Source organism: Lottia gigantea (assembly GCF_000327385.1).
Source record: "Lottia gigantea unplaced genomic scaffold LOTGIsca_45, whole genome shotgun sequence".
NCBI classification, from domain to species: domain Eukaryota; kingdom Metazoa; phylum Mollusca; class Gastropoda; family Lottiidae; genus Lottia; species Lottia gigantea.
In genome coordinates, this window is record NW_008709577.1 from 1,780,088 (window position 1) to 1,884,719 (window position 104,632).

The window sequence follows — 104,632 nt, forward strand, 5'->3', positions numbered from 1 at the left end:
AAATGCACAATTCTTATCCTGTTTTTCAGGTAGAGATTACCTAATTCAAAAAATCCTCATTTGAAATTTAACATTTAATTTTGTCGTTGGTTTGAAATATTGTTCTTAACTAAAATGTACTCAAGTTTACTTGAATGCAACATCCAGTTTTCGGCCATTGATGATGCTGATGTACCTTTTTTTTTTTTAACTGATATGTTTTGCATGTTTAGAGTTGATAATTTTGTAATGGTTGGTTCTTGAGTTATTACTAATAACTCTATAATGCTTAAAAAAAACTTTTAAGGCCAATGGCAACTTCATTTTTTTTATCTGACTTGATTAAAATTAAGTATGATGATTGTAATTGATAAGATATCCAATAAGTTAAAAGCTATGTCTTTTTCGAACCTTTCTGGGTTATTGTCCTTCATTAGGCTGAAGATCATCTTATAAGCAGTTCTTTTGGTTTTTATGCATGGAGATTGTATTGTTATTGTGTTTAATAATAATAATGATATTATCTTTGTAGGGAGCTATCCGAGATGAGCTTCAGGGTGTAGCCTTCATGTTATTGGAAAAGACAGGTATTAATAGGACGGCATTAGAAGATGCAGTCACTGTAGGCAAATTTCATGCTGCATTAAGATTAATGAAGCGGATTGTGGATCCTAAACAAGTTCGTGGTACCAATAGTAAAGATCAGAACTTGTTTCATACCTTGTTAATCAAGTCTACACCAGGAGAGTCTGTTGATCTCTTGTTGAAGGTAGGTTTATTGTTATCTTCACATTCTGATTTCGTCTTTATACTTTATCTGAAATAAATTGTAAAAAATATCCACTTTTGACCTCTGCATTAAGTAAATTTCACCTACGCATTAACACTTTTTGTTTCAACATTCACTCTTGCTTAGGGTGCAGGCACACACAGTCTTTTTGTTGCTGACTATAATCTTGAGTTAAATCTCATCAATTGCATGATCAGCATCAGATTATCGATATAGAGGAAAATGACCGACTGGAGATTTTTTGTAGCCGTACCTGGTCTGTGAAAACCCTGAACCAGATGAAAACCGAAGACCATTAGTGAGCCTGCATCTTTAGTTGCCCCTGAAGAGTTCAATCAGAGCGAAATAAATCATAAATGATATTTAGGTAGTGCTTGCCTATAATAATGAAACTGTGTATTATCTGAACTGATGATATTGTTTGCAGGTAGCACAGAAATTACTAGATCTAGGAGTTGCTATAAATAGACCAGATCTGTATGGTTGTACTCCTGTATTTTATGCTGCTTTATATCATCATCCATTACAAGTTATGGAATTCTTTCTCAGTAAGTCACATTACCAATTATAGCATTTCAAAGTGTTCAATAGTCAACCAGAGCTCTAGAAATCCATTTGTGCTCGCAAGCAAACAACTATCATTTTCTTTTTGATATATAACTATAAAGTTAGTGGTGGCAGAAGAGTAAATGTAGCTTGTATGTATCGAAGTTTTCAAATGTCTGCAATATATGACAAATATAAAAAGATTTGTAGTGATCTCGTAATGAGTTACCTAATAGGCCTGTACAAAATTATTTTCTTTTGTATTGTAGATAAAAATCCTATTTATGATGTGAAATGGAAAGATAAATGTGGTCGTAATATCGTTGCGGCATATTTATGGGACTTTGATCTTGTTGATAGAAATTGGGAAGATAGCAAGTTAGTTTATGTACACTTTTTACAAATCTTTTCCTGATGTCCTGATCCTGATACAGATTGTGTGTCCAAAATGCATGAATGGGATAGGCTCTAGTCAGTAATATTGATTAATAATTTTGTGCAGAATGACATTGATTAATGGTTACATCTACTAATATCATTGATCATGATCTGATCTTAAAGAATTCTTAAGGAATATAACATTTGGCTAGTTCAATATTTTACCTTTATTTATTTCAGACAATGGCTAGATTTAATGATAAAGAATGGAGCCTCATTAGATTTCCACTTTGACCGTCCATTACAAGATCCACTAGCTATAGGTTGGGTTTTAAAGGGACAGTATTATGATTATTTTACTGCTAAATCTAGTCTTGGTATAACACCATTGATATATGCATTACATAACTTCCATAGTGATATGGTGAGATATTTATTGTTGTCTGGTGCCTCTCCTAACCTAGCTGATACTAATGGTCTGACTCCACTCATGCATGCTGTTAAGTTGGTAAGTACTTATATTTTTATCAAAGAATTGGATACCACCCTAGTTCTGGTAAAACCAAGATGCATGATTAATCTTATAAATTTTTCATGTGTCTGGATTTGATTCTACTGGATCTAAAACAGAAGATTTTTTTTCAAGTATTCCCGGAGCATTTACTTCATTTGATTCCATTATTTCAGAATGAACTAGATCTGGTGAAAGTATTATTGGATTATAAGTGGGTACCAGAATCAGAGAAAGAGAAACCAAAAGTACAGAAGCAGCTTTCTCGCACTATTTTTAACATCAATGCACCTTTAATGGCCATTCCTCTAGTTTTGGGGGAAACAGATCCACTTGAGGTGGATGAAGAAGCAGAAGACGAACCTGAAGATGACCCAGAAGAAGAGGAAGAAGAACCTGAAGAGGACGATGAAGATGATGATCAGGAGAGGGATCAAGAGGACGATGAAGACGAAGCTATGGATCATGATGGAGAAAATGAAGAGGTAATTCAATTTCGGTGATTAAGTGATGCTTGATTTGGCACAAGAGTTTGTTATCTCTCTCAATATTGTCAGAAAATGTTCATAGACAACAACTGAAAGATGTGTGTTTAATTTGCAACCTTTCCCCATGTCTATACTAGTCTTCACAATATTTTCTCAATGTTATTGTAAGATGTTATTCTAAACATCTGATGCCACTTTTTACTATTAGATATCTCCTTAATTATGATGTTACACTGCCTCAAGAATGATACCAATGTTATTTTGGATTTCCTTTAACAGGTTGGGTCTTATTTTATTCTTTATTTTTCTGTATTATGAATATATTTCAGGATATTGAAGAAGAAGATGAACCAGAAGACAAAATAGATGATGATAATGTGAGTGAGACAGGAAGTCATGATACTGATGTGGTTGATGATGAAGAGCCAGATCCTGCTCCAGTCAGTAAGCTGGGTTCTAAGAAAATGTCTTTGATGCAGAGATTAAGCAGCAAGAAAGGTAATTTTAGATAACAGTGCATGACTCAAAGACGTGCAGACTTAAGTAATCAGGGTATTTTGATTTAGGAGAGTTGGCAAAGAAAATTCTTACATTTTTGTATGGCTTAATTGATCTTCATCTTACTAACTTGGTGCAGAGAAGAGAATAACACAACAACAAATTTAGTTGTATAGTGAACTGCTTTGAATGTATCAATATTTGTTATGTTCTTCAGAATATAAAGCAGTTGAGAAGAAGAGTACAGTTGATATGACAGCTGTTGATGGACTAGGGTGGAATGTTGTACATCATGCTGTAGCATCTCTAGATTACGGCACATTTGATAATGATGAAGCTATATTTATCCTTAGCAAAGCTGGTGCATCTGTTTCCCAGAAAGATAAAGCTGGTCTTTCACCTCTAGATCATGCTTTGATACGTGGTGCTCCTAAATCTGCCACAATGATCCAAAAATTAATGGATATTCCTGAAGAAAAACATGTAAGTAATGTAGCTACAAATATTTCAAATGGTATTTGAATCACAAGGGTATTTCATTTCATGCAAAATTGTTTTTCTTGGTGATAGCGTTTTAATTTTACTTAGCAGTCACATGAACACAGCTTTTGCTTTGAAAGAGAATAGATATGTCAACATGATGGAATTTTATTTGCCTTATTTCAGGAGAAACCAACTAAAGGAACATTTGAAGTAATTGATAGTCTACCATCTGATGATAAAAGCTATAATTTTACTAAGGACTATCAGGAACTGTTGGAAGAAGCTACACCTAAAGTTAATGATGTGACTAAAGATAGCGAAAGACCTGTTGATCCTAACTGTAATTTTGCAGCTACTGCGTAAGTTGTCACATCAATTTCTATACAGGATCTGTCATATCTACAGTCTATGACAATGAAATTGTGTAGTTGCAACATTGTAAACAGTGTCAATTGTTGTGAACATGAACATACAATAAATAATTGCCTTTGTGTAGTTGCAACATTGTAAACAGTGTCAATTGTTGTGAACATGAACATACAATAAATAATTGCCTTTTAAAGCACAAAAAAATAGTTAACCAACAGTTAATATACAGTTACATGACTGTATAAGTTGAAATATTTTGAAATTATTGTGATTGTCTTGATATATTTCAGGTCTGTGTATGTTGACCCTAAAACTAATGTACCTTATGATGTATTGATGTCTAAAGTCAATGTCCAATCAGGATGGTATGGTAGATATAGTTTCTATAAAATGCAGGTAAGTCACATGAATCAAGATTACATAAAATCCAAAGAACAGACCGTCGTAACTGCAAAACGAAACATGAAATCCAAAACAACCTATTAGCAATACATTGGTAGCAGCTAATGAACTTTTCATTTGAGGAAGTATATCAATTCTATATAAAGAAGTATTTCATAATGAAAAATGGTATTAGGTGACACATCCGCCATTTCATTTCATATTAATGACTGTCCACCTTTACACATATATTTTTACAGGTATTGCATCAGAAAGGTAAAGATTTATTCATATTATTTACACGATGGGGACGTATTGGTGATAGTGGTGAATTTCAACATACACCATTCCCTACAGGCGAGGAGGCAGCTAAAGAATTCTGTAAAATATTTAAATCAAAATCAGGCAATGATTGGAGTAAACTTGACAGGTTAGAAATTAATTTGATAATTTGAAATAAAAAGTTTGAATGATTAAATTTAACTAGTAAAATAGTAATAGTAATAGTAAGATCTCATTATGAAAAGATATTAATCTCTCATTGAAGTACATGTTATAATAATGTTCTCATAATCATATATGATGTAAGGATGTAAGGTTTCAATTCTTTTATGCTATGGATCCTGTAATCCTTGATGTATTATCTCCAATTGCTGTGCACATTCTTCACAGTGCTTTAAGCACAGTTTATGATAAAATAAATGATTTTTTTTTTATTGCCAGTTTTGAAAATCATCCCAAAAAGTACCGTTTAATTCACCAAGAGAAGAAAAAACCATTGGCTAAAATATCAGTAGATTTGAAATCTGATGTTTCTTCTAAACTGTCTCCAGAAGTGCTAGATCTCATGATGGAAATGGTAAGTAACAATTATATATATATATAAATATTAATCCACATTGTCACATATTGTTTGTCAATTAAAGATTTTCATTCTCATTTACTATCAAAATTTGATATAATAATGATAAAAAAATTCTCTTGCTCTGAGAACTTTCATACCTCAATCTAGGGACTAAATTCTCTAAAATATAACTGTCTTGTATTATAGTGTGAGAAAGATATGATAGAAGGTTCTGTAAGAAGTATTGGTTTAGATCCTGATATCATGCCATTTGGTCAAATCAAACGGGATGTATTATTAGAAGCTAGGAAAATATTACAACAAATAGGGTAAGAAGGATTATTTCATACATCTTATAGATGTGATGTTGCTAGCTATCTAATTGTTTTTGATTAAATATTCCAGTTATAGTGTTTAACAGATTATTGAAACACTTATAAAACCAGATATACCGAAATGATGAAGAGATACAAATGATGAAGAGATACGGCTTATTAACATCAGATACAGAACTCAATACCAGACATTTTATAGTCTTTAATCAGGCCATATTAACTTAAATTCTCTGTCTAAATTATTATATTGATGGTGACAACTGTAGTTATTGAGTTGTTTTTGGTTATTGTAGAGAACTAATCAATATTGTTCAAGTACAAGAAAAGAGTATTATATCTGAAGTACAAGATGACTTACAGACAAACTATGAAAAAGTAAGTACATGTGTATTCTTGATTGTAATTAAAATTTCTTCTCTTGTGATGTTGAGTTAAATGAGATTGTTATTTCTGATTTTCCTGCAGATTTATGTACCTGATCATATTTTTAAATATTGTGCAATAAAGTTAAAAGAGGTAAATATTCTTAGTGTGCTTTTGTTACTGTTTTGAATAGATCTATATAAATTGTTAGTGTTTGGATTTTTCTACAATTTATTTTTAGATATGTAAATTAACCAACGAATACTATCATCTTATTCCAATGCAAGGTTTTGTTAATGAAAAAATCCAAATTATTGATGATAAAAAGAAGTTACGGAAACATTTACAACAACTATCTGATCTATTAGATTTAGAAGTAGCCAGTAAAGTTATTCTTGGTGCCCAGCATAGAGTTAAAGGTAAGATTGTTCATACCTGAACCATTATCATGTTGTCAAAATGAAATATCTTAGGTCAGCATCTGTGAAGGATTTTTTTCAAAGAAGTTTCAGTGAACAAAAAATTCAGTTCACCAAATTAAAGAAAGCACAAAAATGGAAAGGTATGCTTCACTGCATACACTTCCCAAAAGTTCCCGAAATGAATTCAATGGTCACTTACATCTCTGGGTATGTCACAGTAAAGGCAAAGGGTATATTGATAGAAAAAATAGGGCTAATGTATATATAAATATTTCAGAAATCAACCCATATGATTATATATATAAAGCATTAAACTGTAAAATACAACCAATGTTAGAAGACACAATAGAAACACAATATTTACTCTCTTACATACGTTCATCAGGTAGGTTTGTTCTTGTCTTGATTTACACATTCTCCCTTAACATCTCCAGTGGTCTAGAGTTGCTAAGCTGGTGAAATGCTAACAGTTTTGTGTTGACTTGCTTCATTTAATCTGTAGTCTGTTAGAAACAGTAGTAGTGTCTCACGAAATAAGAATTTCCTTGTCACATGCATTATTTAATTCTTTGACTTAAATAGACATGAAAACTGGATACTACCAGTTATACTTTGTGTGCGTTACCTTTCATATAATCTTTATGTCTATATGATTACAGCATCTGATGTCAAACCTCATTGTATATATAAATTATCAAGACCAGGAGAAGAAGATGCATTAAAACGTAAAAACTTATCCAATCATCGGTTATTATTCCATGGCAGTAGTATGAACAACTTTATCAGTATATTGAATCGTGGTTTATTAGTAGCACCAGTTGATGTACCCATTACTGGACATTTATTTGGTGAGGTAAGTAATGATGATATATCTTTATGAATTTGTGTTCTGAATCATTGATTTCCTTCTGACAGGCTTTTATACATTTTAGAGAAATAAACATTAAAGTGCCCCCCTTTTACAAGATTTAATGTGTTAAATGGTTAAAAATGATTGATCTACTACTAATATTGTACAGATATTTCTGTATATTTTTAGCCCCAGATTTGTTGATTTTAATTATGATTTGTATTGTAGGGTCTATATACAGCTGATTGTTTTCAGAAGAGTAGAGGTTATTCTCGTAATTATAGTTCTAAATCCAGAATCAACTTAATGTTAGTTTGTGAGGTAATGTATTTGCTTTACCAGAGTTTAATTCTCAATTTTAGATGATAGAAAGATTTTTTTTTACATACATCACATCCACACCAATTTTTATGTCAATTAAGGGAATGATGACATAGTTGGTCATATTTCCTTGTCAAAATCTCTTGTTACATGAAAAATTCAACATGAAATCAGAAATGAACTGTGAAGGTCAGATGTTATTCAGAATGTATTATTGATTAACTACACTGTTTTATATCAATTATCATATGATATGATATATTTGTTTTATGTTATATTCAGGTTGCTCTAGGTAAATGTAAAGAATCCTATGGTTTAGATGAAGATGATTTAATGGATCCAGAATATAACAGTTTAAAAATCATGGGTCGTATTGAACCTGAACCAGAGTTTAATGTTGAATTACCTTATGGTGAGTAGAAAATCATTGGTTATCTTACATTTTTTGAACACGATATAAGGAAAGATTAATTGATAGTCAGATACATCTTTATTCTTTGGCTTCCAGAGAATGTTATGCCAGTCTTCAATTGATTTTTCAATTCTACATCCCTTTCTGAACATCATAAAACTAGTAATGTTTATTTGGTGTATTGATTCAACCAAACACTATCTAATTATTGTTTTAATACATTTCAGGTGCAACCATACCATTAGGAATATCTACTGAAATACCTTCTAGCTACTATAACAAACAGATCAGAAGACCATATTTGAATTATAATGAATTTATCATTCACGATTCGTCACAACTCTGCTTACGTTATCTCATTATGTACACACCTTAATCATGACGTCATTATCAGTATATATCAGCTCAATGTGTCAATATCCATTTATATCACTAATGTCAGATATCAGAAAACTTTTTGTTATGAAAACCTTTTTTCTATATTGTTCTGTGTAAATTTTCTGTTTTCTTGAATTGCATTTATATAATAAATCATAGGCATTCTGTTATACTGTATTTTTAAAATACAACTTATAAACCAGGCACACATGTGTCATAAAATCTTAGTATGAATTTTGCATACACATCTTCAGGCTTATCATAAATTTTGATTTGAGAATTTATACGGGACTTGAAAATTGTTCCGATGAATGGCAAGCCTCTGCACATGTAATATAAATTGAGATTCTCAGTGCTTATTTTTTATGTAGAAATCCATTTGGATGGAAACCTTATAAAGCATTATGCTTTATTTATATAAACCTTTACAAATACTGCTATTGATGTATATTCAGAACAGATGTCTTTTTCTACAATTTTTGTGTTCTTTTGTTTTTGTTGGCACTGGTTGTTTAAATTTTACAATTGTTTCTATATTTATTAGGCAAAAAAAGTCCAGCATTTATCGATTATATGGACATTAGCGGAATCAAATATTTTAGAAATAGATTCAAATATTTGCTTTCTTTTTTTTATAAATGTTTTATTATATTATTCTGTTATGTTTTAACGCTTGTGAAACTTTATTAATTTTTTGTATTTTGCTTATCGCACATGGTATTTGATTACTGAAAAAAGATGAGTTTCTTAATGCAGTCGTAAATGAATTTAAACAGGTGCTTCTGTTAAATATAACAATACAATTGGTGAGATAAACTACATTCCGTTTAAAGGGAACAGAATCTATTTTCAACGAAAAAAAGAAAAGTAAATTAAGTCATATATTTTAAAATTTAAAGTTGGTGTTGTGACATGTTAATGAATGACTAAGAATTATTTGTTGTTAAGTATATATAGTGGTTTTGTTGTGAATTCTCAATTTATTGTGCTGCCATTATACGTCACTATTCAAAGCAGCTGAACACCTTAATATTCATAATAGTCAGATTTATATTTATATTGGAAGATTAATGTAATTATTTCATTACAATTAAGAGAAAAAAACTCTGATATCCTTATTACTTAACACTTTGATGATCTCAATCTTGGAAAAATTGAATAGATATATTGATATGTGCAACATCCTGTCATTTAAGATAAATACATTTTACACTCCGTCAGATATATGTGTGTATTTTCACTGTATATGAAGCTTGAATATATTGTATCTGTTTGTATTTTATCTATATAATATAGTAGAGAAGATCATATTCTGTAGTAGAAAATATTAGCTTAGAGTCAAATAAAAGTAGTTCAACTCAAAATGTTATCTCATTAAAATAACTCCAATGACGGATGAAGTGCAACAGCTGGATTGAAAACCTGCTGGGTTCTGATTTAAAGAAGAATTTGCATAAATGATTTGGTAGATGACCTACAATTTGCCTGTAATTAAAGAATCTTTTCTTTGGAAATGGCTGTGCAAAATCATTACAAACATAATGAAAGCATCACATTCTGCCTTCTTGGTTTTTAGTATCTAAAATATCAAAACTCCTAATATTTTATTACTATAATGTGTAATAAGCTTCCGTTGTTGGTAAAGATAAACACGCGAGGCTAATTAATGGTTGATTCAAGAGCATCCATGCCTGGTCGTAGGCCCTAGAGCATTTCGATCTCTGGATGAAGTTATTTGTTGTCTGAAAGGTTTTCTGATTATCTCTCTTTATTAGTTCTTCAAAGAAGAAGTTAAAATAATCCGTCGAATTTCGACAGGTAAAAATATTCCTGTCATTTATCTCCAAAAACTATTTGATTTGTGGCTGTCTTTGATGCCCAATTTATGTTTAAATGATCCCCACAGAACTTGTTTTGCTGATGCAAAGGCTAAGCCTAAGGCTAAGAACAAAATGCGCCATACATAAAATCCCCACCCCCATCTCATTCTGGAATCGCATTTCAACAAATATTATATGCTTGGATTGAAATGTCAACTCAAAAAAATTTTGTAGGCTACTGTGAATATCACCATGCCATAATTGAAGAATTTTTATTATTCTGTGGTGTGGCTACCTTGTGGGATGGCAGGCTACTCTCAACGCAGCAGATATTGAGTGAAATTAAAATAAATGCATATGACCTGTTTTAAATTGGCTAAATTTTTGTTTCAATTTATTAATATTTATGTATCTCAAATTTCTTAATCCTTGACACTGACAGAATTTATTATACTTACCACTTGCAGTGACATTGGTTTTATCAGTATCATTGTTTTAGTGTGGTTTGAATTGACTTAATATTTGCGCAGTGGATATTTAGCCGTGAACCAGTTTAGTTTCTTTTTCGCTATTTTACCGGTACTTCCATTTACCCATGTGCAGTGGAGAAAAATGAAAAAAATTCGGTAATATTATCCGTCGATGAGGCCATAAAGCGCCAAATGAGACCATAAAACAAAACCTAAAACTAACCCAAAAGAAGACCCTGAAGACAGCTGGACCTTGTTCAACATATTTCAACATATGGACATCCCTACCTAACCCTAAAGAAGTCACTAAATCGCATATTTAACACTAGATTGTTTGTTTTGATTTTTATTATGCGCATGGGTAAACGGAAGTGCCAGTAAAATAGCGAAAAAGAAACTAAACTGGTTCACGGCTAAATATCCACTTTGTAATATTTGAGGCTGGTCTCTATTTGAGGCTAGTTTTACTCAATCATATGATTTTTATTTCAGAGGAAATGGATATTTTATAAAGTGGCTGGGCCATAGTTTAGTTATACATCAGAATGTATGCTGAATGGGCCTCACTACAAGATGAAATACATTATGATAAAGGGAATCAGTCAGTATTACATAAATTTCCTGATACTGTAGGGCGAGATGTGGCTTGTACAGTTGTTAAACCAATAGCTCAGAATCTGAGTATATCTGCCAGTAATGGAGATCCAAGTACATTGGATGGAGATAAAGATGTTAAATGGACTATGGAAGTAAGTCATGGTTTCAATTTTATAGTACTGTTTAACGCTAAGCAAAGAAGGTGAAATGATATGTTACTGCTATACAATCACAGTGAAATTTGTAGGTACATCATGTTATTTTTTGATGATATAAATGCTACCTATGAAATGTATTTGGAATTTTTCACTAAAACTAATTTTTTGTCATATGTTTGTCATTTCCATAGGTGCTATGTTATGGTCTGGGATTACCGTTAGGAGAGCTCAACACCATAAAAGATTGTGTAAATATATATTGTGAATGGTTAACAGCATTAGTAACACCTAAACCATGTGTTCCTCGGTCAATAGTGGATGATCCTAATCCTTATGCTCAAGTTATATTACATCATTTATTGAATCTATTTAAACCACGTTCGGGTGCAGGTAATTTTTTCATTGTAATAATATAGATGATGTTACTGTGATAAATTGTCATAATAGTTGGATACCGGTATTTCTTTACTTTACAGATATTGCTTATCATATCTTTTATTCCCAATATGGGACCAATATTTTTTTTTGATTATTATATCTGAACATGAGTTTCCAGCATTAGATGAAGTCAGTGATACAAATTTTCTGTGGTAACAAATTAAAATGAATTGATTAGTGGAAGTATGTATATTGTTCAGTAATATTTTTCTTTCTAGGTGTTGATCCAGTAAATAAACAAGCTATGTTATGTCATAGAGTTTTACGTACAATAGAAACTGTAGCTAAAGAATCCAGTATATTATCTCGTGATACCTGGACAGTTTTACTCAAATTTCTATTAGCAGCTAATGATAGTTTACTTTCTCCACCAACAGAAAAAGGTAGCATAGAATTATTTTTCTTATTTCATATTGACGATCAAATTGTATTATGACTATGAAGTCAATCGTAAGGCCATCTTCACAATGTCAAGCTATTACAAACTTTGTCTTATACCTGGAATGCTATAGTCCCCTTTCTTGTATCACAGAATGTAGTTGATTGGTTTGTTCGTCAAGCAATCAGGGCTGGCTGTATACATTAATGACTAATTGTTTACAAACTTTTTATTTACTATTCTACAATCCAATTCAGATTGCTACTTTTACAAATAAAAAAGGTGGCTATTGCAGGTACCTTTTGTAAGGTATAAGAGGAAGTTCGTAATATCTTGACATTGTAAGGCCTATCTTTAGAAATGTCTGAATCATTTGTGTCTAAATTTGATACTAAACTTGAATGTAGGCGTGTTTTATTGTGTGGATAGTTCTTAATGTTTTAGTTTCAGTATTTGTGTGAGTAGTAAGAAATGTCAAAGCTAATTCTATATTTTTAGAGCAGAATTAAAGATGAATGAGTTTTTGAGTTTCCTTTTTCATATGGGATACAGCTATCATGAAATAACTTTAATATATCGTGATCTTTAATATCATGAGTTGAAGGGAAGTTCCACAATATCTGTGCTCCAAAGAAAAATAGTTACTTATTAGAATTAAAAAAGGCTCAGAATTATGCTTGACATTTGACATAGACCCTATATTGAACCAGGGTATTTATTATCTTACTAACAATAATAATAGCATGAATTTTCTGTATTTTTCTAACAGACGATACTGGATTAAGTTCATGTAAGTTTCTTGTGTCCAAAATTTTTTCACTTGGTTTGTGTTGTAATGCTAATGGCTTCACAATATTTTTGATTTTTTCCACTTAATATCTTATTTATCACAAACATCTATTACAAGCTATTACTTTGAGAGCGAGTGTTATACATTTGTATGAGAATCTTCAATCAGAGTTTTTCACGTCACATTATTGGAATCTTGAGGGGCCTACCATTCACAGAGCTATTCACTTTAAATACACTGAATTTAGAACAAATCATTTTAGTACCTTATTGATTTTAATCATCATTGTTGTGGCTTTGATTAGTTTTCTTGTGGCTGTTGTATACTTTTGATATAGTCTGCTATATTATATGCTAGACTGTATGTTATAATGTGTGTAAATCATCAACATTATTATTATTGCTAATGTTCTTTCATTAATGTTCATATAATGCTTATTTATAAATATATATCCCAACTGAAAATAGAAAAATTTTGTTAAATTATAAATCACTTATGATATTGATATTGAACCTATATCAATATTAGTATGGCAATACATATTTGTTTTGTTATGTTAAAAATAGGCTCTGTCAAATGCTGAGATACAGCATGATGATTCAAATAATTTATCATAATACCCTGTCAATCAACATATTGAAAACATATATTAATATTTAAACAATATATTTATATTTTAAACATATTTTTATAAGGTTTAATATCAAAATATTGTAAAAATAAATTTATATTTATGCCACAAACATGTATTCATATATACCAAATTTTGATATTTAAAGAGATTTTGATATTTGTTGATGATCAACATTCAAAAGAATTATAAAGATTTGAAATTATTTTGCATGTGTAAAAAGTAGGTTATTGGAGGTTATTGTTGTTTTTGTTGTAGAATAGCTAATAGTGGGAATCAGGTTATTGGAGGTTATTGTTGTTTTTGTTGTAGAATAGCTAATAGTGGGAATCATATTGGAGATCATTTGGGTGTTTTATGTTTTAGACATTCATGGAAATATCTTTTTTTAAGTGATAGGGTTGTAGATTGATCCTTTAACAAATTTTGTACAATATTTTTTTGTGGAGAAACTTATGTAGATTTTAGATACATATAGTCACCAGGCATTCAACTGCAAGGTGTAAATGATCAATTTGAAGTATAAAGAGTAAAATTGTTATTATCTGAGAATCATAAAATCACTGAGAATTGCACAGCACGTTTTGATTGTTTTCCATCACATCACATTACATTACAGTTGAAAGTAGATGTTTTAAGGTAAAAACCTAAGAATTTAGTAGATATCACTTCTGCTTTATAGATATTTGTTTATAAGAAAACTTTGTTTTATGCTTTGAAATATCTGAATATCTTTCATTGACTATAAACATAAACAGAACAGTTTGAAATATTTAAATTATTATTTCAGATGATATTGGTGATAATCTATGTGAAAGAGTATTGTCAGTGTTATTTGGTATATGGCTAGTTGCCTGTACTAAATGTTTCCCTTCACCTTCATTATGGAAAACATTTAGAAATATGTCACAGTCTTGGAGACATCATGAAGGACTTGTCCTACAGTGGCATAAAGTCAATTTTGCTCTTACATCCCGACTGTTGAGAATTATGCATGGTCCAGATTATCCAGAACTAGTAATAAGTGAGTATACAAATACTATTTAACCTTGTTTCTTTACAGTCTAATATATGACTTGATAAAAAAAACTCTCTGAAGCATGAATAACTTTGTCATTATGATTGATAATAATAATGATAAAGCTAAGATTCAGATTCAAAATTTGCCTACATTCTTTATTTATACACACATCTTTGATACCTGTCTGTATTGTGATAGATTTACATTCTTAGAATTGCATTTCAGTTGAGAATGATGATGTACAAATTATACCAGAAGGTATGACCAATGAATGTATAGCACAGACATGGTTTAGATTTCTTCACATTATACAGAACCCTGTTGACTTGTGTCACCCTGAAATTATCAGTCAGACTCAGTTATTTCTACAATATGCGCTAAATAATGAAGCTGTAGTGGAACCAAGTCACCATGAATGTCTCCAGAAGTTACCCTCAATATTTCATAAAGCTATGAAAGGTGTATCAGTCATGGTGAACTCTTTTCTTGGTATGTGGCTTAAGATATTCAAATCAGGGTCAATGAATTTTATTATGATAAATACAATTCTGATAATTATAATCAAATAGTAGGGTCAGAGTAAGATTGGACCATGCATAGTAATGGCCAAGTCCCAAATAAATCTCAAAGCTAGAGAATATGTTCTTTTATTAGTTTCATTCAAAGAAAATTTTAATTGATATCTAGGTTTATATATGCAATCTGATTTGAATACTTGAGCAATATAATAAGAAAATAAATCAAATCAATATTTTGACAGGAGTACCACAGACAGTGAAATCTGAAAGTAGAACATCTGGAAGTCAATCTGCAGGTGGTAAATTAGCTACACCTTCAACTCCTCCTGGTCAACGTAAACCTGGTGGTAATCCAATAGCTGTTCTTGCTGGTTCCTTGGCTCAAAGAGGTAAGATATGTTTAGTTTCTGAATATTTCAACTCGATATCTTCTCAACATTATAGGAATGGCTCAAACTGGTGTTGGTATCTGTTAACCAGTTGCAAAATTTTGAAATATTTTTCGCTATTCAAACCAATGAATAACTTCATTTAGGAGAAAAATGTAATGTGCGGTTCATTTGTTTCAGCATCCAAGGAAGCTAAAGCAGCAGCTCTGAAGTCAGTAGTAGTTGTACCAATTGAAGAAACAGCAGTGTTATCATTAGATGCTAGATGTGCTTTTGCTCCCACTAGACCCCATTGTAACAGTATACTACATTTATTCAGTGCTTGGTTATTTGATGCAGCATTGGCTGGTGTCAAGTTATATGGCTGTCATGCTGCACCAGGTACAAAATGAATTTTTCGCAAATTTACCTTCTTGATGATTAAACTATCTAGTTTGATTTGAAACTGTGTCTGTATGAACAGTCACCAATATTCAGCATGATCCTTCAATCAACATCTACCCATACAGTTTTCCTCTGTTCCATAGCAACCTTTTGGAATACTATTATCATCTCTTTCTATTAATTGGTCCAAATGTCGATATTTGTCTAGTGTTTCATTTACATTTTCCATATTATTTTTGATATTCCAGTAAAAGCCCAACGAAGAACAAGTTCTTTCATAGAATCTAAACATAGTTCAGTGTCAGTAGAGCAGACAGCAGCTGAGCCTGTTATAATCTATGATAATACGTATGAAACAGGTCGAGCTGAAGCTTGTGGTACATTGTGTAGGATATTCTCAGCTCATAAAACTGGTGAAGATATACAAACTGTATATTACTCTAGATTCTATATCATCATGTTTTATGGCTTACAGACAGAGGAGGTAAATATTGTGTAATAATAATATAAGATGTGTGCTTTTCTGAAGACAAACTCAATTTATTTTGCCTTCAACTGATAATTCATGTCCTGTTAAAACTCTTTATTTATGGGTTTAATGAGATACTGATAGCACAAATTTTGGTTCATGCATTTCTACTGAAACATGAGTGTTTTATGATGTCACTATCTCAAAGACCCTTACATTAGCAGCCTTAGCAAGAATCACCTAAAGTTGATGCTGTCAGCATCACACAAGGAAACCACCTAAAATTCATTTAACAGTAAACTGTTTTCAATTCTTCTTTGTTGTGGTATACCTACATACATATCTGTATATTTCTTTTGTAGAATACTATTAGTGGAGAAGTGCTATCTAATTTATTATTTAATTCTTGTGATTTATTACGTGTGGATCTAGCTGGTATACAGATATTGGTGCCTTATTTCTTAAATGCTTTGGAATTAATTCTGACTTCTAATACACCACACTTCAGGTAGTATTATAATATAAACAGGAATGCCAAAATATTCTCAAGTATTCATAAATACTGCCACAAGGTACTTTGCAGACACTTAATTTTCAGTTTGCTTTAGTTTTATTTTATTCAGCAATAAGAAAATAGATGCAACCGTTCTTTGCTTTCCAAAGACTTTCCTAACATATGTCAAAGCTTTTTTGGCTAGGATCCTTTACAGAGCTGGGTTGACTGGTATAATAAGAGAGATGTATTTTGATGGTCACAACCACCATCTATATTAAACTATGCAAATGACATCAGATTCCAATTCTCTTTTCAAATGAACAATATTGGTGACCTTTTTGTTTATTTTCTGTTTAAATTTATAGATTATGTGACCAAATACCGTACGTTGAACTAAGGAAAGCCTGTGTACATCTTCTACTGTCTATGTTATGTCTACCTTTACATTTTAAAGATCTAGAGATTAAAGGTACTGCATTTTATTCATTAGATTTATTCAACCTAAGCATTTTCCTTCCGCATTTGAAAGCAAAATTGGATGAAAATATTCTAAAGTTTTTTGTTGAAATATCATCTACTTTTACTGGATGTTGAAGTATATGTACATCTTCTTTTGTGTATATTATATCTACCTTTACATTCTAAATATATGGAATTATTTTATCAAACTGTATTGAAATCAAGCATAAATATTACAAGCTAGTAGTTTCACATGGAAAATTAATCTACTTTTTATAAAAATGGCTATGTATGAAGTGTTTATAGGAAAAGTTTGTCTAGTAGTTTGTAGTTTTTATAATCTCATGATGCAGTATTTAAAATATGAGTTCTGATTACAGATATAATGTCTAATCCTGACAGTGAAGAAGAACAAAGATCTATTTCATTTATATCATTGAAAGTTAGAATTATAGATCTTCTACAGAAAGCATTGTTTTTAGAGACAGATTCTACCAATACACAGATGTTGTTAGGTTTGTAATCAAGGGTCTGACAATCATAAGTTGAATATTTTAGTATAAACTCTTTTAGACGCTATATGATGCTGAAACCTATTTAAGTCTGTTTCTGTATTATACTGAAATATCAACCAAAAGGACATAATAATATGCAACCTTACCTTCTGGCATCTATCACTATTACACTATATTTTCACCAGCAATGACTTTTGTTGCTGTAATGAAGGTACTCTATGCAAAAAATCATGCAATGTTACGATTATGAATAACTGTTTTTAGGTGGATTAATGTTGGTTGTTCAAGATCTAGCTACAAGTGAACAGGCTGAACAGATCACCTTACAACCACAACAAGATATATCTGATACTGATGTCCATGCTGGTATGTATCTTTACTGTCTGTTATAATACAACCTTTCCCTTTCATTACAGACACAACAAATAGTAGGTGATATATATGGCTGGTGGTTGGGTTGTTACCATGTAATGTCACATTATGTCATGCGTTTTATGTCATATTACTTTAGTTATAGGTATATGAAGGAATAAGCATTTTGTGAAAAAATAGTTTGTATGGTTATGATTCATCAGGAATGATTGATTTGGAACAATCCTCCAATCAATACTAGTGGTTGCTCTTCTTAGTAGATGATTGAATGATATTTTACTTGAGCAACCTGCAATTTAGCTGGTGTCATGTGACTTCACATAACATTAACATCATACACTTTAAGTTATATAACTTGGGAGTTTGCGGTATATGATGTTTTCTGACACTCTTCCTGAAGCTTAAAATAATATATTTATAGATATGAGTGGTACAAGTGTTAATACATCCTCTACAGATTCAAGTTATCAAGATACATCATATCATAGATTACATCATCATCCTAAAGATCAGGGTATAAACTTTTATATATATTTTTTAAGCTTCTAACAAGAGATAGATTTACCACCAATTCATGCTCTATTGAAAATGTATCATTAGAAGACCATTGCCTACAGATATATTTCAGAATGAATAAACTTAAATATGTATTTGGCTGATCAGTAGTTAAAGTTAAAGTTGATCATTGTCATGTGGAGAAATAGAATAAACATAGGGTAGACTGTTGAACTACAATATCAGTTTTTGGGAATTTCTCTTGCCTTTCCTTGAGGTATGATTTTGAATTTCAGATACTGCCTATGGTTTATTTGGTCAAGCAACATCATTAGTTTGTAATAGATTGATGTCATCATGGATCTCAGATTTAAATACTGCTTTAGCTGCTATAGAATTATTGGCAGGGCTAGCTAAAGTCTCCATTAAACCACCTAACTTATTGATGTGTAAACGTACAGTGAAATGGATCTGTGATTTTATAGCTAATCAATGTAATCGCCATGCTCAACATCATACCAGAGATCTCCACTCTGTTATTGTGGCCACGTTTAAATGTTTACAGTTGTGGCTAGTTGAACATAGCTGTTTACTGTATGATAAAGATTGTTTACATATTGTATTGGAGGTGGTTGAACTGGGAATATCAGGCTCTAAATCTCAGGTATGTAACTAGTTTTCTCAACAGCGGTTATAGCTTTGGTTGTATTTTTCCACTGCTCAAAATATCCAGACACTAAATGCTTTTAAATTTCCCTTGATCTGAGACATTTGATACATTGCTTATTTCTGCATACAATCTGTTATATGAGACAATTCCAATTTCATACACTATTTACATGTAATAGTCTCCAAGGAATTGTAAACAAATTCTGTGGCACATTAATGTGAATTGATTCATAGCTTTTGAACCATTCCCAATTATACTGCAGCGAGGCTGCAAATTCTCAAATATTTAGAGCCAGAAATGAAATTTGTAAATTACTAGGTATTGATAATCTGCGTATCATACTGCAATTATACAGTAATGATTTTAGACTCTAACTGATCTTTTTCATAATGCTGATCATGTTGCTGACATCTTGATCCAGTTTTTGCAGGGAGAAATTTGCTCATTGCTGCATCAATTTGATTTGTAATTTTCTGCCAATTTATTGCGTATGATTCAAGGCTTTCAGTTAATGATATAGAGCCACAGCTATTTTCTTGACAATTTGCTGAAAACATTGTCAGCATATTTATAGCTTATTTTTTTTTAAATTTTGACTTCCAAAATCAAAAGTGTTTTTTTTATTAATTATGCACTGAATATTTTATGCTTTCATCTTTTGAGTTTATGATTTTTGCTCAATGTGGTATGATAGCATAGACAAATTCACTTTTATTTTAAAGATATTGTTTGTTTTATGTTTTTTTTAAGCTTATACGTATTCGATATATTTACTTACTATTGAAGGTGTGTGGCTCAGGATTTGATTTTTTTAGGCTGAATTTATAACTGCTGATTTCACTAAATAATAACTCAATTACAAACAATACATCTCACCTCTTGCTTTTATTTCTGACCAAATATGGTCAAATATTCTTAGAATGGCGTGTCTGAGATTACAACCAATCAGCACACAGTACTTATTTTAAGATTGCTACTGCTTCTTATTTCTAATTGCACACCTATACTAAATAACAGGTTAAAGTAGGAGACAACCACATAATGAAGACTAAATTAGATAAAGAAAGTAAATCTGTTGCCATGGTAACAAAGGTAGATGTATCTCTCAATATGGCTTGGTGTTCTTGTAGTCAACTTGTAGTTCATGCCAGTTCAGCTTTTAGTATCTTGCAATATAAATTATCAACTCACATCTTAGCCTCTTGTCAGCCTAATAAAATGGTTCATCGTTGTTTGATGATTGTGTTGTGTGCCTTTGATATAAAATGTACAAGAAAAATCATCATGAAATGGCAATGAATTATATATATATATGCATTGTTTGTGAAATTTCTAATATGTCAAAAATTTTGCTTTATGAGTTCTTACTAAGCTTAAAAAATTTTTATTGTGCTTGTAAGTTATCAATTCTAACTCACTTTTGATTTTTTTCAATGACAGATATTTGTTCGGCGTTATATAAGATTCCGCAAGGCTCCAAACCAGAAATATATGGGAAATTGTTTTCCCATTTCATTATGGACTTTGTCCTAGTATAAATTGGGTTTGCTATGAAATAGATAATGTTTCTTTGCTTGTTGCTCAATTAGATAATCAGGGACATTTTTTTTCGTAAATAAGGACATAATATTCCACTTGGTAGGGACCCAGCATAAGTTGTCAACCATTTTATTTTGTAAGCCACTGCCCTTTGCCAAATTTAAAAGTTGGAGTATGCTAGGACTAGTAGATAAGACAAAATCCATGACAGAGACTACAAAATTATTATCAGGTTGTATCCAAAGACATGGTCATTTACAAACTCATTGTCAAAGTTCCTTTCTTGTTTAGATCAAAAAAGGGAAATTTTTTGGAATAAGGATTTAGTGTAGTAAAAGATAGTACTAGTGTGTGATCTTGTTGCATGATATTAGTTGTAGTTATGTTGATTAATCCGAAGTCACTGGATATATTTTTAGTGATTTGTAATTTTGTGTTGAATCAGGAAAAGAAATGCATTTGGCTTTTTTTTTAAGTAATCTATTTGTGAAACTAATTGTTTGCTGAACTAAAATAAACATTTGTGTGCATAAACTAGCATTATTTCTGTGTGCTTTAGATCTTGTTTATTTAAATCTTCTATAATAATAATTCAAACTTCATAGCATTTTTATACTTTTATTTTATTTTATAAAAGAATGAATGAATAGGATTAGTGTTTATTAATTTCAATATGATTATATTAATAACCAATTATCAACTTTTAATTTTATTTCTCATTTACGTTGCATGACAAATTTTATTACTTTCAATTTATTAATATGTTACCTTCAACATTGATATGGGTAAAGTTGCTCCAAAATTTACTTTCAGATCATTGTTATTTTTTGGATTTAAAAATTTAAATTTGAAATATTTTAGAATCGTGTAAGTGATCCACCTAAATTCAAGGGAGATAAACAGTTAATGCCAGCCTCTATGAGAGTTAAAGATGCTGCAGAAGCTGTTTTGACATGTATTATAGATCAAGTGGTATGTTCATATTATTCATGTAAAAAAAACTTCATACACTCTGGTTCCTTAAGCCATTGGAATCTCATCATCTATGATAAAACAAACTATTTTCATGCTTAAAATAGTGCTCAACAAGGCTGTTGATTTGACCATATTTGCTCAATACATCAATTTTGAAATACTTGCAATATTGAAATGATCCACATTCTGCCATGGTTTCTGTGATTTTATGATTTTTCAAATTCAATCATCCGATCACTAGCTTGTTTTTCTTTCAATGATGTAAGTCAACAATAATGGTACAGGCACACAAACAGTCTTGGTCGACGGTCTATCTTGCAGACAATGAAAACTATCAGAGACAAATATCATACTTGTTTGATATTATAAATCCTGTTGAAAGCATGGACACGCACAAGATTTACTCAAGATTCGAGTCTGCAACATAAATCGCCGACCATTACCATTTGTGTGCCCGTACCTTAAGATAAAGTTCTGTCAAATGTGAAATCAGTTTACCAAGTCCTGTGTTATTGCATATGTCCTTTCATGTATTTCAGGGAGCGTTTCCACCACCATGTGGACCGGAATCTCTATTTTCATTGTTAGATGAAAGATCATTATTAAAATATGCTAAAGGTTCAGCTTTACCAGAACATGGAACACCATTTCGTTATTATGTTATAGATAATTCTATTATAGTTGGTTTATTAGAGCAACCACTGGGCAATATTGAAGGTATTTTTAAAAGTTTATAAGAGATTTGAGTCTTAACCTTTATATTGTCATCAAACAATCATGGATGAGAATATGAGAACAGAAGACAAACCAGAATGTGATATAACATCACCTACCAAAATTATACTACACAGATGCCTTTATGAAAATTGTATGTTTAGAATTAACAAAAAGGAGCATATTATGATTGAAAAAATGATTGTCAATAATGTTCGAATTATTTTCTTTTATTGCTTAGATCCTTTACCTACTGTAACAGCTTTAATTAGAGGTCCATTTGGTAGACATGCTTGGACAATGCAATTACGTCATGCCCCTAGAGCACAGAAGGTATGTACATTCTCTTAGATTTTAAACTTGGCCAATAACTATATCATAGGATTTGAAGAGCATCAAAATAATGTTCCCTTTGCCAAATTATGAATTTTTCTATTACAGTTTTTAATTTTTTTTTTTTTCATTTTTGGTGTAGATATCATCAAGGGCGCATCTATTTGAACCAAGTCGTCCGGTACCACAAGATAATGTTGGTATAAAACACAATGTTAAACATAGATTCTACCCTGAAAGTGTTGATAAAATACCTACTTGTAAAGCGTAAGTAATCTTATTACCCAAGTTAATTAAATTCATTAGATATAGACCGAAAAAGTTGAAAGCCCTAAAACAGTGATTTTTTGCTTTGAGAGATTCCAACCTTTGTCCAGCAGATGACTGTGTATATTCAGTAAAATCCATATACATGTACATGATTGTGGATGATGGTTTGACATTATTTGTGGCTTGCAATAGTTCAACTGTGGTGACCACACATGAAATGATTTTACAATGCTACTAGTGTGCACACTCAAAACAGAATAGTATGTCTAAACAATGTTGTAATTGACGTGTTTGGTATTTATTGTAGAGATGAAAGTATTCCAACTCTAGAATCTCTAGTAACTGAAAAAGAAAAACCAGAAATTGATCTTATTAAAGGATTTATAGAGAAACAAGTGATATTTGAGAAAGACCTAGCAGAACATTCTCGTAAGGAAAAGGAGAAAACAGCTTATCCTAATCCTGAAACAGAATGTAAACAACCACAGTAAGTATACTATGATGTCGTGTTCTTATCTGACCACACATTAATGTGGTTTTAAATAATAAAACTTTATTAAATAAACCATTTATTTCTGAGTGTCTAAAAACACACTCCCTCAGGGAAAACTCTTGTTTTTATTAGAAATTTACAGACATTGATGTAGGCATAATGTCTTGTCTTGTGTCTTGTGTCTTGTCTTGTCTTGTCTTGTCTTGTCTTGTCTTGTCTTGTCTTGTCTTGTCTTGTCTTGTCTTGCCTTGCCTTGTCTTGTCTTGTCTTGTCTTGTCTTGTCCAAAGTTATTGAAGAAGTCTTTATTTACTTACATATCAGAATTATTTCAGTATACCCTATACTATATTTTTGTTTTTTTAGAATAACCCAGGAATATCAGACTGCCAGATTATTTTTATCTCATTATGGTTTTCTATCTTTAGAGGCTTTAAAGGTCAGTAGAATGGAAATACATTATTAGGCATAGTATGATAAAAACATATATCGGGTGACGTAAAGGAAAAGGAAAGCTGAGTTTATATCAAATGTTTCAGAAGAAAGCCTGCAGTGCCACAGTAATATTGTAGTTGTATGATTTGGACTCAAGAGTTTAGGACTAAAAATTGATACAAGATTTTATTTCAGGGTTAATTTTAACAAAAAGTGCTCAAATTTTAGTATCATATCAATCTTCCAGGAAAGAATCTATATCAAGTCAATTGTAGCTGAAAGCAATTGTATCTGATGCAGCAGCATTAAGTAATAGATTTTCCATATAGAAGAGAATAATGTATGTTTTATTCTACAGGAACCAGCTAACTCTAGTCTACCACCAGATTTAGTGATGTTAGATACAACTAATACAGCTATGTTTACTGATATGGAATCACTAGATAGTATACCTAGTCGAGATAATGATACAGTTCATATATTTTATGTTAAACCTGGTCAAAGAACTCTTTCAGATATAATCAATAATGTTGTAAGTTATATGAGTTTGTATTTTATAATGCTTATGGAAAAATATAAAAAAAATGAAAGAATTGTATATAGTTCCTGTCTTGTCTACCTTCTTGATATTGATCTGTATAATGTTAATGGTAATCTTATAAGACTTTCACTATCTATTTGCTTTCTTTATAGACATCTCATTCAAGAGTTCAGCCCCAGTTTTTAGAGTTTCTCCACTCATTAGGATGGCCTGTAGATGTGAGACGTCATGCTGGTTGGACAGGACATATTTCTACTAGTTGGAAGATAATAGATAGTGATGATGTTGATGGTAATTATAATTTATATCTTGGGTTACCATGAAGCATTTTAAAAAAGTCTTGTCAGATTTTATCTCATATCATTTGTGGCTTACATATTGCTTCTTTTTTAAGCAATTATATTTTCTGTAAGCTATATTCTTTGATAATATTTGATGTTTCTAATTATAGAAGATGATTATCAAACTGGTACAGGAGGTAGTATATATGATGGTAGACAACAAGTTTTATATTGGGCTGATGTTTCATCTGAAGTAGCTTTTATTGTACCATCACCTGATGCCACTCATTTACGACAAAACTCTTGTTCAGATTCTGGTATGGACTTTACTACATATATTTATTTGTTATAGTTTATTATGTGTGTCGTAAAAATAATAGTTATGTACCAAGCAATATGAATATTCATTAGTTTACAATAGTATGAACTGGTTGTGTTGTGTCTGTTAAATAAAATAAAATATTGAAATACAGTTATTTGATGTTTTTTTTATATTTTCTGTACTGAGAAATTGTTGAATTGTTATTAGCTAGTTTGTAGAAACAGAAGTTATATCTTTATATCTTCAGATATAATTTGTGTTATTATTGTATATCTTTGTGTATATGAATTATTCATGTTTTTATAATAACAGAGAAATCACCAACAAGAAGTATTGGAAATGATAAATTTGAATCATTCGTAACTAAACCTAAATCATTAGGATTAGATGCTAGTAAAATAAATCAGGTTAGATCAACTAGAGAGAGTCCCAGTTCCCCTCCAGAAATACCCTCTAACACTGGTAGTCGAGGCAAGAGATATGGTCGACAACTTGGACAAATGGTTGGACCTGATACTAAAATATTTGTTGTCTGGCTGGAGAGTTTTGAAGACCATGAAAATTTTCCTTTAGGTATGTGTCTTTGGATTTCACTGTGCTTTTATGCTCAAATATGCGGGAACTACTTTCAAGATGGCACAGCAGTTACTTCAGTTGTCTTAATACAGTTTGATAATGTGGTAATGATGACCCTTTTGGGCGGTGAGGTCATAGGGTAAATGGTGGTTGACATTTGATCAGGCTTTGGTGTTACCTTCTGCTCCAGACTCCTGTATGTATATCAGTTACCATCCATCCATGCACCGAATATGGTTTATTTTTTTACCTTTCAGGAGATATTCAGACTATCACCAGCACTGGTCAAGAACATCTATCACAGAAACAATCAGAAAAAGATATTTATATTATCTTTATACATGCTTTACAAAATGGTTTATTTAGAATACATATGCAAGGACATGAGAAAAATGTCACAAAGTAAGTAGAACATGATTTATATTCCTTGTGATTCCTTGAATGAGCTAGAATAGGCTTCAATTCAAGGGTAAATGTGTAAAGTTGTCTCCCTTTAGTGTGCCTTAAAAATCAACTGAATTTGATATGATTTAATATGTTAACGATGGGCCTATTTTATGAGGAGTTTTTATGACTTTTTACTGAATAAGATGCTCTATGAATTGGTAACTGATTAGGACAATTGACTGATCTGTGAATTAGAGGTAGAATATGTATGTTTTTTAGAATGACTATGGCTATACCACTAGTAGATGGTATGGTAGTTAGTAGAAGAACACTAGGTACATTAGTTCGTCAGACATCTATTAATATCTGTAGAAGAAAGAGACTGGAGAGTGAAACGTAAGTATTGTTTCTCAAACTAGCTTTCCTATAAAATAACAGGTATTATACCAAGTTTTCCAAATGTTAGAAACAAGTATGATATGTCTATAATGATGATGATGAATTTGTTCTTTTTGATATCAATTTTTTTGAAATTAACAAATTGTTTATACTGGTATAAAAGGCTTGGATAAAAGTCATAAAATATCTTTCCACCTTTGATAAAATGTTTTGTTGTGTGTTTTAGATATCAGCCACCCCATGTAAGAAGAAAACTACAAATACAAGATATCGTCAACAAATATAGATGTAAAATGACAGAGGCAGAGTTTTTTACAGCATTATTTCAGGATGTGCCTAAATGAATACAAATATTCTAATCTTAATTATTTTAAGCAGAACTGATTACTTTTTTTGATCTTAAGTCTGATTTTGTGATGTATCAGATGTAATATATATAGTTCTGTTTTAGAAGTTAAAGCATGGTTTACGATAAAAAAATATTTTGCTGACCATCTTCCCTATAATGGAAATATTAAATTCAGGTTCAGTTTTTGATCCCAAGCATGTCCTAAATGTATTACCATTGGTTAGTGATTTTATTAACGTTCCGTTGTGTGCCAATATATCAATTAGAATTATTTATATAGAATTCTCTATTATTTATATTTATCAAAATCTAGAATTACATTAGTAATTGTTGTTGTATTGTAATTAGAATGTATGTAAATTGTTAACTGATATATAAGAAATCTTATTTGAAGAAGCCCTAAATTTTAGCCTACTGCTACTTTCATTTTTCTATTTTGAACATTTCCCAACCCTTTCTGGTTTGTGGTTCTTGTTTGGCTAGGACAAACTGGTTAATTTATATAAAAAAAAGTATTTTCAAAAATGTAACTCCTGTATTATGACTAATTTGAATTGTTCATTACATACCACATTGACTCATATCACATAATTAACATTATTTATTGTAAATATTTTTATGTGCAATAATAAAACATAAATATATAAAGAATATAAATGGTTTTCTCTCCCTGTTTTTCAATTTAATTTGATTAGAATATTGTGCAAAATAACATGTTAATTTATGCCTTGAATAATGATGTTTTGACGACATGATACTGTATGGACTTAGCTAGATGATGCTTATTATATTATACATGGACTTGCTTCATTACATGAAACTGTATTGACTACATGATACTGTCTGGCTTGAATACATGATATTAGCTTGACTACATGACACTAGTTTATGTACATGATGATTGCTTCACTACATGATACCGTCTTGACTACATTATATTTGGCTTCTCTACATGATACTGTATCGACTTCATGATAATGCCTACTAAATAATACTGGCTTGACCACATAATACTTGCATGACTACATGACACTGACTATATAAGACTATATAATGCTGGTCTGATTTCATGATATTGTCTTGACTACATGAATTTGTCTTGACTACATGATACTGTCTTGACTACATTATCGACTACTGTCTTGACTACATGATACTGGCTTGTCTTCATGATACTGGCTTGTCTATATGATGCTAATTCGTTTGACTACATGTGACTGACTTGACTACATGATACTGTATTCATTATATGATACTTTGACTACATGATACTGGCTTGACTACACAATAAGGTCTTTACCACATGGTACTGGCTTGACTATATGATACTGTCTTGACTATATGATACTGTCTTGACTACATTATCGATTACTGTCTTGACTACATGATACTGGCTTGTCTTCATGATACTGGCTTGACTATATGATGCTAATTCGCATGACTACATGTGACTGACTTGACTACATGATACTGTATTCATTATATGATACTTTGACTACATGATACTGGCTTGACTACACAATAAGGTCTTTACCACATGGTACTGGCTTGACTATATGATACTGTATTGACCAAATAATACTGTCGTGACAACATGCTACTGTCTTGACCAAATAATACTGTCATGACTACATAATAATATCTTGACCACATAATACTGTCTTGACTACATTATGCTGTCTTAAGTAAATGATAACATCTCGACTACATGATACTGGCTTGACACCTGTCTATATGACAGTTGCCTAACTCCATGATACTATCTTGACTACCGGTACATGCTACTGACATTGCTATATGATACTGGCATGACTACTAAACTACATGATACTGGCTTGAAACCGACTGGACAACATGATGCTTATTTCACTACAGGATAATGACTTGATCATGACAGTCATGATACTGTCTACATGATATTGACAGGATACTGGCTTGATTATATGATACTGGTTTGAATATATCATACTTGATACTTGCTTGACTACATGATACCTGGATTGTCTAATACTGGTCTGATCACATGTCTTAACAATATGATACTGTCTTGAAAATATATTAATTGATTGACTACAGGATACTGTCTTGACTATTGGTTTCAATATTTGAAAGGTCTTTGACTGTATGGTTCCATAAAATAGACATTACTTCAAGGGGACATACTTTATTGACATACATGACACTACCACTTCTTAATCTTCAGTTAATCGATCTAATCATGATCACATGACATGACAATCATTATTTCTACTGTCATGATTTAATGGAAATGCCATAACTCAATTATACTGCTTAGGTTAATCATAATTTAAAGGTGCTGATCATGATCTTTAATGATGTTGTCCTGGCTTAGTCGTACTGTCATAAGTTTATGGTGCTGCCATGATTTAATGGCATTGTCATGATTACATGAAACTGCCATGGACAAATGATGCTGCCATGATTTTACGATTACTTGACAATGACATGCTTAATAATGCTTTCTTGACCTGCTGATGCTTACATGACTGCCACTGTCATGATTGGGTTGTGTACAAAATGACCATAGTATCATAGAGCCCACCATACTGCATATTTGTTGTTTACGAATCTCTACTGATTGACTGGGGTGTAAATATGTTTATTATGTCAATAAGATAAACATCTATTATAAACAATACTGTATTCTTAATAACAGTCACAATAGTGTATACTGATATGACGTATTCTTGGGACTTCTATCTGTAAAAAAAAAATCATTGTTCTTCAAAGTAAGAAAAAGAACCTTTGTTGTTTAACAGATATCGTGGAATTTTTATATAGGATTAGGTTTACATTAAATAACTACACATTGGCCTAACATTAAACTTATCTAACATTGTCTATTTTTAATTCTATCTAAACCAGGTGAGAATATTCTAAGCTACGTGATAAAAAATTTAAGACAAAATACATCTTATCTCTGACTGTTCCAGTGTGAAAATAATGCCAACAACTGTTTCATAATATCTTTGTCAGACTGATGGCCCTACTGCCTGGTTATTTTTATAACTTAAAGATTTTCTAAATAGGATTCTGAACTAGGATATCCAAATAAGGTGACTTAAAACAGGAAACTGAGTGGCTCACCTACTACCACTGTTTAATAGTAAGAAGTGATGAAATAATCAGTGCCCTCTGTGTAGAATAATTGGCACTATTCCTGACAGTTGAAGATATCGAAGATTTTAATAACTTTATTGAAAGTTTGGTAACCAACGTGGCACGAGAATAATTATTAAAAGTTATTTATAGCTCAAAGTTCTAACGAGGAATTCACCTATTTCCCTCGACTCTCTTTTTATAGTGAAATTAAGAGATAAGTATAGAACGTGAAAGTAACGGTCACTATATCAGTACTAGCGGTATACTTCAAAGGATTACTACCTGGATTACATATAACAATATTCAAACATGGTAAGCATAGAAATTTTACTAGAAATTGAAAATTTTACAAATGTTAAAAATGTAGTAACCTGCGACTAATTCTAAAATTAGATTTTGAACAGGTAAACAATTACTCGTGTTACCTTTAAAGGTATTTTGATTAGAACACCTGGTTACTGTGTCTAGACTGGAAATCAACTAAAACTTATTGATCAGATAAAGAAAATCCAATGGAATTTCTTACCATAGGACAATCAAAGCTTTTCTGAAGCATAGGCCTAATAGGATTTAGTTTGTCAATTTATAAAAGAAATCGAGTTGATAAACTTTCAAGTCAGGTTTTGTTCGTATATAGGTTATATTTGACCACAACGTGACCACTTGGAAAGACAATTTATATATGAATTAAAACAATTGTATTATCTAATTCTATACTGTAGAGAAGGTATTAGGTATATTTTTAAAAAGTAAATTTTGGCTTGACTTCTAGATTTTAGAATCTGGCATTTAACAATATTAAAATACCTCTCAAGAATTTGTCACTTGTGTGGACTAATCTATTTATCTGACCTACGTATTTGATATTCAAAACTATATACATAAAAGACAGGGTGTTAATAGGTCGCTTTGCTATACATAAAGTTAATAGATAACATCGATAGAACCGTTGGTTTTGGGTGATAAATATGGAGAAAAAGGAAAGAGAAAAACCAAAGCCCAACATAAATATTGTTATAATTGACTCAATGCTGACATTGTATTAATCAAATCTTGAGACAACTATAATCTTGCATCTTTTATATCTTCCAGTCCCATTATTACTTTTGGTTACCTTGCCTTCTGACTTTAAAAATAACATTAAGAAACTCGTTTGATAGATATAGGCCCACTTATCCAATTACAGATTGTGCCATATCATCTGTTTATCTCAATTAATTCTTTTAAATGACAATAACATCATCATTAGTAATCTAATTAGATCTTCTAATGGTTTTATAATTGTTCCCATTCTAAATGGTTAATTTGTGAAATAAAGTCGAAATAACCTTGGCATAGCATCAAAATATTTACAGAAAAACTTGACATTACTGATTGATTTCTATCTTAGAGAAAATATTTACAAATCTGGTTTATTACTGAACTTAATGGTTTAATTCATGTTAAATAGGTTGTAGGTTTACATTCAACAGTTAAGACTTTAATATACCACCATAGTGACTGCTGTAGTAAATCTTAAAGGGACAGATGCGCCATTTTTTTTTTGTTCAATCGTACCTTAGTACCTTAGCCGATCAATAAGAGAGTTCACAGCTCACCGTCGAAACTTGAGCCTTCAAATCCATGTGTGTTCAGAATTATTCACGTTTGAAATTTAAAAGACGGGTAGTCTTTTCTTGAGACAATGCCATAATATACAGAAAAGAAAATATAGAAATAGGAAGAGAATTTCCTAGTGTAAAATATTTTTGAAGGAATTACGCTATTTTCGTAGATTTCTAATACTTCTGAAGACTTTGATATATATTCAAGACTCAAATCAACCCTCCAAAATAGCACAGCTGTCCTTTAAACTAGCAAATTTTTCAGCTTTAAGAGCCTTTATGAAATGAGTATTAACTCAAAATACTTTTTACTTTCGATCTAATCTAAGAGTAGGCTACAGTTTTGTTGTAAAATATTCAATAAATATAAGACTTTAATATCACACCATAGTGACTGTGATAAATCATAAAATCATGTATTTTGTCTTATATATCTATAGAAAATCAACTGAAATGTGCACGAGAAGAATCTTTTTGAAAAAGTTCCAACTGTGTCTACGTTAGCAATAATACCCAAGGTAAAATCTAGGATCTGACATTTAATAAATTGTTAATACTGGTTGGTCCAGATCTATGATAATAAGCGATATATCGTAAATATGATATAACCAGAAAGGTGTGTAATCGACCTTGGTTAAGATATACGTAATATACATCTGTAATGCATCATAGATCACCCATTCAAGGTGTGGCTGGCTGGCATTGAGTATGATATTGTTCAAATAGTCACGTGTATCTCATACCAATCCTTCAGCCCACGTTAACAATAAGTTAACTCAGAAAGTAAAATATATTGTTACCAATGGCAGCGATCTGCTGAACAGCAGTACAGATAAAGTAAACAATTAAAATAAAGTTCCCAAATTAGCATCAATAAAGGTAGAAAATAATCCTTAAGGCAGTAATTTCACGAAGAACATTTAGATCCAAGGTAGCTCAAAGCAGAAATTTCTTGGACATTATTACACGATTACATTTATAATTTCATAAGTTTATAAAAACAAAAAGGGATTAATAATGTACAAAATCAGATATTTTTGAACTGTTAGTAGTACCGGTACCAACTTCTTACTGACACGAACGTTAGGTTTGTTTAATAGACGTCAGGAGAAATACCTATAGCAGTGACTAGTAAGAAAGGAATGAATGGGCTGAGTGCCAGATGAATTGTATTAATATTATAACAACCAACGAGAGTCTATCTATTCCATATGGTTTTTGATTGTATAAAAAAGTAGATATACACTGTAGGAAATAGACCTAATATATATTACGAGATATTTATAACTGAATGTTTTAAAACCCACGATAAACATAAATATCATAATAAGTAAAAGAACATTCTTCTTATGTTTCCTTTAATAATGAATTTCAATGAAAGGCAGTAAGAAGCCTTGTTAAAAAGCCTTGTTAAGAAGCGCAAAACTTTATTATTTGATAATTTTCAATTGAAAAAAACTGACAAAATGTTTACGAATAAACTAAATCGAAAATACATCTTCCTCTTATTACCACGTATGTTAAATTTAAATAAATATTTAAACAAGAATATCTGAAGCCCATACACGTAGATGTAGATTATGCCATTACGTTGTGTGTTACATTTAGCCAGTTATACAGCAATATATTTCTAGTCAAACAATAATATAGCTAGTCTTACAGTAATGTATCTAGTCATACAGCAATGTATCTAGTCAGACAATAATATAGCTAGTCATACAGCAATATATCTAGTCATACAGTAATATATATCTAATCAGACAATAATATAGCTAGTCATACAGTAATATATATCTCACCAGACAATAATATAGCTAGTCATACAGTAATATATATCTAATCAGACAATAATATAGCTAGTCATACAGTAATATATATCTAATCAGACAATAATATAGCTAGTCATACAGTAATATATACCTCATCAGACAATAATATAGCTAGTCATACAGCAATATATATCTCATCAGACAATAATATAGCTAGTCAGACAATAATATATATCTAATCAGACAATAATATAGCTAGTCATACAGCAATATATATCTCATCAGACAATAATATAGCTAGTCAGACAATAATATATATCTAATCAGACAATAATATAGCTAGTCATACAGCAATATATATCTCATCAGACAATAATATAGCTAGTCAGACAATAATATATATCTAATCAGACAATAATATATCTAGTCATACAGTAATATATCTCGTCATACAGCAATATATCTAGTCGGACAATAATATATTTAATCAATCAGTAATATACCTATCAGACAGTGATATATGTCGATATATATTTTTTAAGAAAGTAATATATCTATTAAAAAGTAATGTTTATAGCCAGACAGTAATATATATAGCCAGACAGTAATAAATTTATTCAGATAGTATTATATCTAATCAGTCAGACAGAAAATAATATATCTAGTTAGACAATAATATTTCATCAGACTATAATATATCTAGTCATACAGTAACATATCTAGTAAGACAATAATATATCTATTTATACATTAATGTATCTTGTCAGATAATAATGTTTCTAGTCAGGCAGCAATATACTCAGTCAGACAATAATATATCCTGACAAAATATGAAATATCTAGTCATACAGTAATATATCTGGCCAGACAGTAATATATCTAACCAGATAGTAATATATCTGGTCAAACAATAATATACTTAGTTACACCTTAGTTTATCTAGTCAGACAATAACAGACAATTATAATTCTAGTCGGACAGTAATATATCTAGTCAGACAATAATATATCTGGTCATACAGTAACATATCTAGTAAGACAATAATATATCTATTTATACATTAATGTATCTAGTCAGATAATAATATTTCTAGTAAGGCAGCAATATATTCAGCCAGACAATAATATATCCAGACAAAATATGAAATATCTAATAATACAGTAATATATCCAGTCAGACAATAATATATCCAGTAATATTTCTAGTCAAACAATAATATACTTAGTTATACATTAGTTTATCTAGTCAGACAATAACAGACAATAATAATTCAAACAGTAATATATCTAGTCAGACAATAATATAGCTAGTCAGACAATAACAATTCTAGTCAAACAGTAATATATCTAGTCAGACAATAATATATATAGCCAGACGATAATATATCTAATCAGACAATAATATATTTAGTCAGAATATAAAATATCTAGTCATACAATAATATATCTAGTAAGGGAGTAGAATATCCAGCCAGTGATGTATTTATTCAGAGAGTCATATATCTAGTCAGACGGTGATATATCTAGTCAGAAAATAAACATCTTGTCAGACAATAATAAATTTAGTCATACAGTAATATATATGTAGTCAGACAGTAATGCATCAAGTCAGATAATAATATATCTAGTCATACATTAATGTATCTAGTCTATATCTACAATAATATTTATAACCAGACAATAATATATCTAGTCATACAGTAATATATCTAGTCATACAGTAATATATTTACAATATATCTAGTCATACAGTAATAAATCTAGTCGGTCAGTAATATATTTACCGAGACTACAATATATCTAGTCAGGCAGTAATGTATCTACTAAGAATATAAAAATATCTAGCCAGATATATATCTAATCAGTCAGTAATATACATTGATATATCTTTTAAGACGGTAATATATCTATCAACAAGTAATATGTCTCGTAAGACAGTCATGTATCTAGATCAGATTCAGATTGAGATCTAGTAAGACAGTTATAAATCAACTCTAGTCAGACAGTAACAGATTATACAATATTATATCTACGTATCTATTTTTCAGTCGTCAGGAGTTGGTGTTGATGATCAATGTATCCAAGCATTTATGGAAATAAAAATGCACCATCGATATTTGTACATAATTTATAAAGTTTCAGATGATCTCAAATCAATTGTTATAGATGAAATAGGGGGTAGAGGTGAGTTTGAGGCACATACTCTTCACATTTGAAAAGTTGTGATCAATTTATGTGTTCTAGCAGTAGTTAAAAATACTGAATTATGTCAAGTGATATTGAGACATGTAATACCATTCAAAAAACAAGTATTTGACATTTTGGAGTTTAGTTCTCGCCCTAATTATACTACTTTATTTCACTTTCCACTATGTTTTAAAACAGCAACATTTCTAAATTATTTTACAATTCTTTCTGTCGAACAAAAGTATTAGACCTTGACCGTTTAAAATTTCAGACAGAAATTATGCTGATTTTGTAAATAAATTAAAAGCTGCAGAAAACATGAAACAATGTAGGTATGGTGTTTACGATGTTCAGTTTTTACAAGAACAAGTTCCACAAGAAAGACTAGTCTTTTTTCTATGGTACGTTTAATAGTTGCTAATATATACATTGGCTTGAAAATGAATTGTTTTAGATTTTCTTTGGAGCTTTATATGTTTCCAATATACACCTATTGTAGGAAGGCCACGTTTTGATTGGTCTTCACAGGACCTCTCTGTACCCGATTTTTCTGGAACAAGATCACTTGTTTTTTTTTAAGTGAAATGAGAGAAGTATTCTAATAAAGAACGCTGGCCTAGGTGACAAAGTAAAAAACAATTTTTTTGGGTGTCAGGAAAGGGTTTCTTATTTCATCCATATCTTTTCTTTGCTGTTGTAATGACATTTTTTATATTTTTATAGGAGTCCTGAAGTAGCAAGTGTCAGACAGAAGATGGTGTATTCTTCCAGTAAAGCAGCATTTAGACTTCAGTTAAAGGGAATAACAACGGAAATGCAGTGTAACGATGATGGAGATTTAGCAGTATCTAATGTATTAGAAAGATGTAGTAGAAAATATACCTTTAGTCCACCAATCTGAACTGTAACTTTACGAATTGGTATACTTGAGTCATTTCGAAACAATCTGTGATTAAATTGGTTTTGGTGAGACGTTTAGATACATCATTATGTACATGTAAATAATGAACACGATTCGTGAAGTGTTGAGTAACGTTCAAACAAGAACAACAGCATGAACGAAAAGAGAATAAACATACAGCTTTGAACTCAACTCAATCGCTTTAGTGTTAATGGAAACTAACAACAAGCGTAGAATTTAGGGATGTGAAAATCATTGATATTCAATACTTATAGTTATGTCAGATTCTAAAGGTGTGAAAATAATTGAATGCATGTTAAAATGTAATCTATTAGCATGCCTCATTTAATTTAGTTCATTCCAAATATAAACAAATCAAGCCTTTTGACTAAAGTTCCTTAATTATGCCAAGATCGAATCATTTACATAGTATTGTTAAATATATGGAACTGATAGTTCTAAAGAAAGTTGTTCGTTCTATACCATTTGGATGCAACATGCCATGGGGATTATTTATATCATTAATGCAGTTGGCTGCCAAAATTGTTAACATTCTACTTATTACTGTCATGATGTGTGTAGTTAAGTAAGAAATGAAAGAAAAAACCGACATAAGCTTCTGATCAGTCGCTGAATTTACTCCGTTAATTTAAGTCGTCAGTCGACATGTTTACTCAGTCACAAAGCGTTGACCGAATTTATTGATTAGCCCAATGACTCACTAGGCAGTAGCTGGAATTATTAATTAGCTCAATGACTCACGAGGAAATGACTGGATTTATTGATTAGCTCAATGACTCAGGAGGAATTGACTGGATTTATTGATTAGCTCAATGACTCACGAGGAATTGGTTGAATTTATTAATTAGCTCACTGGCTCACGAAGAACTGGCTGAATTTATTAATTAGCTCACCGACGCACGTGGCATTGGCTGAATTTATTGATTAGCTCACTGACTCACGAGACAGAGGTTGAATTTATTAATTAGCTTGCTGACTCACGAGGAATTGGCTTAATTTATTGATTATCTCACTAACTCATGAGGCATTGGCTGAATTTATTGATTAGCTCACTGACTCACGAGACAGAGGTTGAATTTATTAATTAGCTTGCTGACTCACGAGGAATTGGCTTAATTTATTGATTATCTCACTAACTCATGAGGCATTGGCTGAATTTATTGATTAGCTCACTGACTCACGAGGAATTGGCTTAATTTGTTGATTACCTCACTAACTCATGAGGCATTGGCTGAATTTATTGATTAGCTCACTGACTCACGAGGCAGTGGTTGAATTTATTAATTAGCTGAATGACTCAAGAGGAAACGGTTGAATGTATTGAATAGCTCTCTGACTCACGGGGAAGTTGCTGAATGTATTGATTAACTCACTGAATCGTGAGGAATTGGCTGAATTTATTAATTATCTCAATGACTCACAAGGAATGGGCTGAATTTATTGATTAGCTCAATATCCCGCGAGGAATTGACTGAATTATTAATTCGCTGAATGACTGACGGGGAATTGGTTGAATGTATTGATTAGTTCACTGACTGACTGTGTAGTGGCTGGATTGGTTGGCTCAGTGTCTCAAGAAGGACATGACTGAATTGATTTATTAACCCACGAGGCATTGACTGAATATATTGATTAGCTCAGTGACTCGCTGGGAATTGGCTGAATATATATTGATTGGCTCACTTCCTCACGAGGCATTGGCTATACCACTGAATGGCCAACATTAGCTTAAGGACTCAATTTTAAATTTATTATCAGTGTTGCAGCAATAGAGCGTCTATCGACTCTCATTGACTTACTTGATTACTTGTCTGTCGATCTGTAAAAAATATACTTCACCTGACTGAACCCATGAAAGTGTATCTGCTTCAGTGTGACTTTTAATGCCTCAATGAGTTGTTGTACTGATTGATGATCTCATTCAGTCTTTACTTTTTATTTAGAAATACCAGACTAGAAAGTAATTAATCTCTTTTGATTGACAATTTATTTAGATTTCTTTTGAAAATCCAAATGAGAGCACAGAGCATAATTGATCATGTTTAAGTTAAGTATTGTGTAGTCTTAGTATATTAAATGTATATATTTGCTACAAGTAATTTATGAAATGTGAAAAAGCTTATTTTTATAGAATAATTAGTTGTTGCATAATGCTTTAATCATGATATAAATAAAGCTGTTTCATTAGAAATTCATATATTTGTCTTTCACAATTTGATTTACAATATCTGCTTTCCAGCAGAAAGCCTTCTTTACTGGACTTCAGAACGGAATATTGGGCATAAAGCTATTCTTTTTATATGCTTGTTCAAAACAACCAAAATACAGTACCTTTGGATTCACATTGGATGGCCATTCTTGTCACTATTAAAATTAGGAAATAATTTTCTATTGCCCAAGGAATGAAAAAGTATTAGTTAAAACACTCTTTAATTAAACAAAGAAATCTGAATCTAAAAATATTAAAGTTGAACACTGAACTGTTACAAAGTTTTAAAATTAAACATTCCTCAAAATACCAGCAAAAATACACTTTAAGGTTTTAAATTTACACTTTAAAAACTTCCATTCAAATCTTTAACGAAAATAGAGTTAAAAAAACTGACACAGGAAGACAATGAAGCATGCTTTTGTCTTAAAAATAACACAAACTAAAGTTGTTCATGAAGGTATCACAGCACAAAAATTTCAACCCAAATATGATCAACTAATAACCAAACTAAAAAATAAATAGATAAATAAATAAATAAATACTACGGGTGGTATTATGACTAGATGATTTAAAAGGCAAGAAAAATAACATAATGTCTATATACAAAATAACATAGTATTAAAAAAAACATATTAAACATGGATTCACAACATTCAGCTACATTAATATTAGCACTTGTTATAAAAATATATTCTGGTTAGAAACTAGATATCATCTCATGATTCATTCCTTCAAACTATCCATGATTTTGATTCAGTTCATTTGTAAAATATTGCACATGTCCCAGTAATCCCAGATTTCCCGCGATTAGAAGGAAATTCAAATATAAAGATATTGAAGTGAGACAAAAACCATCTCACAAAAAACATATTACAATATCATTCTAAATCTTTTTAAACATTAAAATGAGATTCTTAAAATCAAAACATTGGATTTAATCTAACAATATATAGAAATAACAAACAAATAACAAATAGAATAATTACTGAGGAGTATTTAAACAGTTCATTGTCTTAAATATTTGAAATATTTTCTGAGTAAAAACCCTGAATCCTCATTAAATAAATTAACAAACATTACAGTGATGTTATAAATATTGTAATATTACTAATATCAAATATTACTTCAACTGCAATATTACAAATATCAAATTTTACTGAAATAAATATTACTGCAATATAACTAATAGTAAATATTACTGCAATATAACTAATAGTAAATATTACTGCAATATAACTAATAGTAAATATTACTGCAATATAACTAATAGTAAATATTACTGCAATATGGCAATAGAACAAATGTCAACCACTTCAGCAACAAAACAATTATCAAATTATTACTGCAATATTCATAAAAGCAAACTGGATGGATTTTATATTTAAAAACTGTCTGTATCACACTATAACACACACAAAATATTTATATCAGTTGTCAAATTCACCATCCATTTAATATTAATACTGCAAATGATCACATGTCCAAACTATTTACAAATTTCTGTGGGAAAAAACTGTCAAACTCATGCTCTGTACATAATATATTATTTACATGGACAAATCCTTGAATAAATTATTCAAACTTATCAACTACTTCACTACGCTAGAAATTAATAATGCGCATATCATTATGTCTATATATTCTTCATTATCTTATGATCAATAAGGTAACATGGTATATTTCACTAACATAATAAAACATAACATAACATCTGGAACTAAGGTTTTTGTTTTTATGAAAACTCTTACATCAAACTACATTACAAGCAGCATTAGGAATAAGTTACACATTGTCTTGGTTTTATATAGTTTCATTTTCAGGTTTAATCTTAGACTATTTGGCCAAAATGGCACTGAACTTGTGTTCTTACGAAAATTAGATGCCAAGTTCGTTCTCATATTGTTTGCGGAAACATTCTCCCACAGGGAAGAAATCCCAGCATCTTTGTTGATACATCTCCCAAACATAGGATTCCTGAAAAATTCAGAAAATATAACTTTAATCTCTACATTAGAAATAAATGACTGAGTAGAACACAATTTACAAATAATGGAGAAAACTACATATTTAATGCCTTGACTTTGTATAATATGATTAAAACAATATTTATTACTATCTATAATATCAATTAAAATACTTTTTGGTTAAAAATAAAACTCTCTGTGTTCAATACCAAAAAGATCTTGACATAGAATAAAATTTGTTACCTGTCCAGTATGTTCTGTGTCAGGTTTGTTAATGAGATGCATCAAGAAAAACCTGCAAAAAAAACCCCCAAATAAACAAATATAATTCTATTAATCTATATAAATCTATTCAAATCAAAGTAGTATGTCAGAATTGAAAGATGTCATAACTGTATGTTTAACCTTCAAACAGCTTTAATCATGACAAATAGAGTTACTTACATGTAGTTGGCAAAGTTGTGTTCATTTTTAACATGCGTTTCGAAACCATGCGGAACTTTATCGAAATACTCTTTTCCGATTCCACATATGAAGCATTTTGACTGAAAGAAAAAATTAATCAAAATTCATGAAACACGTAATAGAAAGTTAAATATCAAGAAAAACAATTAATAACATGTATTAAATTTATAAGAAAAAAACAAAAATCTGTGGTTTTTAATTTAATAAAATATCTCATTACCTCCATGTCTTCTTTTACTTGTTCTAATTGATCTCTCAGCTCTCCAAAGGCATCAATAATCAAACCTGAATAAACATACAAGATGAATAGTTGTTACCTTATTATGTTAAATGAATATAACATCATCACAGAGCATCTAATTCTTTTAACTCATAACTCACTAGGGAACTTAATTCTGAAATGTGCTATTGATAGCTGATATTGAACTTAAAAGGCTGGTAAACTAAATATTTAGAGTTGCATTTGGTTTAAGTTGTTGAAAGTTGTGTTAAACCTTGTAAACTATAAATATGGAATGCACTTACCCTGAATAATGGCCAGGAGAATAACAATAACAAAGAAGAAGAAAGTAACATCAAATAAAATTCTATAAACTTCATAAGGATCACCATCAGCTGGTTCTATTTCATCACCTGTAGAATAAATAGAGATATTCAGTATTATACATATAGAACTATTGTTAAAACAAGTACACTGGAGATTAGAGGAATAGAAACACCTATTGTAATTATCAAGTTAGATACCTTAGAGGTTGAGTAACTTGCTCATTAATTGGCACTGATATATAGATCTCAAGAAAAATAAATTGTGGAATCTTAAAGTTATCCTGAGAGAACTAAGATTTTATGTTGAATTTTAGAAAACTTACCAATACCACCTCCAGCTCTCACTCCAGTGTGTAAATGATAAACAAAACACTAAAATAATAACACTATAGTTAATGATATATATCTTAATAGAACGAGTAATTGTGAATATAGTATATATAATGCACAACCCTTCTTACTGCTTGTGAATCTGCTAAAATCTGTCACTGTAAATAATGTGCACTCTATCCTTTATCTAACCTTATTCTACAACTTACATACATAATGCTGCCAAGTTTCATTGAACACTGTTACAATGACAAGCCACTGTTTATTGATAAACAGCTACATTAATTGTACAGAACTTAACTGTATACAGTTAACACCTACCGTTGCCATGTCATGACATTTTTGATCGACTTGGCCATCTTCTTCCTTAACATAAAATTTGCGGAAGAAATTAAAGGCAATAACTGTATAGATATATACAACAACACAAGTCAACATCACAGTCAACACCAGCTGAAATATAATATAGAATAGACATTAGATATTTATAACTTTAAGTAAGATGTCATGTTCGTGTGTGTAAAACAAGTTGCTTTTTGAAAAATGAAAAAGAAGAAAGTAATCATGAAATGAAAATGAAATGAATAGAGTTTTACGTCCTACTTTTCTGCAACATGTGGGCTAATGAAGACGGGCAACGCCATGCAGGTTGCAATGAGGGAAATTTTGCCAGGACAGCGACATTAGCCTACTCTTTTTCGATTTCCAACTGTCGAGGGATCTTTAACGTGCACAGCCTGTAGCACACGGGGCCTCGGTTATGTCAGGAAAGTAATCATGAAACTGTACTCTATCACACTATCATTTGATGTATGTAATATATTTTGTAAATTAATTGATTTCATAGAACAATTATCTCTTTTACCATCAACAAACATCTAATATATCAATACTGTTATATATTATAGTTCTATGATCTAATATATCAATACTGTTATATATTATAGTTCTATGATCTAATAATAATATATCAATACTGTTATATATTATAGTTCTATGATCTAATATATCAATACTGTTATATATTATAGTTCTATGATCTAATATATCAATACTGTTATATATTATAGTTCTATGATCTAATATATCAATACTGTTATATATTATAGTTCTATGATCTAATATATCAATACTGTTATATATTATAGTTCTATGATCTAATAATAATATATCAATACTGTTATATATTATAGTTCTATGATCTAATATATCAATACTGTTATATATTATAGTTCTATGATCTAATATATCAATACTGTTATATATTATAGTTCTATGATCTAATATATCAATACTGTTATATATTATAGTTCTATGATCTAATATATCAATACTGTTATATATTATAGTTCTATGATCTAATAATAATATATCAATACTGTTATATATTATAGTTCTATGATCTAATATATCAATACTGTTATATATTATAGTTCTATGATCTAATATATCAATACTGTTATATATTATAGTTCTATGATCTAATATATCAATACTGTTATATATTATAGTTTTATGATCTAATATATCAATACTGTTATATATTATAGTTCTATGATCTAATAATAATATATCAATACTGTTATATATTATAGTTCTATGATCTAATAATAATATATCAATACTGTTATATATTATAGTTTTATGATCTTATATATCAATATTGTTATATATTATAGTTCTATGATCTAATAATAATATATCAATACTGTTATATATTATAGTTCTATGATCTAATATATCAATACTGTTATATATTATAGTTCTATGATCTAATATATCAATACTGTTATATATTATAGTTCTATGATCTAATATATCAATACTGTTATATATTACAGTTCTATGATCTAATATATCAATACTGTTATATATTATAGTTCTATGATCTAATAATAATATATCAATACTGTTATATATTATAGTTCTATGATCTAATATATCAATTCTGTTATATATTATAGTTCTATGATCTAATATATATTATAGTTCTATGATCTAATAATAATATATCAATACTGTTATATATTATAGTTCTATGATCTAATAATAATATATCAATACTGTTATATATTATAGTTCTATGATCTAATATATCAATACTGTTATATATTATAGTTCTATGATCTAATAATAATATATCAATACTGTTATATATTATAGTTCTATGATCTAATATATCAATACTGTTATATATTATAGTTCTATGATCTAATATATCAATACTGTTATATATTATAGTTCTATGATCTAATAATAATATATCAATATTGTTATATATTATAGTTCTATGATCTAATATATCAATTCTATTATATATTATAGTTCTATGATCTAATATATCAATACTGTTATATATTATAGTTCTATGATCTAATATATCAATACTGTTATATAGTGATCTAATATATCTCTACTGTTATATATTATAGTTCTATGATCTAATATATCAATACTGTTATATATTATAGTTCTATGATCTAATAATAATATATCAATTCTTACCTGTTTGCCATTGTGTGTGACTGACTGTAAGATGGTTCGTAAAGTTTTTATTCCAATGGCAACATCCAACAAGTGGGCTGCGAAGAAGAAATAGTTGAAGTTGCCGAGGACTGAAAATAGGAAGTACCAGGCACTATACAGGAAAGCCTAAAATATATAAAATTATACTCAACATATAGGCTTAGTTGCGAGTACAGTCGTATTATATATTTCAAAAGATATATACATGATACATAGAGAATGATATTAGTACATCAATTAACAAATCTGAATGTCAAATAAGAAAAAAAAAAAATTTATTATACTTACATTATCTGTAAATATAGCTCCCCATTTCCATATTTGGTACTGAAAGTCTACATTAGACAAGCTGAAAAAATACAGATTGATTGCCAATAATTATAATTAACCTCTTTTTATATAAATAATAACCAGATATTTCAGCTAATTTTCTAGATCAGAAAACTATATAGATATAACAAAAGTTTTAACACATTGTGTCAGTATGTAACATACAAATTAAAGCGAAAGTATGTGCCAGTTTGAAAAAAAAAAAACAAAAAAGAGATCGTCTCCCTTTGGTGCACAGATTCATCAATTTCTGTCAACTTTTTTTAATAATTTTTTTCGAAATAATCTAAAATTCCAATTTTTTTTGTTTATTAAAACTCTGCATTATTATGTAGAAATTTCCAAAGATACAAGGTAAATTGATACATAGTCTCACTTTAAAAATGAAATAATAGAATTACCAAACACAAAACTTACAAGGCAGGTAAATACGATTTGGTTGGTGCTGTTGTTTCTTTATGTACATTTTGTTTCTCCATTCCTAGTAATCCACTGATAGCTCCATAATCATATTGTTCAGCATATCGAGAGCGAACCTACAATATACAGGGTTTAAAACGGTTAAACAGCACAACTATCAAATCTGCATATCTATTTAATTTTTAAAGTGTTAACTCTATTGTATTAAATTGTATCAAAGAATCAATTGTTGAAAGGAGATTCACTTCAGGTGTAACTTTTAGAATGACTGACTAAAAACCTGAACAAACTATTCCCGATTTGAAATCCTAAAATCTTACCTTCTTTTTAACAAATTTATCCCAGTAACTTTCTGGGAATGATCTGGTACTAAGAACAAGACGATCCCACTGAGCTTTCAAATCATCATCACCAGGTTGTTCAGCAACATACAATCCTTCGAATTCTAATTTACGGGCAATCTCTTTTTCACGTTTAAATATAACTAAAGGCACTTTAAGACAGTAATAAGCTATCAATATGGACAGTGAGAGAAGACAATGCAAGAAAGCTAGACCAGTCATCACGTATTCTAGATATGTTTTATCATCTTCCATTGTAACTATCTCAGCTATATCTTCATCACCTCCTTCAGCAGTCTCATTACCAGCAGCACCTTCTTCTGTCTTAGTTGATACCTAAAATCATTCCAAAAATATTCAGCTAAAAAATTGTCATAAATGGTGATATAAAATAAGAAATAATAAATTGAGTACTAACAGATACAAAAACAAAAATTCAAATGCATATATCTATAAAATAATTCCTCTATGAACATTTCTGATCAACATAGGTTTTAAATGGTTATAGATGTCTGATTTTTGAATTATATAACCCAATGTCAGTTTTATATTCTTCATCATGCTATGGGTTACTAACATTGTGTACTAACAACTACAAAAACAAATACCATTAATCAAATGCCTATATTCGTAAAAGATTTTTCTTTTTTGATTAGATCCTAAAAAACTCCATGTCATCCTTTTTGCATGACTGTTATTGTTTCATTCCACCACCATAATAAACTATTAGCAAACAAGACAGAAACTGTTAAACAAAAGAATCTTACCTTATAAAAGAGTAACATACAATTCAAAATGAAGGCTAGAACCAAGGCCATAAACTTAAAGTTGTAGAAATTTCTTGCAAATAAACTCTGAAAAAGAAATACAGTTTGTTTTTTATCAATCCAGTTTAACAATGTTCTATTCTTGTCTACATGTTGACCCCTTTAAATAATAGGAATTGTAAAATATAAGCACTCCAAAATGACTGAAACTTAAAGAAACCTGTTCATGGGCACAGGTCAATTGTTAAATATACAACATTTTACACAAACTATTAGAATTTCAAGTGAAAATAGTGGTTAAAATATGTGCGATACTTACCAAAACATACTTTCCATAATCAAAAGCTTGAGTTTCTAGAGGAGGTTCTTCTTCTATTGGTACAGATTGATCACCTAGTGTTCCATTCATATTACTAGTTCTACAATATAAATCATTTATCAATGGTACAGACTGATCACCTAGTGTACCATCAATATTACTAGTTCTACAATATAAATCATTTATCAATGGTACAGACTGATCACCTAGTGTTCCATTCATATTACTAGTTCTACAATATAAATCATTTATCAATGGTACAGACTGATCACCTAGTGTATCATCAATATTACTAGTTCTGCAATATAAATCATTTATCACTGGTACAGATTGATCACCTAGTGTTCCATTCATATTACTAGTTCTACAATATAAATCATTTATCAATGGTACAGACTGATCATCTAGTGTTCCATTCATATTACTAGTTCTACAATATAAATCATTTATCAATGGTACAGATTGATCACCTAGTGTTCCATTCATATTACTAGTTCTACAATATAAATCATTTATCAATGGTACAGACTGATCACCTAGTGTTCCATTCATATTACTAGTTCTACAATATAAATCATTTATCAATGGTACAGACTGATCACCTAGTGTATCATCAATATTACTAGTTCTGCAATATAAATCATTTATCACTGGTACAGATTGATCACCTAGTGTTCCATTCATATTACTAGTTCTACAATATAAATCATTTATCAATGGTACAGACTGATCATCTAGTGTTCCATTCATATTATTAGTTCTACAATATAAATCATTTATCAATGGTACAGATTGATCACATAGTGTACTGTTTATATTACTAGTTCTACAATATAAACTATTTATCAATGGTACAGATTGATTATCTTATGTACTGTTTATACTACTAGTTCTACAATATAAACTATTTATCAATGGTACAGATTGATTATCTTATGTACTGTTTATACTACTAGTTCTACAATATAAACCATTTATCAATGGTACAGATTGATCATCAAGTGAACCATTAATATTACTAGTTCTACAATATAAACCATTTATCAATGGTACAGATTGATCACCAAGTGTACCATTTATATTACTAGTTCTACAATATAAATCATTTATCAATGGTACAGATTGATCACATAGTGTACTGTTTATATTACTAGTTCTACAATATAAATCATTTATCAATGGTACAGATTGATCACCAAGTGTACCATTAATATTACTAGTTCTACAATATGAACTATTTATCAATGGAACAGATTGATCATCAAGTGCATCATTAATATTACTAGTTCTACAATATAAACTATTTATCAATGGTACAGATTGATCATTTTATGTACTGTTAATATTACTAGTTCTACAACATAAACCATTAATCAATGGTACAGATTGATCATCTTATGTACTGTTTATATTACTAGTTCTACAATATAAACTATTTATCAATGGTACAGATTGATCATCAAGTGCACCATTAATATTACTAGTTCTACAACATAAACCATTTATCAATGGTACAGATTGATCATCTTATGTACTGTTAATATTACTAGTTCTACAATATAAACTATTTATCAATGGTACAGATTGATCATCAAGTGCACCATTAATATTACTAGTTCTACAATATAAACTATTTATCAATGGTACAGATTGATTATCTTATGTACTGTTTATATTACTAGTTCTACAATATAAACTATTTATCAATGGTACAGATTGATCATCAAGTGCACCATTAATATTACTAGTTCTACAATATAAACTATTTATCAATGTTACAGGTTGATTATTTTATGTACTGTTTATATTACTAGTTCTACAATATAAACCATTTATCAATGGTACAGATTGATTATCTTATGTACTGTTTATATTACTAGTTCTACAATATAAACTATTTATCAATGGTACAGATTGATCACCTAGTGTTCCATTCATATTACTAGTTCTACAATATAAATCATTTATCAATGTTACAGGTTGATTATCTTATGTACTGTTTATATTACTAGTTCTACAATATAAACTATTTATCAATGTTACAGGTTGATTATCTTATGTACTGTTTATATTACTAGGTCTACAATATAAACTATTTATCAATGTTACAGGTTGATTATCTTATGTACTGTTTATATTACTAGTTCTACAATATAAACTATTTATCAATGTTACAGGTTGGTTATTTTATGTACTGTTTATATTACTAGTTCTACAATATAAACTATTTATCAATGTTACAGATTGATTATCTTATGTACTGTTTATATAACTAGTTTTACAATATAAACTATTTATCAATGTTACAGGTTGGTTATTTTATGTACTGTTTATATTACTAGTTCTACAATATAAACTATTCATCAATGTTACAGGTTCATTATCTTATGTACTGTTTATATTACTAGTTCTACAATATAAACTATTTATCAATGTTACAGGTTGATTATTTTATGTACTGTTTATATTACTAGTTCTACAATATAAACTATTTATCAATGTTACAGGTTGATTATTTTATGTACTGTTTATAACAATAGTTTTAACATTATAATTGTTTATGAACTTACCCAGACATATCAGGTTGATAAACATTCTGTGTTGAAGCTTGTAATAATGGTTGTTGATTTTCTTCAACTGATTCTTGAAAGAAAGCTTCATCTTCTTCTAACTATAAAAGTTAAAAAATCTATTGATGGCCCAACTAAGACAGGAAAATTTATCTACTATAATCCATTGAATGAGTCCTTTACAGATAGATGCCTTATATATAGGGTGTAGTAAATAGCTACATACCAAATTCAGTTGTATAAAGGAATAGGAATACATTACCTCCATATATTGAGTTTCCAGATCTGCTTTCGTGGTAGTTGATTTGTTTTCACTTGTAGCAGCAGGAGGAGTACCAGCTTCTACATTCGTTACTGATCCATTTGATGGTAGTCCATTAGATTTCCTGTTATTGAAAAAACATAATAATAATAGAACACACACTCCAATAACAACAGTTCTTGCAACATCTCTAAGACAGTGTTGGTGTCAAAAGATCAAACATGGTGGTCCAACATTGAATTGTTGTCTGATTTGTGATTTTGTGATTTCAGTTTTTAGCAAGTGAGCACACAAATGTCTGACATAATTTCGAACTTTAAAATGAAACCCACTTGTCAGTGTCTGTATCAGATCTATTGATCTCTATAGGATCTATTTTAATTGGTGTTAATGGAATACCAGGAGGACCAAGAGCTAGTGGTGCTAATTTAGCTGCCTCCGCTGCAGCAGCCAACTCTTTCTCTTTCTGTCTCTGTTTGGCTTCTTCTTCACTCTTGTCTCCCATCATCATATTGATAAAGAATTTCAGTAAAGTCCTGTTTAAGACCAAAAAATGATAAAATAAGAACATACTTAAAACTGATATATGATTACCTAATTTTAATGTGGATTTTGTATGTACACAAAAAATTTAATATTTTCATCTTTCACTACTAGTCTATAAGAAATGTGTTTCTCACTTAAGTATACTTACCAAACAATGTTAAATCCAAAACAAATGGTCATAAAGGACAATTTAAAGGTGAGTTTAATCAAGGCTACAAACACCTGCCAATATGTCATACTCTTGAAAGCTGAATAAGATTTTTTGATGTTTGTCCATGTAAAGAAGGAGAAGAATGAGAAGAGAAGATCTTTGAAGAATCTGTAGGTAATAGATATAGGCTCCAATACACTGAAAATATAATGGAGTTTATAAAAGCAGGTTAAAATTTAAATTAATTGTAAGATGTCAAATTAAGTTATACAAGAGCACAAAAGAACACTGTAACATGTTAATGATGTTAATCATAATTCAATTCAATTATATATATGATCATTATCTACTTATTAAAGTGTAAAAAGTGGGTTAATTGTGCTATCAAAGAATACCATTCGTAGTTCTCTTCTTTCTAAATCATCATTGATACATCAAAACCAATCTGACATTTCCTATAATAGTAGGCATGTAGTACTAACACATTCTGAGGTAACTCATATATATAATCAATTTATATACATTACTGATTGAAAAGAGATTTTAGCAAAAAAATAAAACATGAATATGGTAATAAGATTTCATGCTGATTTTGTTAGATTAAAATCTTTTTAAAAAGTTGGATGTGATATTAGTGTAACAGTATTAATCAAATGGGAATGAAAAGTGTCATTAAGATATATTATGATTGAAATTGGTGGAGATTTAGTTGTTAAATTGATAAAGTATATATCATAAGATAAAATAGAGGATGGGTAATTCATAAAATAGGCAATGGATTTGATATTTGAAAGATATGTGTAAATTGAGAGGTTATAACATTATCTAGTAACCTGTTGCTGGGTGCTTTTCTTTTTTGAGATTCGCTACAAATATATGATAAAGAGAAGAGAAATTACATATCTATGAATAACTGAATTAATCAAGACACAAAAAAAATTATTTTACAAATAGAAAATAACAATTTAGCAATAATCATTCTTACCCTCCTTCTCCTCCAAATCCACCACTCTTCAAAGCAGCTATTCTCTGTTCTTCTGCACTAATGCTAGTTGCATGCTGCATCTGCAAAATAAAAAATCTCCAATAAAGACACAAAAATAAAAGTTAAATATGGATCTGATGAACCTTAAAACCATGAAGTATAAAATACCCTTTGGTGAACTAACTGCCAAAATCCACTTCTTAAATCAATATTTGTAAAGTAACGTGAACAGAAGGAGATAAAGTCACTATATCTACAATGGCAAGATATGGTTCATAGGAAAACAAAAATCTAAGGGTGGATCTTGGCAAAATTTTGTTTTTTTACATTTTTTTACTGTCTTTGACTTCTAGAAACTTATATGGCAAGATAAGTGGTCAAAATCACAGCACTATATTTAATCAGTAACTAAAAACAAAATCATAAACAGTACCTCAAAAATAGAATCTTCACAGAAATTTACAAAACTCTCAAGTTTTTCCTTGTCTCCACCTTCATTAACAACACTGTGTAAAAACGAACGCTTTGACTCCTGCAAAAAAAAAACAGTTTGACATCAGAGCGAACCACAGCTATTTTGATTGTTAATGTCCTTTTCTCTTATCATAAATAACAAAATAAAAAAAGTAATACAGTTACCTTAATTTGTGGTTTTTCCCATTGATCAATATGGGACTGAGTAATTTCAAAGTAAACTCTTTCAATACGATTAGCACTACCCATAATCTCAATTCTTCCCAAGTAGGGTTCAAAATAGTCCAGTACACTTTTGGCTTTTTCAAGGAGTCGACCCAATCTGAAATAAAAAACGCCTTTTAATATGTGGTCAACAATAATAAAATTCAATATGAAATGCTGCCTAGTTTGGTCATTGGTGTACTCAATTGGGCAAAATTTTCTTTTCCTTAACTTAACGTGTTTTAGCATCTTGCCCCATTAAAGTTGTGCCATGAGAATTTTACAACATGATTTGGCTTGGGCAATTTTAATTCAATGCTTAAATGGAAATAACTCTCAAATTGTAATTCAAGAAACGGAGTCTATATTCACTAATCAATGCTAATAGATTCTCATTCTTACCGAGGTTCATTAGGCATATGTTCTGATAAATTAGTTAATAATACAGCCATAGTAAAACCAATGTCTTTAGCTGGGTTGTGGAATCGGTCAGTAAACTCATGGAAATCTACTTTACCATCATGATTGGCATCTACACACATCATGATATACTGGATCTCTTCTCTGTAATCAGAATTTTATAGCTAGTATAACCAAGTTTATTCATGTATAAAACAATAACAAAATCTATTAGAGAGCAGTGCTATTCAAAATTAGAATTATGTGTATTTAAATAAATTTCTTTCCTGGCCTAAAACTTAAAAAATTAAGAATACATGCTCTTTATTAGAAAAGAAGTTAATAAAACATTACAAATCATAAACAGTTAATTGAAAATTAGAAAGCAACTTAAAAGCAAATTTTCAGAAATAATTATTTGAAGGGAATGATTTAGAAAGCTTCTAGACTTGTTATGCATTAAAAGTAATGAATATTTGGTTTAAATGGGTAATATGGGATTGTTTTATAGCTGAGTTTGAGCAAATACAGTATAGAGGATGAAACCAGCAATGAACGTTATGTTGGTTTTAAATTAAGGGAGTATATGGATGTTTCAATAACTTGTCACTTCAGCAAATCAATCGAAAAATAATTGGAATGAATCAAAACTCAGGTGTGCACACTTTCATGCCATGCAGGACTTACTCTGTGTACACTTTTTGGGACTCCATTGCCTTACGGAATTCCTTATGTGAAATCCAACCATCTTGATTTGTATCAAATTCCTATTGTTTTAAAGATGAAAAATATTCATTTAAATAGCCACTACATATAACAAAACCCTCTGTTTTCTCAAAATGCTTCATAAAAACTCGAAAAAGACATTGGAATGTTTTGAATTTCAATTCTTAGAGTAAATTGGACATTACCTTTTATTACTATTAGTAAAGAAAATCAGATCAGCATTTTGAGAATACAAGAAGGGAAAATTAAATCAATATAAAAACCAACCTAGAATATATTTTCTGAGCTTCCATAGCCCGACGGAATTCTTTATCTGATATATAACCGTCCTGGTTTGTATCAAATTCCTATAATTTTTTATAAAACATAAGATAAAATATGTAAGATATACTCATTTCACCACATGGTGTTAACAAATAAAATAATCATTTGAATTAAATAGAATATGTATTAAGTAATATAATAATTAAATGTTAATTTTACCAGGAAGGCCTCAGATGATGTCAGATCTTTCATTTTCAGGAAAATATCAAAGAATTTCAGGATCATCTATAAGAAATACAATTTTAAGTTTAAATATTGTGATTGAGAGTTAACATTGTTCAATTAGACTGCAATTTTTAATATATTTGATAAATAATTGTACAACAATATAACTTTCAAAAACAATTTGGCATAATAATAACAAAATTACCTTTTATTGTGGTTGAAAAAGTTGGAAGTTGAAAGTTGAAAGCTCATTCCATTTCATTAAAATATTAAATTAATTATGGAATAAAATATTTATTTACCTCAACATTAGATGATGATTCAACCAATGTGTCCACCATCTGTTTTCCAATAGGTCCATTCATTACATTACCTAGCAAAAAAACATGCACAAGTTTTCATAACAAAATATCATAGACAGGCTCTAGCCTTACACTTCATAAACCACCATTAAACCATATTTTAGTTTGCTTTTGGTTAAACAACATTACACATATGCCCACAGAGTAGAGATTCCCATCATCACAGAGTACAGAAAGATAACAATCTGTAATACAAAAATTACCTTCCAACATAGAGAGTAACATTATCATCATTTCTTTCTGCAGCTCCATAAACTCTCTCAATAAATCTAGTTGATCAGGGTCTTTAGATAATTTATCTTGCATGTGGGCAAATATATAGATAAATCCACCAACAGCATCCCATAACCTACTGTGAGCTAATGCCAGTTGATTTAATGAACAAGGACCCTTGAAAGATAACAGACGGTTTACAAATACAAAGAAACAAGACTGATATTGAACAAATAAGAAAGCCTTATGTCTGCACGAATCCATGGAATTAACAGCTTTATCAATGTTCTTTAACACTCGCTATGAAGAAAGTATAATAAAGTGGTTTCACTTTCTGATAATCAGTCTTTTCAAGATATTTAATATGAGCAGCCTTAAACTAAGACTGGAGACTAACCTGGATATATTCAGACAATGAGCAGAAGACTTGTTTAGCCACCATACTGGCACGGCAGAAATGATCTTTACCAGATACATCAATTACATCTTTACCAGAATAATGCCAGTAAAAATCCATCATAGATTCCTATAATATAAAAACAAAGCAGTATTTATCTTCTTTTATCCTCTTGGTAACATTTTCACTTATAATTCTATTAAATAGTTATGGATTCTGCATATACAAAATCTTTTAACACGATCCTAATCATTTTGACTGAAAATTTTTTTTTTAATTTCAGCACATGAGATAATTAGATATAATTTCTATTTTATTCATCAATCAACGATTATCTTAAGAATTTAGGAAGTCTAGTCTATTGTTCTAGTTTTAAAATTAAATAATTTACCTGTAATCTGAGTAAATAATCAACTGTACAAATAACAACATTAACAGTTACTGTATTACCAGCTTGTGTTCTTAGATAGTTCTGGAACTCTGTAATAAAGAAATAAAAGGCTCATAAACTATGACATGATGGATTCTACTTTGAGGTAGTAAAATAAATAATTTTGATAAATCAAACATAAACAAAATAGAAGATTTAAGATATATGATAAACAAAACTTGATCTTACCTAGATTATGACCTTCACACATGAGTTGTAAAAATCGGAATATTTTACATGTAAATTCACCATCATGTAAGTTTTGGTCAGTAGAACCAGTATCAGTACTCATTCCTAATCCTTCAGCTTTATTGGTCCTTTCAAATGCATCCAAATCTAATACACTACAAGGGAACATTAATCAGCTAATATAAAATAAAGCACCATATAGTATTTGTATTCTCAATTGATACAATCCACAAATTCCTTAGAAATTGGAACAAAAATTTCTTCTGCATACGTACATGAATACCTTAAGTTAAGGCTAGAAATATGTATATTTTGCAATTAAACATTGGTAGGGTCTGTCAAAATTTAACTTACCTGCACTTCTCAAGCAATCCAGCAATTGATGAAAAGAATCCAACATCCTTTTTATCCTTCAAATGTCTCAACATTCTCTGTAACATATCATGATAATAATTAAAAATTTAGTTGAAGATAGAGGGTGCTGTCTTATTGTGTTTCTACTTATTTTCAAAGTTATATAATAACTGTTTTCAATTTACAAACAAATTAAATTGTCAACAAATTTTTTTTTATTGTCATGGTTCTCAAAAAAAAAAAACTTGAAATATTTTTATTATATATTTATTATGCAATAACTTATATTGACTAGTAATGTACATACCTTTTGTACTTCTATATTACCACCACGTAATAATGAAATACCTAAATCTATTGTATTCTCAACCATCATATTAAACTCTCCTATAAAATACATCATTTAATGTTTTGAACAGATATAATTTGTCAATATTTCAGTCATTCAAGAATCTTTATTCGCTGATAAAAAAAGTTTAAAATTGTTCTTCAATGTGTGTGGTAAAGACATTTTTCTTATATTATTATTTTTGAATATTGGATATTTCCAGTTTAGAAAAAGTATGAATAAAATATATCATGGTTTCATTACCTCTACTAGCACTGATATACAATAAAACCATTTCAGCTGCACCCCGATCAGACAGTCGAGATTGTTCTGATAATAATTGTTGTTTCTCCATCTCTTGTTCCTGAAATATTCATATTTAATTACTTAATTAACCTCAGAAAAACTCATTCTTTAAATATGTCCCTTAGACTACACTTAAGGATTTTAAATGTTTAAAGCAAGTGAGAAATAGGTTTCTTCAATATACCAAATAATATATTTCTTAAACATAATCTATATGGCTAATAGCTGATGTCCATAGTTTCGATCCCAGAAGCTTGTATTATAAAGTATGCTAAGTTATATATTTTTTTTGATCTCTGTTTTCTTCAGACAGTACACTGAACTACAAACATTATGAACTATGCTTAGTAAGTATACCAGTTTGAACGACACAAGAAACATTAAATTGTCACATTTTCTCACTGAAAAATACATAATTCTTGAAAGTTTGCAGGATTATTAACAGAGGGAAAGCATACTACATCATGCAGGATGAACTAACATTATATATTATACATGATATATGAGGTACCAAATATATATATATATATATACAATTCCAAACCCGAATCAAAATATTACCATTTTAGTCAGCAATGCTAAGCCATTCTCCTTTTTTACAGAAATTACAATTTGTATTCGGTTTTCTGATGAAGTAATTACAATAATGCAAATTACTGTATTATTACCAAAATTAAAGATTATCTGTGTGATCTGGATCTCCTAAATTGTCTACAAGGGTGCTATCTGAACTGCTATTAAAACCAGAATTTAGCTTGACACTGATTTTAAAGCCTTCCTAAAGTCAAATTGAAATGAAAACGTTCATATACTTATAAACTTCCAGTTACAAAGTAGAAACTGTACATAACACTGTGTCAATCTAAATATAACATGCATTATTCAGTTTAATCATTATGTTTAGAAGTGCCTACAACCATATAATTACTATTAGTATTCTAGTAGCTTCTCTATCTAACTTGTGTGTGATGTCTATTATAAGTGGTCACAAGAAATACATGAAACAACTAAATAAGTACATGTTTACTAAAGGAACAATATGATAACATATGAGACATGAGACTGTTTCAATACCTTTATCATTTCCCATTTAATCTGAGAGTTGGAGATAACAAAAGACAAAGAAACATAATGCAAAAAATATTAAATTTAAAGCAATTGTCCATTTAGGGCCAGATTACATGGCACAGCATTGGTCATTCACAAACTCTGTTAGCATGAAAGAAAACTGAATCTAGTGAACACAAGTTAGTATAAAAGCATTTCAAACTGGTAAAAAAAATGAATTTCCACCACCTTAGATTTGTTAATAAAAACAGACAACATCCAGAGATATGAATGTAAAATATGTAAAATACCTCAATGGACGGTCCAGCGCCTTCTTCACCTCCTTCTCCTCCTTCTTCTTCCTCTTCTTCTTCACGACAACTCTATAATGACATAAATCAGTTATCCTTTCTTCATAATAAACTCTACCAATTGATGAAGTGTGTGTGTGACTGTATGAGTGTGTTAATAACTTAATGTACAACATACGTAAAATATCAAGCCATAAAGCAATTTTAAAGTCTCCTCTTGACGCTCTAGAATTCATGTGTTATTTGTAACGAACTATGGAACCTTGATCCAATGATTTGTAACATACATACTTGACTCATTATAGAAGCATAAGACATAAAGAGAGGATCTTCTGGTAAACTACTTTGTTGTTCTTTAGTAGCAGCACGACTTAGAGCAGTTATTAATTGAGTTAAAGAATCTGGTTTACATTCTTCTTCAGTTTCATTCTTCTCTCCTTCTTCAACTGTCTCATCTCCTTTCTAAAATAGTTAAGCAGCAACTTAATATGATACAGTATATACTTATTGTTCTGTCTTCATTAGACCAGAATAATAAGACCTAAACCTCCATTCATTTCATTTAATATTTTATTCATAATACAGTAATCTTTATGAATTCAAATGACTATTCAAATTAATCACTTTTCATTTCAAGTTCCATTAAAGAAGAAATATATCCTATGATATACTTACTGTTAAGTCTTGAATTAATATAGTTTTATCTAATTCCTCTGTTTCTAACCACATCTCTCTATAAGCTTTCAAAAATAAGTTAATAGCTCGATGTCTAAAAAATAAAAGTAGTATGAAATTATCTAAATAATCAAATTATCCATGATTTCTGAAGAGACTTTAAATCTGCTATGTGTCTGTTACGTTCAGACAAGATACCCAATGACCTTAATATAGCTCTAAAAACATTCTAAAATGCTCTTAGATCAATATTGGAGGAGATCATATGCAATATTTGTACAGCCTAATCAAACCTGACCCACCTTGGTAAACTATGTAATGGGATCATTCTGAAACAAGCCATTACAGCTCTCTTTCTCTGGGTTGATATTAATTTCTTCCATGCACTCCTTTGAGCCAATGAAGGGTGTTCCACCTGTTTGCAAAAAAGAAATTAAGTAAGAACATAAGCAATCACTTAATATATTGCAAGTGCAATTAACAATGATAGATTGTCTTGTTTTGGTCAATCCTGGAATTTATGTTTAAATACTAATAATGTAGAACCATCATTGTCTAGAATGGTATAAGTTGATTTCAGAACAATTACACAATGTTTCTACATATAATAAGGCTTGGACAATTGGGTTAATCCACATTATTAATACAGTTTGATGTCAAGATATCACAGCATGTCGAAGACAACTCTTATTATTACTTACCAGATGTAAACCATGCATGACTTTAGCCATTGAAATAATTCTATCAATAACTTTACTCTGATCTAGTTGAGCTGTGGATGTTTTAGTATCACCTATCTTCTTATATAAAACTTTTTGCCATTGAACTTTATCATCAATTGGCTGAAAACGAAAACATGAGTAAGTGAATAATGACAGGAAAGTGACAGCCATTGTATCTATATTTTTATAGCGCTGGATAACTAGGAGTTACTCTGGAATGTGATATCAATAGCCTAAATTGAACTGTATAAGCTGCCATATTCCTCATAATTTCAACAAGAAGCAAATTCTTTATTATTGTTTTAAAATCAATATAACAACTGAAAATAAGAAAATAAATATAACTTACTCCTTCATCAGTTTCTAAACTTCTCAATAAAAATTCTTCAATGTCTCCTTCTGGATCCTGAAAATGAAACCACAAAATCTTTATTAGCTTAATAACTTAACACCAGCATACCACTGTCTGAATATCAAAAACATTCGAAATACTTCCAATAAAATGAATAAAGAGATTCAGGTTAATATTAATGCATATTAAACCAGCAATTCTATTAGAATCTTAGGTAATAAGTCATTAGGTGACTAGTGAAAGATCTAAAAAAAAAATTCATCAGATATTATCCTTAACTTCAATTATAAATTTCAATATATACAACTAAAAACAAACTATAAACTGATAACAAAATAAAACTTATACAATACATAAATGTATTCTAAAAATTGTATGAAAAATAGAGCAAAATGATAACTATAAAATTGCTTAAGATAATTTTGTGTGCAAATCAATATTCTACTCAGAATATAAAACTTATACAATGTATACAACTACAAAAAGTGATAGAAGTAAATATACATTAATATATTAAAATAATATAAACATTCAGATTAAGACTAATATATATTAAATATAAATAAATAGTATTTATAGAAATAAAAGTATTGGTAATAAAAATCTTTATGTGCTAAAAAACAAAATGTGCTTGGAACATTGAATTTATCAATTGACATGAAAGAAGCACTTAGAACGGGAGAAATGTTAGTTACCCTTCCTTGAGGATTCTTAGCCCAAATTTTAGCTTTGTAATTCTGAAAAGAGGTTTACAAGAAACTGCTAACAAGTTAAAGACTAGCAGAAGATGATAGAATGAGCTAGTTTGAAGGTTTGAATGTTAATACAGAGACATTAGGTGAATAAAACAAATTATTCAATTTGACATGTATCTCCAAGACTGGATAAAGTGTGACCACAACATCATGTCAGATATCTGTAGCATCAAGTTTAGGATACATGCAATGTCACACAAAATCCAGTCTTTCTCACAGTCATTCCACCTGTTAGTAAAATGAAAATTGTTCATGCTTGAGACTAATCTAATCTAGTAACAATCCCTGCTGTTAAAATAAATTGTGTTAAATAAGTGTCTAAATTAAAAATAAACAGCTAACAATATACTAACTTGTAGAAGTTTCTGTTTGGCCTGTTGTAATAATTCTTGTTCTCTACCAGAGAAGAAACTCAAACCAATCGGTACCAAACGCTTCAGACAGGCCACATTTAATGAGTTATGTGGTTCAAGTCTCTTCTTTCCTTGACGTTTCTGACCAGGTTTCATTTTAGTTGTAGGTGATTCCTCTGAAGTGTCAACTTTAGCAACAGATAAATGTTTGGCTTGACTTGGCATGATAAGAGCCATGTTGTCTATTTCATTTAAGGCCACAAAGTTCTGTTCCTCTCTTTTAAATAGCTGCAAGAGAATAAATTGATTGGTTGATAAATGCTATCCCAAGTAAGTAGTGTTTTCAGGCAGCACTATAAGAATTGCATTAAATTTGATTTAAGATCAGTCAACTCAAACAATGTATATTATACTTACCAATGATTTGGACCACATTGAGAATATATCAGCAACACATGTAAACAGTTCTTCAGCTTCAGCAGCAGGATATTTCAACCAATGTGAACGATGTAAATCAACATATTTAATCAGCAGAGGAAAGTAAGCATAAATATCTCTCACTAGTATACCATATCTCTATAAACAAAAAATAACAAAATAACATTATAAGTTATGTTAGCTGATAAAGATAAATGATACAAGATCCTTTTTTTTTTTCGAAGATTGTTAAGGCCAATCATAATAATGTTTGCCGTTGTGAAATTATGAAAACAAATATAAGTAAAGCTTCAATGAAATTAAGTGTTCAATACTGCTGAAAAACCTATGCTTTCTCACCAATACACCATTTTATTCAAGAAATCCAAAAGAGATACTATTCATAAAGAGAGAGAGAAATGCTTGTACTTACATCTTGAACAGCAGCTTCCATATCTGAAATATCAGTAGATGTTCTTTTATCAACAGCTAATCTTTTCTCTAAACTTTCTACCAGCACTGCATGTTCACATAATTTCTTAGCTATAGGTAGGAAGTGATCTTTAATCATATCTGGTGTAGAATTTGATATGATTGGTTGAGTTCGAGCTACAATTAAAAAAGATTATATTAAACACTTTTTCTTCCATTAACATGTCACTGACTAATAACACTATATCTTGGAAATAATAGTAAGTTCATACTTCTAAAACCCTGTACTTGAATGTTAACCCTATCAACAAGACTATCTGTACTGATTTAAATTTTCATATACATAAGTATGAGCTGAATTGTTGTCAACACAAAGCTATTTTCCAACCAACTTACCAGCAATTCTGTTCATCCATGGTGCATCAACAGATCCAATATTATTCAGAATTAACTTGAGAACATTTCCAAGCACATTATTCATTTGTTGACCAGTTACTGACGAGATATGATGACCACTGAATAAAACAAACAAAATAATAGTCATATACCTTGACTATACATAATAAAAAATAATTACTTACAAAAAATATAAGCTACATTGACTCTTTAAAATATTTTCATGCATTTTGAAAGAGTAATTACACCAAAACCATACAAAAATAACTTACCCTTCTGGTCGTGAGATGCAATCAGGTCCTTTGGTTAACCACACTGGTAAATAACTAGAAAAAAAATACATTTTTCATTTACAATTCCTGAGTTGTTTGTTGATAAACATTACTTTTCTTATAGTCTTTACATCAAATAAATAACAATTATAATTCAGACAAGTCATGTGCATATTGATTCTTTGACTATGAAAAAAGTAAAAAGGTCAATTTCATCGTTATTCTCAAAGTTGATTTGAAAAATGGCTTTTGGCAAATAAAATTCTTTATATACAAATGTATCACAGTTATTCATTTCAGAAGCAAAATCCAACCTGCAAACCATGGGTAGAGTTACTTCAATAACATGTGGAGCTTCATGATATTTTCCTCCAGAGTCTGCCAAGCCTTCTATTTCAGCCACAATCTTATTTAAGGTGGGTAGATTTACAGCTAGCATATCCATAACCTCTGTGGATAGAAGAAGTATAACATTAAAAACAACTTTCAGGCAGAAATTCAGATACTCTTTCAAATGAAAAATAATGAAGATATCCACATTACCTTGAGCTTCTAAAGAATGTTCAGAAATCTTTCCTTCAATACCATAGAGAATTGAGTTCTTATTATATTTATTCAAATCTGGTTCTAGGAAAGCCACTGGGAAACAGGATGCAAAGGAACCAACACATTCTCCTAAAGCTGGTCGATGTCTGAAATATTACAAAATATATGAATGAGTTTAAATTACGAGTTAAAAAAGAAAAGTATCCATGCAGAAATCATATACCTTTACAAGGTACATATAGGGTAGAATAAGAAAATATTTCCTGCGGCTGTGACTTACAATGGAGATAATTGGTGCATATTAGCATTCTTTTAGTATTGAAATGAGTGTTAGAGGGAGAAAACTTATCTTATTTTGTTTTAAATATAAACTTCCTTAAACAAACAATAACATGATTTACTATACAAGATTTAATCCTATGAATATTTTCCTTGTTGAACAATTTTTACTATTTCTTCATAATAGATCTCTATATAAATATTTCTATATCGCTCTACAACTGACGTATTGAGCACTATTTTAATAGTTAAAATTATTTGTTGTTGTAACTTTCATTCAATGCAGATTAAAGTGTATTTTGTTGAATGGACACTTTCAATTGGATCAAGTATCCTCCAAACTATTAACAGTAACGCGCACGAAACTGACAAGAAAACATCATATAGTAGACTATACATCAGTGCAAGAATAATAACAACACAGGGAAGGTATATCACCATAAAATGGTTAAAGCAAACCAAATTAGATTAAAACAAAACTTGATAACACAATTAAAAAAAAACTTGAAAACACAAAAGTCTTCAAAACATGTTAAAAAGATTGAAACAAAACTATCTTTACACAATAAAGGACAATGAATTCTGTATTAATCATCTAAAAAAGAAAATCATGTTTAACACAGATGTTACAGTTGATATCAACAAGGAAAAAAGGGCAAAAGAAAACAAAACAAAAAGCATGCAAGAAAAGACAAATCTGAAGAAGAAAGTACCTTGCAAGTTCAGCCTCAATAGTTTCCCTATACAGACAGGTACAGAAAGAAAAGAAAACAAAATATCAGTTTCCAAATACCAGTTGATAATAAGCACATATTTCTTATTGCACAAATCATTTGATTTTACCAGCGTATGTTTAATCCATATATTAATCTTCTCTCAAATAAAGTTAGTATTGTAAATTGTCTTTAACAATATTATAATGTACATTTACAATATTTCAAATTTTGAAGTGCTTGAAAATATGATGAAAATAAAAAGAAAACAATAGAAGAGAGAAGACAGAGAGATAATACTTTTATTACAATAAATTCTAGGCTTTTTTGCAGGTCATGTACAAGGTATAGAATATGCGTACAGGCCAAAGGCCTGTTGGGGGTCAGGCTGGATTGCCAGAAAATATTGAAGGGTTGAGATGCTTCCGCGAAGATGTGATTTTTCTATGTTTTTGGGTTGTTTCTCGAATTTTTTGGGGAATTTTCTTTCAGAACTGTAATATTTTTAGAATACCTGAAAACACTATGTATCTGCCTGAGGTTTGTCTGTCCTCTTGATGTTCCCCTCCCCCCACCCCACCCCACGTCTACATGCCTACATACCATTCAATTTCATCATCAATGTCAAACGCGGTTATGTAAATATTCAATATATAAACAAAAACACATAGTCAGGATTAAAGAGAAGACAACTGACTGATATTGATACAGATAACTCTATAGACAACAGCTGTAGTGCAGTAAAGATTGACTATAACAATACATTAGAAAGCTGTGTATAGGAGCATATAAATCAATGATAGTAGACTGATACAAGAGAATTACAATATAAAAAATAACTGTACCTTTGAGGGAATGATGAACTGCTGGTACCCAATGTAAATAAGGCATTTAATATTCGATAGCAGGCTAACTGTATATCACCAACTGAAAAATTCATACAAAAAGTTTTGTCCATATGTCATAATGAAATTGTACTAAGTGTTTCAGAAGAGTCTGAATATAGTATATTTTACTGTGTATTAAAGATATTTCAACTTGAAAAAAATGTCAATTGATAGCAATGATTTGCATGGATGGCAATTCTGATTTCTTCAGTTTCCATTAGATTAGTTAATTAAATGAAAAAAATACCTATAATATCAAAACCAAAGTCATTGTTTCCAAAGTGATCCAATATGGCTGACATAACAGGAAGTAGCACCATGTGAACATAATTCAAACTTGTAGCACCACGAGTAATTGTTCCTTTCACATGGCTAAATCTTCCTTTCTGTAAGTTCTCCATAATCTGAGCTAAATCATCAGCAGCATTGTTGAAAAATGGTAAGATGGAGGATCTGACAATTTCAGGACTGTTCTTTACTACTGATCTGTAATTTATGGTAACATGATAATCCAGATACATAATTCTCAAAGATGTGATAGAATAGATAGCTAAAGACAGTGAAAAACCTTAGTTTATAATTTGGTTCCCATTAAATATTGCATCATATCAAGACAACTAGTGACAATACCTTAATCAAAGTAAAATATAACTTACCTAAAGTCCACAGCTTGAACCAAAACTCTCAAACATCTAACTGAGATGTTCACATCATGACCAAAAGCTGTGATTTTAGATCTCAAAGTCTGGGCGAGCTTACAGAATAAACTGAAAAACAGAAGATGTAGATTAGTTATATTGAGAAATAAGATATGGACATTATATGGTGATCTTTTAACTATTTCATTTAGAAAAGTCCACCTATCAATATTAGAAATATTTAATGTTGAGAACAGGTTTACCAACTAACAGTTGATAGATTATTTTGTCATTTTCATACACTTTTCAAATTAATTTTCAAAACAGTTGTTTTACCTGGCGGTCATTTCTTTCTCTTTAAATGAAGCTGAACCAGAGGCTGCTTGTGGAGTATGAGGTGCTGAGATAAAATATATTCTATGAGCATGGAAATATCTCTCAACAAATGGCAGAACAACCTAAAATATAGAAAATTATACACATTTCTTAATTTTCAAACAAGCAAACCTAATATGTACTTATACAAATTTATATCAATTAGCCAAGTTCAATAAGCTGAAAAATCAATGATGTAGACAAACTTGAGTTTAGACCAGTAGCTACACAAGATCATTGAATATAAATGTATGGTATGAAAGAGAACAATTACCTTGCCAAAGAACTTGACATCTTCAGTAGCAACATTATAACTTTCTCTTCTGCTAAATCTACTACTAGGTTGTATCTGTTGAAGATTCACGGAGGCTTTCTCTAAATACTCCAACAATTTCTCTAGTAAACTGTAGGCAAATCTCCTTTCTGTAGCAGACACACCAACTCCACTGTCGGCTTCTGATTCGCGACTGTTTCTGGAATTAGACTCGCGTTTAGGATCGATGGGTAGATCACCACTGAATAAACCAATTGGAACAATGGAAGCAACACCAACACCAATACAATTATTAGGTAAAAAAGAAAAGAAAGAACAAAATAAGCATAAAAAATCATAAAAAATAAAATTTGTGATTTTCAAAAATGTGTGCCTTAAGAAATATGTGAACTTTCTTGCAGCAGAAAATCCAAAAATTCAATTTGAATGTCATAATTTAATCAAAAGTGCTTTTGTCAAAAAAATGTAAAAAAAAATGATTAAGTAGCATATAAAGCAGTGGTGCAGAATGAAGTGCCTTAGCTGATTTTCTTGAAAATTTGTCAAAAGTTTTTTGAAATCTTGTACATATGTCTCTTTACAAATTAGCTCATCATTATAAAATTTTGTTATCCTTTTCAAAAAGGAAATTTGCTTTGTATATAATATAGCGAGTTTGAGGTGCTTTATTCATTACTGAATAATCAAGAGCGCTGTAAAATTCAGAAATAGTTCAGCAGAAAACAGTGAGTACAGACACACATTGATGAAACTCATCTATCAAAATACAGTAAAAAAATTTAATGTACACAGATACCAATAACTTACAGATTTTGATAAATGTAAAACCCATCTAATGAGTTTTTATCATCATGATAAAATTCATAACTAAAAATATAGAAAACAATTGTAAAACCATCACCACAAATCATATCAACTGGTAACGGCACCAAAGTAACAAAATGGTGAAACCACTGAATAACATTACCAAAAGTAAACCATTTACATACTTGAAGGTATTCAATATACAGAAGAAAACTAAAGTACATGTTGAATAAGGTGACAGACTTCATTCCACAATATAAACTAAACTAAAATAATCCCAACCAATCATACCTGCTGATTCTGTAACCCAGGAATTGTAAGAATTTCAAAGCTTCTTGAGCATGCTCTCTGTATTTTCTCTTCTCTGTATCAGTTAAAATATCATATGGTACTAGTTGAGGATGAACACCACCACCTTCAGATTATAAAATAAGTTCATGTTTTTGATTAAAATTATACCTATTGTTGCTTTTCTACACACTTTATAAAATTCATTTACTGCAATGTGTCTCTTCAGGAATTTATTGTAAAAAAATATTGAAATCTTACCAATGCTATCCAATTCAACTTTCTTCTTGAAAGCCCATAAATCATGAGCATTTTCAGATAAACGTTCAGCCATGGTCTAAATTAAACCAATAATACATTTCAAGATATATTCATTTGTCAGTATTAGACAAATAAAAATATTAGACATGGGAATAAGACCTTAATAGATTTATCACATTCAACAACAGTGAAAACTTGTGGGCTTATCATCTTTCATACTTGACAGTATCAATAAGAATTAGTGCTGTTATGGATAGCAACAGAATACTTTAATAGGAGTTCATGGTTTTCCAAAAAAGAAAATAGAAACATTTAAACAAATAAATTTTTGGGACGGTTATTACTCTAGTGCCATGAGCAGTGAGACAGCAGTATCCGTTTTGAATAATCACCAAAGAAATGATGGCATTATTGATTGATATATTGAATCGTGTGTGTGGGCATTTCCTGTCCTTAGCAATCAATAATATTGAACATACATGGGCCCTTTTCAAATAATTTTACAAAACCTTTCTATACAAATAAATTAGAGGAAAAGATCATGACCATATTTTCTAGAGAAAACCTTGTAATACACCCTATAATTACAAATATTATAAATATGGAAAATTCTCTGTTACCGAAAATAATAGACACCCCCTCTGGATGAAAAAAATTAGTTGGCATAATGCAGACACAATTATAACAAGTGATAATATTTTATATTCCACAGCATCACCTTACTTAGGCCTATATGTAATTCTTTGTTCAGTAAAAATATCTGAGATCTAAATGTATTTAGTCCTTACCTGCATTTCTCTAGTAAGGGTCATATTTCTCAGATCATAAGGTTTAGGACTGTAACCATGATCATGCTGTAAACATATAAATAAAATAGTTAGAAACATTTCTAATGATATCAAAGATGAAATTATTTAAGTATCAACAGTTTTAATGAAGCTGATAAAACAAAACTCCATGCAGGACCAAACGACTAAGCTCTAAATCAAATAATTTAGTAAGAACAAAGTAACTAAGCATCAAATCAATTTAGAATAAGCGCATTTATTATCTTTAAGCTGCTCAGAAATTTTGAAATTGAAGTCTAGACTCTAATAAAGAGTTTGTATATTGAGAATCAGATAATGTAGACCTGTTTATGAAGATTTAAAAACAATCCAAAGCTTTAGTCGTGTGAATTCATCTACCAAGTCAAATACATTATAGAAATTCCTCATAAACAAGTCAACCTTCCTGATTATCATCTGGCTAACTACTATCATAAATAATTGTCAGAGAACAGATAAAAGTATTCATGTTTCAGACCAGTATCATCTTGGCATTAAAAATTGTTAACATCATCTACGCAATAGCTTGTTTCAAAGCCAATCTTCAAAAATATTTTGTAAAATATCTACATCTAGTCAATACAAGCAGGAAAACACTCAGGGCATTTCCATCCAAAAATAATGTACAAAGGTCTGGATACCAGTTCCCTAGTAATGCAGAATATAAACAAATAAAGTTTATCAAGCAAATTCAATTCTAAATTAAAAAAAACGTAATAAATAATTTTAAAAGTGCATAAACTTGAACATAAATTTGTAGATAAATCTTAAAATATATAAGCCTTGTCCCAACAACCTTGAGTACATATACTTTCAGTGGACCATCCCTTACCACATTTGCCTTGGAGGCTCTTCGTTTGATACTATCTCTGTTGGTAGAGAATCGAGACTGGTCTTGTTCTAATGTCCAACCCCATGCTATCATTGCTTTTAATGTTTCTTTCATTGGTGTAGTATATTTAGATTTCACCTGTAAAACATAGATAAAAATAAACAACATTAAGAGATTGAGATCACACTGTTTAACGACTATTTTGTAACATAAACAGGAGGCTAAAAAAATGAATAGTTTGTAACAGAACTGTATTCTACTCCAACAAAAAGAAGTTCTTGTGATTAATGTAGCATTTTTAGCCAAACTCATTGTTCCTTTAAAAACTTTTCTAAAGAAGATTTTACAGATACAAATTACATTCAATATAACTCTCTTTTGATAAAATAAATTTCACATCTTACCCTTTCATCAAGTAGATTGTATGGTTTTAATATAGGGTGTGTCTTCTTTTCTTCATCAAATCTACTTCCAAATATCCAACCACTTTCAATCTACAAAGAAAAATAAAAGGGTGATCAGAAACAATGGCTTTTACCGTTCATGTTTTAATATTAAGGACAAATGATTCTTTAATGCTGATTTATCTCAATGGAATATCAGCTCTCAATTACAAAATGGAGGAATGTCAATAATTCAAATTTGTTTTGTCACTGTCTATAATGTGTAACACCAGCTTTGCAAGTTTTTTTTTAGTGATAAAAAATGTGCACTATACAGGCAAATAATTTTATCATAACATTAACAGTGTAACCATATAAATGATTTACCTTTTTCAAAGCCCAGGAATCATGGAAATGTTCAGCAAACTTTGATGTTGTATTTTCAAGTTGTTGGTTTAAGTTGACTCTACAACAATAAAACAACAGAAATTCAAAACTTATACTGAATTAAAATGCATAATATAATGAATGAACATTTCTTTAATTTTTATAGAAACTGCAGAAAGCAAGATTAAGGTATGAAGATTTTTATAAATTTACAAGTTAAGTAGTTGGTGCACGATGGCATGAGTCAGAGTTCAAGGTATAATAATAAATTACCTGGTAGTAGTAACAGGTTGTGGAGTATAAGTACCGTCAATATCTACACTAGACTGTCCATACCAACTATCAGCATTATGACTTAATGTATAGTCTGGTGACAAGGCACAACCGATAGCTGATAAACATGGTAGAGCTTTAGAGAATAACTCAGGGTCATATGCCTAAAAATAAACATAGATTTATATCAATAATACAAGCCAAAAAACTTATATAACATATCCAAAATGGAATATTTGTATCAGAATCATAGTCATGTCCAAAGACACAAACTTAAAACTGGAAAAGCAAGATTCTTATGATTCACGTTGCCAAGCATACTCTTCTCTTTCACTAAAACTAAAAGATTCTTCAATTCATAGCAGTAAATAGAAAAAGGATATTTACCCTTTTAGCGAGAGAATCAAACATTCCACTGAATAACATCATAGTTAATCGTTTCTCTTCTTCACTAGCTGAACCATGTGATCCCCAACCTCCACCACTACCATAATATCTACCACATCTCTCATAGTGATATGTTAACAACTAAAAAAATATAGAGAAAATTTCAATCTTCAACAAACAAAATCATTGTAAAAGCAAGAAAATATTATTGATCCCATTTAGAAATCGATCAATTTTAAACTTAAAACTAATATCAATAACAATAATAATAACAACAGATTTGTCTGAATAAAAATTACTATCATAAGTCTAGATTTTCAGCAGTTTGGACAATGTATCTCAAGTCAGTATGCTGATAAAGAACCAGTATCAAACTTACTCTGAGTGGTACTACAGCATGTTCTGATAAAGCTGGTACATCAATTGTTAGTTTCTTTAATAGGCGTGTCATCAATGGTGGACGTAATTGTCTGTGAAAAAAAAAATTGAAGGTTACAGAGTAGTACTATAAAAGATAGAAAAGATGCAAAACATAGGGTGATTTTATTTATCTAACAGATTAATGGTTTATCAAATGAATTCGCATCTAACAAATGATCAAAATCATCTAAAATGTGATAAGAAAATAATAAACTTACTGGGTAAAAGAAACCAAGAAGTCGCTGACTGTTTCTTGTTGATTTTTAGTCAATGTACGACATTTAGACAGTCTATATACTGTATGTAATGTAGAATCTAGTAATGGTGAGGCATGGTCAGCATTGTTAAAATACTGACTATTATCTTTTAATAATGGTAATACTGAGGTACATAGATATCTATTTAGAGCTAATGCCATATCACTCTCACTGGCTGCAGCCTGTAATACACAAGAGAATATGTTTTAATAAGCTAACTGTACCAGAATGTTATCATGTTACAAAACATCATCCTCTCCTCAACACGCAAGATGAGCATGCTACTTGTGAAATTGTGGGTATGTATGGGTATGTCTTATATTTACATGTTTGACATACTGTTCCATATACTAATATATATAACAATTCTTCATGTCACTATCACATTGCATTGTGTAAATACCCTTTAAATAACAATGCAGACTACTTATTAGTTAAGGAATTTAGTGAGTCTACAATAGATAAAAAGAGCAGATTAAAAGACTCACTGTATCAAGAGTTGTAGCAGCACGAAGATCAGGTAAGAAGGAATCTTCCAATAAACGGAAGAATGTGGTCTGATCATCAACACCATACACTCGTTCTAAGAATAATACTATAGCTGATTTATGAGCTGGGAGTAATCCTGGTGGTAGACCACTTCCTCCATCTGTATAATATAAACAATTACATAGGAAACACAAACATGTAAACACATGATTATTAACGCAATACACCATAATCAGAATAATCTTTAATGATGCTGTTTGCCATTTACTAAGAGAAAAGCATTTAAAATGTAAGTAAAATGTGATACTGTGATTGCACTATGAGATATAAATTACATGTAGTTAAAACATAACCAAATTCAACTGACCTTCTTCAGCAGCATTAGGATCAGCTACAGGTAAAATAAATCTTAGAGACAGAACTCCCTCTAGATCTTCCATAGATACTAAACTTCTTAATATAGCTCTTGCTCTTACTGAATCACTTCGACCAGCTTTTATAGTCTCAGCATCTGGTGCACATCGTCCTAACAGATCCACTAAACTAGCATAGAATGATATTATAGCTCCTCCCATATCAATATAATCTTCATCATCTTCAGGTGGTAGGGTGGAGAAATCATATTTACTGAAAATATAAAGGTAACCGTTGTGTACGTTTCAGGATTTCACCAAAAATGAATACTCTGTCGGTGTGCTGTGTCTGCTTTATTCTATGAATAGTAGACCCAAACAAACCATTCACACTCAGGATTGGACCGAGTTGCCATGATTTGAGCTCACCCTCAGCCATATTCTACTTTCTGGTAACACAGTGATGAACAATCACAAAGGTGAGTTTAAACCTGACATAAAGTAAGGAGAATGTATGATACATGTCAGATAGAAGTATTATGAAACAAAATCAGGTCATCTTTATATATAATGTATCCTAATAGATTTTTTTATGATAAAATAAATATATTGCTGGTTTGAAAAGCTAGTTTAGGACTAACCTCTGGAAGAGATAGTTGCCACCAGTGTCATCATCATCATTCATAGCAGCTAGGAAATTACTGGATGATTCATCTCGACTAGCAGCAATCTGTTCTGACATTCTGATACCTTCTTTAATAGCTCTTAATAAACCACCACCTTCACCACGTAGAGCTGGTCCTAAACACTCAGGTCTTCTGATCAATAATCTTACAACTAGATTAGCATTCTCTTCTACACTTTCACCTACAATACAAATAACCATATGTTTTATGATTTGATAACCTATTGTATGCTAAGAATGGCTCACTGAGCCCTTTCAGCTACCCAAAGGATCTCTGAGTCAGCATTATAAATAGCAGAGTAGACAAACCATAAATAAAGATTAGTAAAACTGAACAAAGGGGCAATGACAGCTCAGTCAAACCCATCCCAAGGTACCTAAATGCATAGTTGTGGTGCTATCAACATATGAAACTACAATCTAGTTTAGTTTCGCATGGTAGAAAGCAAATGTCATCCTTACCATTAACCCAGACACAAAATCTAAGGAAATCTAAGAATCTCTCTCCCTCTACAGGATCCCAACCTACATCAGGATAGCCTTTCTCTGAGAGTTCTGAATTACTCTGTAATCCACATCTTGCTAGATAGATAGCTATTTTCTCTAGATGAGCTTCACGTAAAGCAAGGGCTAATTCATTATTATCCATCAAAGATGAACATCCAACATCTAATGGACAGGAACCTCTCAATGATGGACGAGCTGTAACAAACATATATCATTGGTCAAAATTCAACTATTTTCATAATTATACTTGTTTGTCTGATGTTACCTATGTATTGTCATTATTCTTTGCTGTTTCAAGATCCAACGTCATACAAGATAAATTACCATCAGGTGGGTCAGGACTTGTTAACTATTTCCTCAATACTAATTAGATTGTCATCCACCTTGTTTTTTCACTACTGGGCATAATATGTAATGGCTTACCTAACAACATAGAACTGTTTTCTAACATATAACTTAAATGTTCAAACATAGCTCGTTGATTTTGACGACTGGTGCGACAGAAATAACATAAAAATCTACAGCACATTACCACCATCTCTGCTGCAGCATCCTGAATCAAAAATCATGGAATAATTCTCAATGTTTCTGAAAATCATCATTATTAGTGTCAAATGTATTAAACATTGTTGAAAAAGAAATAGGCGAGAAAGCACTATTGGTCTTCCATAATTTCTCTTATACAATGACCTTAGCCCAATAAGGTGAAAAATTGTTCTAATTTACCTTGGAGACAAAAATTCCATGGATCCTAATTGGAATATTTCAATTCAATTCATTCATTAAAAAAAAATAAATGTAATCATAGAAGAAAACGAGGAATAACTGACCTTATTTTGTTTAATCAGACTATCACTAGTTGATGAAGTAGGTATAGATTGACGTCCACCAGTAGCTTCAGCACTACTAGCTGCTGCTTGTTGTTGTTGTTGGGCTTTATTTAATGTATTCACCATCAACTGCATGACAGTCTCATGAACACATAGAGCTCTCATCAGATCAGGATGTTGGAAAAATACTTTATTATCCATTAGGTCACTGAAAATTACATAAAAAATATTTAGACCAGTTAGATATAAGATAACTTGAGCATTGAAAGTCAATTGTGATGTTTGATTAATCATCTGAAATCAGCTTTTGAAATATTTGTGGATAAACACAAAAGAGTATTATTTATAAAAACGTCTTGTCAAACAAGGTGAACAAACTGAATGTATTAATGACCTTTTTTTGATCGATGCAAAACATATTTTCTTCATATGATTCAAAAAAGTATAGTATACTATAAAATCTTACCGTAAACTGTTTTTAAGGAGTTCCTCCTCAGCATGACCAACTTGTACTAAGAGTAAAGATCTTATAATACCTAATGATTTCCATAGTAAATTAATATCATTGGCACTATTACAACTGATAACATACGTCTTCTCTAGAGCTGCCATCAACTAAAATAACAAAAATAAATTAAATGAATGGAGTTTTACATCCTTATTTTCTGCACCATACAATAACAGAAGGAAAGACAAAAAAATAAAATCCTCTTAAATACCTTTTCTTAATTTGCAAAGCAGAGGTGATTTGTGTCACATGGGAGACAAATCAGGTCAAAATTGGTGGAAAAGAAGAGGAGAAATTCACCTAAAGGCGAATTGTGTCAAATGCAAAAATGTTCATATATGACTAATAAGCTCCAAACATAATTTGATACATTATATCAAGTTCTCTTGTATAAACTGTATATTTATACATCATATTTAACTATCTATATACAACATAAAACCATTGAAGCTTGTGGTAAAGACTTTTTAATTTCTAGATTTTGAAGTACTTTATATCAATATACATGTATATGTTAATATCAGGTGTTTGACATTGTATTATTTACCTCTCCAATACCATCATATTGTCTGTGTAATAAACTGAACATTTCTCTTATCAAATCAGCGCTAGAGATAAAATCTTCTTGAGCCCAACGTACAACAGTATCTGTTACTAACTTCTGGATGGAATCTATAAAGATCAGAGGAGTGTGTCATCCTACCATTGCTCATAGTAATGGTTATAATTATATATAATACACCTATAATGGTGGTGTACGTAACTACCAAAGTATATCATTTTTTTTATAATCCCCATGGAATTTGATGAGCACAATCACCACATAGGTCTAGATATTTGTTTTTAAATTTGCAAAGTTGTACATATTCCCTCAATCAGTGGTGCAGCTTGACTTTCTCAACATTCTTATCATTTAAAGAGACTACCGTAAAACCTTTAGACCCTTTGTGCTATAAACTATACATGTGAGAGATTCCATATTGCAATGAAAGTACAGAATATTTAAGTTTATTATAAACGAAGGTATACCAGGCTTACCAGGTTTCTTAAAACGTGATCCTGATAGTCCATGATTATCATTTTTAACTTTCCATACTAGAGCTAGAAGTTTCTCTTTCACAGAAGGTTGTGGTGGAGCATCTACTGGAACCTCTTCTTCTACCAGAGTTGGCATGGCACAATGTTTTCTTAACTCAATATGGAAGGTACGTAATAAATCACAGATATCTTCATCACATGGACATGGTTCAACTCCTTCTACTGGTTCTTCTTCTTTGAATGCCAGTAAAGCTCGCATCTATAAGTGTAGTAAAATTTGGGTTTTAGACATTGGATACTTTCAGTTTCCTGGAATATTTATCTTTAAACCTGCAAAGCAACTTAATCCACCAAAATCTTTTTATTTGACTAGCTGGGCATTTGAGCTTAAAATTCACTTTCATTAAATTTTCAAATGGTTAAATCTATAAAAATGTCCATTTTGTCATTTAAAGTTTGCTATCAGACAGGACTCGACAAGTATAACAACCACCCTGCATCTTTCTGTACTTGACAGAAATATATGACTTACCTGTTCTTGGGGTGGACATCTGAATTCCTTAGTTTTCTTAGCAGTAACAGATGATGGTAGATCAGCCTGTTTTATAGCATTATATCTTCTCAATTGATCCTGCAAATGATAGATTATTGTCATTGAACTAACGATTGAAAAATCTATACTTTTTTTTCATTATTTTCATTTTGATTGATTGATACATTTCAAGAAAAACCCATGCAGTTGGAGAATTCTATTTATAACACAAGACATGAATGCTACCATTATATACATTAGAATGTAAACATGTATATTTATACTTAATATGTATCAGACACTTCAGAAGTTGAGATGACATCAATCAAACAAGTTTTACTTACATTTTGACAGTTACCAACAAAGTTTTCTGAGAATGATGATATAGTTTCAACTCGATGGCGTAGTTGGATGGCACATAGATGTTGTAAGATATGGCACACCTCTAGTTTCACTGGTTCTGATAATGTCATATTTAATAGACCATTGCTTCCAATCACTGTAATTAATATCAGATTTCAAATATTGTCTTGACACTTGCTTATATAACAATCATGTTCAGATTTTTCCATACTTTCACTGAACTAAGGATTAAAACAACAAGCTACTGATAGGTGATGTCTGAGAATAGATTGTGAACAAAACAAAAAAAACTTGATATTTTAGTTCAGTGAAGTAAATCCTATCACTGCATTTTATTTCAACCATTTGACTTAATGTCTCCAGAAGATAAACTTACTGTTCATCTGATGATCATCAAAAATTTTAGGATCCAATAAACATAATAACTGATTTAAATCATCATCATCTAATAATCCCATAGTTAATAGGTGATCACAGATCTTTAATAGTGGTCTGAAAATAAATGATAAATGTTAGGATCAACTCAGAATTAAGTTATGAATAAATCTTATTCCAGATTAAAATGAATATTTTGTTAATAGTTCCTGTATGTGTGAGGATGTGTGTGTGTGTGTGTGTGTGTCTGCCCATTTACATCCATTTGACATCTTTATCAACATAATTTTGATTAGGTTGACCCATGGACAAAATTTTAACTTTAAATCAATTCACAATGTTGTATACTTACACAAATAAATTAGCATTAGTTCCACCAATAGGATCTCTAATATGAGCAGCACCAACTTGGACAGCCTGGGTTAAAGCTCTCATAGTATACGCTTTTAGTTTAGCCATGGGGAAGTATGGTGCTGTACTGTCTTTACCATCTTTAGCCAATCTGAAAATATTAGTTCATGAACATGTAAAGAAGGACATAGTGTTTATGCAAATGCAACTCCAAATTTGCTAAGAATTTGATTTCACATATCATTCTTTATAATTCTACTATACATGAAAACAATTCATCTGCCCAGTTTTAAAAGTATATTAATTATTTTGACAATAAACAAACAAACCTATTTTCTATTTCTTTGCCTGTAATAGCTAACATAGGTCTGATAGAAACTGAGTCTTCCATTGTTGGTATTTGATGTTTTATATTATAGTCTTCAGATCCTGGACTTCGTGTTCGATATAAACAGAGATTTTTACTCTGTGGTAATAATGGTATGATAAACTCTTTCTCTGTTATCACTCTGTAAAACAGTATTTTAAATTTAAAAACTAAGAGGTCAGAGGCCTCAAAGAAGACAAACTGATCCCCAAAAGCATTGTAACATTAGCCTAGGAATGTATAAATGGAAGAATATTGTGAGCAGTGAAGTTGATACAAAGATTTCTGTCATTCTTACCTGGCTTTAGAATGACTATCAAGATGCATTGATATCAATAAATCATTGAATGAATTTCTTAAAGTTCCTGATAGAGCTGAAATACATGAACATAATACTTTTTATTACTGATATCAGACTTTATTAGACCTATAGTCAAAGTAAACAATAATATTAATGAGGCCTACACAGTAGAAATCACTACTTCTTTATATGTTTTCTGAAATTCATATTCATAATTTGAATATGTGGATTTGATGGTTTCTAGTAATATGAAAGAGAGGACAATGTCCAGGTCTACAGGCTTCAATACAAACTCTCATGAGTTCAATTATCTAGGGCATTATTGAAGTGTTATTATTGTTCAGACTTACATTCACTTTGAATACAGTACATGAGTTGTCGTTCATCAATATGTTGTATCAATACACTAGCAACACGATGGTTACCATGGGAACATACAGCCTGGTACAGTTCTAATGTCTTGGCATGGAAACTGTAATAAAATCAATCAGGAATGAGTTATCTCATAATTTTCAATGTAATTCTTAGCAAGTTGAAACAATTCACCACTTTCTCTTTTAAGGATTTAAAAGTTTGATATCTTTTATTTTATCCATGCATTTTATAATGAAATTATTTTATATCATTCCAGTCTCCTCTACAGCAAGTGCAAATACAAAAATATAGCAATGAAGAAGAACTTACTTAAGCAGATGTTCATATTCTATCAATTCTAAAACATCTAAACATCTATCTTCTTCTGGTATATATACAGCTAACATTGGTACTATAATAAATATAGTTTCAAAAAGATATAATAAACAATAATCATAACACTTTATAATAACAAATTACAATTCATAAGATTGGACCAGATCGATCATCATATTTGTTACAAAAAATTAATTTTAGAACAAGATATACAGTTTATCAACTATCCAAAATACCCATTACCTGGATTTTCACACAGCATACTCCAGCCTCTAATATCTGAAAGTTTCAGTGTCTGTACTCCTAGAGATATGTTTGGTACCCTAGCCCATGAGCTAGTCTTCAATATCTGTACATCTAATCTAGTAGGACACATTGGTTGTATAGATTTAGGTCCTCTAAATACAGCAGCTGACAGTGGTAGAGAGGTCTGAAATAGTAAGAAATACCCATTTATTTCATGCATCATTAGATTTCTCTCACATTTCATAGCTTGGTCAAGGTTTTCTGGAATCGCAGAATGTCAGATGAGAATAGGAATGGTGCAAAAAGAAATCATTTGTCCCAATGCACATGTAAAGGCTATTAAGCCCCTTTTAAATTTTTTCAGTATCAACTCAATCCAGAAACATATTGAATAACTTTAAAGAATATTAAAGGTCCAAATTATACTTCAAATCAAAAAACAAATTTCTTTTCAGAGTGAAACTGTTTGTCAATACTTACCCTAGTATTACCAAGTTCAAACTGGAACATTTCTTTTATTGTTGATTCAGCAATAACAGCAGGGAATAACCTGGTTCCTGGTTCCACCTGCAAATGAATCAGGACCATCATTGACCAAACACATAGAATTGAGTTCCATAATTTTGTAACTAAATATACCATTCGCTTGTGTATAATTCAATATTTTTGCGAAATTAATTTGAAAGAGATATTCTTAATATATAGTTTAAATGAATTTTTATTAATTTTAGGTTTTGTTAATGAAGGCTAAATAGAAAAATAAGACTTACTTGGAATTTGTTAGCCACTTCCTTGCCATTAACAGTAAAACTGAGTAGACCTGTAGCACAATCAACTAAACAACCAATAACTAAACCTGGTGAAGAACGTTTACCAGATACATCTTGATTAGCTCCAGCATATCTCTGTTGTAAATCACCAGCAGACACAATATAACAATTCTTACGACTTACACTAAAATATAATAGGTGGTACATATACATTACTCAGTTCACGAAAATGTTCTGGGATAGGGTCCAAACAAGATTTGTTTCCGTAGAAAAACAAAAGTGGTTTTTTGTACTATGTGCTGAATATGTGCCCACAATAATCCTACAGTTTGTAAAAAGATGTGCAAAATCACAGCAAGATTTTGAGCTTATATCAAGCTAATGCAGTTTGGGGCTTTAAAAAACCCACTTCTTTTCTATCAAGTCACTATAAAATCATTTTGAATTCTTACCTGTGTTTTAGTCTATAATCAACATCTAATGTAGACACAATAACATGACGGATCTTTTTAGTGTCAAAAGTTGTATCATGGAAATGGTAGTCTGGTGTCACCCAACCAACAAATACTTGTGATGGATCTTGTCCTGGGAATATTCGTACAGAATAATGGTATTCTTCAATTTGTTCAGCAATGGCATTCATTTCATTCATTTCAGCATCAGAATGACCGTCTGCAGAATCCAGACTGAAATCTCTGAACATTGGACGTCTTTCAAGAGCATCTTGGAATTCATAAGGAACAAATTCTCCATCCATGTCCATATCTCTTCCAGCAGACACACTGTCTAGTTCTGAATCAATGATTCTAACACCAGGTGGCAGACTATTTCCTTTCATTGGTGATCTTCGATGGTCTCTCATAGCTTTAGATGTACTAACTTTACGATCTAGACTAGAATATTCTGTTGATCGAGTAGATCTAGGTTTCAGATTACTTGGTGATGGATCTCGAGATTTTGATTTTCTAAATATGGACGTAAAGGATGGCTTTCCTGCTGATTTCTTCTTATCTTTTTTCTTATCTACAACAGCTGCTTTGGCTTTTCCAACAACTTTATCAGCAAGAAGAGAAAGTTTGGATCCATTGTTTCCTTTATTAGGTAATGATAAAAAGGAACCATCCACATTCAGATGTGACTCACTTGCAGCAGTCTTCATCGTACCACTAGTCGTGGAATGATCTCCAATACTGGTATCATCCAATGAATGACCTTTACCTTGACTCATACTCTGGCGGTAGTTTTTTCGTTTGGCTGCAGCGCTCTTATCATTCTCCCCAAAAACTCTATTGAATGCTGAAATGAATAGATCAAATTGTAGCTTTCAATAAGAGAAGAAATGTGGCATTAACATTTGAAGACTTGGTGTCACAGGCATATTTGTAGAGGCAATAAAATTCCTGCTTTATCCACAATATCTTAGTAGTTTATCAAAATAATGAATTTTAATACCAATTGCAGTTTGATTGTTTTCTACAGTGGAAATCTGTAACCTACTTTTTCTGAGTGTAAGATCTGGACCACCATTAGCAATCTCGCTAGGAGCAAAATCTTCTTCATCTAATATAATGGTAGAGAATGAAATAAAGAGATAGAATAAGAACCACAACCACGGTAAAAAAAATCTCTCACCAATGATGAGTGCAACAGATATTGCATATTGTGAGATTTGGGAAAAACCAGGGTGCAATAAAATATCTATGATATTGTTTAAATTCAAAATGACAGCATCCTCTAGATAGATTAACTTGAATAGTACAGAACTGGATGCAAAATGATGTGTATTTTATATTGTTTTTTTTTTGTCTATAATTCAATAAATATACAGTTCTTCAAGAAAACTAAATCCTAATTCTTGTGAAGATGTGAAGTATGAAAACTAAAGAAATAAATTTAGTAATGCTGAGCAATACATAGTAGCATTATCTAATATAGAACTAGAACTATATCTATAGAACTGAAATGATAATGTGAAGAACTTACTGGCCTCAGGTATAGCATCAGGTATAGAGTCTTCTAATCGACTGAGATCCATGCTGTGATGGGGTGGGGTAGGCTCATCATGCACACCATTCTCTATACTAAAATTACTCCCATCAACAATACGTCTCAATGAATCTGTTAGTAAAATATAAAGCACACACCATGCAAAGCATAACTTAATTAATCTAAAAGCATTGAAATCTTTGAAAGTATATGAGTATATTATGTTGAAGATATGAAGTATTTGTACAACATGTTCAAGATAGGAATTAAAGAGATATAATCTCCTTATAATTCATTTTCAAAAATAGTCAAAAGAAATTAGCTTCTCAAAATTCGAGAAAAGACTTTGTTTAAAATCTATCAGGGACAAAGTCAAATATATCCAAAAAACAGCTTTTATTGAGTTCTACCTACCAATATTGAACCTTTACCATGAAAGAAAACCAGTGAAAAGATATCAATAACTGTCAGAGATTGGAAACAGAGAAGTCTGCATTATTTTGGTCATGAAATAATTTAATGTGATTTTTGATCAACAAGTTATGAGTCAGACATAAATGAAATGAAAATGAAATGAATGGAGTTTTACGTATTTTCTGCACCACGTGGGTGAGTCAGACATAAATGAATTGAGAAGTATCTTGATTGCAAATACAAGCTAATAATATGCTTGTTGAATTAGGATTGTTGTATATATGTTGTATATATGAAATATTTTGTTTGAAATATGATAATCTACACCTATAGAAAGCATGATACTCTAGTAAATTTCTAAATGGATCTGAACAAAATGAATGATAAAACTTAAGAAATAAAACATTTGATTCATAGCAATTGGTGTGAGAGTAAAAAAGAACCCAAAAGTATGTGATAGGGACTTGCAGGTATCTAAAATCAAATTCTCTGTAAAGAATATTTTTCTTACCAGCTTTCCAAACTTTTTATTTTATAAAAAGACATAGAGAAAAGTTATAACAAATAGAAGTTAGGCAAAAGATATACACTTTACAACACACTTGATAATTATTTTCCATGCAATACACTTCATTATATCAAAAAAATGAAAAAAAAATCATTTTTCAAAAAGGTAAAAATATATAAGTTTCCAGTTATGTAAGTTTTTGAATGAAAGAATTCTAAATTCATAATCTATCCAAAGAACATGCTTTATTACCAGAGGGAACCAATGAGTATTTGACTCATCTTGAGTTATTTCACCTCATCTTCTTCAAATTAATACAAAATGGATAATCATATATCCAATACTAACTAAATACAGTGACATGCAGCAGGATTATACTAATACTAATACTATAAGCTCTACAGGTATATCATATTGAATATCTTTCATTTTACACATATTAAAATATACAAATTTATATAGTAGCTTGAGTACTCATTAGAGCTGAATTCCACTATTTAGTATTCAACGGATTCAATTTTTTATGATTTGAGCCGTCTAAATGACAAGAATACTGGAACATTTCCAATGACATATAGGATAAGTATTTCAACATCATAAACCAAAAACAAGTGCTGACAGAAGTGTGTAAAATGTAAGATTATAACAAAATAAAGAAGTAATAATATAAGTAGTTTAGTAAGGGGTAGGTATATTAGTTCTACCTGCTATTAGTTTACTGCCACGGTCTACAGAAGCATCACTGATATTAGCATCACTGATATTAGCATCACTGTAATTATCGGCCGTACTAGAAATAGTTTCCACACCTGTTAAGTTTTCCTCTTCTATATCACTCCTATTACCTCTCATATTCTCTAGATTCATTCTCTTCTCTAATACAGCTTGAGCTAGGTTTCTGTCACGACTAACACAAAATAAAAACATGGCTTTTAAAGAATTTTTCAATCCAAATTTTAAATTTAAGTGAAAAGATATCGACACAGCAAAACTTGGAATCTTGGAAGCATGTACATGTAAAAAATCATCTGAAGAATTACCAATATTTCAAATATCGCTGAGTTTGTGTATTGACTAGAAATGAAATTGGCATTCCTTTCAGATATTTCTAATATGAACTTTTGAATACATGATAGAATTATTATTTCTTTTCTATACATATTATCATGGCACATTTAAAACTTTCCAAAATTAAAATCTAAACTAAAGCATCAGTTTCATTCTTAAATACCAAAATATTGACTGTATTGTTAAGAAAAGAGATACACTTACATAGAAAGGAACTCATCTCTACATCTAACTGGAAGACTGAGTCTAAAGAATTCTAGTTTGACTTTCTCTAGGGTACCAAAAGTCTTTGACTGAACTTTCAAACATGGTGTGACATTGGCACCACCTGGTATTCTAGTTATCTGTATCTGAGGATCATCAGTCTCTAGTGAACAAAATAGTGCTTGTTCTTTACTGTACCATAATGGCAGCTGACGTGTCATATTTCTGAGAAAAAAAAAAATAATTGAACAGTGCAGATCATACTAACTTACATATTGTATAGTTATAAAAATACTTTTCTAACAGTGATTTTGACATTTTACTTTGCCCTTTTGTAAAAATTGGACTAAAGTCAATCTATTGAACAGAATAATACAAGAGTGATAAAAAAATCAGAAGTCTGTCTAACTTACACACAGAATGGTTCATAGCCTTCTTGTAAACCACAACAAGTAAAATACTTTAGAGTGTTTACATCTTGTCCAAAGTTAAATCTACCAGATTGATGAGCTCCTAGAGTCATGGCTGGAACAAATCCTGTAACCAAATACAGCATGTTTAGAATTGAAGTCATATTGAAATAAAACATGTCAAAAATTATTTTCATATCAAACCCTAACACTCAGGGTTTCGAAATTGAACCTTTTCAGTTATTTTCATGTTTTTTCTACAAGGAATAAAATGTATTACCTTCAGCAGGATCAATATCTCTAAAAGCTATTTCTTGTCCTAGTGAATCCATCATTAATTCACCATTCAGAGAGAAAGCTGAAAATTAAGGTTTTAGATAAACATTCAAATATTATTTTGCTCTTCTGATATGATTGGCAGGCTGAACACTGATCCAAGGTTGCAATTCTTAACTTCAAACTCTTGGACATGCATAAATTCATATCATTATAGTAAATGAATAAGAATAAAAACTTTGATCAAGATGTTGTTTAGCCCTTAATTCATAATGAAAATGTATAGTCCCTAGCTTCACTTCAGCTTGACATGACTGGCAATAAACCATTAAATTAATCAGTAAATACTACAACATATTATTATCCCTTAACTAACTAAACTCTTACTTACAGATAGTTTTATCATGAAGATCTAACATACAACCAATAACATCTCCTACTTGCCAGATTTTACCATAAGCATCAGATCCCTGGTTCCATTTCCTAGCCTATAGAGATAAATAATGAAGATGAAAGTGATATCAACAAAGGGAAAAAACATTGAAGAGAAGATGAATTGCAAACTGAAATTAACCATGTGGATATCAATACACCAAGTTGAATTTAACTGAAAAGAAGAACAGTGTAAATTACAAGATCATGTGTTTGTCCAAATCAAATGTATTATATATTATTCAAATATACTCCAATAAAGAGCACAGCAAGTTTTTCAAGCCTAATTATTCTATTTATGAAATATAGATATGATATTTTCTTACCAAGTAGCCATCAAATACGTAAGATTTTCCATCTAGACCCAGTTCATCACCAGATTGAGCTGAACGTTTAGCCCATCCTATCTTCATATAACCAGTAGTTAATACATCCATTTCATAATACCTAGAAAATATATATATATAACAATTAACAGAATATATATTGCTGAGTCTCAACAAAAGACTAGATATCGTTTTTACTTTCAAACATGGACAATTCTAGACATGAATTTGAAGGGTCAAATTTGGACGGTGAGCTGTAAACACTATTACTGTTTAGCTTAGCTAAAAATTTTCCTGTATCTGAGACTAAGGTACGATTAGTCAAAAGGATATCAAATTTGTCCCTTTTAAGTAACAAACACAAACATGTAAATCATTAATTAAAATAGACCTATTTCTGGATTAAGTAGGTTTTTTTAATCAAAAAGAATTTCTAATCTGCTCAGTAAAAAGAGTAAATAGTTTACCATTTTCCTGATGTAACAGCGTAAGTTAATTCTGCTCTGTAAGTACGAGTTTGTATTGTTTTCTCTTGTGATTCTCTAGTTAGAGCTGTTTCACCAGTTTCACTTGTTGGTGCCTCTAGATTGTAACCATATGCTATCAATGTCTTCACAGTATCACTGGTCGTATTTCTGGAAAAATTCATACAAATTTGTAGATCTTGCAGGTTTTTTGTCAATATGTATTACATTAGTATTATGTTATGGTGTTTAAAGGCATCAGGAAATTTAAATTGTTCTTCTTACATGTTTCATTGCTTTGGCTTAACAGTCAGAGTTTATTTATGTTTTTTTTTGCTCTATGGAATGACTTTGGTTTTGTCCATTATTGTTCTACAGAAATTCTTAGTTCTTTTACCTACATGCTCAACAAATACCATTATTGACCTCCACTGATAAATAATAATTGAAGCTATTTCACTCACCTGTTGGCTTTTTTGATAGATTCATCAACTTTATTGTAAGGGACAAGATGAGGACTTCTTTTATGGATAGGATCTTCTTTTAGACCATAAGTCCAACCATGTTTAATTCTATCTCTGGCCCACACATTATGGGTATTTTCAGCCAATAGATTGACTAATTGTTCCATCTTTTCAGTCAATGTGACCACTGATAAATCTAATGGGGTTGGTTTATAACCATTATTCTGTAGAAAGCTGAAATATAATTCATGGAATGTACTTAGGTCTACCTTGTACAATGTGTTCAGTGGTATTTCTATTTATCCTTTGGTGGAGGAGCCAAGTTAGGGCCACAGAATTGTTAAGAGTTGAAAACAGCATCAGGTTTATAAGAATGTAAATAAATTAAAAATCATTGGTAAGAAATTTGAAATGGGGGCCAAACCCAGCCAGCCAGCCATGAAGCAGATTTGAAAACAAAAGATGCACGTTACAGAACTTAGTAAGAGTTGTAAGAGATTGAAAGCACCACCACTTTTTAAGAATACTGTAATTTTATCCATTTCAATCTGCACTCATATGAAATATTGTAATGAATTCAGGTGAATTCAGGTTTACTTACTTATTAGCTAATTTGACAGTTTTAAGTCTGTTATTTTGTTGTTGCTGATGATCTACTGTTATATGGTAACCTAAAGCTATCAGTGTTCTGAAAGTATTATAATCCGAAATTTCATTCAATCTAAATTTCATTACTGCTCATTTTCACTCATGAACATTGGTGAATTAACATATATTTTATATTCTTCATTAGTAAAAAGATGGAGTAAAAAAAACTAAAAAAATTTTTATTGCTATCTGGAGAGTATATTAGCCATAAATTAATCTGTAGAGAGACAATTCTTAATGTATATCTCATTCATGACGCCTACAGATGAAACTGTATAATAAGGGTAAAGCATTATAATGATATGTTTAAAATCTAGGTTACCTTAATGTTTCAAAAGCTACGGTAATAACATATTTCTTCTCAGACATTGGTAGACGTTCAAAGGCTGTCAATGATGGGTTCTTTTTGTTGGTTGGATTACGTTCCTATTGATTCAAAATTAGAAATATAATCAAATTATTGTTACATAATCACCAAGTAATATTTAACTTATACAGATGATAAAGAGCAATTTAAATTGTTGTGTTGTAGAAATATCAACTAGTTTTATCACTAAAGTAAGGTATTTTCAATAATAAAACAGCTTACCTCACCATAGGACCAGCCTTGTTCTATTTTAGACATGGCCCATAACTCATGTAAATTTTCAGCAAGCTTATCTCGTACATTCTCAATATAAGCTGGAAGCTGGATCTATGAGAGAAAATCATAACTACTGTTTACATTAGAAACCGAAATATATCATAAATTTGTAAAACAAAGTGATATTGTATTCATCTTGGTTCAGTGTATGTTAATTTTCTGAAAAAGTGTTTTAGTGCGCACTGTTTGTGTAAATTTCCTATTTTGACAACAAGATAATTTTATTATGACTTCAAAATGCGACTTTTTGACCTTTTCTTATAAAACCTTTTGTTCTTAAGAACTTACTCTGCCTGTAGTAACTGGACTAGGTACAAAGGGGACATAATCTAGAATTTCAGTTGGCCCACTAACAATACTCTTCTTTAAATCACCAAAATGAAAACAAGATGTCAGATGTAGCTTCTCTTTTGGCATCAGACATTCTATTATTGGTGAATGTTCTTCTGGTGGACCATACTTTAATCTACCATTTTCACCTCCAAAAACAAAACGGCAACTAAAATAGAGATAGATACCTGGTACAATTACTTACATAGATAAAACATTCAAGTTTACCATGATGTAAGTTTTATATCTGAATTATAACTCACAATATGCAAGATTAAAACCCATAAATTGAAGGACTTATTTTCAAAATAAGACTTCAATTGTTATGGCTGGACTAGTAATTACTGTGATATTAGCTTTAGGCTTAATGGATTAAATCTCTAGTCTCAATCCAAAGTACTAATGAAATCATCAAAATTAAATCTGACAGTAAGTAGTCCTTTTCACTGTCATGTTCCACCGAAATCAAAGAATGCTTACCTTACAGCGGCTGACATACTAACAACAGGAAAGAATATTCCAGACAGATTGAAATCTTTTAAAAATCCTCGTATTTTAACACCATTGAGGGAGAATGTTATTTGTGGAACTGTTAAATCTAATGTACATCCAATGACATCACCTTTCTGTAATGGCTGACTGGCTGATCTCACATGTTTGGGTTTACCACCTTAAAAACAATTCAAATCAATTATGGATAACAACATTATTACTCTACAATATCTTTTTTATATCTTATGTGAATAAAACCACAAATGGCAGAGTTAATACACTAACATTTTAAATTTGAACAAAAATTTGTATGACACAAGACTCAACAAGCATCAATCTATATTGAAAGGTGTAAGAGGATACTTGCCTGTCCAGAGATTTTGTCCATCAAAAGCATAGGAATATAAATCATCACCAATACTATTACCACCCCATTTCTCACCCCCACCAGGGTAAGGTTTAAACCCATCTGTATTAGCCCATCCCATACGTAATATAGGGGGTAGGTGGGTAGCATATTCATAATTTATCACAACTATTTCATAATACCATTTCTTATACATGGCAGATCCCTCACACAGGCCTACACATAGATTAGGACGTAAGCTGAAAAACAAAAATAATAAGTTCGAAATTGAAACATTGTCTGTAAATAGAACAATATCAAATGTTAATATTAGTTAATATAAAAGAGAAGAAATGTGATTTAGCAGCAAAAGGCACATGTTTGTTTTTGCTTCTATGTGGGTATTGAATCTATGTAATAAAGGAAAATATGAAGAAAATATCAGTTCTACAGCTTATAACTAGACTTTCTGATGTGAATGTGAATTAACTTCTTGCAAAAAGGAATCTTAGGTCAAGTCTAAAATTAGTAGTTTAGCATTGACACAGTACTTACCAAGTGACATGATCCACTAATTTAGTTTGTAATAATAAGTCACGACCAGGTAATAAATTGTCACAAATCAGGTTTTGATTGGTTCTTACAGCTACACCACTACCAACACACAGTGCACGTAAAACATCTAGAACCTGGAATATTATTAACATTGTGAAAAACATAGGTCTGAACAGAAGTCTCCAAGTTCAAGTGATCTCTCTTAACAATATGATAATTATTATGTTAATATATGTCTACCTTATGATCACGACCGTGTTTGTCTATAAGTGATATGATGGTTATAATATAAACAGTATTGAACCTACCTTATGATCACGACAATGTTTGTCTATAAGTGATATGATAGTTATAATATAAACAGTATCAAACCAACCTTATGATCACGATCATGTTTGTCTATAAGTGATATGATGGTTATAATATAAACAGTATTAATCCTACCTTATGATCACGACAATGTTTGTCTATAAGTGATATGATAGTTATAATATAAACGGTATTAATCCTACCTTATGATCTCGACCGTGTTTGTCTATAAGTGATATAATAGTTATAATATGTTTTTCTTTAATCATATTTAAAGCTTCAGGTGAATCAATAAGAACACAATGTAAAACATCTAATACACCTGAAAAATAAAAACACAAATAAGCCCACTTTGACATGCATTTGGTGGCACATGAGAATGATGGCTCCATCAGAGAGAGTTATCTTTGAAATATGTAATCAATTTATTCAGACACACTGGACAAACTAGAGATTTATAAATTATACCTGCAAATTTCATATATATGCCTCTACTTTCAACAGTATAGTCAAGAGCGTACTTACCTGTGGAAGACTGTTGACTTTCTAATCTATAAACTAACCAATCTAATCTATAGGACTGGGCAAACTGAGCACAATTAGCTCGATTTCCTCTAATCATAGCAGCTGAAAAATATATTACACTCATACATACAATTGATACACATATTACATATACAGGTGTATTGATACTTAAAGAACTATGTATCAAATTTTTTGCAAAACATTTAAACATAAAGATTGGAAATACACAATAATAGTACTTACCTAACAATAAATATAAATAACTAGAGATGGAATCCCAACTCTCTCCAGCATCTTCTCCAGCATAATGTGAGAATTGTCGTTGTCCTTTATACTGACTAAATTTATCAATTGTTTCTAAAATTAGAGCTATCATTCCTTCTTCTTGAAATAGATCTTGTCTATTTCTTAAAGCTCTTAATTTATTCTGTTTCTCTTCATGTTCTGAAAATAATTGGAAGTGAGCATTATAATTCATGTCAAAGGAAAAGGGATCCGAGTAAAAAGCACTCTGAAATAAACAAAAAGAAAACCATTAGGTTCATGAGTATCATTTCTACCACCTGGTCCTCCACCAACCCTCTTTGCATTGATGTTTCCTGGATTATCTGTACCCATTTACATATGAGTCCACTGGATGAATGAGAAAAAATGACTTATTCGGGGTCACCAGACTGTAACAAGTCAACCGAGATTAGAACCCATGAACCCCAGTTGTTCGATTTAACCAAGCAAATGATGTCATGTAATGATTCCAACCCTCTCCAACTCAAGAAGGTCAAGAAAGGTACTGATCAAGAACTGAAAATTTGATTCACTAAGCGGTAATAAAAAATTCTATGTACTAATTACCAAATAACATTCGTTTTTCTCCTCCAAGCACAACTAAGAAAGCAAATAGATTGAATTGTTACTGAGAAGTTTATAATTACTGAATTAACTGAGCTATAATTATTAAAGAAATCATCATTGCCCCCATGCAGAATCAACATTGATTATATCATTCTGAATAAAAGCAAAACAAACCTTCATCTTCTGCAGGTTGGGCAAAATAATCAATTAAATCTTCAAGGCACTTAATAACTTCAGCCAAACTTATTCTACCCCAGGCATGACTATTTCTACCTTCTGTTTTTAGAGAGTCTAGAGCTCTGAAAAGAGCCAAAACATATTTCTAAAACTGTCACACAACAACCATTTTTTTAAAAAACATCATACAATGGTCCTCTCAAAATTCATACATTCATATTTCAATTCTGCACTCATTTCATTTCAATATTTCCTTGGTATTCCTCAGTTATAACATTAGAAAACTTACTTGTTAAATCTGTTAAATAATGATTGACATTTTCTGATAACACGAGCTGATCTGGATTCTTCTTCTTGAGATTTAGCTAGAGTTAACCCATCATCCATATGACCTTCTACTAACATTATAGCCTAGATAAATAACATATATTTACCAGGTTTAATTTGTTGGCTTTTAAAATCTTTTAAAATACCAGGTACAAGTAATCTAAATTTGTTATCATCTGCTAACAGGACCATCATGATTCTTTGCAATAAGATGTGCCTTCATTTTATGAATAAAGTTAAAAGAAATTATTGAGGCTTATTATTGCTAACAGCAGTAATGATTATAAGGTGAAATTAACGGAATCAAGTACAAACCTTTTTCTCCTCCACTCTACCAACTCCTCTTTTCTTTGTTTCAAAAGTTTGATATGATAACCATAAGCTAGAATCACAGTGTTGTAAGAAAGGCATGGAATCACTGTATTTAATATCAGCCATTCCCATTCCTTCAGCTTCTCGTACTTCAGATTGTTTCTTGTCATCCTGTAAAACATGTATAGATTCATCAAAATTTATGTGGAGAGATCAAGAGCTGACATTGAGAAGACTGTGTAATGCTTTTCTTTCTCTTGAAAAGTGATCAAACCCTACCTAATTTACTTATTTATTAAATACTACTTTCCTTTATTCTTTGAGCTATACATCTGCCCATGAAAATACGGCAAGAAGCAAAAACCTTTAACATATGAGATGCTTTACTTCTTGTTCTAAGTCTTATCAATTGCATCTTAGAGTACAGTATTAGGTCAGGTTAATATTCTCATAATTGTGCCCATACCCTACTTCTGACTGGCTTACCTTAGTTTGTCTCATATAAAATGCTGTGCTAGCTTCATCAGCTTTATGTCTATGTACAGTAACAACATGATGATCTCCAGCAGTCACTGCTAAATATCTTCCTGAGGTCACATGACGTATACGACACTGTTGACCCCATCCCATAAATCCACCTGCCCATCTGAAAAATACAATAATAATTTCATTTCCAATTCTCTTTCATTCAACATAGCTGTTTCTATAGCCTGAAGACCATTCTTGAATTCTAGCAAGGACTTTCAGGTGAAACAGGAACTTCAATTTGGATATCCAAATTCTTACTTTTCTTACTTAAACCTTTTGGATACCGTAAATTGAGATTAAAGTAGTGTAATACTGAATCAAAAATTTAAAATAAAGTGAAGAACACTTACTTTGTTCTGATATGTTCCAGTCTCCATAGTGATCTAGCATGTGAACAAACAGCACCAGTTTCATACATAACAGCACTGTAAAGCAAACGAAGAAGAAAAACATCATTATTTCCCATGAAAAAATAATATGATCTATAATTGGATGTAATAAAGAAAATAATATAAAAATTATAGCAGAGAATAATCAAAAATAATTATCCTAAACTGTGATGATGAACAAGGTAAATTAAATTACCTGAATTCATTTTCACTGCCAGCTTCTGGTAAAGCTAAACATTCATCTTGACCATGGAATAATCTTAAAACATCTCCACCAAATACATAGCCTACAATAGATCATTAATATTATTAACTATCTAACCAGGTTCAAAATATTAAAGATTAAGGTCTGTTATGGAAACAATGCAAATCTCAAATTTTCAAATCCACCAAAATATGACAAAGTAAATGGGACTTCTAGAAATAAATAACATCAGATGACAGATTTGATATTTTAGTGTTGAAGAAATGTGATTTTAAAGTAACTTACCCACAGTTTTGGTACGAACAGCACCAGAACACATTGGTACCACTGTCCATAATGTCTGCTGAAATGAGGCTACAATACTGTTACTGCTTCCAATATGCTATAACAGAATAATACAAACATCAAAATACAAGCATTTCTAATATGTATTGATGTGATCTTAATCTTCACTTGTATTTCAATCTAAAATATGGAATAATTTTAAAATAAGTTAATGTTTTTTTCTCTTTACTCACCAAATATCTCTCTGATGAGACACTGACAAGAATAAGATCATCTCCAACTCTAACTTTTTCACCTTCTGATCTCTGTTTGGAAGCAGGATGGATTGTCCACCAACAAGATTCCCCTACAAAAAAACATTTTATTTAATTAAATTATCCATACCTACAGCACTTTAATTAATTTAGTATCACCAGGGAGGATGAGCTGATTGGGTATAATGTTTATCGTGAAATATTTACATACTCCAATCAACAAATCACAATGTTTGACTGTTTAACTTATTCAACATGCACTTAAACTGTCTACAAAAGGATATATAAAGAAAGAAAATATAAACATACCCTCTGCTGTTTCTTGTAAACCAACATCAAAAGCTAATTTATCATTAGAAGAACTTGTTGATAAACAGGATAAGTACTACAATCAAAGAGAATTTAGGTTTTATACAAGAATTTAACTAATCCAGAAAGGAATTTGATTTTTTTTTGTGAAACTTTTCTTTTAAAGAGTTAAAATTTCTAATATAAACTTAAAGATGGGCTCTCCTATTTTCATTAATGAAAATCAAAATGCTAATACTAAGTAGTAAGTAGAGGTGTTCTAATGACTTGGAAAATATAAAAAGCATGTGTATGTATGTATCTACAGATTAGTGTACATACTAGATAGTAATATGAATGAATAGATCCTTTCAAAGAGAGTAGAGAGGGAAAGAGTCAGGTTGCAAGATAATGTTAACACAAATTCAGCTACATAGAAGTAAAAGTTATGTAAATAAATCAGATATGACTAGTAAGTATTATGTGATGTACCATATGTTACTTTATACTATAGTATTACAATTACTAAATCAATTTCTACACTTCACTAATGTGCACAATTTTTTTTTTCTTTTTTATAAAAGACCAATTCATGTAGAAGTGCATATTTTGTAAGGTTTTCAATTTATTTTTTAAGGAAAACACATTTTTTATTACTCACAAAAATGCAGAAACTAGTGCATATTAATTTTGTCTGAGCTTTCCTAAAAGTTGGAAATGTTTTGCCCTTGTTTTATCATTGAGACTACTAAGTAGTGAGATACAAACAATATAACAGCAAAAATAGCAGGTTGATTTAAGACAAACAGAAGATAAATAAGAAAGTTGGCGTGGAAACAAAGTAATAACATACCATATTACCATGGTGATGACGTAAGAGTACAGCATGACCATACAATAATGTTCTATGGCCTGACTGAGCTGTCTGTAATAAATAGATAGATATATACATTAAGTATTTCATAATAAACATATCAATTCAACTTGAAATATCATCAACACAAATTATCCTTCTGTCTTTGAACTCCAATTTTAGTCAAATCAGTCTTGTGAATGCAGCCAAAACTTATCTTGTTTAAGTCTTCTTCACATTATACTCTCCAAGTTATGTATTTTTTCATGAAGTCCTCATTTTTAGTATGGTAATAAATAAATGATTGTAAATAAACGTTTTTGTTAATGACTTAAATTGTCTCAAAAACCAAAATTTGGAAGATAAAATCTATGCAGGTATCTGTATCAAAGTGAGTATATATAACTTCAATGAAAATATCAGGAAATGATTTTTAAAGCTATATGACTTACTGCTGATCCTTCTGATGTTGATGTGATCATCTCTTGTAAAGCACGGACCGAAAGGGCTTGTTCCAACACAAATACTGATACAGAGATATCTGGTGGAACATCCTGAAAAATAATCATATTTATACAAGAAAATGTGTCTCAAAACTAGTCATTTAAAACATTTTCTATGGATGTGATTTTGTTGGTCAGAAGACTTAAGAATGTAAACAGTTTATGAAAATTTGTTGACCAATTGTCCATTACACAGTCAACTAATCCAATAGGTTCAGAAAGTGCAGAAAAAGTTGACTTTATGCTCATATTTATACATTTGTTAAATTTAAATTAAATTCAAATCAGTTGGTGTTATAACTAAGCATCTTATGAAATGACAAGTTTTTAATGCTTATCATTAATATAATTATAAACATAATATCAGTTTCTATTTTTCTCATCAGACATTTAGATATTACAATCAGAGGGTTTGATGATAATAACTGTCAATATATTCTTCTCCATGAGAGGTCCTTTTTCAGAATCTAAATCTCAGATAAGGTAATTTTCAATTCATCACAAATTGAACTTGAATATACTAACCAAAAATGTCATGTACAATACCAGCTTTGAGAAAATATAGATGAGCAAAGCCATGTAATGTGCAATGGAGGAAATTTTGAATGAACAGTGACATTGTTCCTATATAAAGAACTCGTCACTTTAAGATAAATAATGATTTTGTTGGATCCAGACAATTAATTTGTTAAAAAGAAGTAGGCAGTAAATGGTGTCTTCAGGTCATGAAGTTTCTGACAAGAGATCTTACATGAAACTATAATACACTGAAGTTAATTCATGAACATACTATCTGAATAACTCACAGCCGTTCAAATTACCTAGGATTGGCCAAATGCCAAGTTCCTGATTCTCTATTATCTCTATTTTACAGGCAGACGTGTGTTAAATATTAGACAGAAACTTCAGTCAGATGAGGTGTTTAAAAAGAAACTACATTTTTTATCATCAGCTAATATTCTGATTTACTGTCTGTAGCAAGCAGAGTTCTCTCCATATTTCACTCAATCATTGATTTTTTGTCAATTACATAGAAATATCAGAACTAATGGATAGAGACTGAAAGTGTGTTTATCAAATGAATATTACAATAGTATAGATGAGACTGTCATGTGGGTATCCACCCATTAGTTAGAAATCTCAATAGTCATGAGAACATTTTAACTTTTGACAGTAATTAAGAGATTAGCCAATCAGAATGGTTGAATCATGGTATCATAACTCACTATCTCTAACAACCTAATGTTTACTAATGATTCATTTTCCTCTACAGTACGTTACACCTGTATATTATTTAAGAATATTTGACGTAAGAGAACAACTGCAAACAATTTTCAACAGGTTCTCTTCAAAAATTCATAGAACTGTGGTTGCTCAGTGAGTTAGATGTTTGCTTGCTTAGCTAGAGGTCAAAATACCTGTCCCAGCTTAATCTTAAACCTGTCCCTCCCATGATCTACGTTTATATAACCCGAAATTATCAATACTTTCTCCAAGTCTAAAACATTCCATTGCTTGATAGGACAATAATGCATTTTATAATCATCCTATTCTTTAATAATAATATGATAATATCATATCACTGCAAACAGTAGCAAGATGGCAGTTTAATTGTTGTCAGAATAACCCAACATTTGGTATTCTCTGCACAGATATATTAATCATATCATCAGCATGTGTTGTTAATAACTTGTTATAGTTGATAAATCGTGTATTATACAATGATTATTATTAATGTTAAGATGTAATCAAACTATCAATCTGTATTAATACATAATATACATCATATATCATTATATAACTTCATATAATAATAATCTTTCTTTATGTACAGGTATATTTCTTATTGACTTTCAATATTTCTAACAGAAAGTTTTCATATGAAAATTGATGACATTGATTTTGAACTAACAGTTAAGTACATCTTGGAAAGAGAGTTTATAGGGAATCGTCCAAATTGATTATTACCAATCTCAATACACACTTGTACATTTCATAATGGTTTAGTGAGAGATCAACATTTTTGGTAAAAAAATCAAATCAATTTTATCATTATGTAGGGAGATATGTTTGAATGTTTCTGAAATAAATATCCTGTATATCTTTCACATGACCTTCCATTCTTAAAAGAATGATAAAAGTCATGATAGATATAATGATTGACATGACTAGATGTAAATACATTAGTTGACAATGGTACAGTATCTTACTGACTATATATCATCTATAGATCTATAATACAGATATACTTAATTCTAATTTATTGATTTCTTAGCTGTCTTCTTACTGTCTCCTTTTAATACATCAGGCCATTCTGTGGTATCAAGAATTGAAAATATCAGATGAAAATGAAGTGTTCTACACACATCATTATAAAACCTACCATAAATCTTTCAATTCATTGACAGTTTATCTCTCTCTCTCTCTCTCATGTTTAGTATCAAAATAGTATTCAATGCTTAACTCCAATATTTCATTTATATCTTATTCATGACACATATTTATTTTTCAAATTTTTGTCTAATTTGAAATTTTACAGAGAACTTTCTGCTATGGTATGTAATGAAATTGCTTTAAGTCTAGTACAAAGTGCTTCATCCTCAAAATCCTACATGATAAATAAACAATACATTATCAACTATGTTAGCTATTGTAATCTAACTGTATTTGTATTTGTGGACAGAACATTACAACAACAACAACTTACCCGATTTGAAACATCTTCAAGGAAGCACATACGATTTCCAAAACCTTCTGCAGCAAGACAAACTCGTTCTGTGGCACTGGCATCTTTAGTTGATGATACAGCACAACTCAAACATACCATATCATCCTGTAAAATAAACAAAATATGATCTGAAATTATCATGTCACTATTACAGCACTGATAATGGGATGCATCTTCTGAAATCCCCTTTCCTGTGTCCATTTTTATAACTCAACTTTCAGATGTGCACCTGCACTAGGAGGTTGATTGGGAAACATATATTGAGTTGATGTCAGGCAGGAGGATTTAAAATTTGTATTATATATATATATTAGGAAATTTTATTGGAATATCAATTGCATAAATATCTGAAAAAAGCAGGCATCTCATCAGCAAGTTAAAAGATGAATCCTGCAAGTGGGCTACCTAGAATTTATTGGGCAACATATTTTAACTCTGACTAGGTCATTATAAAATACTACAGTTAGCTACTGGTATTCATATTATAACAAGTTCAATTATAATACACCATAATCAATACAGACTTTACAATAGGTATAATTAAAACATTGAACTGTTTCCCTGGGGTTTCTATCTAATTCATTAAATATCAGCCAAGTTCAATCAGTCATCTTCCTATATATAGACACAATGTTCTAAAGAACAGAAAATATCTAACATAATCATACATATATTATGCTGCAGTGTAGGTCAGTTAAAGTGTTGGAAATTTTACGCTCATTTGCTTAGATAATCTGAACAAATGGTGGTCATGGATTCTAATCTTGTTCAGTGTGTGAAAATCGGTGACCTTGAATCTTTCCTCACTATTGATTTCGACCAGCTGTAAATTGTAAACAGTTTTGGATAATCTGGGTAAGATTAATGCCAAAAGAATTTAACCACCTAACAGAAAGACTGAATGCAGATATGATTTTGTCAGTCTTAGATCTATTTCAACAGTCTTTACAGGTACAGTGGTGTAACCTATTTTCGTGGATATAAGGATTCAACACCGAATTTCGTCAAGGTTAAAAAAACGAAAAAAAAAAATTTATGTCTTAGATGTTTCCTCTACAAAATAATTAAAATTGGTTTATTTCGATTTTCTTTATGAATCCTTCACTTTGACCCATATTTCATGAGCAACCAATTCGGCAACCGTGACAGAATGCGTCACCTATTTTTGTGTACAATGTTTGATCTATAAACAAGTCTAGAAAAACACGTTGTATGGATACTGGGTGGTATAATTAACTTCTCTTTGTATTTATCTTTATCAATTCATTATAACTAGTGACAATTCCTTCAAAGAACCATGATTTAAAAAAAAAAATAGAGACTGACAAAATAAGACACGTAGCGTGATTTATTGCTAAAAGTCACTGAAACAACATAAGAATATGGTCCACTTTGTGTTCCATAGAAATTTTCTGCTGACACGGAATCCGCTAGTTGATCACGTGACTTCATTCGTTGGACTACATTCTAACAGACGACACTTGGAATTCCGATTACCACTTTGGATTATAAGGAAATTCGGCCAATAAAAAATGGTGACGTTTGGTAATAAGTGAAATCCGCCATTTTCTATTTGTCAAAATATACATTAATACATTTTACCTTTCTGGAAACTACTGGATTCATTCTACTAGCTGATATTGTAGAGAAAATACATGTTTATTAAAACAAACTAATGCGGAGGTCACGGAAGGTCGCTCATGTAAATTATTAATCCTTTCCGGAAATCCACGAATAATAGGTTTCCACGAAATTAGGTTACTCGACTGTAATAACAATCACCTTTACAAATAATATCATTTGAGACATGCAAAGTAGCACAAAAGTAAGTAGGACTAGCAAAGTAAAAAAAAAAATTCACTCTGACAAGATTTAGAGAAAAAATTTCCCTGGATACTAAACTATAAGGGGAAGGAAGATTCAGTATGGTACACTATATGAAATAGAATCAACATTGGAAAACTCTGGCTATAAGATGTTTTCTTTGTCTCAATAACAATGTAATAAGCTTTATAACTAGTAGTTCTACACCTACACCCTATTCTTTCTCACTTGTAACTCTCTGACATTTTACAAATGATCAGCTTGAGTTTCAATTATTTATATTATCAAGTCAAGCAATGTACCAGAGCATTAACAGTGTCACTGTTAGCAGTAGAAAGACAATATCCTAGCTCACTGACACATATATAATCAACTTATATCACAATCAATATCTGACACCATTAACATCAGCTAAATATCAACAGCCTTCAGTTTCTACACTGAGAAAACCAAATCACATGTAGCCTGCTTGCATCAAGGTCATGATTGTTCAGAAAGGAATTTTTCACTCTCCAAATATCTTAATGAGAAATTGGGAAATTAAAGCTTATAACTATCTTATTGAGAAAATATCTGTACACTTTTCTCCACAGCATGTCTCTTACTTAACGAGCTATCAGGTAATATCTATAGCTATAAACTAAATGTTGTATAGGATTTATAACAGAAAAAAAGTGGTGTTCTTATCACCTCCAATCCTTTTCAAACATCCCGTTGAAAAAATGTGCATTCATCTCAAATGATGTTATATTCAAAAGAAGAGGAAATTGCAATCAGAGCATCCAGGATCTTTTAACCATTTATCACATTGTATGGTATAAATTTGTTATTATAAAATCGTTTTTCGAGAAGAGGAAGCACTGAAAGTGAGGATTTTATTCTAAAACAAGGCCATCTGCCAACGGACCTCATCTGGTACATTTGTTACAGCCAGCATGGGTTGATTTGAAATACAAGACTTTGTGAATAATAAGTACACACCAAATATAATAAATAACGGACAACAACTGTGGCCTCTTTTTAATGATTTTCAGTATATCAAGGGCTGTAAGTCTGTCAATATTTGTCGAATCATACCCCAATTCAAAACTTGTCTGAGATGTTGTGGATATAAACATACAAATCATATCAGATAAAAATCAGACAAAAATTGTCTAACATACAATACAATGTGGGCAAGTCTAAATATTTCATAGAACACAAAATTGCAGTCAAAAATATTTAGAACCAAAATAAGACAGAAAAATATTCAAATCAAAACCCCTCATTTAGTGTGATATTAATTGAATAATGAGTGGTTATGAAGAGAAACTCCATCTCTCAAATAGATATTTATCTGTAGTCAATTTGTTCCAGTCAGGCGATGTGGTGAATGAATAATGTTGATGTGTAAATTATTCAGATTTATAGTAAACCCTGTAGAGATTGTAGTTTGTTTAATCACTAATTGTCATGATATCATCCAGTTAATATTCTAACATCAGAATGATTCTTGGTACCTCCTGATTTCAATAGTAATCGAAACAACGGAATTGATGCCTGGAAATGCAGCATGGAATTTTGACTGTGTCCTGTGAACACTTACTGTTTAGCTTACATAAAAAATTCCTGTTTCTGAGATTAAGGTACAATTGGTCAAACACATGGGCCAACATACTGTCTACATGCTGTTTTGTCTACATGTTGGGTGCAGCTGAATATGTTAAGCTGTAACCATCAAAGTAGTATATTGGGGTATTGATTGATAGAATGTATCATGTAAATTACATCAAATCCTCCAGAGATACAGCAGAATATAGAAAAGACTCTGAAGACAATCAATTACTGAGACTGATAGAGCTAATCAATGGACAGTTGAAAGAAAAATGAAATTATGATATATCTATCAGATTGCGAACTTGGAACATTCTTACATGTGGAACATATGGTTTCGAGGTTCATTTGAGCATTAAACATATGTAAATAGACTTCAGAAATACTAGAAATGTACAAAAATCTCAAGAAAAGACCAGTCATCTTTTTAACTTTCGAATTTCAAAAATTCAATAATTCAAATGAATTTGAAGGCTCAAATTTCGACGGTTAGATGTGAACACTATTGCTGATTAGCTTAACTATAAAATATGGACAATTGGTCGAACCTCCTGTCCCTTTAAGTAAACAAGGTAAATCTGGGTACAAAAGAAAAAAGAAATATAACAAAAATTCTTTTCATTTTGAAGTTGGAACATACACCCCTTAAACATTTTTTTTCAGGAAAATTTGCAGGAAAATGTGAAGGTTTATTCTTTACAATCACATTTCTACTTTCCCAACCATAATAATAATATTTATATAGTTATAGATGGTATATAGATATATTGTATAATAATAATATTTATATAGTTATAGATGGTTTATAGATATATTGTATAATAATAATATTTATATAGTTATAGATGGTATATAGATATATTGTATAATAATAATATTTATATAGTTATAGATGGTATATAGATATATTGTATAATAATAATATTTATATAGTTATAGATGGTATATAGATATATTGTATAATAATAATATTTATATAGTTATAGATGGTATATAGATATATTGTATAATAATAATGTTTATATAGTTTAGATGGTATATAGATATATTGTATAATAATATAATTGATATAGTTATCGATGGGATAAAGATATCATTATACGTATTGTATATTATAGTATTCACTATTCACTATAATACATTCTTATTGTTGAAATATTACCAGTATCCAAATTCAATGTACATGTAGTTCAAAATTAGGCATTCCTTCAAAACAATAAACCATATTGAATATTTCAATGGAATTTCCCTTACGGAAATATGAACCTAAAAATCATATTGTTACTGAGAGTTTCATGCTATGCGATCTTCAGAAAATTTCCATTATAAATAATTATTATGCACAGCCACATTACAAAAATTAGAGCAGTCGAGTTTTTATTGTAGGAAGAATAAATAGTAATTGAAACAGTCAATACAGTATGTCACTGGCCTACTGATAAAAAAAACAATTTTGAGTGCTAAGCAATGTGGTTTACTTACACATCTAATAGCAGTTTCATCTATAAACTCCAGATCTACATGATCACTCTCAAACTTGGAAGCCTTCATTTTGAATTTTGAAGAACTACAAATCAATAACACACTTCCAAAGATATATATTTCCACAAAATTTTACCTCATCTTCACATTCTATTCCATGTTTAAACTTAAATTTTGAGGTCTAATTTGCTGGAAAGACTTTTTCTAAAATCACAGTCTAGTACTGCTCCAATCAGAATGTCTGGCAACAATCAGCAGAGATGTTTCTGAGTGTTAATTATAATATATATTAGCTACCAGATGGGCACTGATGAGAGCAAAGCCTTGTCATCAGCTTTAATAATTAAATACCTCTAGCTACCACTGTCATATATAGGCTACAAAATGATTGAATGCAAATAGTATGAATATCTGTATTCTTTAACTGTGTCAATGAATGGTTTATCATATAAATGAGACAAAACCTATTTCATACACTATTCCAATGGCAGTCTATTGCACTAACTCAATAACACTGATCTGAAACCTCTCAAACTTCTCAAGATGTTGAGAAACTCACTGATGAATCCTCAATAAAACACTAATGACAAATTTCTTTGGATTTCACAAATGAAGAGTCCAAACACATCCTTCATCTTTCATGTTTCCACAGAGTATGGCAGTGAAAGGTTTGCAACTGGTCAATTTCAAAATCCCTAGGGTAATTTAGGGGGAGTGGTCAAGGCCTATTATATAACTATGGTAATCAGAAATCATAGTATTTAATGGAACCTGCATGTTAAGTCAATACAACAGATCTGTTCCCACTGGGTGTATTATACAGATCAGATTCATCACATTATACCAAATTACCTACTAGACTATGCTGTCTATTCTGGTAAGAATACATCTGCACTGCCAAACATATTTAAAATTTAGGAAGCATCCATTCATTTCAAAGTAGATGGACTAGCTGCAACTAACCAATAAATAACCAATTAATAAAACCTAATAACTAACAAGGTTAATTAGATTTGGTTAGATTTGATTACATTTTGCCTAATACTGCTTTCTTCCGCCTTTGATGGGAATATTGCCATAGTCATTTACATTTTATATAATTTCATCTATATACCATAAGTAGATTGTTATTTGCTCATTCTAGAAAATTTATAATGCCTGTGTTGTAAACCTTGTCTAATACATTTTTGTTATCGATAATAAAGAACTTTTCCAGGTAAGTTGGAATTTTTTTGTCACTGTGTTCACCATACTTTATTGCTTCTTGACTGCTACGGACATTAGTGTTTTATATGAAATTGTAATGATTGTCTTTATTGATGTTAAGCAAACCTGATTTTATTTTTATGTCATTTGGGCATACTTTGATGTTCTGTGTTCTGTTCATTATAATGATATAATAGTCATTGTTGAGATTTAGAAGTTCTAAGATGATTAGTAGACTTCAGATTAGTACAGAATAACTTAGTATTTTTTACATTGCTTAGAATATCTTTAATTAACTTTTTATCACATAAGTTAAGTATTACCGACATATCTTTCTGGAAAGTTCACTTGAAAATACACATTGTCGAGCACAACTTTTTACTCAGGGCAGTTAACATGTGATAAATATTTATATAATACAGTGTATATCCTTCTACTCAATTAATTTTCATGTAAACATTTAAAATAAATCAATGATTAATTAGTTTTTTCTAAATGTAGTCACTGGACTTGAAATACTATTAAATCAACATCTGTATGTTGTTTTTTCTTTTTCATTAACAAGTGCATACATAAAACAATATGCTGTTGTCAAGCAATTTAAACTCACTAACGTAACCAACAAATTTTCAGTGTATCAATGGTTGTTGAATCTTTCAAAAATTCTAACTTATCTGAAAATGTCACTATGTTTTTTCATTAAATCTAGGACTGAGACTATCTGGTAGATAGATGGTAGACTTTTTTGAAACATATCTGAATGAAATGACAAATCCAAAACATAGAATTGCAATGACAAAATTAAGAATTAGAGCTCACAAACTCGAAATAAAAATGGGACGATATCACAAGACTAAATTAGAAGAAAGTCTATGCAATTATTGTGATGAAATTGAAGTTGAAATTCAGTTTTTAATTTCATGCACAAAGCACAACTTGAAACGACAACAACTTTTTGATTAAATGCGAAAACATGATACAAAATTTCATGAGAGATATAGAAAAATTTCAATTCCTAATGAAAAATAAAAACCCAGTAATTTTCAAAACGCTAAGCAACTTCATCTTTCATGCATTCAATGATAGAATTTGTCCCAGAAACTAAAAGATAATTATAACATATATATTAGGTTTTGTTTTAAGATATTAATTGTTCTGTCTCATTATGTATATTATAATATGTATTGAAATAGTATTTTGTCACTTTTGTATTTTTTT

General features: G+C 30.5%; 3 protein-coding genes across 3 annotated transcripts; 2 read left to right on the plus strand and 1 right to left on the minus strand.

The window, feature by feature from the left end:
• Positions 1–11,183: 11,183 nt before the first annotated feature.
• Positions 11,184–27,680, plus strand: LOTGIDRAFT_233979 (hypothetical protein; the record flags this gene model as incomplete). The annotated part of the gene is made up of 29 exons (XM_009061006.1): positions 11,184–11,387; positions 11,585–11,783; positions 12,050–12,214; positions 14,422–14,655; positions 14,878–15,141; positions 15,413–15,559; positions 15,740–15,940; positions 16,192–16,427; positions 16,775–16,920; positions 17,274–17,377; positions 17,748–17,882; positions 18,147–18,248; positions 18,676–18,768; positions 19,046–19,413; positions 20,170–20,205; positions 20,437–20,511; positions 21,820–21,930; positions 22,473–22,650; positions 22,889–22,980; positions 23,123–23,247; positions 23,558–23,737; positions 24,108–24,180; positions 24,535–24,708; positions 24,870–25,008; positions 25,169–25,315; positions 25,633–25,893; positions 26,154–26,298; positions 26,563–26,679; positions 26,909–27,680. 29 exons carry the CDS (start codon positions 11,184–11,186, stop codon positions 27,024–27,026), a joined length of 4,569 nt encoding a protein of 1,522 aa, XP_009059254.1. The 3' UTR covers positions 27,027–27,680.
• Positions 27,681–30,389: 2,709 nt separating this feature from the next.
• On the plus strand, positions 30,390–36,878 carry LOTGIDRAFT_164500 (hypothetical protein). Its single transcript, XM_009061007.1, has 4 exons — positions 30,390–30,466; positions 35,575–35,710; positions 35,985–36,114; positions 36,437–36,878. The coding sequence occupies exons 1-4, from the start codon at positions 30,464–30,466 to the stop codon at positions 36,612–36,614; spliced, it is 447 nt and encodes a 148-aa protein (XP_009059255.1). The 5' UTR covers positions 30,390–30,463; the 3' UTR covers positions 36,615–36,878.
• A 3,844-nt stretch (positions 36,879–40,722) lies between these two features.
• Positions 40,723–97,450, minus strand: LOTGIDRAFT_123762 (hypothetical protein; the record flags this gene model as incomplete). The annotated part of the gene is made up of 110 exons (XM_009061008.1): positions 40,723–40,821; positions 41,055–41,106; positions 41,256–41,356; positions 41,497–41,561; positions 41,802–41,909; positions 42,146–42,194; positions 42,474–42,605; positions 44,658–44,804; positions 44,967–45,027; positions 45,426–45,544; positions 45,749–46,105; positions 46,462–46,696; positions 49,426–49,526; positions 49,688–49,811; positions 50,020–50,223; positions 50,382–50,582; positions 51,370–51,449; positions 51,803–51,901; positions 52,009–52,165; positions 52,450–52,611; positions 53,134–53,213; positions 53,656–53,721; positions 53,964–54,034; positions 54,227–54,413; positions 54,634–54,762; positions 55,025–55,113; positions 55,253–55,407; positions 55,607–55,683; positions 55,914–55,993; positions 56,199–56,298; positions 56,571–56,641; positions 57,895–58,060; positions 58,274–58,367; positions 58,576–58,688; positions 58,975–59,187; positions 60,456–60,743; positions 60,873–61,031; positions 61,306–61,481; positions 61,701–61,819; positions 61,973–62,026; positions 62,287–62,422; positions 62,516–62,664; positions 63,511–63,537; positions 64,356–64,437; positions 64,645–64,883; positions 65,054–65,164; positions 65,372–65,493; positions 65,685–65,883; positions 66,780–66,903; positions 67,038–67,113; positions 67,826–67,891; positions 68,676–68,834; positions 69,101–69,190; positions 69,467–69,545; positions 69,740–69,903; positions 70,127–70,267; positions 70,506–70,596; positions 70,765–70,985; positions 71,292–71,452; positions 71,660–71,887; positions 72,309–72,512; positions 72,793–73,032; positions 73,261–73,380; positions 73,688–73,875; positions 74,134–74,282; positions 74,723–74,847; positions 75,205–75,472; positions 75,746–75,844; positions 76,090–76,244; positions 76,485–76,600; positions 76,836–76,974; positions 77,156–77,343; positions 77,500–77,575; positions 77,853–77,974; positions 78,187–78,268; positions 78,436–78,622; positions 78,919–79,005; positions 79,209–79,392; positions 79,661–79,880; positions 80,034–80,504; positions 81,815–81,852; positions 83,389–83,613; positions 83,802–83,925; positions 84,079–84,156; positions 84,466–84,562; positions 84,833–84,953; positions 85,300–85,467; positions 85,761–85,994; positions 86,362–86,448; positions 86,731–86,834; positions 86,998–87,102; positions 87,340–87,550; positions 87,862–88,029; positions 88,237–88,479; positions 88,775–88,908; positions 89,287–89,405; positions 89,609–89,710; positions 89,852–90,052; positions 90,635–90,759; positions 90,927–91,048; positions 91,280–91,447; positions 91,763–91,922; positions 92,155–92,229; positions 92,390–92,480; positions 92,684–92,780; positions 92,917–93,029; positions 93,247–93,322; positions 94,079–94,141; positions 94,531–94,632; positions 97,289–97,450. The coding sequence occupies 110 exons, from the start codon at positions 97,448–97,450 to the stop codon at positions 40,723–40,725; spliced, it is 15,138 nt and encodes a 5,045-aa protein (XP_009059256.1).
• Positions 97,451–104,632: the final 7,182 nt, after the last annotated feature.

Excerpts from the sequence above, each read along its gene's own strand:
- LOTGIDRAFT_164500 (XM_009061007.1), top strand. Across the intron at positions 35,711-35,984 it reads AGATGAAATAGGGGGTAGAG|ACAGAAATTATGCTGATTTT; the intron begins GTGAGTTTGAGG and ends TTAAAATTTCAG. Across the intron at positions 36,115-36,436 it reads AGACTAGTCTTTTTTCTATG|GAGTCCTGAAGTAGCAAGTG; the intron begins GTACGTTTAATA and ends ATATTTTTATAG.